We start from the raw sequence: 144,179 nt of genomic DNA, 5'->3' as shown, positions 1-144,179 counted from the left end.
ACTGGCTGGGGTTCCATTCATAACCTACATTAACTCCCCATTTTAAAACAGCTGAACTGGTGAGTTACCACTTTGTTTCAGGGTCCAATTTGAGATGCTTACATTGCTCTTAAAAGCCCTCAGCAACTTAGCCCACAATATCTGAAAGGCTTCCCCTTTGCTATAGACCCTCTCAAGGATTAAGATCAGCAGAGGAGGCCCTCTTGGTAGTTCCATTGCCTTCTTGTTTGGATGGTGGCAGACTGGAGAGGAACTTCTCTGTGGCAGTCCCTAAGCTGTGGAATTTCCTCACCATAGAGGTCCTCTGACACCTTCCTTGTTTAGCTCTCATCACATACTGAAGATGCATTTCTTTACCCAAGCCTTGGACACGTAAGATATTTGTAGGACCCATCCCACTCTTCTGATCATAAATTGTTTTAACCGGTCTTATTTTTCTAGAAAGAGTGGTGCCAAGAACACCTCCCTTGTTCTCTTATAATGGTGATGGCACTCCCCTAAGACATGCCGGAACTGAGTTCTGGTGGGTTCCAGCTGGGAAAAAAGGTCCTGTTTTAAACTGGTTTTTAATCTTATGTTTTTGTATTGCTGCAATCCACCCTGAGAACATATCGGAAAGCATGGGTACCCCACTTCTGCTATGCAACATTTGCCCAATAATATGATCACATTGGAAAAGCATTGCAAAACTACGAATATAGCAGAGTGATGTGTGGATGGTCCATTATAAATCAATCACTAATGCACTCTTATTGCGTCAAAGACACGTTGCAGAATTCACCTGCTAATGAGCACCAGTCTGAAGGGACACTCACTCAGCTCTCAGGGACCAGCTCTGATTGAGTCAGAATCTTGATGCCTGCATTTGCTGAATGTCTGGATATGTCCCCGTTCCCCATACCCCCAAGTTGTTATATCTCTTTTTTCAATGTTTGTCTTTCCACCCTTAAAAAAGAGAGAGAGAGGGAGGGAGAGAGAGCCTCCCCCCGCTTGGTTTATGAAGTTTTTCTTAGGTTTAGAAAGGGGTTAGAAGAGCGAATCTGAAGAGCTTCAGAGAAAGAATGAAAGGTTATATTTATTTATTTTTCCAAGACATGGAACGAACTGGAACAGGATGAGATTAAAGTAAACAACGAAATAAGACGGGAGCCTGACTAATGGGGATATCACAGCAGTAATGGAAATTGATTGCAAAGGAAAAGAAGGGGAGCGGAAGAAGAGAAAAACAACACTCTTATCCTAAGGCCAAGAGGAAGTTATATTGTCCTCAGTGATCTGGTTTCAAAAGAAACAAGGAACAAGCTCAATTTTAAAGCGAATTATTTTTAATAGAGACAGTATCTCAGCATAAAGGCCAAGCCGTAGTTGTCCAGTCTGCAGAAACCAGGCCAAATGCATGCACACATAAACCGTACATTCTGGTGGGTTCATAAGATTTCAGTTTTAGACACTGAATGCACAGGAAGGAATGTGGATGAGAAGCAACATTTCATTCATGAAGCAATGCTGGGAGAACGGAGGCACTTCTTTTAGGGGCAACTGGGTAAGGACCATAGCCAAGTGGGACAACACATGCATTGCAAACAGAAGACCCCAGATTCAATGCCTGGCCTTAATACAGGCCCGCATGGACCTTCCAAACCAAAACAGAGCAAAATAAGTTAATGGGAGACAAAGAATTGGCCAGAGGAGACTGATCAGCTGTGTGGATGTCTAGAGAAGCTTAGGACTATACAGAGACCAGTGAGAAGAAGCTGGTAGGGAAGGTTCTTCAAGGGAAGAGCCATAGCTCGGTGGTGCAGCTTCTCCTTTGAATACAGAAGCTCCCAGGTTCAAACCCCAGCATCTCCAGGTGGGGCTGGAAAGGACCTTTGCCTGAAATCCCGGGCAGCAGCTACCAGTCAAGGTAGGCAATGCAAAGCTAGAAAAACAAAGGGTCCATCTACCTGGTCCTGCGGACTCTCCCCCGGCCTGTCCCTTGCTTTCACTGATGGTGATGATGACTGGGTGGGCTTCTCATGCATCTACTCACACACTTGCACACTGTCCTGTTAACCATGCACCACAATAGACACCCAGAGAATAGCAGAAGTGTGGCTTTATTATGCAGCTGTTAAACAGGGCTAGTTTTGAGGCCAGCTTACACAGAACTGAACTGGTAGAGGGCTGAAACACAGGCAACATAAATCCCACCCAATGAGTCATAGGAGGAGCAACGGTTGCAGTTATTATGTTCTTAACCCCTTTTCACACACCATATACTACAGAACCCGTTCCATGCCCTCCTCAAGGCCTTTTACCCAACTGCAATGTGTCTTTGAATTGCTGTAATGCCTCTTGCTTCATACCATCCAAGATTTCTCCAGTGAAAACAGAGACATCCTAAATCATTATTATTATTATTATTATTATTATTATTATTATTATTATTATTACCCCATACATCTGACTGGGTTGCCCCAGCCACCCTGGGCAGCTTCCAACCTATGTGAAAACATAATAAAGACATTAAACTTTTAAAATACTTCCCTATACAGGGCTGCCTTCAGATGTCTTCTGAAGATTATATCGTTACTTATGTCCTTGGCTCGAGGGTTAAGTAACTCCATAACCTCCAACAGTTTTCCGATGAAAATAGGGACGTCCTAAGGAAAAGCAGAACGTTCTGGGATCAAATCAGAAACTGGGATGGGTTCTGTAAATCTGGGACGTCCCTGGAAAATAGGGACACTTGGAGGGTCTGTCTTCTGAGCACCCCTTTCCTTGCGCCACAGTTTCTTCCATTTCTTTCTTGTTCCCCTGACAGAAATACCATGCTGAAGGAAATGGCACACACCCTGACAGGAAAGGGTGGCTATTTTTAGACTTCCTCTATTGAATCAAATAGTTGGCAGCTTCCGACAGCACCTAGCTGCTGTATGCTGATCAAAAGTTTCAGGATGGACACCCTTTGGGTCTGAGGTAGAATGCCTCTAAGTGAAAACCCGTGGCAGTGTTTTTCATTTGCAACATACAATGAGATCTCGTTGTGAATTTGATTCAAAAATGTAAAAGCACAAGAGCTCCTGGAAGGGCTGCAAAGCTATATAATCTTAGGATGTGGCTTAGCCAAGAAAGAACCCTGAACTTCTGAATTTGCCACTATGCTACACTACTGTTGTTGTTTAGTCATTTAGTCGTGTCCGACTCTTCATGACCCCATGGACCAGAGCACGCCAGGCACTCCTGTCTTCCACTGCCTCCCACAGTTTGGTCAAACTCATGCTGGTAGCTTCAAGAACACTGTCCAACCATCTCGTCCTCTGTCATCCCCTTCTCCTTGTGCCCTCAATCTTTCCCAACATCAGGGTCTTTTCCAGGGAGTCTTCTCTTCTCATGAGGTGGCCAAAGTATTGGAGCCTCAGCTTCACGATCTGTCCTTCCAGTGAGCACTCAGGGCTGATTTCCTTAATAATGGATAGGTTTGCTCTTCTTGCAGTCCATGGGACTCTCAAGAGTCTCCTCCAGCACCATAATTCAAAAGCATCAATTCTGCCGCGATCAGCCTTCTTTATGGTCCAGCTCTCACTTCCATGCATCACTACTGGGAAAACCATAGCTTTAACTATACGGACCTTTGTTGGCAAGGTGATGTCTCTTCTTTTTAAGATGCTGTCTAGGTTTGTCATTGCTTTTCTCCCAAGAAGCAGTCGTCTTTTAATTTTGTGGCTGCTGTCACCATCTGCAGTGATCATGGAGCCCAAGAAAGTAAAATCTCTCACTGCCTCCATTTCTTCCCCTTCTATTTGCCAGGAGGTGATGGGACCAGTGGCCATGATCTTTGTTTTTTTGATGTTGAGCTTCAGACCATATTTTGCGCTCTCCTCTTTCACCCTCATTAAAAGGTTCTTTAATTCCTCCTCACTTTCTGCCATCAAGATTGTGTCATCTGCATATCTGAGGTTGTTGATATTTCTTCGGGCGATCTTAATTCCGGCTTGGGATTCATCCAGCCCAGCCTTTCGCATGATGAATTCTGCATGTAAGTTAAATAAGCAGGGAGACAATATACAGCCTCATCGTACTCCTTTCCCAATTTTGAACCAATCAGTTGTTCCATATCCAGTTCTAACTGTAGCTTCTTGTCCCACATAGAGATTTCTCAGGAGACAGATGAGGTGATCAGGCACTCCCATTTCTTTAAGAACTTGCCATAGTTTGCTGTGACCCACTACTAGTGACCACTAATAACTGGGTAACCCTTTGCCAGAGATGCGGCTTACTAGGCTTGCAGGAGTTAACAACAACCAAGATGTGTAAGTTGCTGGGCACTTGCCCAAAGTGAAGAATTAGATGATTGCACTGAAACGCAGGTTATTATAAATGCAACGGTTCCCTGCACAATTTCCTGAAAGCCTCCCCTTTTTTTCCAAATGCCAAGCAAGTACCTTAATTAGTCAAGAAGAGGCTAAAGCATGAGTGGATCATATAAATGGAAGAAATACGACTGCATCACTTTTGGTTGGATGGTGCCTTCAAGAAGACTGCACGCCGAAAGCCTCAGAAATAATCCTAAATCACTCTGATGCACATAATAACTGCACGCTCTTAAATCTCTGCACTGGTGATCATCAAAAAGTTATGGCATGATTAAGAAGATGCAGAACATCATTTTATCAGAATGTTCAGAACATCCGCTGAAAACCATAATTTCTGATCTTCAGGGTAGGATGCCAGACCTTCTCTAACTAAAACAGCAGCAACCATTTTAGGGAAGTATAAAGCAAGCCCGAATACCCAGGGGTAAAGTATCGAGACTGGTATGGTTTGAGGGCAATGTCATGTGGACTGCACAAATGAATTGGGGCTCAAACAGGTGCAAACACACAATAAAGTTTGGTATGGACAGCCCATAGTCTCTACCTACTTTCCAGAATGGTCTTACAGACAAAAGACTGTTTTTCCCTGGGTGAATGGTCCCCGCCTTATGAACCCCATCTCCTTTGTTGCAGTCCTTGTCTTTCCCTACTGAGTAGATATTTAAGAAGTCATGTTGCCAATGTCTCATATTTTCAAAGGCTCGTCCTTTCCCCACTTTTTGTACTCGGAGCAGCTCTGGAAAAAAACAGTTTGCTTCCTTTCTCCTCCCTGTGGGACCAAGTGATAGCCCATGGGGAAAGGAGATTGGAAAAAAGTTTCCTCTTTCTAAGATGGAAAACAAAGATTATGCAAAGGCTTTGGGGCATGACTCACATAAAACACTGACCTCCAGTGATGCTCGGGATGATTCAACACTCCAGCCTAAACACATATGCTTGGAAGTCATTCTATTGGCATTTCCAGAAAGTTATACACGGCTATCACTCCTTGCTGGGCCTTATGTAACAGTGGCCTGAATTTTAGTTTCCCATTTGTTCCATATTCTAACTTCTGGACAGGGATTAGAAGTACCAACTCTCTCTTTTTCGGGGGGGGGGGAGGGGATTCAATTAGGAAAAAAAATTATTGATTTTTTCTCTCTCCCTCTACCACCAGTGTGGTGTAGTGGTTAAGAGCAGTAGACTTGTAATCTGGGGAACCGGGTTCGCTTCCCCGCTCCTCCACATGCAGCTGCTGGGTGACCTTGGGCTAGTCACACTTCTTTGCAGTCTCTCAGCCCCACTCACCTCACAGAGTGTTTGTTGTGGGGGAGGAAGGGAAAGGAGAATGTTAGCAGCTTTGAGACTCCTTCGGGTAGTGATAAAGCGAGATATCAAATCCAAACTCCTCCTCCTCCTCCTCCTCCTCCTCCTCCTCTTCTTCTTCTCTCTCTCTCTCTCTCTCTCTGAACCCAGGAGGGTTCAGTCTAGGGTGGAGCCTGCATGTCCAAGCACAGAGTCCACAGAAAATACTATTTCCCTGTGAAGTTTATACTCATACAGTTGAATTACTTGGAGAAGCTCTGTCACACATAACCACCGATCACCACAACAACACCATCCGTCCATTCCATGCCTGTGCTGCCATTTTGAAACATACAAACACATGGCACAGGTAACTCAACAGGCTCAGCCAAGATGACAGATCAAGTCACATATATTCATGATACGATAGAGAGATTTGGCTCCTTAAATTGACATGAGTGGAAAGCCTTTGCTCGTTTGAGAGATAGAGAACATTGGTACCTGAATTCTCTCACATACAGATACACAGCATTTCTCTCTCAGTCACAAAGATAAAACACATGCGAATGTAGGGTTATACTATACAGTTTGCACTTCAGATGGATGGCTAAGTTTAAACCCCACCAGTCTACTACCCTTAGTTTCGCAAGATTGTCATGACAGCACTTGGAGGAAAATTGTCAACCAAAAGTTTCACTTTTCTGATTTATCACCACAACAGTTATTAACACTGGGCTTCAGTAAAGCAAATAATTTAGACAGCACCTATTCATTTTGATACTCTGGCACCCTATTTGCAAAATTTAACAATTCCAAAATACAGACACGCTTTCACTTACACAAGAAGGTTACAGACTCCTCTAACCCAGAAATAGTGCTTCAGATTAAGAACTTTGCTTCAGGATGAGAACAGAAATCGTGCTCCGTCAGCGTGGCGGCAGCAGGAGGCCCCATTAGCTAAAGTGGTGCTTCAGGTTAAGAACAGTTTAAGGTTAAGAACAGACCTCTGGAACGAATTAAGTACTTAACCCGAGGTACCACTGTACTTGAGATCAATTTCAAAAAATTCCACTGGAAAAAGGTGTGCTCTTCTCCTCCCCTAGCCTATAGGTTTATATCAGGGATAGGGAATCTACAGCCCACCAGACATTGTTGACTCCAATTCCCATCATCCCTGATCACTGGCCACGTTGGCTGGAGCTGACAGGAGTTGCAGCTTGCCTTGTTTCTTATTGAAAAATTAACAATAAGCTTTCTGTGCCTTTCCCTCCGCTAGCAGCAAGAAAAAAAGTATCTGCTCTATGTCAACTTTTTATCTGCCTCTTTCTAAATTCCACACTGCATTACATATGCTCCGTAATTCAATTTACATTTGAAAAGAAATATATGAGAAATTAATTGGCAAGGCAGCATCAACATGCTCTATTGCAAGGACTCAAAGGGGAAAGGATGGGAATAGGCGGATGGAGTCATTGGCGAGGCGAGGAAACAGGCACGCTTTCCATTACCTCAGCATATGTGCATCTCTGGAGTCAGGGAGAAGGGCCAAAGACCATTGTGGGAGACTGACATATTTCATTGCAGCGGGGCAATATGCCATTCTTGATTTGCAGATCTACAAGTCGGAGCTGCGCCTTGCAGAACTTACAGCAAGGTAGCCTCCAGTGCACAATAAAGCGAAACTCAAGACAACTGCATTAAAGACACCACAGGGCAGGACTGGAGCCACAGAAGGGTTTACATTACAATGTAAACGACTGGGGAGACAGTCAGCATAAAATGCATGCTCTTCTTGTTCATTGCCTAAGATCCATAAGAAGTTTGTGTAATAGGTACCCATTGTCCTATTAGGTAGGACATATGTCCAGAATTTCCCAGATATAGCTGGCAACTTTTCCATCCTGATTTTCACTTTTTGAAAGATGGCAGCCCTATATTAGGAGGGGACCAGAGCCATGCCCTTGTGGGGAAAAGACTCCTAGCCGTCATGGAGAAGGGAAATGCTCTCTCTAGGGCAGCAGAATTGCCAGTGTACAAAGCAGGCTGGTTGCATAGTCTCATTTCATTGCTAAACTGAGGTATAAAAAGTCAATTTACAGGTTGCAATATGGCAGCCTTGATATGTAGGTGTTTTCCATTTCCTGCATGTACACATATTTTTCTGGACTTCTCGTCCAGTCTTGAAAACTAAAGATGGACAAAATTCTTGAAACGTATCGTATAAAATGACAAAATCTTCTGCAGTGACGTGGTCAGCTGTGATGCATTTTTGAAGTTGCAGTAACACTTGGTTTCTGTAGGCATGTGATTGCTTTGTTAGCATTGGAAAACTACTTATTTCTGCATTTTGAATGCATGCACCTTCTTAGACAATTTGGCCTATGGTATCTAGTCCCATAAAAATATTATGGGATACAAATACTGCTAGACCCAGAATATTTGCATTTCCCTCCCCTCCCCACACACCGCCCCCAGAGCCTGTTCTGGTTTGGATTTGAAACAAACGTAACAACCAATATTGCCAGACTAATTAACCGTAACTCTGCTTCAACCTGAAGAGAAGCAAAACAAACGTTCAATAATTGTATCCCAAAGGTACCTGGAATCAAACCTGAAGGGGATGTGACGGATGTGTGGTTGATGTTGCTAGGAAACAGCCGTAAGCAGTGAAAGCACAAGGTCTGAAAGGGAACATCATTAATGGGATGTTTCTATTAGCTAGCAAAATGCTTAGCAACTGCAAGGGTGAGTATCATGATGGGATGGTACCAGAGAAAGAGGAGAGGGTAAAAGAGAGAGGATAAGGTGAGGACAGAGTGAATACCTACTCACTGAGGTGCTCTTTACACGTCTGCCCAATTGCTCATCCATGATACAGCTAAAGGTTTCAATGACCCAACCGTATGAGGCAGGGCTGATTGCATCAGTCTCTTTCCCACAGAACTGGCACCATCTCCTAGAGGGGTGCCAATTCTATTGGAAAGGCCCACGGGATTGACTCCATCCACCTGGCTGAGTCACTTAAACTAAGGTCGGGGCTGATGGATGTTGTAGTGCAATAAGATGCGGAGGGCAGTGGCAGAGCATGGGTTGCCAGTGCCCAGGGCTGTGCAGAGGGGTGGGAAGGAAGCAGGTGGAGTATGCATGTGCATTCAACTGCCTAACAGTGTCCACATCACCCAGGAGATCATGGTTGCATAGATAGGAAAACAAGAGTCATTCTGTTGTCTGGAGAGGTCACTTCCTGGTTTGCATGGATAAGCTGTTTTCAACGGAGTCTGGCGAGCAGCCAGAGGATTTCTCACCACTGCTAAAAATCCTGTAATGAAACATCATACAGTGGAAGGGGGGAAGATGTTGCATTCCTGGCTATCACTGAACACTCCCATGCAAATCCCGATTCAAGTATGGCAACAGAACTCCTATGGTCCTACATACAACCTTATGAGCTGCTCTGTTTACTTGCTCCGTGCTACGGTGCAACCCTCTATTATAAGGTAAATCCAATGTCCTGTGTTTTTATCACTAGACATAACAATGTCCCATGTCCAGATCTTTGTCACAGGCTGCATACAGTGGTACCTCGGGTTACAGACGCTTCAGGTTACAGACTCCGCTAACCCAGAAATAGTACCTCGGGTTAAGAACTTTGCTTCAGGATGAAAACAGAAATCACACCGTGGCGGTGCGGTGGCAGCGGGAGGCCCCATTAGCTAAAATGGTATCTCAGGTTGAGAACAGTTTCAGGTTAAGAACGGACCTCCAGAACGAATTAAGTTCTTAACCCGAGGTACCACTGTACACACTATGTCTTTGAAACCCATTCAAAGCACATCCTTTCCCTCAGAGAATTCTGGGCACTGTGGCTTGAACTGCAAATCTGTGAGGCATAAATACTGTGCCCAGAATCCTTTGAGGGAAAGAATGTGCTTTGAATGTGCTTTAAAGGTATACACAGTCTCGGGGTATATAATGAAACAAATTTGAGCTTTCTGGGTAATGTTGAAGGGCTTTCACTATTTTAGCGTCCACTTCATTTCACATTTTGAGACTGCCATGTTCAATTTTGTTCAGAATATGTCAAAGTGGTGTTGAATGCCACCCCCAATCTGCAAGATTCCAAGGGGTTCCAAGGTCCATGCTTCCTTTTGGAAATGAGGTACAGTGAAAACGGCGGTGTCTTTATGATATATGGTTTTTATATACAACCTGAAGCTGCGATGGAGGGGTTCATAGCATTTACACCCCAAAGGGGTCCGCTTTCTCCCATAGCCTCAGCCCTGGATTCCAGCAGAAAGCAAAACATTGTGCTCTGCTTTCCTGCATTTACAGCCTGCAACCTTTTCCCCTAGGTCACCTCACCACCAACTTTAAAACTCTCATTTTAAACTCTTCCTTTGTCTTCTAACTTCTGACCCACTTGCCCTCTGAAGAAGATCGCCTCTACATAGTTTTCTTAATGGGCCATTTCCTTTGTTTTCTTAATGGCTCATCTCCCAGGCGATTACCTCATGAGGAAGCTGGCTTGGCTTATTTAGCATTTAACCTTTACTGTGTCCAGGGATTAAGTGGCTGGCACCCGCAAACTCATAACACCGGGGAGTCTGGCACTCACAAACTCATAACGGTATCCTCTTCCACCTTCTTATGTTATCATGGTTTGTAAACTGAGTGAAGATAATCTAACAGTAACAGTGGTAGGAAATGTTCTGAGTTATTTGTAAACGGGGGGGGGGATATATCCAATTTGTATCCTTTTTGTCTTACAGAATGATCCTGCTGAGATAAGATAAATAAGATAATGAATCAGCAGAGGTGCCCTTTCTCATTCCTTCATTTTCTGTTTACACAGTCCACGTATGCTTCTGAGTAATTTGCTCTTCCTTTGTGCTCCTTCTGTGTACTGCCCCCTATTCATGTCAGAATTTATTTTCCATGCCATCCTTAATCATCAAAATTAATAGGGGGTAAAAGGGCAGAGTCACCATAAGTCTATTTGCTAATACACTCATCATCTCTGTGCAAGGCAGACAGGATTCTAAGACCTATCTGATCCCCCCCCCCCCCGGCTTCTGCTTTTCATCAAAAGGAAATGCAATAAAAGGAGGTGCTGTCCTATCTGCGTTCTGACCAGTGGTTTGTTTTGAACTTTTAAATGAGTCATGAGCTATGGTTAATAATTTTAAGAAAGTGGCTGAGATTAAGCTGGAGTCACGGTGAAAAGCCACTGGGTCTACTGATCAGTGTATTCATATACATGCTTTCCAACATTCCTCAGAAGAAAATAAGGACATTTCTCACTCCCCTACAACTGACCCTCCTCAACCCTGCATTTTTGTCCCACCCCCACCCCACCCGCAGAGCATTTCCACTAACCAACAGCACACATACCCTCCACTGTCCCAAGAAGAAACCTTAATCTCGATTCTATTTTATTCTTTGGTTGATTTACAAAAAGAAACGCACACACCAATGAATAAATTTTAGAAAGGGGCAAGATTAGACGTGGACGCACAAAGTGTATATACACAGTATACACATACACAACTTTCTGAACAGGACATGAGCAGATTTTATAACCCTGTTCTAAAACGCAGAAATCATAGAATGGTACAGTTGGAAGGGACCCTGAGGATCATCTAGACCAACCCCCTGCAGTGCAGGAATATGCAGCTGTCTCACACGGGGATCGAACTTCCAGCCTTGTCATTATCAGCACCATAGGTGCCAACTCCCTGGGGCCCTGGGTGCCTAAGCACCCACAAAATTCCCCATGAAGGGGCAGGGAACCCACAAGTTTCGGTGCCAGGGCCATGCACACTGCATGGCACCCACAGCCCCGGGCACCCACAGTCACGGGGCCAAGCTTGCACCCCTGATCAGCACCCTGCCTTAACCAACTGAGCAATCCAGGTTGAGAATTAACTTCAATCAGCGGTTTGCTGAACTTCTGACATTTGAAGAGTTCAGTGTGACTCGAAACCAAATTATATCGGGACAGAAGTTGACCCCAGGGGTGGAGAACCTATGGTCCTCCAGGTGTTGCTGGAATACAACTTCCGCAAAACAACAACAAACCTCTGGTTACGCGAAACATATTTAGTAAACACACAAGACGTAACCGGCTGTACATTTGGAAAAAATAAGATCTACTATTCATTCTATTAAATTGTAGATTTCAACCGAAGTGGCTCATAAAGTTCAATGAAAAAAGCAGAAGACCCAGTGGATCAGTTCATTCTCTAATCAGTTAATGCATAAGGTCCATACATGTGTAAGTGTCTATTCCACCTGTCTGTTCATAGAGTCCAACAATCCACACGAAAGGTTGTTACAGTTCCACAGAATCCTTTCACAGAGTCTAAGACAAGGATTTTCGGAATATTAGCCTTGTTTCACCATCCTGGGCTTCATCAGTACTGTAGTACAAACTCTAGGTAATGCAAATGAATACAATATCGTAATCTCACACATTTTTACAGCAAAAATAATATAAAAACCATCAACAACCGTACATGCCATATATGATATCACAGGACAGTGGATCTTATAGTATAGTAGTAGCTGCTGTAAGCAACTTTTCCAGAGTAGAGTTATATGGACAAGCACAATAGTGATTCGAGTAACAGGTGTTGGCAATCAAAGGATACAAAATTTCTTTCTTAAAGTGACCCATATGGCACAGCAGAAGTAAAACAAACTTAATCCATACTCAGATGTTATACATATAAATCTTAATGCAACTCATACAAAAATGTAATCAAATTTCAGATCTAAAGTAATGGCAATTCACAGATACAAAATTTATTTATCACAGTAATCTACTTGGCCCACAGAGGTGAAACAAACTTAACCCATGCTCAGGTGTTCTACATATAAACCTTAGCACAGTGGTACTCTGGTTACGTACTTAATTCGTTCCAGAGGTCCGTTCTTAACTTGAAACTGTTCTTAACCCAAAGCACCAGCTAATCGGGCCTCCCGCTGCTGCCACGCCGCCGCCACCACTCGATTTCTGTTCTCATCCTGAAGCAAAGTTCTTAACCCGAGGTAGTATTTCTGGGTTAGCGGAGTCTGTAACCTGAAGCGTATGTAACCCGAGGTACCACTGTACACATTTCAAAAAAAGCAACAATAATCAATTTCAGTATTCAGACCTAATAAGAAAATAAACCTAGTTTCTTTCCGCATGAGGATTTTTTTAGCTCATTCTACAGGACCTAAATACGTCCAAATTACAAAAAATGACAAGCCCTCATCAGAATGAGACGCTTCAATAAAATGTTGTACTAAAGGAGCATCTGTTACATTGTTCCAGATCCTAGATCGGTGCTCTGATATTCTTACTTTGATAGGTCTGAGAGTGTGACCCACATACAACAATCCACAGGGACATCCAATCCCGTGGCTGGGGCTGATGGGAGTTGGAGACCAACAACATCTGGAGGACCCACAGGTGCCCCACTCCTACAGTGATGTAATGTAACCTGCTCTGTAGATAACATTTTGCTGACCAAGAGCACTACTGCCTGTACAACAGTTTTTCAGAGATGCAGCAAAGCCCCCTAGTGTCTGTTATATGGACTTACCTGGACAAACACATTTCCCCTCTTCCGACGATTGAATAGGAATCTGTATCACAGAATCACAGACGTGCAAGAATCTCAAAGATGATGGGCTGAATCTTTCAAAACTGCACTGATTTTAACTGCAGGTCTGACAACTGCAACGATTTCGGTTTCTTTCTTTCTTAGAATTCATAAGCAATGATAAGTGCAATGCTGCTTGTTTCAAATAATTCGTCACAACTACAAGATCTTGCTCCTTAAATATTTTACTGGACCTTCAAACAAGGCAACTTTAACAAAGTCAACTCCACATTTCCTTTGCATACGTCGTTGACAACCTTTCCCAAGTAATTTTGTCACCAAATATTTTTCTAAAGCCTTTGGGATGTCCATTGCAAGCCTTTGCTCAGAAGCTATTTACATTGATAACTATAACCATATGATTTGGGTGGCACAAATAGCATAAAAAATAGTATTTTATACCAGTGTTGTTCTATCTAGATGTATTCATTTGATTTTCTGAATTACTCACATTGATATGCTTGGTGGTTCAATATATAAGAGATCAGAGTCATCCCCATAGAGGTCTTTTTTTGTACCCCAAATTATTGTAAGTCAGAGTTAGACCCCCCACTTTAAAAAAAACAAAAAAACCAAGAGTTTCATAAAATAATTCTATCCAGTGACTGAACACCAGACTTTGATAGAGTCATTAACAGATACCCTTCATTATCCCCAATACTTCATCACTGAAGACATTATATGTATTTATGTCACCCAGATTACATTCAATGGTTTATTTATATTATCTGATATTTTACTCTTTTCAATTAAATCTGGTTGGTTTATAATCTATCTAGGGGACCACTGCAAACATTAGCAGGATTTTAATATAATAATAATAATAATGATAATAATAATAATAATAATAATAATAATAATAATAATAATAATAATTTATTTATACCCCACCCATTCAGAGTAATCTCTATATATGCATTTGAATTGTTATAAAATTATATCTGTAAAACTAAATAAAAATGATTTCAGAAAAGAAGGATATTTAAAGAATGAAGTGTTCAATTGTTTTGCTAACATTAAAATTAATGTTTTAATTGGGATGAGGAATGATAGTGGGATGTAAGAGGAAGTGTTTGAATGATCCTAGGCTTGCCATACGTCAGGAAAATTCCTGACATGTCCTGGATTTCAGGTGTAAAAATGGCATCAGGAACTTTACTTTTTGAAATATCGCAACCCTCAATGATCCACTTTTTTTGCCTATAGCTTCAGTCCAGTACAGTGGTACCTCGGGTTAAGAACTTAATTCATTCCGGAGGTCCGTTCTTAACCCGAAACTGTTCTTAACCTGAAGCACCACTTTAGCTAATGGGGCTTCCTGCTGCCGCCGCACCGCCAGAACACGATTTCTGTTCTCATCCTGAAGCAAAGTTCTTAACCTGAGGTACTATTTCTGGGTTAGCGTAGTCTGTAACCTGAAGCGTATGTAACCCAAGGTACCACTGTACTTCAAGTCTTACTGTGAATTAAAACAAAATAAGAATAAGAACACTGGACAGTAGAGGGAGCTCTTTGAGAAGAAGAAAACGTTCCTGTTCTCTGAAACCATTATTCAGCAGTATGGCTAGTCTCCATTTTTAAGTACCTCAGAGATAAAGAGAATGATCAGAAGTCGGTCAAAGTAAGCTGTGGACCTGATACTGGTCACGTTCTCTAGCCACAACCAGAATGAACTGCTGAAATGATCTACAGCAGCTGTGCAGGTTCAGAAACTGCAACTGATATAATAAGCAACAGTCTGAACCTGAATTTTGCCTGGAATCTGGTGGTTGAAGATGAAAGATATTGAAGCGACTTATTCCCCACCCCCAGAGAAACAGCTATGAACTAAACCAGTCGTTTTCAACCATTGTGCAACCAGTGGCACCCTGGGGTGACTTGAATGATGGTCAGGGGTGCCACAGGCAACAGTGGCCTCTATCCCTCTTTCCTTCCTTCCTTCCCTCCCTCCTCTGATGCCCTCTTGTGTCTCTGCCTCCCAAAGGCTTGCACGGCTGTTTGTTTCCGCAGCTGCCCTGGCGACAATCTCCCCACATGAATGGTGCCTCTGGGGCTGGCCAGGGGTTGCTTCCCCAGTCCCTATGGGGCAGTGTGAGAAGGTACCTCTCTTTGGGGCAGGGGGCAGCTCAGAGACCAGTGGCTGCCCAGAGGACTACCCAGGAGAGGAGAGGAGGCTGAGGGAATGCTCCACAAGAGAGGGTGTTCGTAAAAAGGGTGAGAGGCTTTCAGCTCTACAAGAAAGGGATGGCCTACCTGGGCTCCTGTGCCCGCCAGGGCTGCTGCAAAAAGAGTGTGGTTGGTCAAGGAAGCCATGGACCCAGAAAGGTTGAAGACCTCTGAACTAAATCATCCAGTGTTTAGAATATAAGCCCACCAACCCTCCCTTAATACCTAAAGTGAAATACTTGAACTGAATTCCCAAAAACCATTAAAGTCACACAATGCAGACCCTACAAGTGTCCCTATTTTCCAGATTTACAGAAGACATTTCTAATTTGATCTTGGAATGTCCCGCTTTTCCGTAGGACATCCCTATTTTCATCAGAGAAATATTGGAGGGTATGGAGTTATGCAGTTCCCGAGCCAAGGTGATAAGTAACTACAACTCCCACCAGGCTTATCCAGCAGAACCAATGGTCAGGGATGATGGGAGTCATAGTCCAGTAACATGGAGGACACCACATTGGCTTCTTCTGCTTTCGGTGGATTTTTGTATTTTGTCTTGCTTTTGCAAACCACCCTGGAAGTACTCCTTCCAGGACAGTATACATTTTTGTTTTTTCTAAATAAAATAAATAATACGTGCAAAACCAAAAACCCAACTCGAATAGTGCTTATCGGTGAGGTTACATCCATTCATAGGTGGCTTCCCCATGCAGCTTTCTGAATGAGGAAAAAGTAGAAATAAAAAGAGAGCTATCAACATTTGCATTGTTTGCAAAAAAAAACTTCTTTTTAAATTCCTTGCGGAGTCATAGGCTTGGGGACACAAGGAATTCTACCAATTGTTGTGAATTGCTCTAATCCTGTAAATTTGATCAGATGTAACAGCATATCATGTATTGCAGGTAAATTAATTAGGCCTGTCAGGACAAAGGACCAACCACAGAGCGTAAAACAAAGGGTGGAATTCAGTGCCACGCTATGTTGAACATTTTGTCTGTGCAAATGTATCATCTTGTTGACAATCGCCGCTCCCTCACTGTTCTGGGGGTTCTCCCAACCCCAAGCCAATTTGGGGGGCCATGTGGTGGGAGTGGGGAGGAGGGGGGGGAAAGCCCTATTGCACCAGCAGAAGCCCTTGCGCAGGCCTTCCATTGGCAAAAGTTTCGCAACAGTTCAAAAAGTGCAGTACATAAGTACATTCTGTACCTGGTATTTGCAAGCAGATCTTGAGAAGCGTTCTGAGAATGAGTTGTTTTGGACTTGGAAGTCGGAGCTCATGTAACCAGATACAGGACTAATTCTGCCAGGGAGAATCATTCAAGAGGCGATTTTAAGCCCTGCATTGTTAACGCTACTGAATAAACCATAAACTGGAGTTGAATTAAAAACAAAGCAATGGCCTTTCTCGATTGCACCAAATGTTGGTCTAGTTTCGTATTCTGGTTTCAACAATGGCCGGTCAGATGTTTCTGGGAAGCTTAGCAGCGGGGCGGAAAGACAGAAGTCCTCCTTTGTGGTTTGTCTTCAGTATTTACAGGAATTCTGCCACTGAAAACATGAAAGTTCCTTCAAGCAATCATGACTAGTCCCTGTTTCCTTGTGAATTTATCCTATTCTGCAGTCCTCAGTGTGGTTCCAGTGGGGACGATGGCACAAGTGAAATTGACCACACTTGTTCTCTTATCATCCTCATCTCTTCCTCCCTCTCTGTCCAAATTTTGAGGAGGACATGCTGCAAATAAATTACAGATGTGTGTGTGTCGCAGACTTTGGGGGAAAGAAGGGTACAGATGGACATTTAAAAAATTTTATTAAATAAAAATAGGCAAAGAGTTCAGCTCTGGAAATCTCAAAGCAGCCCACCCTGTGAGCTATGTGGCTTTCTTAACAAAAATAAGGGAAGAAAGATGGAACAAAAATAGACTGAGGAGGGGGAAACCAGTGGGCTGTTTTGAAGACGCTTGTGCAAAGTTTTGGAAGGAAATGGCAAGAGAGGACAATTACCGTATTTTTCCATGTATAAGACTAGGGTTTTTTTAAACAAAAAATTAGGTTTAGAATTGGGGCTTGTCTTATACACGGGTAGTGCTGAGAGATGTTTTCTTAATCTTCTTAATCTTTTCTTAATTCACCCAAAAATAGGAGGTGTCTTATACATTGGGGCATCTTATACATGGAAAAATACGGTAAATTTGGATCAAGAGTGGAAGAACAGGCAGGACTGGCTCATAGTAGATGCAGGGATGCAGAGAAGGTTGGTAGTATTTTCCTGGTACAGCAAAAGTAAAAAAGAAAGGGGAAAGAGAAATGCGTTCCAGAGAAGAGTCAGTATAAGGAAGGGGCAAGTGGGCAGGGGCGACAGGACAATGCCATTTTTAGTGATGATCCTTTGAGACAGGAGACTTCCCTGTGAATAGAATCTCTGAAATTCAGAGCTGGCTAGTAGTAGCTTTGACTGGGGAATGATCCTGAAGTGTATTTTATTGGATGTGTCCACATCTGAAGCCCAGAATTCAATATGGTCCTAGAATGAAGCATCACCTATGGTGGATATCAAGAGGTCCTCTCTAGGTTATGCTGGCTCTCCCTGGCCTCCACAGACAGCAGATTGTGGTGCCAAGTTCTTCTATGACTGAAACCCAGAGTCCAGGGCGGCTCGAAAGTGTAATTGTGATTCCATTTACTCATCATACAAAGCTCAACCTGGTAAAATGCATACGACTTCATACTCCCCCCTTTTTTTGTCTCCCTCACTTATTAAGAGGATCAAACTCGAACCAAACCATGAATAATGATTTGTTTATTTTCATTCATATGTGCATTCATATTTTCACTGTTATTTATGCAATTAGAACAAGACATTCTGTGCTTTTGAGCTGCAAATTAATCATTGATCCTTTGGAACTTAGATTCCTGCGCTTTCCTGTTTTGTACAGCGTTAATTTGGAACTTTGAACCTTTTCTATCTCATAGCCACGGTTGTTAGTTAACAGGTATCTCCAAAGGTTAAAATCCATTTAGTGCCATTTCTCCTTTAACGGTGTTTGCCTGTAGCTTACACTGCCTGTTTCTTCCCTCTACTTTCTCCTGAAGAAAGTTGCTATAGAGCAGTTTGCTTCGCTTCACATCTTACTCAGGCGAATCTAGGATGTTTCCTTTCTGTCAGCGGACTGAGAAGCTGAGTTGTTTTCCTGGAAATTGTGTATTTCATGGAGTTGTGTATTTCCCTAAAGTCATCTTAAGAAAAGTTGCACCTTATTCTGTGTGACTGCATGACAAACATATGACACAAGTCAATTGCAGTAGAGTTGGTCGATAGGGACTTACAGTCCCATACATGCCTACTCAAAAGTAAACTCCACCGAGTTTAATGGCATTCACCCCAGGAAAGCAAATAAACCAGGAAAATAAACCAGGATTCCTGGCTTAGCATTATGTCCAAATTGGGGATTGTGGTTTATTTCGGTCCAATAAACAATTATCAGTAACTGACTACGGCAGGGGTCAGCAAACTTTTTCTGCAGGGGGCCGGTCCACTGTCCCTCAGACCTTGGGGGGTGACTATATTTTTGGGGGGGAAATCCCCCCCACTGACTCTCCCCTCCCTTTTCTACAGGACTGGATGAGCCCCAGTGGCTGCTTACTTGTGCCTTGTGAGTGGCAGGGGCTGGCAGCAGTGGCAGAGGGACGATGAGCGGCGCGAAAGGGCTGGCTTTGGAGAGGGGTTGCTTAAAATGGTGCTCAGCCAATCGCAGCTCAACAAAGCCCAGCCCCCTTCCTCCTCTAGGCAGGGCAGGGAGAAGCCAGGAGGAGGGAGGGAGGAGCAGCCACTTGTGTGGGGGGGTGCAGCCTGAACGATCAGAATCCCCACGCCGATCTGCGCGGTGATTCCCAGACCATCCGCGGGCCGGATCCAGAAGGCAATTGGGCTGATCCAGCCCCCAGGCCTTAATTTGCCTACCCATGGACTACAGCTTGTGGTTCACTGCGACCAAAACAACCCAGACTGGTGTTCATGGTCAACATTAACTATGGTTGACTGTGATGTGCGAAAAGGCCCATTGATTCTAGATTCATCTTTAAAACTTTGGTCCTCAATATCTGTCCTTCTCCATTTTCTTTGGTCAAATCTCAGTTGATAATTTTCTTTCACCTTTAATGGTTTCATTCTGCTAACTGCCAGCACAAGATTTTCCAGCCGGTTTTAAAAATATATTATTGTTTGTTATGTCTCTCAGTGCTAACCCACTTTTTCTCCTCAGCATGGAGGCCAAGCAGCAGAAACGACACTCAGCATGTTAGGTCCACCCCACTGTCACAGTCAATAAAACCAAACACAACAAATAAACACAGTGGAAGCAACAAGTGAGGCCTTTTCACAGCTGGCCAGAAATAATATAAATGAGAAGCAGCTGAGTGAGAAAAATAATTGAGTTGGATTGGACTGGCCAAGCATTTTTAAAAGGCTTAAAATAACCCGCAGCTAATTGCCATAAAGAAAAGCTGAGTTAAAAATACAACCACAGATGGATGTTTGAGACAATTGGTATAATTTTCTTTAGATTTCAGAAGCTGATGTTGCTCCCTGGAAACTTTAAATAGACAGTTTCACGTCAATAATTCTTTGAGTTTTGCAGCCCAGCCCTGTGCCTGCATCCTCAGAAACAACTCCTGCTGAGTTAAATGGTCTTACTTACAAGTAAGTGACTAAGATTGCACCAATGTAGTGCAAACCAATGCACACTTACTCAGAAGTAAGTCCCAGCCTGCTCAGTGGTATTCACTCAACTGCGGCAGCCTTTAAGTAGAAGCCAATGTATCCTAACTTGGAAATATGGTTTTCTGTGCTCAATGGGGATTATTCCTAGGTAAGCATGTATAGAACTGCAGTCTGACAGTGCAATCCTATATTCAGAAGCAAGTCCCCTTGAGTTTAATGGAGCTTACTCACAGGTAAGTGGGTACAATATTACAGCCTTAGGAGTATGAGAATTACAGCCAAATGACTGATAGCACAATCCAGTGCATTAAAAAAGGTAAAGGTACCCCTGACCGTTAAGTCCAGTCACGGACGACTCTGGGGTTGCGGCACTCATCTCGCTTTATTGGCCGAGGGAGCCGGCGTACAGCTTCCGGGTCACGTGGCCGGCATGACTAAGCTGCTTCTGGCTAACCATTGCAGCGCACGGAAACGCCGTTTACCTTCCCACCGGAGCGGTACCTATTTATCTACTTGCACTTTGACATGCTTTCAAACTGCTAGGTTGGCAGGAGCAGGGACCGAGCAACGGGAGCTCACCCCATTGCGGGGATTCGAACTGCCGACCTTCTGATCGGCAAGCCCTAGGCTCAGTGGTTTAGACCACAGCGCCACCCGCCACTCCAATGCATAAACTCCAGGACACACCCAGCCTATTTCCCTCTCTCAACAGATGGCCTAATGGCTAACAGTTATAGGTGCCAACTCCCTGGGGCCCTGGGTGGCCGAGCATTCACAAAATTCCCCATGAAGGGGCTGGGCATCCACAAATTTCGGTGCTAGGGCCACACAGCAGCAGGCACCCAGGGTTGCAGGGCCAAGCTGGCACTCCTGCTAACAGTTTAGCAATAACGGTCTCTCTACAGTATAGAGACAGTGCCTTTGTGGGTAGCTCAGCCAGCAGAGCACGAGACCCTCACGCCACAGGTTTGAGCCTCCCGCTGGGCAAATAGATTTTTGCATTGCAGGGAGTTGGACTAGACAAGCTTAGTGGTCCCTTCCAACTCTATGATAGGGCAGTATCTGAGGAACTGTAGGCCACAGAAGCATCTGCTGGCCTTTTAAGGCTGCAGTGGCGTAGCGTGGGGGGTGCAGGGGGGGCCGGCCGCACCGGGCGCAACATCTGGGGTTAGGGCAAATCCATAGGTTAGGGGGCGCAAATCCACGGGTTAGGGGGCGCAAATCCACGGGTTAGGGGGCGCAAATTACTTGCCTTGCCCCGGGTGCTGACAACCCACGCTACGCCACTGTAAGGCTGCCACAGAACTCTTATTGTAGCAAGCTAAGAGACAACGCTGGCCCAGGGAGCGGATGCCACTATTCTCTACCCTAAGCAGCTCTCAGGGGGAGGAAGAGGTGCAGTTCAATGGCCAAGCAGGCAGGCTGGCAGCAAATCCGGGTCGTAGCCAATGCCATTCCTGAGGCTCACCCTGCTCTACACGTGCACCGGTTTCCGCAGCCGGGCCAATGGGGACGAGCGCTCAAAATTCCCATTGTTCTAGGTGCATTATTGCAACAGGGAATTTCATTAGCGTGAGCCGTTTCTGAGCTCCAGGCGCAGTACTGCGCCTAAGATTTCACATTAAAACTGCAGTGTGGAAGGAAAGGAGGACTTTTTCTGCCTCCCCACTTCCAGCTGCTCCCTGAAGAGCGGAGAAGAGACCCTCTTAAGAATGTTAGGGGGGTGGGCAGGGGAAGGACCAGACCCTGTGGAAAACGAACATAATATTTTATCCACCATTCATTCATTTTCAGCACTGTATTCTTGTTATAAAAAAAGCATGCCTTGACATTCTGTGGTTGCACCCATAACCTTAGGGCTGCCATATGTCCGGATTTTTCTGGACATTACCGGGATTTCAATGGCGGAATGGACATGGGGGTGGTGGGGTTTCTGAAAAGTGGCATTTTGTCCTGGATCTTAGGCAAGTCAATTGAAAAATCACTTATTTTGGGGTTCTTGTAAAGAAAAGACCAACAATTTCGGGGTCTCCCTAAAGAAAAGCTCGACAATTTTGGGGGTCTCCTTAAAGAAAAAGCTCAACAATTTTGGGTTTTCCCTAAAGAAAGCTCAATTTTGGGACCTTCCTTTTGAAAATCTCAATAACTTTCGGGTTGTCCTGGTTTTTACCTTTTGAAATATGGCAACCCTACATAACCTAGGTTTAAAGTGCTATTTAGCGCCTAGCTTTCATATCTCTGTTTCTAGCATTGATTGGAGCGTTCAGGTGCAGGCGCGGCGACGGGACCGGGCTAACCAGCCAGCAGGCGCGTGGCGAGCTCCCCTTGCCGGCGGCCCTGTCGCACGCCGCGCCTGCACCTGAACCTGAACCCGGGCGCGCGCCGGGGTAGTGGGGGTGGGGGAAGAGAGGAAAGGCGTCTCCCGGAATCACATGGGCTTCGCCGCCGGTGCCATTGGCTGCGGCCAATGCGCTGAAGGCGCTTGCAAGGGGGCAGAGAGACCGGCGAAGGGGCGGCCGCGCGTCTTCCTCTTTTTCTTCTTCTTCTTCTCCTCGCCAAGGCCGAAGACGCGCTCCTGGAGTTGCGTGGGGGGGTTGCAGCCCGAGCCGGGAGTCGCCGCGGCAGCTCGGCTTCCTGGGGCTCCGCTTTGCCGCCTTTGCTTCTCCCCCTCTCCTCATGGCTCCGCCGCCGGAGTGACCCACTTTTGAGGTGCGTAAAAGCGCGGCGCGTCTGGACATTCCCCGGCGCGCCTTGGCGCGCGGCGCCCGGGGGGTTCCCCTGCGAAACCGCAGCGCCGGCGGTGCCGGGGGTTTTGCGCACCCCTTTGCAACAGCCCTTGGAAGGCAGCTCGGTGCTGGTGTCCCCGAAGGTAGTCTTTGGAGGGCCGAGGCCGGAAAAGAAAGGTTGCCCAACTTGGTTACTTGTAGCCTTATCCTCGGTACTTACTGGCTGTGCTCGCGCAGGTAAGTAAGTGCGCGAAGGACCGCAGCCTTAAAAATAAAGTTCCAGGGGTGCCAAGTTGAATGACATATTGGGGCAACCGCATCCCACATAATCAGTCGCACGCACATCATTCAAATGGCAATGCCCATCAACTGTGGGGTGCCCCGGCTCCCTCAAATGTTTTATTTTTGCGGGGAGGGGGCGAAGAGATCTCGGCGGCCCCTGGGAGTTGGCTCCTGTGTAAAAGTCTTGTTGAACCCACTGAGGTGTCACTTCTGAACAGACTGTCATATTGCTGCGCTCTAAAGTGCCTAGTCAGGCGGGAGACCTCATGCTTTTGCCGTTCAGTCTTTGCCTCTGTGCCGCGCGAGGTCTCTGTCTGCAAAAAATGATGCAGCCTCTCTTGTCCTCAGCTGAACTTCCGGCTGCTGCTAGGGCTGCGCGAGACTTCTAGATTGTCACGGCTTATTTCATAGCCTTCCCCTTCTAAGAGGCCGAGCTTACGCATGGAGGATGCGAAATAATAAAGAGAAGAGCGTCTCTGGCAACGTGCAGAGTGCGCCTTCTCTTCCACAGCATAAAGACGCGGCCAGGTTTCCAGCCTCGGCATTACACTGTCCTTTGCCGTTCTTGCAAATTAAAGGGGGAGGGGGTGGATTTCAAATTTCCTGACCATATTTTATGACTGCAATCAGCTTCATTTGCAAGATAAGAACAGTTATAACAAAATACATGCTGTATGTTAAACAGCAGCCTTATACTCCAGATCATTGCACCGGATAAAAATTGAACGCAATTCCCCATCCCGCTTTGCTTCAGAAAGTCAAACGTCCCAATTGGGTTTGGAATCCTTCACCCCCTAGTTTAAATAGGCAGGTGTAAAGGAAGTGTTTTTTGGCATGCTTATTGGAAGGGGAAATGCAGAGCTGGTGTGAGTGGCCCCACAAGAGTGAGAAATGATGCAGATGCCTCTGAATGATGCATTATGTCTAATGGGCCAAAGAGATCCAAAGCAGATGATGCTGGTTTGTGAGAAATGCTCAGAGCCTTTGCCACTTCACTAGCATATGATGCATCTTGTTACCAGATCTGATGCTTCCAGCTCATGCTGGCATTGTGCAGGGCAATTGGAATGCATCCAGCAGTTTAGCAAGTCCGCTGAAGCTGGGAAGGCTAATATACTCAGATTAAATTCCTTTGTGAAAGTCCTTTGTTCTCTCTCTCCTCCTCCTCCTCCTGCCAATAGTGACTTGCCTCAGGGACATCCATAAATACAGAGAATAGAATCTGCAGCTGAGAGGAAAAAGGGGTAACTAATTTTGCAGCCGATATGAAAGAAATAATAATGATTGACTGGCAGAAAGGAAGGAGGAGGGTTCATTTCTCCCTGGTTCAGTAACTCTGCTGCAAGAGAACAGGAGGCAGGGCAGAGCAGTGGAAGAGGGAATCCAAGGTGGTTAAGGGCAGAAAGCCTTTTGCCCTTTCATTAAGAGTTGCTCTATTACTGCATGGTTCCTTCCATCAGTCATTTATGCCCTGGGAAACAATAGGTTGTTCCACATTGCGAATATAGGCACGTCAAAAGGCTTGGTTCCTGTCCAGTAGCCTGCCCACAATATAGCTGGTTTATGGTGAATAAGTAGTCTGACGCCAAGCTGAAGTCTCAGGCCAAGCTATGCAAGTTCTTTACTCTTTCCCATCATTTGGGGAGATAAAAGAGCTCCATTATCCCTGCTTAGTGTTATACCGGCTAGAAAAGAGAAAGTTGAGGATTTCAGTATGAATTTCTGGCAGGATAAGATGTACCTCTTGGATCTAATTCGACTTTTGGCTAGGCATGTAAGGTTTAGAAATATACTTAATTGCTATGAGTTACTAGCATGTGATTGACAATCTGCATTCAATGTTTCTGATGAAGATTTTCCGGGAAATATTAAGGCTTTGTTTTTTTTTTAAATGCCCTAAATTGATTGGGGCCTAATTTAGTGTGCTATTTGACTTGTACTCCCCCCCCCCATAGTATTTGAAATACTTGGCTTTTGAGGGGTAGTTGAGGTGCTTTTTATGTAGTTTAAATTATATATATTTGAAGATTTGCTTGGAAATTATGTTGGAATACTTATTAAGTATTTTGGAATATGACAACTCAAGAGCATACACATCCTTACATTGTTAAAATTGATTTTTTTTTTTAATCAAGGCACTGAAAATTAAAGCACAATTTTTTTGCATGCACAAAACAGCTGTGTGTTTATGTTTGTGCCTGCATCTTTCTAGGAATAGTCGTGGGGCAAAATAATGACACTTTCTGGCTGCCCATTTGGCTGGCATTTGACAGAAAAAACAAAGCAGCAGATGGAATGCTTCTTGCTCCACATCACTGGTGACAATAATTAATGTTGAGGTGCGGCTGGTGGATGTCTAACTATTCCATAGTGCCATTTGTCCACCTTTGAGTGTGAGATCGTTTTTAGGATCTTTTGAAGGCTGTTTGTAAAGGCCTGCAAAAAAAAGATGAGAAGTTTGTGGGCAGCAGAAAGTCTGGGGGAAATGGCTGACGCAACACTTTTGTGGTGTTTCTACAGTGCCCCCCTCCTCATTGCAACACACGTGTAACCTAGAATACATACATTGGGTGAGATCAAATGTCATCTTTGCTTGGGAAGTAGGGGAGTCAGCGTTGTTCCACAAGCTGAATTTTCTGCACAAGTTGAAGCAGTGTCGCAGTAGAAGACAGCATCCGATAGGTTAACATGGTGCAATACTTTCCCCAGCCAAAGCTGTCCGTTGAATTTGGCTGTCGCAAGCGGAATCGCTGTCGCTCTAGCGGCGCTGCCAAAATTGAATCTTATTTGTTGATGTGTGGAGAAATTGTGCGTATAATTTTTATGGATGGAGTGCTCATTCTGTGGGAGCTCTGTTCCCATAGTTATGAAACTTCAAACGGTTATGAAAGCAGATTTTTTGTTTGCTTCTTTGTCTTTCCTTCCCCAAATGGTCAAAAAGAGAAGGAAAGAGGACTTCTAGAGCAAGCGAAGAACAACAGCAAGCATGATTTTAAAAATACCAATAAGGGTGAAATTGTATGATGGAAATATAAGGCACAAACAGTTCTGGCTCCAGGATTTGGGGGCTCTTGGGCATGGCGCCTTCAATGAAGCCACTTCACCTGGAAGAATCGGAACCTGCAAACACAATTCTCTACGACTCTGTGAAGTTGAAATGATAGTCCTGTTAGGGCAGCGGACCCTGTGAAATGCTCAAACCTCCACCTTCTGGAGCTGGTTGTATGCATATTATGGTGTCTGAAACTCACTCTGAAAATTATAGTGTAACCATTGTTGTAGTTTAACCATGGTATATTGCGGTTTTGTACAATCTGATGGCTTCAGATGTTTTCGACTTCAACTCTCATCATCTCTTGCTGTTGGCCATGCCGACTGCGGAAGATAGGACTTGTCGTCCAAAACATCTGGCTGGCATTAGGTTGGGGAAGGCTGGCCTGCAGGGACATTGCTATCATTTTTAAAAACTTCATATTTAATCATCTAAATGTGACCACTTAGCCATGATCTACGTTGGTAGCAGTGAGCTGCTATTTGGTCCCCCCTCCTTTCCTTTAGCAGGGTGAATGGTTGGACTATCTGTAATTTAGCTAGATTAAAACATGACAAGGAACACCTGTTTGGATCCTTTTCTCCCAAGATCCCCTGAGTTCCCAGAATATTCTCTTTAGCAGCAACTTCAGGTAGTTGTTACCAGAACAATTATGTGATTTGCTGTAATTTCAAGAACTGGTCCTTGAATTTGCTTCTTTTCCTCTTCCCTTATCTAGTCTTGTGCCTGTTAGATTCTGAACATGTATATAGACCAGACTGTCCAACTTTTCATACCAAGTAGACCGCAGGAGTTCTTTGACACGGAACCTGCAGGCTGCACACATGGGGAGGAGGGGAGTGAACCCCAAATCCAGTACCTCCCTAGCTCTAACACTGCCTTTCCAAAGCCTGCTAAGTAAGGTGCTGGGCTTTGGGAAGGAGCCGTGAGGCTCTGGCCGGGTCCTAGAGCCCTCCCACTTCATTGCCAAAGCTGGTAAAGGGCTAACTAGGCTTTAGGAAGGAGGTAGGAAGACTCTGGGACACGGGTGGCGCTGTGGGTTAAACCACAGAGCCTAGGACTTCCCGATCAGAAGGTCAACGGTTTGAATCCCCGCAACGGGGTGAGCTCCCGTTGCTCAGTCCCTGCTCCCGCCAACCTAGCAGTTTGAAAGCACGTCAAAGTGTAAGTAGATAAATAGGTACCACTTCGGTGGGAAGGTAAACAGCGTTCCCATGCGCTGCTCTGGTTCACCAGAAGTGGCTTAGTCATGCTGGCCACATGACCCGGAAGCTGTCTGCAGACAAACGTCAGCTCCTTCGGCCAATAAAGCGAGATGAGTGCTGCAACCCCAGAGTCGGTCACGACTGGACCTAATGGTCAGGGGTCCCTTTACCCTTAGGATGACTCTGGGACCCTGCCAGAGCCCTCACGCCTCCTTCCCAAAGCCCAGCATCTTGCTTACCCAGCTTTGGGAAGGCAGTCTGAGGGCGAGAGCATCAAATGTTGCCGAGGGCCACCAAAAAAGGGCCTTGAGGGCCACATGTAGCCCTTGGGCCACGCATTGAACCACCCTGATATAGACTGTCTTATTTCTTTGCATTATTGTTCATGTACAGTGCTTGGATAGTTTAGGTGTTTAATGGATAATAATAAAATTGCTTTTCACAAGGGCTTCCTTGGTAATGCTGCCACTCTAAGATGTGTGGGCCACCCAGACAGGGCGTTCTCTGTGGTAGCCCCTAAATTGTGAATCTTCCACCCAGCAGAAACGCTTCTGGCTTCTTCATTATACATGTTCCATACTATGCTGAAGACTCACTGCTTGACTCAGGCCTTGGACAGGTGGGATTTTATTTTTAATTTTTTTGTGGGATACGTCTCTTGTGTTGGTCAATCCGCACTATGCTGCTTTTCCTTGGAATTGCCTTACTTGCTTTTATAATTGCATGCACAACTGCCTTACTTCTTTTATTTCTTTTTAATTGCTTGATTGTAACGCTGCAACAGCGCCCCTGGACAGGTTTCCACCTTTAAAGACCTCCTGAGAATATTTTTTTTAAAATTGGCGCAGGCTTCGTAAGACAACACCAACCCTGAGTCGAAGACTTTCGTCATCTCTGGTGAAGTGGTTTGCTTTAAAAGTCACTGTTGCCCTGAAGAGTCTAGAAGTTCTCCTCCCCCCCTCCCCACGCTTTCTTTGTGGCTCCCCACCCCCCCTTCTCCTTGATCGCATCTGCTGTTTGGTCATTTTCCCTTCTCGCTCTGTGGTGGGTTGCGAGAGGAATTCCTCGCAGTTTCAGAATCCTTAGTCATTGCTCACCCTGGCAGCTGCAAAACAACCCTCTTCCTTGTTTCTACGTTACTAGCTTGTTCTTGTTGTTAATGTGCTTTACCAACCCCAGGAGAACTGTCTAGCCCTAATCCCCGAAGATTATATGGGGTCTTGAGGATTTAGGCTGTGCCTGGACTGATGAACAGCCTGGTTTCATTTTGCACAGGTTTTTATTGCAGAGTTTACTTACGCCTTACATTGTGTTTGTGTGTGTGTTTACTTCCCTTGTTTGGGTGATTCCCTCTCCCCCCCCCCCAGGACTATGCAGTAATGTTTACCAGGATCTGTAGGAGGCAGAGGAGATTTGATCATTTGCCTCTCCCTGTTCAGAAGATCATTTTGACCCGTGAAGCCCTAACTGCATATTCACTTGACTATCTGATCCGTACACAGTTTTAATAATGAATGGCATTTAGATTATTATTGGATATTGGATATTGGGTATGCGCGTTGTATTTTATCCCATCCAGGAGCCTCACGAATCAACACTTTAAGAGACACTGACAACTTGGCAGTATAGGGAGACCATGCAGCAACCAACAGAGGCGTCCCATTTGCAAAACAAGCAAACGAACCTTATTGCTCTCCCATATTCATGATCACAAAGCACCTGTGCTATGCTGTATACAAGTTGGTGCTCATGGAATGGGCATAAATATGGCTGCGGTAGCCACAATTCTATTATTCGAGGTTTGCATCCTGATATTTTCATTCCTTGGGAATTGGAGGGTTCTGTCTCCCTCCGAGCTATTTCCAGATGTTCAGAGCACAATTTATGCAGGGCAGATGAACATCACAGTAGCGCCAAATCGATACTGACAGGCAAGCTGTGCACGGAGATGTAAAGTTTTTAGCTGCACATAGCTTCAGGTGCTCAATGTGAAATTACCTTCCTGAAAAGTGTTGGAATCAAGCCTTTTTCAGAAGTTTTAAGTGTGTGCTTCAGTGTTGGACCTGATAGGGGGATACCTCATTCTCTCATGACGTTTGGGTGTGTGGGGTGTTAGGGGAGAGATAGTACCTCTGGTGGGGGACACGTCATGTTCCTTCCAGGGTAGTTTGTCCACCTTTGGTCCCCACCCTGCACTCATATCTCACCTGTGGCTTGTGGGAACGGCTTCCACTGTCCAGCTAAACCAGGTGAGGGTAGCCAATGGGTCTGAAACGCTTGGTAAGTTAGAGACTTCCCCTGCATGTGAAAACAGGCTCTGGTAGATTGAGCAGACAAGACCAATAGTGAGTCCAGCGGTCAAGAAGGGTGTTTCTGCAATTGCTGTAGGGGGAAGTGAGGGCCAGATGGGGCTTGTCATCCTGGAAGGTAGCCCATCTAGGACAGGTTTCCTCAACCTCGGCCCTCCAGATGTTTCTGGCCTACAACTCCCATGATCCCTAGCTATCAGGACCAGTGGTCAGGGATGATGGGAACTGTAGTCTCAAAACATCTGGAGGGCCGAGGTTGAGGAAGCCTGATCTAGGATAAGGAAAACTCTGATCCTAAACTTCTTCTGCCTTGTGGGATACCTTTGGGAGAAGAAAAGGCTAAGGAGTAAACCCTACACAAATCCAGAATGGAGTCTCTAAGATGGTTGGCTGGCGCCTTGTACGTCTTCTTCCAGCAACTCCCGCAGCCAACAAGTTATTTATTAAGTGTTTGGGTCAAGTACATATATAATCTATCCAGTTAAATTTCACATAGCTGCATTGATACATGGGTTTTGCTTCTGTTATAATAGTATGTTAGATTCCTTTGAGTTGTGGAAATCATAGGCAACGTCATCTATCCAAATTATAGAATGGATATGTGAACTCAAGAGAATGTCTGTCTGGTAGGGAACCTCCATGGTCTAAATTTTTACAGCTGAGATTATATATTTGAAAACTAGTTGATCAAATCAAAATAACGAATATGGGGTGAAGAGATAGGCATTAATTCCAAAGTGGTCTGAACATTTATTTGCTGTATTCTGAGGCGTTCTTTTTCCAGGGCAGAAAAAAAATATATGTTCAGGCTGCTCCCATCAATCTTGGAATGTCTGCCTTGTCTGTCTTCACTCTTACAAAGTTTTGAAAATACGCTGGGTGGGTGAGCTCATAAATGTTGGGGTTTTTTATTATTATTTTAGAGTTCAGCAGGGAAATGGAGGAAGTCAAGAATTAGAATTATATGATGAATGCAGACCTATCTGAAATTGATATGGGATCTATTTGGTAGTACAGTAATAACTCCTGATATATATATATATTCGTTGTTGGGTCCACTGCAGGGGGAGGAAGAAACTGCGGACTCCAGAACCCTGCTGCTGCTCCCACCCGCCCCGTGGCTGCTACTTACAGTGCAAAATGCCTGTTGACTGCATTCATTCAGTTAATTAATTACCAAGCCTCATTTAGCCCCAACTTCTGCACAATGTGTTCAGGTGTTTGGAGGAACTAGGGCGCATTAATCTGATATGTTTACCATGGAATAGTGTTCTGTGGATAAACAGGGCCACTTAAGTTGTATCTTAGCCACTTCTCTTATGATGGCACCACCAAAATGCTCAAGCAGGCAAGTTACATAAATACCTAGAAACACATGAGCTTTCCTTGTGTTGTAAATAGCTGCTGTGGGGTGCAGGTTCCTCCAGTTGGGACTGTGATGGCAGCAAAAGGTTAAAGCTCCCCTTCACTTACCGTGCCGGCTGTTGGTTTTGGAAAGAAAGCCAGCCATGTAAGGCCAAACTGTTTGACACTTCTTGTTTGTCCCTTGGCTAGGTAAAGGGAAAGGGACCCCTGACCATTAGGTCCAGTCGTGACCGACTCTGGGGTTGCGGCGCTCATCTCACTTTATTGGCTGAGGGAGCCGGCGTACAGCTTCCGGGTCATGTCATTTACCTTCCTGCTGGAGTGGTACCTATTTATCTACATGCACTTTGACATGCTTTCGAACTGCTAGGTTGGCAGGAGCAGGGACCGAGCAACGGGAGCTCACCCCATCATGGGGATTCGAACCGCCGACCTTCTGATCGGCAAGTCCTAGGCTCTGTGGTTTAACCCACAGTGCCACCCACGTCCCTTGGCTACCTTACATTTATTTCCTCCTCCCGCCAGCCCTGCAGCACAAATAGCAGCCTGGGGTGTGTGTGAGTGGTTATGATTAGCACCAAGGGTTAAATGCTCATTTGCCCAGCACCATTGCTTGGATCATGTTGGCAACTTCCTGCACTTGTATTTCAGTAATAAACCAAATAATATTGGATTAGCTCAGTCTGTAGAGCATGAGACTCTTAATCTCAGGGCCATGGGTTCGAGACCCATGTTGAGTGAAATATTCATGAATTGCAAGGCATTGAACTAGATGACTCTTGTGGCCCCTTTCAATACATAGAATGATATTCTGTGAAATGTTGGGAAATGCAATCTCTGATCTCCATGTCATGTGTTGTTTGACCCTCCCAGAAGATGCATTGATTACAGAGCTTTATTTTTGGGTTGGGAGTGTCTGCTGTAACTGAACTGTGTTGGAGAACGTCGTCAACAATGTTGAGCTTTTAACTGGGAAGAATCTTCTCATGTTTTTGGCACAGATTTGTCTCGCAAGTTAAGTTGGCAGTCCGGTGCTGCGAGTAAGGCTCATTTCCACATCACTAATTTTAACTGACGTGGCCTCTCTCTCCCTGTCATGCCAAAAGTTGCTTTCATACAAAGGAATCAAAGGTCCTTTTGAAGTGCGGCACCTCTGTGTTCTTTGCGGCGGCATTTTCCAGGTCTTGCAAACTGTCAAAGGGGACGGGCAACCAAACAGCTGGGGAAGTCTGCCAGAGAGGACCTTCATCTTGCAACTGTGCAAAAGCTCTAGGGGTCTGAAAATTTCTTTGAGGAAGTAGGTTATATCTCTTGAAAGTTCCTGGAGAAGAGTAGGCAAGTTATTTTGCCATTCATCTTTAAAGGAACAGAAAAACCAGTACAAAATAAGCACCGCTGCACCGAGTCTCGCTTTGACAGGATTCAGGAAAGCTGCCTTCTGTTTTAGTATATTAATGAGAATAAGCCTTAGCTTAAGCATTGCCATCTGCAACCCCCTCTTTCTTTACCTGACTCCTGTTTCACAGAAGAGAAGAAAGTTTTGTGAGGAAAGAAGTGTAAGCCTTGCTGGCTGCAAGGAAGATATATAAATTAAAACAGATGTTGATAGTATATTTTTTGAAATGAATATTTGATGCATTGACTCATTTATGCCATGCAGCCCTGTTAGTGACTTAAGAATCTAGGAAGTACGTGTGAGCTATCTATTTAGGACTGAGAAGATCATATCAAAATACCCTGAGCTAGAAGGCTACCAATAGTTTAGTTTGGTATATCTGATGAATGGCTGTAAAAAATAATAATTAATTAATTAATAATTGCATATCATTGTCACAGTTTTGATGGATATAAAACTGCAACTGGATTTATTATTATTATTAACAACAACAACAACAACAACAACAACAACAATTTATTATTTATACCCCGCCCATCTGCTGGGCTTCCCCAGCCACTCTGGGCGGCTTCCAACAAAATATTAAAATACTATAATACATCAAACATTAAAAGCTTTCCTAAACAGGGCTGCCTTCAGATGTCTTCTAAAAGTCTGGTAGTTGTTCTCTTTGACATCTGGTGGGAGGGCGTTCCACAGGGCGGGCGCCACTACCAAGAAGGCCCTCTGCCTGGTTCCCTGAACTTTGTGTCCTTATTCCATAAAACTGGTGCAACTTCTCTTGTTGCAGAGTGGTTTTTGAATTTATAACAATGACGGCCAGAAACTTTATTACTGAAAACTGCATTTGTTGGTGTTCCAACAAAAGCTATTGAAAAGTATTTTGGGAGCCTCACAATACCTCTGAAGGCAATGGAGTGAATAGAAGGATTTCTGAATGTCCCCTAGTAGATGCTAATCCAGCAACCTCCAGCTACGTTAGTTACTCTACTGTCGTTTAAGACATTAGCCGGGTTGGCATGTTATATTAAACCATAGTTAATGTTCAACAGCGGTTTAATGTTAAAGAGCAGTGTGATGGTTCTGCTCAAAAGTCCCCTCTTGGCTCCTCTCTCAGCTTCTGGCTGTGCCAGGAGCAGCAAACAGCAGGCTTGTTGTGCTGTCCGAACCTGGGCTCATGGTTTGTTCCTCTCCAAAACAAACCATGGAGCGACCAACATTTGCTCTTGGCTTACTGCTCATAGATTGTTTGGGGGGGGGGGGGAGAAACCATGAGCTGGGTTGGCACAACACACCCGGCCGAGGCTTGTGGTGGCTGTTCCCAGCAGGAGCAGGAGAGGAGTGGAGCCGGGAGTTTTGAACAGCCTGCACCAGCCTGCTGCTTGTTCATGTTAACACCATAGTTAAATGTTAACTGTAGCTTCATGCAAGGTGGAGAACCTTTCACTCCCATCAGTCCCAGCCAGCATGGCCCAGCAACATCAGGAGTGCCAGATGTTTTAATGTGACGTTTGACCATGGCAAAGGATTTATGTTTGTGCAGTGTGCCCTCTCTGTCCCTCCCTCCCTCCCTCTGTGCGTGTCCTCTTCAAATCTGCTCCAGAAAGTTGGGGGGGAACCCCCAGAACAGATTTAAGGAGAGGGAGAAAGTCCTGTGGCACAAGCATAAATCCTCTTACTGACAGGACAGTCGCTTAGTGCTCTGTTGGATATAACCTATTTATTTGGAGAGTACAGTGGTACCTCTGGATACAAACGGGATCCGTTCCAGAGCCCTGTTTGCATCCTGAAGTAAACATAAGATGCGGCTGCATGTCTGTGCGTGCGCGGGTCGCGTTTTGCCGCTTCCGCGCATGCACGTGACGTCATTTTGAGTGTCTGCGCATGCGCGAGCGGTGAAACCCTGAAGTAACGCGCTCCGTGGCTTCCGGGTCGCCACGGAGCGCAACCCAAAAATACTTAACTTGAAGCTACTTCAACCTGAGGTATGACTGTATATTGTTGTTGTCGCCCGTCTGTCTCAAGAAACAATGGCGTGCGCTGGCAGGGGTGAAGCCGAACAGCTGCGTTAGCAGTACAGTGGTACCTCAGGTTACAGACGCTTCAGGTTACAGACTCCGCTAACCCAGAAATAGTACCTTGGGTTAAGAACTTTGCTTCAGGATGAGAACAGAAATTGTGCAGCAGCAGCGAGAGGCCCCATTAGCTAAAGTGGTACCTCAGGTTAAGAACAGTTTCAGGTTAAGAACGGACCTCCAGAACGAATTAAGTGCTTAACCCGAGGTACCACTGTACTGAAATGACCTCCCTGGGGCGCAAGCCTGGGCAGTGTGTATGGACCTCACCCTTGCTAATATGGTCCAAAAGAAAGCAGAGCAATACGTTTGGCACCAGCTTGTCTACAGTTGCCAGAAGGAGGCACACTAGGCACCATCCAACCATCTTAGGGACTCCACTCTGGATTTGTGTAGGGTTTACGCCTTAGCCTTTTCTTCTCCCAAAGATATCCCACAAGGCACTGCAGGTTTAGGATCAGCCCCATCTGCAAAACTTCCTTGTGAATAAACACGCATAACATTGTGCTTTAATGTTCTCTCGTGTGACTTCTATATAGTGAGACCACGCAGGTCCTTGAAACATGAAAAATTACGTGTGAAATGTTGGGGCATTCCAGTTGTCTCAATAACTGGGTTTGTAGATCAGCCCGTAACATTGGCCTTTATCTGCCATTTACCTACCATATCTTTTATTGATAACCATAAAACTCTGTGTGTACATTAAGGAGCTTCTGACATCCTTTGCTTTTGTTCTATTGGTTCAAGCAACGTTAACCTGGATTTTGCTAATTAGAAAAAGAAGAAGAAGCTGCATTTGAGAGAACGTGATTTGCATAAGCATCGCTTACAAGGTTGACCATGGCCATAATTTCTGAAAAACGCTCTTTTGCTCATGGTTAGCACCTGAGTGTAAACAATTTCACAAGAGCAAATCTATTGAGGTTGTTTTCATTAGACTGTCTGTCTATTCTTGGAATGTCTGAAATGTCCCAACATCTGCCGACAGTAAATTGTGCATGCATGGTTTTCAACATTGGCCTCAGATCACAAACAATAAGTACAGTGTAAGAATCCATTATAATATTGAACAAATAAATTGTTCTAAAAACAAGAGAGCAGAAAAGAAAACGTCCCTTAACACTCTCTGTTAACATGCGGTTTTGGGGTGGAGGATTTTTGCTACAGATTTTACATTGGCTCCTTTTAATCAGGTTGCTTGAATGAACATTTTCGTGGTGTTAGTTTGGAAGTTAGTGATTCCCCCACCCCATCCCCAGCTAAAGCTCACTATGTGGAAACTGTTTTTTGTTGTATACCTGGTAGGGTCGGCATTTTTTCTGGCCTGGTAAGCAATGTTCTTGGCAAAATTACGCCATCTCTTCTTATTGAAAAACATGCTTTCATGCCTATTTAGTATTAAAACACCCGTGTGCCGAGTCACATTTTCTGCATGCATTCCCAATTGGCTTCATAAACATTCACACGGGATCAAGATTTCATGCTTAATCCAGCAAATATTTAAGCTGCGAAAATGGAAATCTTCATGTGTCCCACCACATTTGTGTTGCACAAACTGATAAGCACATTATTGTTACCTACTTTATGTGGAGATCCCTTACTTTTGGTCAGTGATCTGAAGAACCATCTCTCTCTCTCTCTCTCTCTCTCTCTCTCTCTCTATCTCTATCTCTATCTCTATCTCTATCTCTATCTCTATCTCTATCTCTATCTCTATCTCTATCTCTGTCATCACTAGCTCAGTCGGTAGAGCATGAGTCTCTTAATCCCAGGCTCGTGGGTTTGACCCCACGTTGGGCAAGAGATTCCTGTATTGCAGGGGGTTGGACTAGATCAGTGTTTCCCAACCTTTTTTGGGCAAAGGCACACTTGTTTCATGAAAAAAATCTCGAGGCACACCACCATTACAGCCCCGTGACGTCAGCGCGCAGCGTCACACCGGGAGGGACGCACGAAAGTGTAAGTTTCAATTTTTTCCCCTCCCCCTTGCCTTCCTTCTGTGCCAACCGCCAAAAAGCCAAGAAAAAAGCCAAGACTTTAGGGCAGCAGGTCGACACGGAAGAAGCTCCTACCTAAGGACAGGTGCGACGGCCGTGTCCTCCTCTGCCACACTTGGCAGCCCTGCCTCACGGTCGTGACTCCCACCCTGATTTCTCCCCGCAGGTCGAGCGGCACAGGCAGCCCAATGTGTCCAGCCCAGACACAAGCCCCGCTTCCCCACTCTAGATCCTGAATGCGACCAAGTGCTCTGGACTCCCGAGCAGGGTGGGAAAGAGGACTCGCATCTGGTAGCCTCCGGGCTCCTCGCCTGCTCGAGGGATGGCATTGCAGGCAAGCTGCTGGCCGTCGCCATCGCCGCCCCCTCATGCGAGTGGACCTGCCCGGAATGGTGGGCCGGGGGAGGCTCGCTCTCTGTGGGGATGTGGCCCGCACGCGCGGCCCCGCTTCCTCCTGCCCAGGGCTGAGCTCCTTACCCACGATCTCGGTCTCACGCACGCAGATCCCACTTATTCTGAAGCTCGCGGCACTAGCTGGGGCTCTCACACCGTGCCAGGGCGAGGCGGCGCGGCCCACTGACGTCATCGCGGCTCGCCGCCGCCCTCGACTTCCCTGTTCCCTCCCCTCCCTCGGGTCGCCGTGGTTACCGAGGACTGCAAGCTGCTCGGGTGAGCGTGGGGCATTAAGTGGGAGAAGGAAAATTAAAATTAAAACTCGCCTGAAGGCCGCCTCTCCGGATATCTTTCGAATTTTTTAATTTTTCCCGCGGCACACCAGGCAACGTCTCGCGGCACACTAGTGTGCCGCGGAACACCGGTTGGGAAACACTGGACTAGATGACCCTCATGGTCCCTTCCAGCACTACAGTTCTTTTATTATTCTGTGAACTTGTGCCCTGTTTGCCTAATGCATTATTGCCATTATTGCTGTTCTTCCAAAATACTGAAATGCATCATTCACCCAAAGTTAATACCTTTCCAATTAATTTCAAAGGGTAAATTTAAGATCATGCTTAATTCTTCCGTGTGCTTTGGAGAGGTTAAAAGTGCTGGATTATGCCCTATGATTTAGCGCTTTCCCTGTATCATTTGACAAATGATCCTATGCCCATGGTTGGCGAAACCAGATTCCCTTCTTGGTTGTGGATAATTCAGGCAGAATTGAAGAAGGAAACCATGAAAGGACTCAAAGGAAGGAGGCGTGAAATCACTACTAATGGTTCCCTTGAATTCATGACATTCTATACAAGATCTCAAAGTAGCTGTTTTACTACAAAGGAATTTCAGAAATAGACTGGAAAGAGAAGCTGCTGAATTGCAAATCATTACCAAACTTAAAACCATGGAGAGACCTGGTCTGAACAAAGACATTGGATTCTTATCTCATTATACATGACAAAGCCATTTTTCACCTTCTCACCCCTTGCTTTTTCCTGTAAGACCTATTGCAGTCGTTAAGAGTCGTCAACAGGCTCATCACAGCTATCTGCCAATCACCCATTCCCACCACCCTTCTGAGTAATACCCCTCCCCACCTTCTCACTATATAGAAGGATCTGGCAACTTCTGTTTCAGTGTATCTGAAGAAGTGTGCATGCACACGAAAGCTCATACCAAGAACTAACTTAGTTGGTCTTTAAGGTGCTACTGGAAGGAATTTTTTTTGTTTTGACTATGGCAGACCAACACGGCTACCTATCTGTAACTTGAATTCATGCTAAGACTTGTTTTTAAATTACAGAAGTGGCAGAGAGAAATAGTGTAGCATGCCTAGAACTAATTCTGGCTGCTTGTTTTAGCAGCGGACCATTACTTTAAATCAGCGCTGCAGCTGGTTCTCAGTTGGTTAGAGCATTGTGCTGATAATGCCAAGCTCACAGGTCCGATCCCTTTATGGGACAGCTGCATATCCCTAAGTTGGACTTAGTTGATCCTCAGGGTCCCTTCCAGCTCTACAATTCTACGATTCTGTGATAAAAGTGCTGTAGCTGCCGTCACCGTGTGTCTGCCATTGACAGCAAAAGCAGAGGTGACAGTACTCTGTACACACACAAAAAAGAACTGGTTAAAACGGTGCAGGTCTGACAATGGGGACTTTCCCCCATTTTTAAATTGATTTTAAAAAAAATGACATTTCTGGTTCTGGATGTGTAAAAGCTGTGAAGAACGAGAAAGCCAGAAATAGCTTGGTTGCAGCCTTGGAAACTCCCATTGTTCTAGGCGTGTTTTGAGACAGGGAACTTCATTAATGCAAGCAGTTTCTGAGCTCTGGGTGCAGTACAGTGGTACCTCAGTTTAAGAACAGCCCTGTTTACGAACTATTCAGTTTATGAACTCCGGAAACCGGAAGTAGTGTCCAGGACTGCTTCAGCGAGGCGGGTGAGGGCGGCGAGCTGATGCCAGGAAGAAGAGTTTGGATTTGATATCCCGCTTTATCACTACCCGAAGGAGTCTCAAAGCGGCTAACATTCTCCTTTCTCTTCCTCCCCCACAACAAACACTCTGTGAGGTGAGTGGGGCTGAGAGACTTCAAAGAAGTGTGACTAGCCCAAGGTCACCCAGCAGCTGCATGTGGAGTAGCGGAGATGCAAACCTGGTTCACCAGATTACGAGTCCACTGCTCTTAACCACTACACCACACTGGCTCTCCGCGCCCAGCCTCTGCCCCTTCCCTGGCTCCCGTGCCACGGTGGCCATGGCAGGCGGAGGCTCTGGGCGCAGCGCTGCTTTGGCACGGCATGGTGGAGGCGGGTGAGGGCAACGAAATGATGCCAGGAGGCACCGTGTCCAGCCTCTGCTTCTTCCCTGGCGCCCTCCAGAACTTGGCACCCTGGTGCCACTTGCCACTTTCCTCTATGGGCAAGACGCCCCTGGTAGTGTCCTGGTTTGTGAACTTTACCTCGGTCTAAGAATGGAAACCGAACGGTGGAAGGGCACCGGTAGTGGGAGGCCTCATTAGGGAAAGCACACCTTGGTTTAAGAACAGTTTTGGTTTAAGAACAGACTTCTGTGGAGATATGCTTCAGAGATCCAGATTGTGGGGAGCTCCGAAAAATTAATAATTATAATCTGGACTATAATTTGGACTTTTTATTTTAGTGTTTTTTTTAATTGGAGTATTGTGATTGGATATGTTAATTGTATGTTTTTATTGAAAAATCAATAAAAATGATTTAAAAAAAAAGAACGGACTTCCGGAACAGATTAAGTTTGTAAACTGAGGTCCCACGGTACTGCGCCTAAGATTTCAGATTAAAACTGCCACTGCTGGAAGAAAAGGAGGACCTTTTTCTGCCTCCCCACTTCCAGCCACTCTCCGAAGATTGGAGAAAGGACCCTCATAAGAATATTAGAGGGCGGGGACGGGCAAGGGAAGTATGGCTTTGTTTTTTTGCAGTCTTCAAATGAGGACTAGACCATGTAAAAAATGAACATAAGATTTTAGCTGCAGTTCGTTCATTTCCAGCTTTGTATTCTTGTTATAAAAAAGCGCAGCTAGACATTCCGTCATTGCGCCCCTAACCTCAGTTTCAGGTGCCATTTAGCTCCCAGTTTTCATATCTCAGTTTCTAACACTGCTCAGTGGGTAAGAGCAGGAGTTGTGGGTCTGAGCCCCACGCTGGAGGAAAGATTCCTGCATTGGACTTAGATGACCCTTGCCATCCCTTCCAGCTCTGTGATTCTGTGTGCTAGCATCTGTTGTCTCTACTGCAGGTGAGATCAGATAAGGTAGACTTGTGAAAGGGAATGGGTCCAAAGATGATTTTCAAGCGAAAGGCAATCATAGTACCGTGACAGAGGAAAGGAACCAGGGGTGGCTGAAAAAGAGCAGCCTGCCATGTAATTATGTACACGCTTACTTTGCAAAATTTATTGCATTGGGATGTTGCGGCGGCCCTTTGCGTTGATGGCTTCTAAATGAAATTCTTAGAGGATAAGTCTAGTGGCAGCTACTAGCCACGAGAAGTGAACGGAGCCTCCTTTTTCCAGAGGCAGCGTTTTTCTGAATGCCACTTGCTGGAGGCCAATACCACAGGATGGCTGCTCCCTCAAACGACTCTGACCTTTCTTCCTCGCTGGCTCTTAAATGGGACTGCTGCTTCCTTCAAATCCCTCCTCCAATTTTAACCTTTTGTATAAAGCCTTTGGCACAGCTCCCCAGTTCCCAAGCCGTGCTGCATTTTTTATGCCTGTGAACAAGCCCATATAACTGAAACAACTGCACATCCTTTCCCTTTTACCCTTGCCTCCTTTCCCCTCGGTTTCTCCTGCGTTGGGTTTTAGATTGCAAACTGCCCTATTCTGCGCCTTAAATTGATGGTGGCATATTAATCTCTTGTCGCGCTCTCTCTGCTTGCGGACTTCCCAGCTGGTGTGGCTGGTCTCTGCTGGGTCTTTAGTCCGATCCAGCAATGCAGTTATGTGTGGTTCTGTGGGCGATATTAGACCTGTCCCATTACAACCTATATTTTTGATACAGTGTGTACTACTCCCATTTTTCAGTTCAGAAGATGCGTACAGTGGTACCTTGGTTCTCAAACTTAATCCGTTCCAGAAGTCCATTCCAAAACCAAAGCGTTCCAAAACCAAGGCACGTTTTCCTATAGAAAGTATCCGTTCCAGACTTTTAAAAACAACTCCTAAAGCAGCAATTTAACATGGATTTTACTATCTAACGAGACCCTTGATCCATAAAATGAAAACAATAATCAATGTACTGTACTATAAAATAAATAAGACAGTATTGTAGATGATAAAAATAAAAATTAAAAAAAATTCTTCCCTGCACTGATGATAGTCATTGTTTGGATGAGGGGCTTTTATCTATTTCCGCAGTCACACAATCAATCAATCAATCAATCAATCAGTAGCTGAACTGGGTTCCACACAGTCACAAAAACAAATTAACCGAAAAAGCCTCAAAAACAAAAGTGTCAAACTTAATCTGTTCCGGAAGTCCGATTGACTTTCAAAATGTTTGAAAACCAAGGTGCAGCTCCTGATTGGTGCAGGTGCCCCGGAAACAATAGCCGACAGCTGCATTGGACGTTTGGCTTCTGAAAAGTGTTCGAAAACTGTAACACTTACTTCTGGGTTTTAAGACGTTTGAGAACCAAAGAGTTTGAGTACCAAGGTGTTTGAGAACCAAGGTACCACAGTATAGCTAAATACTGGTGTACGGCGATGGCACAGCTGACTCCCTGACCTAGCCATTTTGTGTTTTCTTCTGAGTCAGGTGATTTACCCACGTCCAAAGCAACCACCGCCCTCCCTCAAATATACCTTTCTGTTTTAATTCTGTGCATATCTCATTGGGGGAAAGCTTTCTATGGCCTGAGGCACACACAGTGTGGCTGCCACATGGAGCCTCTCTTTACAGTGGTACCCCGCAAGACGAACGCCTCGCAAGACGGAAAACCCGCTAGACGAAAGGGTTTTCCGTTTTGGAGGCGCTTCGCAAAACGAATTTCCCTATGGGCTTGCTTCGCAAGACGAAAGCCCATAGGGAAATCTCCGGGACAGCGGGGAAGCGCAGCGCGTCTTCCCCACTGTCCTCGGACCTCCTCCCGCCGCCCGGCATCGGAACCAAGCTCCGATGCCGGGCGGCGGGGCCGCGAAGCCTGGGCGCGCTGATCTCAGCGCGTGCAGGCTTCGGCATGCTGGCAACTCTCCGCAAGCAGCGGGAGTGCTCCCGCTGCTTGCGGAGAGGTCCGCGAAGCCTGTCCAGGACAGCTTTTGAAGGGGGGGGGAAGCAAAGACTTTCGCCCCCCGCCCGCCTTCAGAAGAGGTCCAGGACCTCTTCTGAAGGCGGGCGGGGGGCGAAAGTCTTTGCTCCCCCCCGCCTGCCTTCAAAAGCCATCCGGGACAGCGGAGAAACGCGCTGCCTTTCTCCGCTCTCCCGGGAAGGCAGGCAGGGGGGAGCAAAGACTTTCGCCCCCGCCCGCCTTCAGAAGAGGTCCAGGACCTCTTCTGAAGGCGGGCGGGGGCGAAAATCTTTGTCCCCCCTGCCTGCCTTCCCAGGGGCTTTTAAATCGCCCCGGACAGCGGAGAAGTCCTCCACTGTCCCGGGCGATTTTAAAATGCCGCCCGCCAGCATTTTAAGATTGCCCCGGACAGCGGAGAAGTCCTCCGCTGTCCCGGGGTTTTTTAAAATGCTGGGGGTGGGAAGAAAAGCCCTTGTCCCCCCCCCCAGCCTTCAGAAGAGGTCGGGGGACAGACTGTCCCCGGACCTGGTCTGAAGGCGGTTTCCCTAGGAACGCATTAATTGATTTTCAATGCATTCCTATGGGAATCCGTGCATCGCAAGACGAAAAACTCGCAAGACGAAGAGACTTGCGGAACGAATTAATTTCGTCTTGCGAGGCACCACTGTAATTGCTATGCACAACGGCGGTCTCCACACAGGGGACTAGTCAGGTTCAGCAACCCACTAGACACATCAGATTATTTTATTTTCCTACATGTATTTCTCATCATGGCATTGTCCCATTTTATCCACTGCCCCAACCCCAAAATAAATTGGTGGTGTGCAGAAACCCACAAGATCTCCACAATAGGCCGCGGCTTGCGAACTGCCTCTCCACCCGCAGAACCCACAGACAATTGAGATGCTTTTAAAAAGCAAACTCTCCGCGGTGTTTATGTAATGCATCGGCCTTCCGCCCCACAACACAAGGTGTTTTTGTTTCAAAACCAGTTGAGTGTGGAGCGAGATTTACTATTGATTGTTTATCTAGTGGGATGTCCTTAAATAAACGGTTCTGAATAGCGAAAGGCTCGATTTCCACTTTGCATTTAAGTTCTTGGCACACGAGAAGAACGAGGAAGGAAACTCCCTTTTTAGTAGTTGCTCAGATTACACCTGGAGATACATAGGAATCAGATTTCCTTAATATACCTTTTGGAAACCGCCCTCTACTTTCTGGGAATTACTTGAATCAGCAGTTTGTGCAAAGCCAGCCGCTTTTAGGATTAATAGTAACCACTGCGGTGAGCAGGAGAGAATTTCTCTGACCCAAAGTACTTCGCTCAGAAAAGGTATTACCGTATTTTTTGCTCTATAAGACTCACTTTTTCCCTCCTAAAAAGTAAGGGGAAATGTGTGTGAGTCTTATGGAGCGAAGGCAGGCTGCGCAGCTATCCCAGAAGCCAGAACAGCAAGAGGGATTGCTGCTTTCGCTGCGCAGCGATCCCTCTTGCTGTTCTGGCTTCTGAGATTCAGAATTTTTTTTCTTCTTGTTTTCCTCCTCCAAAAACGAGGTGCGTCTTGTAGTCTGGTACGTCTTATAGAGCGAAAAATACAGTATATATAAGCAAATACCTGGGAACAATTGGTTTAATCTTCCTTCGAGAGTGTGCAATTGCAACCAAGGATTTCAGTTGGTAGCAATTCTATAACTTTACGAGGTTGACCTCTTAACTCCCCTCTCTGGCTTCTCTGAATGGTGACCTTTGGCCATTACCAGGAGGCCTTGTATAGAAAAATGTACTTGGACTTCAGCACCACTGAGGGGTTTGTAAGACATGCCTCTTAGCAGAGCAAGAGCTCGTGACACATTCATGTTCTTCCCACAATGCACACGTTTATACAGTCGTTGCATCAGATGAGCATTTGTACACTTATTCGAGAGATGTGAGCCTTAGACTACTGCCCAGGGTGTCTTCTCCATGTCGCCTTCTCTTCTGATGTGAGGTGAGTGGCAGTTTGGACAGGGCCTTCTCTGCAATGGGACCCCAGTAGTTGAATGCCTTCCCCAGGGTGGCTCGCCTGGTGGCAACTCTCTGTTTGTTTGCTTTTAATTTGCCGAAGCGTTTTAGTGCAAGTTCTTGGATCGGCGGGGTTTTACGCTGGGGTTTTTCTGTCGGTTTTTGGTTATACTTCTGTTTTTAAAATAATGTTTGTGCTTTCAAATTGTGCAGTGCTCTGAAAGTCTCAGCGCAAACAGCCCTTTATAAATATTTGTAAAAACAAGCTTGTGAATACTCCGTCCATCACTGCCATGAAGTATCTTTGATTTATGTCTCATCGACATCGGTATTGTTTTGTGTGGAAATGCGTCCTGACCCAATTCTACTGGAATTTGCCCAAAATGGACGCCCGCAAAATGCCACACACAGTGCTTTTTTCCCTTTAAAAAAAACGTTTAGGGGCACTCTCATTTTGATTCAAGAAAATCACCATTTTATAGTTCAAATCGGGGAAAATAAATACAATAAATGGACAAAAGTACAAAGATTCACAAAATGTTTAGGGGTATGCGTACCCCTGCGTCCCCCCAGAAAAAAAGCACTGGCCACACGTTTATACATTTTATGGTATGTGGCTCAAACAAACAAACAAACAAACAAACAAAAAAGGGAAATTATTTCAAAGTTTTGCTCACCAGTCTTCCTAACTTCTGGCTTAAATCTGTTATGCCTGTCTTAGTTTCCTCTGTTCCTTTCTTGCTCCCCTGCGTCTATTTTGGATTGTAAGCTCCTTTGTGTAGGAATCCATCAAACCCATTCTCTGTACTGCATTATGTACATAGATGACGCTATATGAACAAACAATAGGACCACAACTTTTCTACTCATGTTCTCTGATCCTATTCGTATGTTTACTTCGCTGCCTCCCTATTGTTTCGTATCAAGTTTAAACTTCTTATTTTAACCTTTTAAGGCTCTTTATGTTCTTGCTTCTTCTTATCTATATCTGTTCATCAGGCACTAATCTTATTAAACCACCACTATCTTGGGCTGTTTCTGTCTCCCTGCCTTCTCTCTCGTGTGGAAATCTCCCTGCTTCTCCCTCTGATACTCACCTTGCTGCCTCTTTTATTTTTGCCTTGCTTTAAGAAATTATTTAAAATGCATATTCTTTCTGTTGCATTTCTTTCTTGATGTTCTATTTAAAAAAAAAACCCTCCCTCCTCCTAAAATATATTAACTCTTCTCTCTTTTCTTTTCATTCCCTCTAGTACACTTATCCTTTTTGCTTTCTAAACTTCTTCTTTTAGATTGTCAATCATATGGATTGGGATTTTTTTAAAAAGAAGTTATGTTTGTACAGCATTAGTGCACATTGGATATTTTTATAAATCCTGATGATGATGATGATGATGATGATGATAACAACAAAATGTGCTCTAACATACCATATTTTTCCATCTATAAGATGCCCCCATGTATAAGACACCCCCTATTTTTGGGGACTCCGGTTTAAGAAAATGGGGGGCAGATAGTATCCATGTATAAGACGAGCCCAGATTTTGAACATTATTTTAGAGTAAAAAAACATAGTCTTATACATGGGAAAGTATGGTACTTAAAAAAGAAAGTCTGGTAGTGGTTTTTTTTTGTGGGGAGGGGGACTTTCTAGATAAGGCGTATTGCTCAGATATTAAAGTATAATATTGATGTTGGCTTCATCTTCTGCATCTTCTCTGCCATTGGAACAAAGACCAGACTAGATTTCAGCTCCATCCGCCCCCCCCCCCCCGGGCATTTAAAATGTGCATTTAGCTAACGTAATGCAAGATGACGAGCAAAACTTTGCAACAACATGCTGAAAATGGAGGAATCTCACCCAGGAAGTGAAGGTGAATTCCACAAGCCTCTTTTACAACCTAAAGAACATGTAAGAACTTCCCAAACTTTCCGTGGAATCCAGTTGACCCTGAAAGAAACACAGAATGCTGATGCTGCAAGTAGGCTGAGAGGGATTACAATATTCACTCACACTCTCAGCGCGACAAATGTGGACTCGGAGCCATTACATAAGAACCAGTCTACTTACATCCTTGTTGGCTAAACAGAAATGAATCCTGACAACTTCAGCCTCACGCCCCAAAGAAGGAAAACAAAGGATGCAACTGCAATGACAAACAGCACCCAAGGTGCCCCAGACAAAGTATGGACAAAGACTGCCTGTTCCTTCTGGGCAACCTCTGCATATGACTGTAACCAGGAATTTCCTCCAAAGAACTTTGTGATTCTTCACTACATAACTACCATATTTTTCACTCCATAAGACGCACCTGACCATAAGGGGCACCTAGTTTTTGAAGGAGGAAAACAAGAAAAAAAATATTCTGAACGAAACAGTGGATGTATGATTTTTGTGGTTCATGCTGTGGCCACAGACATGTGATTTGACAGTGAGTTTGGGGTAGCCCAATGCAAAAATCCTGAGGATCCATGTGGATCCGTGTTTTGTAACCACGTTTTTGTGCAATTGTGGCGTCCCTTATCTCTCTTCCTGATCACTTGCCGATCAGCTGCTTCCTTTCAACACTCCCTTCCCTCTTGTTTGCCATAGTTTCCTTAGCTGGAGCAGTTTTTTGCTCCTCCTTTTCTTCTAATTTCTCTCCTCATTGCTTTAGTCTTCCTGTCTCCTTTCCTTGCAAGTTAGCTGTCTTTACCTCCCCGCTCCCAGGCAGCCTCCTTTATTGCTAGCGTCCCTTATCTCCCTCCCGATCGCTTGCCAATCTGCGGCTTTGTTTCAACACCCACTTCCCTCTTCTTCTTTTTTTATAAAAAAAGCATGATCTGCTTTTCGCCCTGGGCAATTCGGCTCCAGGAACCACGCATTCGCTCCATAAGACACACAGACATTTCCCCTTACTTTTTAGGAAGAAAAAAGTGCAAAAAATGGAGCGAAAAATACGGTACTTCAGTCTTCAAGTAAGGGATGGCATGATAGAATGCGCCCCCTACAAAACATAGAAAATTTAACATTTAGGGAGAAAGCTGGACTAGAGCCCTTCACCCTGGCATTGTAGGCCTGTTGAGATGCTCACCTGAGCATATATATGTCTCTCTCTCTCTCTCTCTCTCTCTGTGTGTGTGTGTGTGTGAAGTTTCTGTCTACTCAGTCCCTAGACTCTCCCTGCGCAACATGAGAAGGTTGAGCCTGAGGCCTATGAGGGTTGGATGTACATGGGGGTCGGGTTTGTGTGTGTGCTCTTGGCCCCATGCCCACTTTTAAACTGCATTTTGGGGCAAATGCTTGAACATGGCACTAGTGTCCTGTGTACGAAATTTTAATATGGAGGTGAATTCACATAGGCTAGCGCCCCCACCTTCTCATAGTTTGAAATGTTATAGCACAGACACAGGTTTAGGCCCGAGTGTGCAATAGATAGCAGTTTTAAAGCCCACCGTAGGATAGAAGTTGTCAGCTTTTGCTTTGAAGGGTGGAAGGTGTTGAAAAAAGGTTGGGGGGAGGTGGCGGCGGCAAGGAGTCTTGCAGAAAGCAGTTGGGAGACACCAAATGGAAAGAATCCTATATGTTGCAGAAAAGGCTCTGTCACTAATGCTCATTTACCTTCTGACGCACCGTTGCTTGCTTTCGGTTACATTGATGGCTTGATCAACAAACGTGACAAATCCACATTCTTTAAGGCTCCTGGAAAGTCACGCACGTCGTCAATGATTGTAAATTGTGTGACTGTAGATGAATGTTTTCTTCCAAAGCCATGGAACTCTGTCAGTCATGTTTTGGCCGCCCCCCCCCCCTCCTCCTTTCCCTTGTGTTGTGTTCAGCTGAATGAGATTGACATTATGTTAGGTGGTGAAACAGTTGTCAATCAAAATATCTGAAACAAGACAAAAGAAATGTCATGGATATTTAAAAAACCCTAAGTTCATGCTTTTTTGGTGCAATTCGCCAACTGTCTTTTTCAAGTTGTTAGTATGCCTTTCAAACAATAATTGTATTTTTTAGACATAGCTGACAGCAGGCAAGACGACAGCTTTTCCACCCTACTTGGGACTAAGGTGGTCTGTGCTGCAGATACGGAAGTTATTCATTCAGGGACATAAACAGAAAAGTCACTTGAGAGCAGTCACAAAGATGTACTGAAGGTATGGTTTTCTTCTTGGATCACATTTGTCCTTCAAGAAACATTGTGGTCAAAAAAACATCAAGAAAGTTGAGATTGCTTAAAACGGGGAGAAAAACTCTAGATGTACAAATGTATAGCTTGGGCTGCCATCTAAAAACACATTCCAGTCTATCTCTGTGACAGCTCTTGCAAACTAACTGGATATCTTACTGTGAAAACATTTTAGTGGGTCTTGTCTCATTTTCCAGGAATGCAAATGTGAAGTCATTTGCCAGCTATGAAAGGGCTTAGAAAGTCCTCATTTCATTGGATACAACAGAAAAGGTAGAAAAGGAGGCAGCAACAAAACTGTTATCGTTGATGAATGAACTTATGCTTGATGCATTCTTAGATATGTCTCATGGCAATAATCGGAGAGATCAATGATGGTTCACCTCTTCCATGTGCTTCTGTCATGACAGCTGGAGATTCAGCATAGAAATATAACTGATGCACTTGTCATAGGATTGTAGCGCTGGAAGGGACCCTCGGGGTCATCTAGTCCAACCCCCTGCAATGCAGGAATCTCAACTCAAGCATCCATGGCAGATGGCCATCCAACCTCTGCTTAAAAACCTCCAAGGAAGAAGAGCTCGCAACCTCCCAAGGAAGTCTGTTCCCCTCTCAAACAGCTCTTACCATCACAAAGTTCTTCCTGAAGTTAAGTCGGAATCTCCTTTCTTGAATCTATTGGTTTGCATCCTAGCCTCCGGAGTAGGAGAAATTAATCTTGCTCCAGGCAACAGCCCTTTTGATATTTTGTACCAGTTGTGACCATTGGCCTATTCCCACCCGCTCGCCACAAAATGGCTGGGAATTAGTTTATGCAAAACACCTTCCGTGTTGATTCAAGACCGCAGTGTTAGAAATTCAGATATACAGTGGTACCTCAGGTTACAGATGCTTTAGGTTACAGACTCCGCTAACCCAGAAACAGTACGTCGGGTTAAGAACTTTGCTTCAGGATGAGAACAGAAATTGTGTGGCAGCGGCAGCAGCAGGCCCCATTAGCTAAAGTGGTGTCTCAGGTTAAGAACAGTTTCAGGTTAAGAACGGACCTCCAGAACGAATTAAGTTCTTAACCCGAGGTACCACTGTATAACCTAATCGCCAAATGGCACCTTAAACTTATGGTCACCACAATGGAATATCTAGGCGCCTTTTTTTTTTTACAGTGGGGTTGTTTATTATTCATTTCACTTCTATACCGCTCTAAAGAACAAATCTCAAGGCTGTTTACAAGACATCGAAACCTTAAATAAAACAATCCAGAATAAAACAAATTCAAGCTGCAAGGAAAATATTTCAGATCCTTCTCCAAGTTACATTTTGCTTTACCCAGTTGTCCTTCTGGCATCCAGAGATCTCCACATGGTCGCAACTGGACCCACTCCAGTTGCAAAATGCGCCTGGCTAATTTCTAACACTGTTCAAGGGAGAGTCAACCCCATCATTGTTTGAGTGTACCTTCTTAGTGCTTGCACAGAAAGGTGCAAATGCAGCTGAGGAAAGCAAGGATAACAATGTGGAGACGAGTTAATCTTAGAATGATGATGCGTACAAAGATGATGTGCAACTTGCTCAGCTGAGTTTGTCTGTACAAGCAACACGCACTACTTTCCTTTTTTGCATTCATTCAAACTCCATATTGGCAGCTGGCCTGCTTTATTGTCATGAATTACAACATGGGATTTACACCTGGATAAATGCAATGATGCATACAAGAAGAGATTGCTGTGCAATGAAAGGCTTGCTTCTTTCATACATTCAGTGCCAGGAAGGAGGGGTTGCCAGCCTTTTGGGACCAGTGATCACATTTTTAATTTTGAGAGTGTTGGGCGCCAGTCACAAAATAGCTGGTGTGTGTGTGTATTGTAGCTTAACACAAAATAAGCGAGGCAGCTACCCCCAACAACCTTATGCCAATTTTGGGAAGTCATCTATGTCCTGCCGGTCCTAATTGTGGACACACACATACACATACACACACACTGCTGCTGCTGCTTAAAACAACAGGGAACATTCCTCAGTACCAGAAAAAATATTCATAGTAGTCACCCAACATTCACTCACATTTCACAGAAATCTCTTAGGAGGCACCTGCACCTTCTGTTCCATAATAACCATATTTCTAGGAGAACCACATATAGACTTCCTTTAAAAAACAATGAAAGCTCCTATTCTGGGGCACCAGATTTAGTGACCCCCCCCCCCCCCGAGGCAGAGTAAGCTCTGCTCCCTTCTGAACTTGGTTGGAGGGAAAGGGATTATTCCCACCTTCTTTCTTTCTGGCATGCTATATTTGGGTCTGCCAGGAGAAGAGCATGGAGCTCCTTCCTTCCTTGTCAGTGCTCATGAGATCCTTACTCATGGAGAGGCTGGCTCATCTGTACAAAGGCTGTTAGTCATGGGGACTCAGCTGGGAGTCAAGGGAACAGGCTGATGGGAATAACTGAGTGGCACTTGAGTTCTGGGGCTTCCCCTGCTCCCTTCTCAGCCCTCTTCCTCCATCTCCTCTCCCCTCCCCTGGACATTTCCCCTTCAATATTGGCAAGGTAAAGGTTTCCCTGAAGTCATACACCATGGGTAGGCAAACTAAGGCCTGGGGGCTGGATCTGGCCCAATCGCCTTCTCAATCTGGCCTGCGGATGGTCCAGGAATCAGTGTGTTTTTACATGAGTAGAATGTGCCCTTTTATTTTAAATGCATCTCTGGGTTATTTGTGGGGCTTACGAATTCGTTCATTTTTTTCTTCTTCAAAATATAATCCGGCCCCCCACAAGGTCTGAGGGACAGTAGACTGGCCCCCTGCTGAAAAAGTTTGTTGACCCCTGTCATACATGCTGTTATACCGATGAGTGTTAAATATTTGCTAAATCTGTTTTTCATTTCGGTGGCTCCACCGCTGACCCAAGAAAGGATGACTCCCTAAATTCACTTTGCGGTTTGGTGTGTGTGTGTGTGTTGGAACACACTGCCAAATGGAATGCCTTGGGAAACAAAAATCTTCACGATGCTCACTTCACATGCAAGGTGAACTTTATTGCCCTGAGGGTTCTTTGGCTTTCAAGCCGGATAGTCAGCTTCTACCCTCCCGTCTATTTAGGTACCTTGCTATCTGTGTTGCTGTGGTGGCAATGGGAGCGTTCTCCCTGTTCCCACACCTGGCTTAGAGGCTTCAGGCTAAAGGTAAAGGACCCCTGGGTGGTTAAGTTTGAACTTGACAAAGGGGTGCGGTGCTCATCTTGCTTTTCGGGCCGAGGGAGCCGGTGTTTGTCCGCAGACAGCTTTTCCAGGTCATGTGGCCAGCATGACTAAACCGCTTCCGTGACGGAAACCAGAGCACACAGAAACGCCGTTTACCTTCCTGCCACAGCGGTACCTATTTATCTACTCGCACTGGTGTGCTTTTGAACTGCTAGGTTGGCAGGAGCTGGGACAGAGCAACGGGAGCTCACCCTGTTGCATGGATTCAAACCGCTGACCTTCTGATTGGCAAGCCCAAGAGGCTAAGTGGTTTAGACCACAGCGCCACCTGCTCCCTTTTAGGCTTCGGGACATGCCAGTGAGTGGAGGGTGAGAGGGACACCCCCTCCCTCCTTGCTGCTGGGGTTTGGAATCTCCCTTGGAATGCAACAGGGTTCAGTGTGGTTTGGAATGAACCGAGTTATTTTCTGAGTCTGGGTGAAAATACCTTTTCAAAGCATCGTGGTTGGGCGCGGTTTCCTCCAGGTCAGGTTTCAGCCATGTACTTCTTTTAATGATGGTGTAAATCAAGAAGGCTTCTACAGCCTTTCAGGTTTAGGAGTGTTGTAGCCTAAACACCACAAGCTGCTTATTAAGTTTATTTCTCGTATACACGTACAAAAGCGTACCTGTTGCAATCGCTGGGAAATACTTGGTTTATAAGGCAGCAAATGCCACTGCAACCATTTGCAGTGGACCTCTTTTAGTCATATAAGAGAGCTTGGATAAGATGTAATATTATTACTGCATTGTGAAAACTTGCAGTTACGGTGTCCAAGCATTTGTTTAGTTTCAGTTGTTCTCGGTTTGCAGTTGTTAATTAACAACTCTGTTGATTCAGTTGTTACATCAGGGCTGACTGTTCTCCCAAGTGAATAATCCTGTTTTTGAGACTTTCCTAATTTCATTTAATTCTCCCTGTGTTATTTGCATTGTATATTGCTTCTTATTTGCATTGTATATTGCAACAGAGTTAAAAATGAAGATATCCCAGAAAACCAAGAAGCACTCAGCTTTCACTGAAGAGATGTGAAGTTCTTACATGCAAATAATCTTTGCATCTTGAAGAGTGGTTCAGATGTTTCCTTTGAATCTGGAAGATACATCACAAAGTTCTATACAGTACCTAGAATTGCGGCTGCTTTTTCAGCAGAGTTAAGGTTTGGGGATGTTTGTTGAAAAGTTAGGTTCATATGTAGTTCATATGTGGAATGTGCATCATGTGCTTTACAGAAGCACATTTGATGTTGCTACAGGCACACTGTTAAAAGCATTCTGTAGGGACCTGTTGCTATCTGTAGCACCTCTTTGTGATGTGCACAAAATTAAATAAACACACATATCCACTTCCCTACTGTTATGGGGTGCAATTGCCTACTTGTTGTGACTGTAATGTGTATCTGCTAAGGGAGTGTGCTCCTTTTTCCCCTATCTGAAGGCAGGACAGGGGTTGAAAGCACCAATCCTGCTGGGTGCCCCCCAGTCATGATAATTCAAGACCTTCCCTTGGGCCGCCTAGCAGTGGTGGCACCAGAAAAAATGGCGGCAGGGTTTTTACAAAAGGGGCAAAGTGTTAAGGTCTCTGAAAGAAAAACAACAGGTTATATCAGTGCCGTGGCACCCTAAAAGGTAAAGGACCCCTGACAGTTAAGTCCAGTTGCAGACGACTCTGGGGTTGCGGCACTCATCTCGCTTTACAGGCCGAGGGAGCCACCTATTTATCTACTAGCACTTTTTGGCGTGCTTTTGAACTGCTAGGTTGACAGGTTGATTTCAGTATTGCCCATTGTGAGGCTAAAAAAATGTGTAAAGTCACCTTCACCTTAACAGCATATTTCCAGTAAGCACCCTCTGTCCCTTCATGACATCTGACAAACAGGAAGTGTGATTGACTTGCACTGTTCCTTTGCCAGTCAGTTGAACTTCCTGTCCATACCTGTAACTTATTTGCAGTACTACAGGCATGATAAGCATTAGTCTGCTACACTGTGGACAGCTGCTTCTGTGATTGTAGGCAGTACAGGCGGAGAGGGGAGCTGGGGACAGGCTAAACTGTAGCTAGCCATATCATAATACCAAGGCAGGCTGTATAAAGGCTGCTAGTCCCCTTCCTTCTCCATCCTTATCTTGGTTTGCAAATTTAGCCTAGACAGGTGTGAGACCACACCTTGGCTCCTTCAAATGTAAGTGCTAGGGAAAGCGCAGAGCCTGTGGCAGGAGCGGGGGACCAGTGGACCTGCTGGACTCCAGTTCCCATCATCATTGGCCACCATGGTTGGAACTGGTGGGAATTGGAGCTGATGGGAATTGGAGCTCAGCAATCCCTAGAGATCAATGGGTCTCCATTACCTGGCCTACAAGGTGAGGAGATTTCAGGGGTGGTTGGCCTGCAAAATTTACAGTGGCTTTGGAAGGCTTCTTTTGACATTTATATGGAAACATTTTAATATCTGTGTAAGAAATCATCGGGGCCCACCCAAAAACTTTTGGCATCTGAAGTGAACCCCAAAATGGTGCCTCCTGCCCTGGTCAGGGAAGAAGGGGTGAGTGAGGCATAGGAAGAGAGAAAGATCAACATTGGGATCTGCTGCCCCCCCCATCCTGTCATCTGAGACAGTCGCCTTACCTCATGGCCCTGGGGGTATTGTCCTGAAGGAATGCATGACTCACACTTCCTCATGTACATGACACTCTCTTTGGAGCAACAGAACCATGCAGCGGGCAAGATCTGCTCAGGAGCATGGTTGCTTGCTCTGGCACAGTTTTGGAGGGGATTCCAAATATCGGCGTTATGAATCGAGAGCCATCCGAGCTCCTGGCTGGATTGCAAGCCAAGGAGCGCGTGCCTCACCTAACTCCGGTTTTATAAAGGGTTGGTGGAGGGGGGGCTCTTTGCACACACACTTCTGGAAAGGGGCACGATTCCTCCCCTCTCAAGAAACTGTTATGCAAGCAGACATGCACGCTCCGGTGCGGTGTGCCTATGTAGCCGTTTCTGCAAAACCAGCAGCCGGCGTGGAGAGGGAGTTCCGCTCGCCGCAATGGGCCCCAGGCTGCTAGTTCCCGCCTCGCCGCATCTTGCAAGGTGCACTCGGCCATCCTGCCCGGGGAAACCAGTCTGAGTCTGGAGACCCGGCGAGGCAAAGCAGCGGCGCCGCCACCGACGGGAAACTTCCGAGGGCTGTGCGCAAAGTGTGTGACCGGCGCGTGCTTGGGGTGGGGGTGGCCTGAGTGGATCGCGGCGGATCGGGCGATCGGTGCTGGGCGGGGGAGATCCTTGCTCCAGATTGATGGGGGGGGGGGGACGGACGGAGGGAGAACCGGAGTGCAACCTAGGTTGTTGTTTTTCTCTGGGTTGTTGTTTTCCCCCTTTCGTTTCTCCGCAGGAAGCGCTGCGCAGGGCTGCCCCGGCGTGACCCATAGCTGGGATATTCGCCCCCTTCTTTGCGGCGCGCTTCTCGCTTCTCCCCAGAACCCTCCTGGACTGCAGCTTTTTCCAAGGCCGGGCAGCGGGGGAAAACAGGTCCCGGACGGCCACCGTTTGCTCGACGGCTCCTGCAAGCGGTGCAAGCGTCCGCCCCGTTCTCCCGCCACCTCCGGCGCTTGCAAGCAGCCGCTGCCATAAGTGCTTTAGGTGCCAGCTCCCTGGGTGCCCGAGCACCCACAAAATTCCCCATGAAGGGGCCGGGCACCCACCAATTTTTGCTGCCAGGGCCATGCACGCTGCATGGCGCCCGCTGCCATTGGTGGCAACTCCCTGTATGCCCGAGCACCCACAAAATTCCCCATGGCCACCCACGATCGCGGGGCCAAGTTGGCACGCCTGGCCGTCACTGCCGAGCTTGCAAAGGCGCCGCCGCCGCCGCGCGCGCACACACGCGCGCCGCCCATCGGCGCGCCCCCGACGCACAGCCCGGCTCGGGAGCGGCGCGCCGTTGTCCTCCATGGGGGCTTCGCAATGAGCCTGCTTCCCCGAGACCGGCTTATTCCAGCCTGCGAGCGCCGGCTGCTGCTGCTGCTGCTGCCGCCGCCGCCGGTCCTTTGTTCCCGCGCCCGCGCAGCCCCCCGAGGACGATGCTGCCGGCCGGGGAGGGGAATCGCGTGCAGCACCGGGGCGAACCGGCTCGGGCCGGAGGAGGACGACCGGCGCCGAGCTGCGAGGGCCGCTTGGGAGAATAAGGAGAGCAGGCGCCGCGGCTGCCCTTTGCTCCCGCCACCCCCCAGATCGTAATCAATTTCATTTTTATTTTTATTTTCAAAAGCGGGGTGGGTGGGTGCGGAGCGAGGGCCTGCCATCGCCTTGGCCACCTCTTCCCCGTCAAGCGGTGCAGAAGGAAAGACGACCCGGCAGGTTGAGTGTGTTTCTCTCTAATATTTTTTTGGTGTGTGTGTGTGTGATGGTGCATTTCAAAGGAGGAGGTTTTCCGGTGCAAAGTTCTTTGAGGGTGTGGGAGGGTTCTCTTTCCCCGCTCCCTATTGCATCCTGTCCTGTTAGAGTTGCAAGAAATAAAAGCCAGCCTGACGTTTATTCTAAATCAGCTTATTTTTAATAATAATAATAATAATAATAATAATAATAATAATAATAATAATAATAATAATTACACGTATGCGATATATCAATACAGTTTGGGGGGGCAGCAATATCCGGAAAATGGAATATAGCTCCATATAAGATGCCAATAATGCCATTAACTGCAGTAAACAAGGGTCTGTGTTTTGATGCTTGCTAGGATGTTGCTGCAATGAGCGATGCCACAACAGTTCGCATGGTCTCCTCCATTTGCAGACTTTTGCAAGCTGTCTTGTAATCTGGCAGAGCTGAGTGGCGATTGGCAAGGTGTGAGTGCTTGATATAGGTGAGCAAGGCCTGAGTTGGGGGGGCGGGCGGAACAAGCCCCCACCCCCTTTCTTTGCACCGAAATAGGAATTGAGGGAAGCATCACTGGGCATGTTTTTGCCCAGGTCTGCTCTCCTGTGTTTCTCCAAACCCAGGGGTTAATTGGTGCTATTAATCTGTTTTTGTACAGAGAGCTTTTGTTTTGAGTGTGTGATGTTAGTAAACAGAACAAACAAGGAACAGATATATATATATATAATCCCCAATTGCATTTTAGAACAACTGATGTACGGTTGTGTTGTGTACAGACATTTCATGCTGTTTTCTCTGGAAAAACTCTTGGTGACGACAATTATTTTGGGTGGATCGGCAGTTGCTTATATAATGTTCTAGCACCAAAAATAGGTTTTTACCTGAATAATATTGTGGACATACTTTACTTGTCCCCTCTCCACTGAGTTATTTTTTCTGATAACTTTCCTTTTCTTTCAGCTATATTTTCTCATTTTTAAAATCTCACCTTATTTCTTCTCTTAAAACATTGTCCGGGATAAGTTTCCTTGTGCAGACTGTCTTGTAACACATAAGGGTGAATGGAGATGGAGACTATTATAGCCAACTCCAAATCTTGCAGCTGTCATTTCAGCAGAAGTTAACCAGGGTGCCCATAATTGCAGATGAATCTTAAGGGTAGTGAACGTACATTTTACAGCATTTTCCCCACTGGGGGCGGGTAAAATGTTAGCTGTGGTAGTTGCCGAAGTTAACTAACAGTCAATCATTAGCAATTGTCTACCCTAGCAGTGCTAAAGTGTGCAGAGAGATAGCAAATGGTGCAACCCTATACCCAATTACTTGGGAGTAAATCCCATTGAATTTAGTGGAACGTGCTTCCTCTGTGCAATCAAGGTTTGTAGGTTGCAGTCTAGCCTGACGGACTGCATTTAAAATCAGTGGGGCCTAGTTGGATTGCATTCCTTGATCTGGCAGAGTTATCAGCTTCTTTAACATCAGGGCTCCTCTGCTTTTAACAGCTAGCAGGCATGCAGAAAGTTAACTGATAGCAGGGTTGCCATTTTTTTCTGGGAAGAACTGCTTTGATTTTTTTCCCCCCACCAAAGAATCTGTTCATCACAGTCTGTCCGTTTTCATCCTGTCCCCAAGAGCAACTTTAAGCTAGAGTTCCGGCTGGAACTATGGTGTGCCAAACACTTCTGGAAAAGAACTCCCAGTTCCTTTTTTGTTTGTTTGTAACAAATCTGCTTAAACATCTGGAATTGTGGAAGAAAGCAGATGCCTGGCCGTTCTCTGTAATTCAAGAGTGTTAAGGGTGTGTACATGGAAATTACTTCGGTCGTGGGGGGAAAATACTTAAATCTGTTTTGAGTTTTACAGTGAGTCGGGAGGGGGGAATGACCTCTTTTGGTGGCGCGATCGCTCACGTGTCAGTAAAGATAATAAACATGCCCAGTCTACTTGTGAGTAGCTTTTAAACTATAGTTATTCTACCTTTGGGGACGTGGGTAGTGCTGTGGGCTAAACCACAGAGCCTAGGACTTGCCGATCAGAAGGTCAGCTGTTTGAATCCCCGCGATGGAGTGAGCTCCCGTTGCTTGGTCCCTGCTCCTGCCAACCTAGCAGTTTGAAAGCACGTCAAAGTACAAGTAGATAAATAGATACCGCTGCGGCGGGAAGGTAAACAGCGTTTTCGTGTGCTGCTCTGGTTCGCCAGAAGGGGCTTAGTCATGCTGGCCACATGACCCGGAAGCTGTACGCCGGCTCCCTCGGCCAGTAAAGCGAGATGAGCACCACAACCCCAGAGTCGGTCACGACTGGACCTAATGGTCAGGGGTCTCTTTACCTTTTTATTTTACCTTTATTTTCTATAGGAAATGAAAGACTCCGATTACTGTATCTGACCTGCAGTGTTAGAAACTGAGATTTGAAATCTAGGACCTTAAACCAAGGTTGTGGGCACAACAACGGAATTTCTAGGAACACTTTTTAATAGCAAGAATACAAAGCTGATTCCACCTCACTAATATTCTTAAGAGGGTCGCTTCTCCAGTCTTCAGAGAGTAGCTGGAAGTGGGGAGGCAGAAAAAGGTCTCCCTTTCCTTCCACTCTGCAGTTTTAATAGGAAATCTTAGGCGCAGTACTGCACCCAGAGCTCAGAAACGGCTCGCGCTGATGGAATTCCCTGTCGCAAAATGCGCCTAGAACAATGGGAGTTTCGAACACTGCTGGCCTGCCAGGACTTTCCTTGAGGACCAAACTCAATCAGGCAAGAACTGCTGCTCTGAACCAGCAGGCAGACCCACCCAAAAAGTCAATACCCTTTCTTGAGAGGAGTGCTGCTCCTTGTTTTTAACTCCTGCCTGTAGCCTGCACCTTTGAGAAGAGAGCTTTTGTGGTTTCTGTTGTTTTTGCATTGTTAAAGCAGCTCCTCCCTCTAATTTCTAAACTTTCATTTCTCCTTTCCCCCATGATCTTAGTGTTTTCTGCCTCGGTCCTGCCCATCACCACTTTGCAGACCTTTGGGCCAAAAAGCAGGATATAAATATAACACAACAAAATCATATATATCTCTGCTCTCCCTCCCAGTGGAGAAGGGTGTATGAAGATGGGTTGGTCAGCACCAGGCTCCCCCACACTCACCCCTTCTCTCAGCTTCTAGCCCTGGAAAAGAATTTGGTGCTAGTAATAACATGGTGGGCAGCTGGGAAGATTCCTGAAGAGTGGCCAGATAAAATCTCTTCTGTGAGTCAGCATACATGCAAGTCTGCTAAACTGTGGAGGTCTTTTGCAAGATCATTGGGGTGAGATCAGGGGTTCTCATTGACGAATCCATCAAGTGACTGGAACTCATAGCTGTGCCGTTCACATGTCAAGTTGATACTACGAGGGCATGTAGACTAGGATTCTGAGTGATTGCAAAAGTTCTCCAGGCTGAGCCTGGAAGATCTTTAACTTGGATGGTTTTGGAGGTGTGGCTATTCACACAATGTTTAGGATACGTGTTGACCCCGGAGGGGAAAAGAAGTCTTCTCCCAAAGATGATGCTATAATTGTAAGCACCAAATGCAAATATTTCACAATGAATTTGAAAACGCCACCACCTTTGCAGCCTCTAGATTGCCGCTAACGTACTTAATCAAGTTCTGGGGCTGGATCACAGCACGTAAGCGTAAGAATAATGCTTTTCAGGCAACATATACCTATATATATGTGGGACCCGGGTGGCGCTGTGGGTTAAACCACAGAGCCTAGGACTTGCCGATCAGAAGGTTGGCGGTTCGAATCCCTGCGACGGGGTGAGCTCCCGTTGCTCGGTCCCTGCTCCTGCCAACCTAGCAGTTCGAAAGCACGTCAAAGTGCAAGTAGATAAATAGGTACCGCTCCGGTGGGAAGGTAAACGGCGTTTCAGTGCGCTGCTCTGGTTTGCCAGAAGCGGCTTAGTCATGCTGGCCACATGACCCGGAAGCTGTACGCCGGCTCCCTTGGCCAATAAAGCGAGATGAGGGCCGCAACCCCAGAGTTGGCCACGACTGGACCTAATGGTCAGGGGTCCCTTTACCTCTACCTTTATACCTATATAATCATGTGGCTATACCATCTTATGCCTGCATAATCATATGAGCTAATTCTGAATATAATATACTGCAGTATATTGAATAGATATGCTATTTTAAGTGGAACTAGCTATTCTAGCCCGTTGGGAGTAGGACAGGTTAGAAATCCCTGCCCCCCCCCAAAAAATTTAATAAATTGGATGCTTTGAGGATTCCAGATTAATCACCATCATTATTACAATCTTCATGCCCTGGCTTGGCCTTTTAACAAGACCCTTTGGGAGTAGGGAGAGCTACGATAATCCTAAACAAAACCAGGTTTAAAGCTTTGAGCATTCTCATCTCTATAATCCCACATTTTAAAAGGCAGCTGGAGAAAAATGAAGAGCAGTGGTCCGTTTCTTTTCTTTTTTTTACAGCTGAAGGTAAGTAGAGAGGGAGTAGATTTAAGATGCAGAAAAGTCGATCTTAGGGGGAGGGTAGCCGCTGAGCCGCATTCTAGTCTTCCACCTCTGAGGCTTCTTTCGTTTTCTCCAGATTTCCAGGTTTTGAAAAACGCTGCCTTTTTGTTCACAGAACCTGCAGTGAACTTTGCTGTTTCACTGGAAGCTCTGGAGATCAATTATGCGGCGTTTATTTATCTTTACTTCTTCAGCTATTGTGTGTTTTGCAGGATAAGCTCCGTCCCATAAGAACTGTTTTGAGCTTGTAGATAACAAGGCGATATTCTGGAATGTAGCTGGTAATTTGTACCTTTGCTGCTCTTTTGCACATAGGGCAGGGAGGCTGGTTGGGAGTTCCCCTGACAGAAGCAAACGGTTGTTGTTGTTTTGTAAGTTGCACCTAGGCAGGCGAGCTAGTCGGTTCTGCGAATGGCTTGGGATGTTACTGTAGGAGCACAGTCCTCTCAAATGTCTCTGCCTTCTGCTGCTTACAAACACTCAAAGGGAAACCTTTGTGTGGAGGAACCTGTTCAGGTTGTATCTGTGTGTACAGCCAGCACAACTTTCCTGTTGAGCAAGCAGCACCCTTGGTTCAGTGTGGAAGCAGTGTTAGAAACTGGGATAGAAAAACTAGGAGCCAAATGGCTCCTGAGACCTGGGTTGGCACCCAAAAACAGAATGTCTAGTCGCCATTTGTGGGGGTGAGCAACACTTTTTATTTATTATTTCGATAAGCATGAACTAATACGCAATTCACATAAGTGACACATTGTTAATATCTGAATACAGTGGTACCTCAGGTTACATACGCTTCAGGTTACATATGCTTCAGGTTACAGACTCCGCTAACCCAGAAATACCGATATTACCTCGGGTTAAGAACTTTGCTTCATGATGAGAACAGAAACCATGCTCTGGCGGCGCAGTGGCAGCAGGAGGTGCTTCAGGTTAAGAACAGTTTCAGGTTAAGAACGGACCTCCGGAACGAATTACGTAAGTACTTAACCCGAGGTACCACTGTACATGTTTAATTTGGTGTTGACAATAAAAATATTAGTACCACACTTCAGTTTTCAAAACACTTTACTCTTTATTGTTAAAACCCCTTAACATGTTGTCCATCCTTAACATATACCCTGATATTTCAAAGCACATACATTTCAGTAATCCTTGAGTGTCAGCCGGGCGCAAAAAAAAAGGCACCCAGACTTTGGGAGGTGCTCGCCAACGGAGAATCCTTAGGCACAAAAAAGCGCCTGGCGCCCTGCTAATTTCGAACGCTGTGCGGAAATGGGTCTTGTTGTGCTCCATTGTCTGGTGTGCTTCTTCAGTGACCTCCGAAGCTATTCCGAAAGGAAATGTAGTTGTAGAGTTATAAATTGTGGCTTCTGACTGGTACTTCTAATGGGCACTTCTGGTGGGAGAAAAGCAATAAGGTTAAGTGGGGGGGGGACAGCAATGTTGTCTTGGCTTCTTGCCTCTTCTGTGATCTTCAGCTGGAAATGTATGGGTATAAAGGTGCTCAGCGGAGGGCAGAATTTGATCCTGGCAGGGCATATGGGTGTGTTTCAGTTGCTAGGTAACTACCGGTAACTGTCTTATTGATGGGGAAGGTGGGTATCTTAACTTTCTGGAGATAGTACAATATTGTGACTTACGCTTTACTAGTTTTTGAGGGGCACAGCATGATTTGAAGATAAGGAATGTCAGCATTAAAGGCGCTGTGGTTTAAACCACTGAGCCTCTTGGGCTTGCCGATCAGAAGCTTGGTGGTTCGAATCCCCGCAATGGAGTGAGCTCCCGTTGCTCGGTCCCTGCTCCTGCCAACCTAGCAGTTCGAAAGCACAACAAAAAAAGTGCAAGTAGATAAATAGATACTGCTCCGGCGAGAAGGTAAACGGCATTTCCGTGCGCTGCTCTGGTTCGCCAGAAGCAGCTTAGTCATGCTGGCCACATAACCCGGAAGCTGTACGCCGGCTCCCTCGGCCAGTAAAACGAGATGAGCACTGCAACCCCAGAGTCGTCTGCAACTGGACTTAACTGTCAGGGGTCCTTTACCTTTACCTTTTTTAAAGCTTGTGTTGAAGTTAGGAAAAGTGGTGTTTTTTATTTTATTTTTTAAAAATCAGGACAATTGACCTGTGTGACTTTCTCTGCACTGTGTCTGTGTATGCATGTGTGAATGAACTGCGGTTCATACAGAAAGCTCGTTGCCTATTTCTGCCCATGGTATAAAGACTTGCTGGATTTGAACTTGTGCAAGACAGGCAAAAAGAGAGAGAGAGATCATATAAAGAAAACTGTCAAAACAAAGTAGAAGCTACAACAGGATGTAAATACTTTGGGTAGCAGTGAAACTGTTCTGTTTTGTCTTTCTCAAAAGGAAGGTCAGATAGCCTGCTGTTAATAGTAATAGATGTTAGTATTACAGAATACCTAAGCTCTCTTTTTTGTAATTTTAAATTGTGCAGGGTTTTAGAATCTCAGTAATCCTAGCCTCAGTTACCTGTTTCCCTGAACATTATTTTTGAGTCTTCTGCCATTATAAAATACAGGCAAATAACAGCCTTCCTTCCTTCCTTCCTTCCTTCCTTCCTTCCTTCCTTCCTTCCTTCCTTCCTCCCCCCCCCTCTCTCTCTCTCACACACACACAGGTTTTGCAGGTCCTGCAAGTATATATTCTGTGATGCACTGTTACAAGAAAATGATCATATCTTGAGATTCTTAAATTTAAAAGTAGTTTTAAAATCCCAAACCCAATGTATTTCTTTCCTTTTTCCGGATCATCCTATTGGGACAATTGGAGCAATTGGAACCAACAAACAAGTAGCAGATGACCTTTTTCGTTGTTAAATTTTCTCTTCCCACCCTTTTGAAAATGACAGGAAGTTTCATAAGATGTGACGCGAAGCTTGGAGAAAAACGTATTATTGGGTCAGTTACGCAAGTTTTAATGACTGTGACAGAGGCATCTTGATTATTTGCCACTCTGGCTATCCTGTCTGCCCTGTTGTTTATGTAAGTCGTGTCCTGCAATTTTATCTTATTTTTAAAAAAATATTGATTGTCTGTGTTATTTCATGCACCTAAACCATGTGTGAGTGTGATCACAGATGACGCAGCTAGCAAAATCTACCGCTGTGGTCTTTTGTGTGGCTTGGAAAAGGACTATAAAGGAAGAGAGGTGAGAATGAGTTCAGCAACAAGGTTCTTCTTTGAGTCTGACCTTAAATCTGGGAGGCCTTGTTGATTTGCAGCATTTTCTCCTGACCCCATCCCTGGAAGCAACCTTGGCAGCGGGCTTTGCTTTGAATAGCTTATCACCGAGACAGGCTTTCATTTGCTAAAGCTACGAGAAAATAAATGGCTTCTGATTATGCAAGGGAAGTTCCCATCCCTGTCCCACAAATTAAGGCTGCCATGCTAACATGCTTATTCTAGGGAACATGCACCATTTGTACACCGTGGGATTTTCTTCTGAGTAAGCATTTAGAGGATTATGCAGTAAGTATATTAGGGTAAAACGTGCTGGCTCTGGTCCAGGTACATGACCTAGTGGGAATCTCAAGTCTGTAATCTCATGATCATGGGTAGGAAATAAAGCTTCCACCAAGAATTCTCTCTTCCTTCTCTCATGTAGTGTTAGCAACTCAGATAAATAAGCTAGGTGCCAAATAGTTAAATAAAACCAAGGTTACAGTCGCCAGAACAGAATGTCCTTGGTTGCCACTTTGGGGCAAGATGGCTCTTGTTTTTCAAAGGATGGGCTGACTGCGATTGAGTCTCAGTAAAACATCTGGCTACTTCAGAGGACAACCTTGAGCTAGGTTAAGAGCTTTGAGGACTTAAAGAAGAAAAGTCACTTGATCCAGGGACAGTCCACGTATATATTGGCCTATTCCAACCCGTTTTTCTTCATGGTGACTTCTTCTGCGCAGGCTGTGGAGAAAAAGCAATTTGGTTCCAGAAAGTCACTCCTATTGTGCAGATAAAATAGAACTGATAGAATTCTACAGAATGGGGCATTACTGTGTGAAAACAGCCCCGATCCAATGATCCCTAGGGATGCACCTCCAGATGGTGGAGACTTCAGGCGCTATCCTGGTGCCCAGACATCTTCACTTGGTCACAGGTGGTCGAAAGCCAGTGCAAAATGCGCCTGGCTAATTTCAAACACTACGGTGGTACCTTGGGTTAAGTACCGTATTTTTCGCACGATTGGACGCACCGGACCATAGGACGCACCTAGTTTTTTTGGGGGGAAATAAAGGAAAAAATTTTCCCCTTTATTTCCCCCCCAAAAGCAGGTCAGGGAAACCGAACCAGGTCGAGGAACAGCGGGATAGTGGCGCTGCGCCTCCCTGCTGTCCCCCAAGCTTGTGGGGCTGGCCGATGTCTGTCTGGCGGGCGGGGAGCTCTGCTTCAGGGCGCCCCACCCGCCAGGCAGCAGGCTGCTATCCGCAGCGTGGGGAGCTCTGTGGGGAACTCCTGCAAGGTTCCCCACTCTGCGGATGTATGCCTGGCGTGAGGGGCGCTCTGCTTCAGGGCGCCCCACCCGCCAGGCAGCAGGCTGCTATCCGCAGCGTGGGGAGCCTTGTCGGGAACTCCTGCAAGGCTCCCCACTCTGCGGATGTCTGCCTGGCGCGAGGGGCGCTCTGCTTCAGGGCGCCCCACCCGCCAGGCAGCAGGCTGCTATCCGCAGCGTGGGGAGCCTTGTCGGGAACTCCTGCAAGCCTCCCCACTCTGCGGATGTCTGCCTGGCGCGAGGGGCGCTCTGCTTCAGGGCGCCCCACCCACCAGGCAGCAGGCTGCTATCCGCAGCGTGGGGAGCCTTGTCGGGAACTCCTGCAAGCCTCCCCACTCTGCGGATGTCCGCCTGGCGCGAGGGGCGCTCTGCTTCAGGGCGCCCCACCCGCCAGGCAGCAGGCTGCTATCCGCAGCGTGGGGAGCCTTGTCGGGAACTCCTGCAAGGTTCCCCACTCTGCGGATGTCTGCCTGGCGCGAGGGGCGCTCTGCTTCAGGGCGCCCCACCCGCCAGGCAGCAGGCTGCTATCCGCAGCGTGGGGAGCCTTGTCGGGAACTCCTGCAAGGTTCCCCACTCTGCGGATGTCTGCCTGGCGCGAGGGGCGCTCTGCTTCAGGGCGCCCCACCCGCCAGGCAGCAGGCTGCTATCCGCAGCGTGGGGAGCCTTGTCGGGAACTCCTGCAAGGTTCCCCACTCTGCGGATGTCTGCCTGGCGCGAGGGGCGCTCTGCTTCAGGGCGCCCCACCCGCCAGGCAGCAGGCTGCTATCTGCAGCGTGGGGAGCCTTGTCGGGAACTCCTGCAAGGTTCCCCACTCTGCGGATGTCTGCCTGGCGCGAGGGGCGCTCTGCTTCAGGGCGCCCCACCCGCCAGGCAGCAGGCTGCTATCCGCAGCGTGGGGAGCCTTGTCGGGAACTCCTGCAAGCCTCCCCACTCTGCGGATGTCTGCCTGGCGCGAGGGGCGCTCTGCTTCAGGGCGCCCCACCCGCCAGGCAGCAGGCTGCTATCCGCAGCGTGGGGAGCCTTGTCGGGAACTCCTGCAAGGCTCCCCACTCTGCGGATGTCTGCCTGGCGCGAGGGGCGCTCTGCTTCAGGGCGCCCCACCCGCCAGGCAGCAGGCTGCTATCCGCAGCGTGGGGAGCCTCGTCGGGAACTCCTGCAAGCCTCCCCACTCTGCGGATGTCTGCCTGGCGCGAGGGGCGCTCTGCTTCAGGGCGCCCCACCCGCCAGGCAGCAGGCTGCTATCCGCAGCGTGGGGAGCCTTGTCGGGAACTCCTGCAAGGCTCCCCACTCTGCGGATGTCTGCCTGGCGCGAGGGGCGCTCTGCTTCAGGGCGCCCCACCCGCCAGGCAGCAGGCTGCTATCCGCAGCGTGGGGAGCCTTGTCGGGAACTCCTGCAAGGCTCCCCACTCTGCGGATGTCTGCCTGGCGCGAGGGGCGCTCTGCTTCAGGGCGCCCCACCCGCCAGGCAGCAGGCTGCTATCCGCAGCGTGGGGAGCCCTGTGGGGAATTCCTGCAAGGCTCCCCATGCTGCGGATGTGTTCCCGAAGCGCCTGGAGCTCTGCTTTCAGGGCGCCTGGCGCTCCGGGAAGCAGGCTGAGCGGAGCGCTAATCCCGAAGCCCCAAACTTCGGGATTAGCGCGGCGCTTCGCTAGCCCTGGGAGAGCCACGCAACGTCGCGGGGCTCTCCCAGGGCTAGCGAGACCTTGCCGGCACCCAGAAGCTTGGGGCGCGCTGAGCTCCACGCGCCCCAAGCTTCGGGATTAGCGCGGCGCTTCGCTAGCCCTGGGAGAGCCACGCAACGTCGCGGGGCTCTCCCAGGGCTAGCGAGACCTTGCCGGCACCCAGAAGCTTGGGGCGTGCTGAGCTCCACGCGCCCCAAGCTTCGGGATTAGCGCGGCGCTTCGCTAGCCCTGGGAGAGCCACGCAACGTCGCGGGGCTCTCCCAGGGCTAGCGAGACCTTGCCGGCACCCAGAAGCTTGGGGCGCGCTGTGCTCCGCACGCCCCAAGCTTCTGGATTAGCGCAGCGGTCCGCTAGCCGTGGGAGAGCTGGGTCTCCCACGGCTAGCGGATAGCTTCCTGAAGCCTGGAGAGCGAGAGGGGTCGGTGCGCACCGACCCCTCTCACTCTCCAGGCTTCAGCGAAAGCCTGCATTCGCTCCATAGGACGCACACACATTTTCCCTTGCTTTTTGGGAGGGAAAAAGTGCGTCCTATGGTGCGAAAAATATGGTACTTAATTCGTTCCGGAGGTCTGTTCTTAACCTGAAATTGTTCTTAACCTGAAGCACCACTTTAGCTAATGGGGCCTCCTGCTGCTGCTGCTGCGCCGCTGGAGCACGATTTCTGTTCTCATCCTGAAGCAAAGTTCTTAACCTGAGGTACTATTTCTGGGTTAGCGGAGTCTGTAACCTGAAGCGTATGTAACCTGAAGTGTATGTAAGCCGAGGTACTACTGTATAACGTTTTTGGTTTTATAGAAGTAATGTTTGAATACTAGAAGTTTCCTTAAATCAAAGTTTCTTAGAATACGCATACACTTTAGACTTAAATAAAACAAAAAAATTGGGGGGGGGGAATTTTGGAGGGGGTGGTATGAGGAAATTGACTGTTCCTGCATTAAGCAAACCTATAGGGATGAGGACTGAGTTGTCTCGAACAGCACTGTGCTCATTTTGATCCTTTTTGTTTCTTGAGCCATTTTGAACTGGGCAGGAGCCTATCGGCTACTCATGGCAACCAAACAAAAGGCAGGCTTTGCCACTCCAGTAATTTATCACACCATCTTCCTTGATGGTGTTCTGGCCACCATCAGACCGTGATTTGAATATAGACTCAATTTTGGGGCGCATTAATTTTTAAAGTCTTTAGCTGCCTTGCGGATGTGCATCCCCCTCCCCGCCGCAAGATTTCGAAAAGCATTCCTGCAGGGGCTGATTGGCATGCATGCCTCTGGAGGTGCAGCCGCTTGTTCTGCTTGTTCTAGCTGCCGGTGTTCCACGTGGAAGAAGTCACATGCGAGCCATTAGCAGGTCCAGAGCTGTGCTTGTATCAGTCTTGCGAAACATCGATGCACGTTGACTTTTGCACGGGCCACCAGGCTTCACGCAAACCACCTTTAGAAGTCTATCAGTTCTGTTTTGTTAGCACAATCAGAATGAATTTTAGGAACCCAAACGCTTTTTCTGTGCAGCCTGAGCAGGAGCGGCAAACAACGGTATACTGTAGTTAATTGCTCTAGCTTGCCTTTGTTTACCCCAACCCCACTGCCCTGCTCACATTTGTGAAGCATATTCTTATGTTATAAATGCTTCGTGTCACCATTAAGAAAAAGAGGTTGGAACAGGCCAATATATATGTGGACTGTCCCTGGACAAAGTGACTTTTTTCATCTTTAAGTCTTCAAAGCTCTTAATCTAGCTCAAGGTTGTCGCCTGAATTAGCCAGATGTTTTACTGAGAATCAGTCATAGTCCATCCTTTTTTAAAGACTCTAGAGCCATCTTGGCCCAAAATGGCAGCTAGACATTCTGTTTTGGCAGATGTAACCTTAGTTTTAGGGATGCGGGTGGCGCTGTGGGTTAAACCACAGAGCCTAGGGCTTGCTGATCAGAAGGTCGGCGGTTCAAATCCCTGCGATGGGGTGAGCTCCCGTTGCTCAGTCCCTGCTCCTGCCAACCTAGCAGTTCGAAAGCACGTCAAAGTGCAAGTAGATAAATAGGTACCTATCCGGCAGGAAGGTAAACGGCGTTTCCGTGCACTGCTCTGGTTCACCAGAAGCGGCTTAGTCATGCTGGCCACATGACCCGGAAGCTGTCTGCAGACAAATGCCGGCTTCCTCGGCCAGTAAAGCGAGATGAGCGCCGCAACTCCAGAGTCATCCGCGACTGGACTTAATGGTCAGGGGTCCCTTTACCTTTACTTTTAACCTTGGTTTTAAGGAGCCATTTGGCCCCCAGGGTTGCTATACATTTCCTGGACACTGCCCGATTTTGGCTGTCAGAAACAGTGTCTGGGCAGAGCTCGCTTAAATGTCTGGGCAACCCATGTCAGAAGTGTAGATTTACTTTTTGAACAGGGCAACCCCAGCCTAACTTCTATATCTGAGTTTCTAACACTGGTTGCCTGTGAGATGCCCTTCTGTACAGGGTTACCTCGTCCCGCAGTTTGAAAAGTTTTCTTACTTAGTGACTAGCTGCTGTTAGAGAGCTAAATGAGGTTTGTAATCTGCAAATGGGGTTCTGTTGGCTGAAATTATTGCCGAATTAGGCACAGCCTTTCTGGCTATCACCTTTGTCACGTTTTGCTTCTACCCCACACAATACTGATTTCACTTCCATCCTTCTTCCAAAATGCTAGAGCTTATTTGGTAGTTAAATATTTACCTGCCTCTTAACGTGCAATTGGGGGACGTATAGGAAGGTGGAATAGACTACACCGCAGAAGACTTTGCAAAAACTCCCATCCATCATTGTCCCTAGGGTTGTTTTAGTCAAAGTGTTTATGGCTCAATTAACTATTGTTTATCCAGCTGGAAGTGAGCTTTGGCTCCAGCTCTTTGGTCTTTCAACCACGGTGCCCCAAACGGAGAACTGTGGTTTTATATCTGTTTGCTAATCACACAAAATGATCATTTGATAAGCCGCGCTTTATTATGCCTGGCATGTTGCATCCAAACCACCTTTAAAAGTTGCTTCGCGTTTTATGCGGTGTGGATGGGCATTTGCTTTGGCTACCTTGTAAAAAGGTGAGGGGGGGGGAGAGAATATTCTGAAATACTAGTGGGGGAGATTCAGTTGAGAGGGAGGCAGTCTTGGGGGTGTTTTTCTCTTGGTGCACATCCATGGCATGTTTAGAAATGTGCCTCTCCATAGCAAATGCTGGCGTATCTCTGGTACACATGGAAAGTCCTTTGTGAGTCCTTTACACGTTAGTCACTTGCAGTGTTAGAAATTAGCCAGGCGCTAGGCGCATTTTGCAACTGGCAGGGGTCCAGTTGCGACCCATGTGCAGAACTCTGGATGCCAGGATGGCAACTGGGAAAAGCAAAATGTAACTTAGAGAAGGATCTGAAATATTTTCCTGGCAGCTTGAATTTGTTTTATTCTGGATTGTTTTATTTAAGGTTTCAATGTCTTGTAAACAGCCTTGAGATTTGTTCTTTAAAATATAGAGCGGTATAGAAGTGAAATAATAATAATAATAATAATAATAATAATAATAATAATAATAAACCTCAATGGGGAAAAAGGCATCTAGACATTCCATTGTGGTGACCATAACATAGGTTTAAGGTGCTATTTGGCAATTAGGTTATATATCTGATGGTCTAACACTGGTCACTTGTTTGGGGGTTAGCACAGGGATCAGATATGCCAGCTATTGCAGGATGAACGTGCATTCAGCTTTCTTTTCCTGTGTAAATGTTTGTCTTGCAGTTCTGCACCTTTGTGATTTCTAACGCCCCAATAACCAGAATCTTCATCTTTCATTTCCGTGCCTGCAGACGTCCATGTGATGGTTTGGGATGACTAGGCTATTTTCTATTCCCAGCTGCTGGTTATGAAAGTAGCCATATTTTTCCACTGGTCACTTTTCACATTGGACAGCTAGAGCTTTTAACCCACTTTAGATGCATCTCATGCAAGCTGTATGAGCACAACCTTTCCCATTAATTAATAATTCTCTGCCTCTTTGCCTGCGGTTGCATAAAGCACGTTGCCTCTGTGACATGTGACTGCTACCGCTGACTCAGGTGTCCCCATTATGGGGCTAACCTGAGTGGAATAATTCTCTCCCACTTCTGGTTACTAGTGAAGACATTATAAGCAGGATTTGAAGCCAGATCCAGTGATTGTGTGGATTCAGACCATCAGGAGCTACTTGGAAAGCTTGCCTTGAAAACTTCAGGCTGTACATCTCTGCTCAAAAGTCAAAAGTGACAGTAGCAAAATAATTACTGAGGCACCTGTTGCTCGTTTCCATACCTGACAGAAGCTTATCGAACCAGTTTTGCTGGAGGTAGTTCTCCCAGCACACGCTGACATGGTTTTTAAAGAATAAATGAAAGAAATTGGGTGCAAAAACTGCCACATTGCCCAGTTACCCAAGGAACGCTCTGTTTACCCTAGAAATCTCTTAGACTCAAATTTGAGTTTTTGGAATTAACAGAGAATCTCTGGGAGCAGATGGCATGTTTATGACATTTTGTATCACATAGCATATTCTTCCTGTCACAGAATGATGGGGAAAGTTGGTTCTTTGAATGAGTCCCCAACTTTTGCTTCCCTTCAAACTATACCAGCAGCAGACAGGAAGTACCGTATTTTTCCGTGTATAAGACTAAGGTTTTTCCCCTAAAAAATAATGTCCAAAATTAGGAGGCGTCTTATACACGGATAGTGCCATGGGTGGGTTTTCTTAAATCTTGAGTCCCCCAAAATAGGAGGCGTCTTATACATGGGGGCATCTTATAGACCAAAAAATACAGTAACTTTTGAAGGTTTGGATAGAAATGCGTACTGTGGCTATGGCTTTTATACGTTGGTGATGTTAAAAGTATCAGAATTTTTATTATTATTGTGGGCTTGTCTACACAAAGAGCAGATGACTGTACCATTTTGAGCTGCATGCAATAGCGCTGGGGTGTTTGTGTGTCAAATGTTATGTCGTAGGTTACCGAAATAGTTCTCTATATTTGGCTTTGCCAAAGCGCTGCTAAGTCTTTATTGGATTGTTCAAGGAGGGGGAGAGGAGATTGAAGAAGAGGCTTGACTAGGCAGCCTCCCTCCTCCAGTCTACTGCTTGGGTGAAAACCACATTGAATTTTGCAGCACGCACATTCAAGTCCAACTTACAAGAATGTCCGACTGTATTCATTTTAATGCTATTTTTCTCAGGTGCTAAAAACTGTGGGCTTATATTTTTGCTACCGATATGAAATGCTTCTAAATTTGGCTGTAAATTGCTTGCCTACATAAGACACCAGGTTGAGTCATTAGCCTATTCCTAGTGTTATAAGACACTGATATGTCTTTTAAATAGAAAATTGAACATTGGCACAGTCTCTGGCCTAAGTGTATTGAGCAGTAGTTCCCTCCCTTAGTCCCACCCACCAGTTAATATTATTTTTCATGGGTTGTGGAATAAAGCTAGAGGTTATTGATATCACACTCACACTCTCTCTTACTTATTTTGAATTGTGGGCTTTTGACTTCTTGAAATATGGTTTCCATTCTTAACATGCTTCAAGCATACCATGTGGCATATGGTCCTTTGATTTCCCAGCCTCTGGCCAAGGAGAAAGTTAGCCATGCTTTGTTGAACTGCTTGTGTTTACGTTCATCTTGTATGCAGGGAAGCTCAAAAGATCCTGTCAATTTAACCTAGGATAGTAGCAGTTGGGGGATTCCCTGATGTACAAAAGGAACAAAATGTCTTAACGTGGAGCTATTTTGTCATTTGGACTCTTCCAATTTTGTATTTTCGTGGGATAAAGATGGGTACCATTTACTTGTTGGTCTGGCTTTTAATTTAATGCATGCCTAAGAAGGAAATGCTGTTTCGGCGTGGGTAGTGTAGCCTTGCATGGCTGTGTGTGTTCATTCATCATCTTGTCAGCTACAAAGGAGTCCTTTTATCGTTCAGCAGAACCTTGCACTTCCTGAAGGCCGGCCATGTATAATGCTGCCTAAATTTCGACACTATAAGACAGAACTTGCCATTTGGGGCATACTTTAACCATGAACTCTTAATTTTAGTTTAGTTTAGATGGAGCTGCAGTGTAATACGAATTCCTAAGTAGGATTGCTTTTTCCTGCTGAGTTGCTACGACGCATCAGTGGGTTGGGAGGAAAAAAGCACCTCTTTTGTGTGTCGACACCAAGAGTACTTGCACTGTAAGTTGAAAGCGGAAGTGAGCCAATAATGTCAGTAGAGTAGATTGCACCGGAAGAATCAGGTGAACCCAACAATATGCTACTGGGCTATGTGCTTAGGGTAGGCGGTGAACTTTCCCCGATATTGGGCACTGATTCACCTTGTGTCCACAAGTTTCTGTAATGGCTGGGCCATCCCTCTGCTGATTTCTGCTAACCTAAATGGCAAGCTGAAGGATAGTCCTGTCGGCAGAGATGGCGCAGCACAAACCTGCCATGCATGCCAATGAGTTCGTTGACATACTCGTGTCGAAATAAATACCCTGCAATGCAGTTTAATAGGGATGGTGCAAATGCTTTCGCCTACCTGACACTTACGTCTGTGTAGGACGTGGGCCATACGTCAAGAAAGAGGCCTGTGCCATCCTCAAAGACCTTGTGCTTTCTTTGAAGCCCCCCTTTTGTGGGGAGGGGGAAGTTGCTGTCCAAGGTGCTGATGGTTCTAAAGTCATGGAGGGCATAGCTGAATCTCAAGTGCGTATTTGCCAGTGAACAGATCAGGAGAGTCATTTGGTTGATGGGAAACAACAGAAGGGGTGTTTTCAGTGATCAACCCAAAAGTCCAAAATTCTGTGGTCCAGGAGGTTTGTTTGACCATGTTCCACTGGATGGTAAAACGTACGGGGAAATCTAAGTCATTTAAAAATGCCATTCAGCTGTCATCTCTCTAACACAGATCTTCGGTTGCATCTAGCCCAGAGCAGAGCCATTGAAATCAATGTCCATTAATTTCAGTGAGTCTCCTCTGAGTAAGGTTTAGTTGGATCTACAACAGCTTGTATCCAACCCTTCATGCTAATTTTCTTCTTAACTTTTACCTCCACGTTCTTAATGTTACGGTGGTACCTCGGGTTACAGACGCTTCAGGTTACATACGCTTCAGGTTACAGACTCCGCTAACCCAGAAATAGTACCTCGGGTTAAGAACTTTGCTTCAGAATGAGAAGAGAAATCACACGGCGGCAGCAGGAGGCCCCATTAGCTAAAGTGGTACCTCAGGTTAAGAACAGTTTCAGGTTAAGAACGGACCTCCAGAAGGAATTTAGTTCTTAACCTGAGGCACCACTGTATACCCATAGTGTGTTTGTGTGTGCATCCTTTGTTTTACCCAGCAAATAATTTCCTTGATCTTCTGAGCCTCCTTCTATTTTGTCGTATTGCTCTTTTTTTTAATGGAATATTACTGTGTAGTTAACTTACTTTGATTGTAGTAAGCTGTCTAGAAGGTCTGGAGATAAATATCCATATAAAGATGTTTTTTTTTAATATGTTAAACAATCCCTGAGGAGGGAGGGATGGAACCAGAAGCAGCAGTAAAAATAAAAATAAAATAAACACACAAAAAATTAAGGCGAAAAAAAACCTAGCCAGGCAACCATAAAAATATTGAGTCATATCCAATGTTAGTCATACTCAGAGTAAATTGATTAATTTTGCTGGGTCTATTGTTGAGTATAACTTAGCTGGGAATAACCCGTTGGCTCCAAACCGTAGGGAAATCGCAAGTAAGAAACAAGAGTTTTTAGAATGGGGCTTTTAAGGGCATGATTTATCCCTCTAACTCTTTAATAACCTTTTGAATTATGCCAGAACCAAACTTGGGACTTCTTCCTCACTGTGGCTTGCTTTTCACTGGTTAGAAGGAGGAGAAGCCATTCAAAGGCATTGACTGTTCAGAAAGAAAACAGCCCACATTTCTGTTTAAAGGAATCATAACTCATGCCTTGCTGAACTGGTTGCATGCTGTCAGTAAGAAGCTCCTTGTCCATATAGATATATCATATATGCATATAGATATATCGTATAGGGCTGGAACAATTCATTCCAGATTGAATTAGATTTTAATCTGAATAAACTGCTCCCTAGGAAAGCATTATGTGTTTATGTCAGCCTGTGTGCATTCTTTTGTAAGTTTATGGTAGGTAGACAAAGGAAAACATGACCTTCATGTGATATTCTTGAAAATGGTTGGAACACAGTGTGCATACTTAAAAAAAAAAAAAAAAAGATGGTGCCCCACCCTATAAAAAGAGTCAGAACTCAGCAACTTCCTGCATTTCTGTTTGAAGTTTAAAGAAAGAGTTTGTGTATGCACAGTAGATGTGTTTACATGTTAAAATTGTGCTAGAGGCAAGGAGAAGTGAAAGAGCATCTTGGGTGTTTTGGCACGGAGAGACTGTCTAGATGCTGTAGGACAGGAAGTGCCATGTCTTTTTCTATTAAGTTCCCTGCATCATAATAGACCGCCTCTCTGTTCCTGTAAATATTCCTGTGGATGCTATAACAACGCTTCAGTGAGAAAACGCTACCTAAACTGGGATAGATTTAGAAACTGGTTTTGCAAACATCTTGACGTTTTCTTTCCGGTGGGTATGTTCGCTTTGAACCTTCAGAGTAGCATTCCTCGAACTTGTGTCTCCGGCTGCTTTTGGACTACAGTTCCCATCATTCCTGACCACTGGTCTTGCTAGCTAGGGATGATGGGAGTTGTAGTCCAAAAACAGTTAGATGCCCAAGACTTATCCCCCACCAGAGGTCCTACCCTTCCCCTAACACCCCATACAGGGAAATCTAAGCAGTTTTAAAATGCCATTTAGCTATCACCTCTCTAACGCAGATCTTCGGTTGCATCTAGCTATGACGTATTTGGAGTACAGCCATTGAAACCAATGTCCATTAATTTCAGTGAGTCTCCTCTGAGTAGTTGTAAATACAACCCCTTGTATCCAACCTCTTGTACTAGTCTTCTTTTTAACTTTCACCTCCCTGTTCTTTATGTTAAACCCATACGTTAAATAGCAGTGTAAGATGCTGTTTATGGAATCCTATTTCTGGGAATTGCAAGTAGCCTACAAGTTGAACAATAGCTGTGCACCTTCTACCTCTCTCTCTTATCAGCTTATGAAAGAAATGGGTGGTGGTGGGGAAATAGCCTCTAATGAAGGTTGCCTTGCTTTTAAAATAAAAGTACTTTGCAGCTCCGTTCTTAATACTGGCAGTGAAATTTCTCGAGCCCTGCTGTAGTGAGAGCCAGATAAATTTAATGACCGTAGCGATAGGGATAGGGATTTTTGCTAAAACATAATGGGTTTTATATAATTCATGAATCTGTTTTTCCAAGGCCAGCAAAACAAACTGTTTGGCAGATACATCCAGAGCCAAGGCAGCCTTGCTGATTAGAAAGTATGCAAGTTGGGAAAATAATATAAATCTGCCTTCTAACTTGGAAGCTTTGATTCATTCCTTGTTTTTCTTGTGCACTGATTTATTCACACAGTGTAAGTCAAAAGCACTTGAAACATGGTGATTTATTTAAGTTAAATCTGCAAGACCCCAATAATCTGTTTTTATAAACTAAATAGATTCCCCTTTATGCTTTCTATGTGGTTTTTTTGGGGGGGAAACACATTTTTAAAATTCAGAAACAGGTGCCAAAATGACAAGAACAAGCATTTCAGCAGAACTGATAACTGCTGCAGAGGCAAAGGATATGTGCCAAATAATGAATAATAAGAGATGGTTCAGATTTTAAAATAAATATTTGGAACAGGAACGCTTACAGAGATGAATTTAACCAGAAGGAAGAAAATTAGTAAGGAAACAAGTCGTACAGATATTTTTCCAAACATGAGATAAGATCACAGTGTAACTTCCCTACTGAATTCACTTCTGAATACAGCATGACTGCTCTTTGAATAATACACTCGAGATAAACATCTTTTAAGATGTGGCCCAACATTCCTAAAAGCAGAACGGAGACCTATGCATTACTTCCTCTATTTTGCAAGCACATTTAAGCCTTAACGATGGCCGTGGGAGAGGTAAGCAGATGCTAAAATCTATTCCATTAAAACAAATGGCACTTTGGAGTGTCCTACTTGGATTGCTTGGGGGTGGGAGTGAGGAAGGAAAATACAGTGGTACCTCAGGTTATGAACTTAATTCGTTCCGGAGGTCCGTTCTTAAGCCAAAACCGTTCTTAACATGAGGCGCACTTTCGCTAATGGCGCCTCCTGCTGCCATCGGCGCGTGACTTCCGTTCACATCCCGGGGCAAAGTTCGCAACCAGGAGTACAGTGGTACCTCAGGTTACAAATCCTTCAGGTTACATACGCTTCAGGTTACAGACTCCGCTAACCCAGAAATAGTACCTCGGGTTAAGAACTTTGCTTCAGGATGAGAACAGAAATCGTGCTCCGGCGGCCCAGCGGCAGGAGGAGGCCCCATTAACTAAAGTGTTGCTTCAGGTTAAGAACAGTTTCAGGTTAAGAACAGACCTCCGGAATGAATTAAGTTATTAACCCGAGGTACCACTGTATCTACTTCCGGGTTAGCGGAGCTCATAACCCGAAGCGTTCGCAAGGAGGGCGGTATGTAACACGAGGCTCCACTGTACAGGAAGCTTCCATATACTGAATCAGACCATTGGTCTGTCTAGCGTAGTATTGCCTACACTGACTGGCAGCAGCTGATGGGGAGGGTCATGGACCGGTTGGATGCAGAGGAATGGTGGGGGGAGCCACCAAGGGAAGGAGGCTCAGAGCCCGGGTGTGGTGGTGGTGGGACAACGATGAGTGGCCAGAGGGAGAAGACTGGGGAGAGGGCTTGCCGGAAGCTGAAGAGGTAACAGGATTTAGTGAGCAGGAAGAATCGTGGTAAAGTCTAGAATCGGAGGCAGAAGCCGGAGCCTGTGAGTGGGATGAGGGAGGCCAAGAGACAGAGATGAGTCAGGCTGGTGAAGAGTCTCCGGTGTCTCCCCCTCCTGCTGTGACAAGCTCCCCATTCCTCTGTCTCACAGAACTAGAAGGGTGTTATCCTGCTAATGCTCTAGTTGCTGTGGTTTGCCATCCCCATGTCTCTTCTCAAACTCTGCCTCTTTTTAGGCAGTTCTTAGTTCCATCATTGTACTGTTTCTTTCCTGCTAATGTATGAAGTTTTAGCTCAGTTTCTCCCCCACGATTTATATTCTGCTGTTCATTCCGCTATATTTCTGCTACTCTGCTCATTATTTGCTTTCCATGCCGCCTCTTTCTGAAACATTTCTGTTGCCTTCTTCTGATGACCTTCCTGTTAATTTGTCCTCATATAAAACTACTTGTAGTAGTGGTCATATTAATCCTCATACTTAAAAAGAAACCGCAAAACAAAAAAACCCACTACCAATGCTGATACCTGTAGTGCTTATTTCTCTTTTTGTAACATTTTTTGGCTGAGCTTCCTTTTGAATCTGCTTTAGTTTCTTCCATTTAAAAACAAGAACACACCCATTTTACATTGTTCACTATTGTCTACTTCCTCTTCCTCTTTATGTTTAAAAAATTTCATTTTTTTTAAAAAAATGTTTAACTGGCATTATCTTCCCTCCAAATTAAAGTGGTAAGCAGCATTAAATAATTAAACCAACGCTTGTTGCATGAATGAACTAAAGAACACAAAAGAGCAGCAAACAGAAGCAACAACACATAACTGCAACAAAGCCCACCAAGGTCATGAAATCAATAAAAGCCAGGGGGAAATCAATGAATGGTATGGTAAAAGGAAATGAGAAAAAACCCACATCAGGAAATATACAATATGCCTCTGAAAAGTCAAGTTTCTTTGAACTCTAGAATAGATGATGTAGTCTTTCATATCTTAAGAGATGCGGAGAAACCAGATTGCTATGAAAGTTTCCCGAAAGTATAAAATTCCCCCTTTCTTAATGTTTGCAATTAAAGTCTCCAGTGTAATTATGCCATTGTTTACTAAGTCTTCAAAAAAACAAAACCACACCATAATGTTCTGGGCTACAGACCAGGTGTGGAAAATTACAGTACTTGCTTACTGTTTTACAATGTAAATAACTGTTGAAAATAACAATTAGAGTCAAAGGTTGTTGGGCATCTTAAATAACAGGCATTGCTGTTCTTGTTCTCTGTAATTACAGTGGGCCTAAAACAGGTTATACAGTTTTATGTCCCATGAAATCAGGGGTTGCGCCTGAAGCTTGTGAAAAAGATCCCATGATAGGAAGTTCTGCTCACTGTTCTCAGGGAGCGGTGTTTGTATGGCTCTCCGCCAAGCCAGGGAAGCCTTTTGCGCCTGACGTGGCCTGCAGAGGATGCCACTTCCTTCTTCAGCCACGGGGGTTACTGTGACCAACCTTGGCACCAGCCAGTCCTGGGGGGTGGGGCAGTGGGCATGGCCTGGGGACCAGACCCCATGTTTTCAGTGTGGGCATTTAACGGGGCTGTACCTGGACTTGACAGCTCCATCAGAGTTGGATCTCCCACCCTTTACAGTAGTGGTGGCCAAACTCTGCCCTCCAGATGTTTTGGGACTACAGTTCCCATCATCCCTGACCACTGGTTCTGTTAGCTAGGGATGATGGGAGTTGTAGTCCCAAAACATCTGGAGGGATGATGGACTTTTTGGAGCTGGCTGACCTGACTGGAAGAATCCGCGACCAGAAAGAAGAGGAAATACAAGAAGACTGGAAGAAAATTAAAGAATATCTAGCTAGATATTGTAATATAAGAAATTCCTAGAAGTAACAGATTAGGCTTAGGGATAGAAAAAGATTAATAATAATGAATATTGTGGATTAGAACAGGAAGTAAAGATAAGAAGTTTGTAACTAAAAGAAGATATTGGTGTTATAAATATGAAATTGGAAACTGCTAAATATGCGACATAACGAAATTCAGATTGGAGGGTGTCGATGAAGTCTTTTAGCAATGCAAATGTACCAGGAAACAAGAAGAAACAATTCTTCTTTTCTTTTTTTCTTTTTATTGTTATGTTTTTATGTTGCTTCAAGTGTAATGTTTTTCTTTTGTGTTAATGTTTATGTGTTATAAGAGAAAACCAATAAAATGTTTTGGGGGGGGGGGAACGTCTGGAAAGCCGAGTTTGGCCACCACTGCTTTAAAGTGTAGTCTACCTTGCCCAAAGGTGAGCTAGCAGGTCATGCTTCGACCTTGCCATGGAGAGACTTGGTCACCGTATTTGGGGCCAGGCAGGAATTTCCCCTCCAGTCAAATTGGGCCTGCCCGGGGGTTTCACCTACCTCGTAGCAATTGTCACAACTGGTTGGCAGCTAAGGCATTGGGTTGGATCCTTAGTCAAGGCAGAGGAGGTGGGGCTTAGGAACCCCTTCTACCTCAAAGAAAGTGGGGTACCCTGCTCGAGGTGTCCAAGGGGAGGTGCTCCTGTCCATATGCTTGAGATGGGGGCCAGCATTATGTGCGTCAATAGGGAGAGAGGTGAGAAGGAAATGCAAAAAAAAGTAAATACGATTCTCATTAACGGAAGCCATTAAAAGTATGGCAGTTGCTTAGCTGCTGCTGTTCTGGGAAGCCCACAGTCTGACTGTGATGTTGTGGCCAGAGTTTGTTTGGCTGTGGTGGCAGTGGGTTTGTGGGTAAAGCTCGGGCTTTGGCAAAGCAGAGTCTATGTTTCAGCATGGCATGGTAAGGCAAGAGGCGTCAGCGAGGTTGGAGATGTGTGGAATGAATCTGGCGCTGCAATTGTACCACCGCAACCTCGACCTGAAATTACAGAACCTTCGCTGAGATCCCTTGTAGCCTAATCTTACTTGCTATATCCTTACGTGGGAAGCTTAATTCTCAATAAGGCTGGAGCTATTAAATATCTTTTTTTAAAAAATAAAAATTCATTGGGCATTAACTGCATGTCAGAAAACAGTTAATATTTGTTCTCATATTCTCCACCGATAAGGGCAAATCTCCTTTAAAATATACACACAGAAGCAGAGAATTAGTTCAGCAGCAGCTGTTGCTCTGGTAGCATACGTGGTGGTTTTAAGACTTGCACGAACATGTTCCGGGGGGTGGAAATATTCCCAGGAGACGTAAACATGCCCTTTCTGAGCTGATGGTGCGTTTGATTATGAAACGGAGCTCCACGTTGACCATAACATTTGGAGACTAGGATGGGCTTTGAGTGGGTGTTTTTGATCGTGCCTGGTAGAGAAACTGCCTTTAGTATATTAATGAGACGTAATGACAGTGGCGATAGAGATCTGGTGGGGTCATTGTGGAGTCTTCCAAAGGCATTTTGTTTTAAGCCCTGCAGACATTGGAGTGGAATGAAAGTCATTCTAGAATAAGATTAGGCCTGGCTCCTTCTTGTTCTTCTGCGGTGTCTTTATGCTTTTAACTAAGAATGAAACATTAAGAATTCCTTGTTAACCCTGCTAATCCAAACTCCGTTACAATGGTAGTTCAAAGAAGTGGACTTTTTAAAAAAAACACAAGTAGCAGGTCTGTCTTTTTGAAAGAGCGATTATTTTATAAAAGTTGTGATGGGTGGTGAAAATACAGAGAGTGTTTGTGGGGCAACTGCTAGGATTATTCAACAGCTGCAAAGGTTCTGTGTTGTGAGAATGTGGTTTCCATAAGGAATCTTCACGAACTTAGTGTCTTCCAGATGTTTTGCTGTACTGCATCATCCTTGATAGCGGAGACCAGTTGTCTTTCAGAACATCTGGAGGGACCAGGTTGGGAAAGACTATTAGAACATCTTCTTTTTATAGTAACCTATGAAATTCATTCATTCATTCATTCATTGTCTTAAATCTTGGAACAAGGTATAAATCATTATTTTATAACAATCGCGGAGAACCTGTGACCGTCCAGATGTGGTTGGACTCGAACTCCCATGACCCTTAGTGGCCATGCCCAATGTTCAAGGATGATGGGACTTGTATTCCAGCAACATTTAAAAGGCCACAGGTTCCCCACTCTTCTTTATTATAACTATCCCTTTGGGGATTTCAACCCGAAACAATAGCAAGGGTTTGTAATGCAGCTTGTAAAGAGATCTTAGATGTGTTGAGGGTTTTATGTGTGAGTGTGGCATAGCTTTTACAAGATTTGTAAACTACCCTTTTGATATTTTTTGCAACTTGGATGATAGGAGAGCCCAAAATAAGGGGTGCTCCATGGCACCAAAAATCATATGTTCAGTTGATATGTCCTATTCTGTAGTGGTGCTGTGGTCTAAAGCACAGAGCGTAGGGTTTGCCGATCAGAAGGTCGGCGGTTTGAATCCCCGCGACGGGGTGAGCTCCCGTTGTTCGGTCCCAGCTCCTGCCCACCTAGCAGTTCGAAAGCACGTCAAAGTGCAAGTAGATAAATAGGTACCGCTCCGGCGGGAAGATAAACGGCGTTCCGCGCGCTGCTTTGGTTCGCCAGAAGCGGCTTAGGCATGCTGGCCACATGACCCGGAATCTGTCTGCGGACAAATGCCGGCTCCCTCGGCCTATAGAGCGAGATGAGTGCCGCAACCCCAGAGTCATCCGCAACTGGACCTAATGGTCAGGGGTACTTTTAGCTTTACCTTTACCTATTCTGTAGTTACTCTTCCCTGCTGCAGGTAAACATTCAGGGCAGGGGAGCAAGTCTACCTGGTGAGCAGAGACTCAAGACTACTAGGACGCGTGATCTCATTCATGTCAACTTTTGATAGGTGGAGAACAGCATCTCTCCCTTTCCTCTGCGCTCCCTTAAAACTATAGTAACCTGCTGTCATACCTTCCAGCAGGGAGGTAATGTACCCATTGTTTGTTATAGATAGTTTACGTATAATAATTTGGCATTCTGGTTTCCTTTAATTCCAGAAATACTATTCTCAGGTTGTCTATCTGTTAGTAAAAATATCAAGAGCTGCTAAGTGGTGCTGAATATAGTTCTGAAAACTAATACCTGCACCAGCAGGATTATTTTGGTGTTGTTCATATTTAAACTCTGCAGTCATCCTTGCAGGGACATTGTGCCCTCGACTGTTGCCAATGTCTATGATGAACATGAAACAGGAGTGACTGGATAAAAAATGCAGGAGAGGCTATCCTATCTGGAATATCCATCTTAGCTTGCTGAACTGATAAATCCTTAATGTGTTACTATCTGCACTGGCTTCTTAGTAGGCTCTAACTGGCCATTAGCTATTGCCGAATTAGACCACTTCATAATTCGTTTAGAGTGAGGCATATGCACATCTTTTAGGGCTCAGCAATGAGAGCTGCGTGTGGATGAGATATGGAATGCAGCAGCAAGGATACTCTTGGAGCCAAGCAATCATATCACACCCCCATTCTGTACTGATCTCCAGGCTCAATCTAAAACGCTGGGTTTGTAGTTTAAAGACCTCAAAAGGGACAGTCCTACCTAAAGTACCACCTGCATTTGTATGAGCCTGCCTGAGTTTTACGATAATCCTTGGGAGCCTTGCTATCTAGGTATCCGTAAGAGAAGCTTGGCTGTGACAGTAACCAAGGACTTGGCTTTTTCAGTGGTGACCCATGTCTGCGGGAAATGATCTGACTTGAAGTATGTGTGGCTTTCTCACTAGTGACTTTTAAAAGGACCCTGAAGACATATATATATTACAGTGGTGCCCCGCAAGACGAATGCCTCGCAAGACGGAAAACCCGCAAGACGAAAGGGTTTTCCGTTTGCGAGTTGCTTCGCAAGACGAATTTCCCTATGGGCTTGCTTCGCAAGAAGAAAGCCCATAGGGAAATCTCCGGGGACCTCTTTTAAATGCTGGCGGTGGGGAGCAAAGCCTTTCCCCCCCCCTCCGGCCTTCAGAAGAGGTCCAGGAAGGCTGGCGGGGGCCGAAAGGCTTTGCTCCCCACCGCCAGCATTTTAAAAGCAGTCCGGGATAGCAGGGAAGCGCTTCCCGCTATCCGGGACGGCTTTTGAAGGCAGGCGGGGGGGGAGCAAAGACTTTTGCCCCCCGCCGGCCTTCAGAAGAGGTCCTGGACCTCTTCTGAAGGCCGGCGGGGGGCAAAAGTCTTTGCTCCCCCCTGATCTCAGCGCCCGCAGGCTTCGGCATGCAGGCAACTCTCTGCAGGCAGCGGGAGCGCTCCCGCTGCTTGCGGAGAGGTCCGCGAAGCCTGTCCCAGACGGCTTTTGAAGGCGGGGGGGGGGAGCAAAGACTTTCGCCCCCCGCCCGCCTTCAGAAGAGGTCCTGGACCTCTTCTGAAGGCCGGCGGGGGGCAAAAGTCTTTGCTCCCCCCTGCCTGCCTTCCCGGGAGAGCGGAGAAACGCAGCACGTTTCTCCGCTGTCCCGGAGGGCTTTTGAAGGCAGGCGGGCGGGGGGCGAAAGTCTTTGCTCCCCCCTGCCTGCCTGTCCCGGAGGGCTTTTGAAGGCAGGCGGGGGGGGGGCAAAGACTTTTGCCCCCCGCCTGCCTTCAGAAGAGGTCCAGGACCTCTTCTGAAGGCTGGCGGGGGGCAAAAGTCTTTGTCCCCCCTGCCTGCCTTCCCAGGGGCTTTTAAATCGCCCCGGACAGCGGAGAAGTCCTCCGCTGTCCCGGAGCGATTTTAAAATGCCGCCCGCCAGCATTTTAAGATCGCCCCGGACAGCGGAGAAGTCCTCCACTGTCCCGGGGTTTTTTAAAATGCTGGGGGTGGGAAGAAAAGCCCTTGTCCCCCCCCCCAGCCTTCAGAAGAGGTCGGGGGACAGGCTGTCCCTGGACCTGGTCTGAAGGCGGTTTCCATAGGAACGCATGAATTGATTTTCAATGCATTCCTATGGGAAACCGTGCTTCGCAAGACGAAAAACTCGCAAGAAGAAAAAACTTGCGGAACGAATTAATTTCGTCTTGCGAGGCACCACTGTATCTGTCTATGTATCAATCATCTATGTATGCTTTATTCATTTTCATCAGTTGCTATGTCCAACTGTTTTTTTATTGCTTATTTTCAAGGGGTTTAATTGTAGAAATCAATTATTTCGAGTTAGGTTTTGTGATGGCGTTTGCATGCTGCATAATGAGGACACCGATCCCAAAAGGCGGAAGATAGATATCTTTTAACAATGATGAAGAGAAGTACATTTATAACGGCTGTTTTACAAATCTAAGATGGAAGAAAACACTGGATTTTTTATTCGCTGAAGTCTCCAAAATACAAGACTTTGTATTTTACAATAATACAAGACTGTGTATTTTACAGACTTGGCATTTTAAAAATGTATTTTTATTTTGCAGTTGTTTGTTTTTTAAAAAAACTTTTTTTTGCTTTTTAAACAAATAACAATTTAAACAAATAACAATTAAACACTTATCCAGCAGTACAGCTAATCATGTTTGTTTTATCCATTGTCCCTAGACATACACTTACCTGTTCAACTTTCAAACATATTGCAGTTGAGTTTGTTGAATCCTGATGCAATCAAGTTGCAAAAGAGTATCAAATATGTAGAAACAGAAGTCCTCAGGAAATTTGTGGTCCTCTGGATCTTGCTGGACTTGAGCTCCCATCATCCACTGCCGTTGGCTGGAGCTGATGGCAGCTGTCCCAACAACTGGAAGGCCACAGTTTCCCCAGCCCTGAACTCATCTGCTAAAGAGACCTGCCATGTTCCTTCTGCTCCTCTCTCTCTGCAGCCCTGCTTGCTTTTGTTCTGCCACAGCCAGCGTTCAAAACTCCCATTGTTCTAGGCCAGTGGTCAGCAAACTTTTTCAGCAGGGGGCCGATCCACTGTCCCTCAGACCTTGTGGGGGCTGGACTATATTTTTTTTTTGGGGGGGGGGGATGAACAAATTCCTATGCCCCACAAATAACCCAGAGATGCATTTTAAATTCTACTCATGTAAAAACACCAGGCAGGCCCCACAAATAACCCAGAGATTCATTTTAAATAAAAGGACACATTCTACTCATGTAAAAACACGCTCATACCTGGACCGTCCGCAGGCCGCATTTAGAAAGCGATTGGGCTGGATCCGGCCCCCGGGCCTTAGTTTGCCTACCCATGTTCTAGGCGCATCTAGGGAATGTCATCAGCGCAAGCCGTTTCTGAGATCTGGGTGCAGTGCTTCGCCTAAGATTTCTGATTAAAACTGCAGAGTGGAAGGAAAGGAGGACCTTTTTCTGCCTCCCCACTTCCAGCTACTTTCCGAAGACCGGAGAAGAGACCCCCTTAAGAATATTAGGAGGGTGGGTAGGGGAAGGACTAGACCCTGTGAAAAATGAACATAATATTTTAGCTGCAGCTCATTCATTTTTCAGCTATGCATTCTGATTACAAAAAAAGCATGCCAAGACATTCCGTTGTTGCGCCCATAACCTCAGTTTAAGGTGCCATTTAGCTCTTCGCTTTCATATCTCAGTTTCTAACGCTCCTCTCTCCTGTCCACTCTGAGATAAAGGGCCAATGCATTCTGGGCCAAGTAGTCAGGAGAATATGCTTTCCATCCTTATAGGCATATGATCTGGAAAGTTTTCTCAGCGATGAGTGGAAGTGTGGGAAGTGGGTGAGTCAAATGACCTTCTAAGGCTGGGGGGGGGGGGAGAACCTTCAAGTGATGAAGTACTTAGGAATGTTATACAGTTTTTTAAGAGCTTTATGTGTAATGATTAGCTTAACGTCTGGTCAACTTGACTAACGTCCATCAGTGTAGGTGGTTATTAGTCAGGTAAACGAAAACTGATGTTTCCTATTCTCCACCTGCATTTTGCTCCAAAACCACTCTCTGCGCGTATTCAGTCTTGCTGCTGCTGTTTGTGAATACTGTACTAAAGTTATTTATTCTGGTTGTATTCCAGGTGGTTTGTGTTCCGAGATGGTCTGTGGAGCCACATCCAGGCCGTACAGCTACAGCTCTGTTGTATCCCATTTTAAACAGCCATAGCTCTCTCCCCCCCCCCCCCCGGAAAAAAAAAGAACATTGGGAACAATAGTGTGTTAAGAGCGCTGGGTTGTTAAGAGATCCCTAACAAATCTCCCAACTCTCAGCACCCTTAACAAACTACAATTCCCAATATTCTTTTTTTGGGGGGGGGGGAGCTGTGGCAGTTAAGAGTGGTAAATGAGTAATTTAAATGTGTGTGGGTCTGTGTGAATGTGACCTGGGTCTCCGGTTTATAGGCTCACGCATCAACATTAGTGTCGAATTAAGCCAGGGTTTCATTTTGAGATTTGAACCTGGATTTTGCCCGTGCTGTACTGCTTGTAGCTCGTAGTTCAACTAGGCCAGGGCTCTTTTAACACCCCCTTTCCCCCCTGTAGCTGTTAAAATAAAAGCAGCTGCTTTTGTAGGCGATATTATGCCTTTGGGTCATTAGGCTCAAGGTGACATTGCTGCCGCCGCCTCATTGCTTACTGGTCCGTGTTCCAGGGAAGTTAAAAGCTGTGCTTTGGGTTCTGTGAGAGCTACTAATAAATGATAAATTAGAAGCAAGCTTTACGTTCCTTGTTTTTTCTAACCAGTCTGGAGAAAGCTTGTGGTTCTCTTGGTTTGACTACTCACTGTATCCATCCAACCGCCCCTTCTAGCTCCCGAAAAATATTTGCAGCCCTAATAATTCGTCTTTACTTTGGGGCTTTATTCTGTGCTGTACACTAAAGGGGGCAGCAAGTCTCCCAGTTCTCAGGAAGCGGCTTTTCTCAAGCTTGATACCTGGAATTCTTCTCCCAAAAAGAAAGTAAGAATGCCTGGTGGTGTTGACTCAAGAGGCCTTAGGCATACAGAAATTGCGGCATCGCCGAGTTCTTTCGTAACGATTCTCGTGGCGCCACAGCGCTGAGTTGAATTGGTCTGTCTGAATTGGTCATCTGCTTGATGAATGATTAGGGGGGTCCACGTGAAATCTTACTATTTCTGATCATGAGTCTACATAGATTATTGGGGGGGGGGACAAACATAGAAATGGTGCTAAAAGTGTTGATCAGTTTATCAACTGGTCTATTATCAATCATTTGATAAACAGATTTGCATTGTATCCAGTTCTGGTCTTGTTCTGTCTGCCCTCCGGTTGCATAAGAGTTTTTCTTTGGGTGGGGGATTAAGTCTAGCTCTGCTTATAAGAGAATTTATTTGTATGACTACAGTCAATGTCAAAATGTTACTAAAATCAATGGGAGTTTTATTTATTTATTATTAAAAGTACAAATTATTAGTTTGGAAATGAATGAGTTTCATTTAAATGAACACTTAGGGAGCCTGAATTATTGGGTTGAAATTCTTGGGCTTGGTTAATGTTTTCATCTGAGTCGTAATTCAGCCCTGAAAGGGTTTCTTTGGATCCCTGGCTGCAATTTAACACCAATTCAAACAAAATCTTAAATCTTTGCTTTGTTTTGCAGTTTGGCGTTGAGTAGGGAAAGAGGTTAGGGTTTCTTAGGAAGAGTTTAGTAAACTTACCTTGATGTTTACGAAGAAAGTTTTGACATTGACACTAAGCAGAGTGCTTAAACAGCACCTGGAGGAAATATTTTTTCTTTTTTATAAGCAATTAACTAATAGGGATAGTCATCTCAAAAGATTTCGTTCTAGGTATTATAAATCGCTGGTTATGCAAGTCAGAGGTATGCGTGCGCATATCAGAAATGGCTTCAGTTGCAGCCCAAATATTACTGTTTTCGTAGGCACTGTAAAGCCCTGGCTGGCAACTAGTTTTCCAGGATAGCCACTGTGAGCAGTGACTGAAGAGTACTAGGCCAGCCATTCAATGCTGGCTGTGAAAATCCTGTTGCCATAGATGTGTTCCAATTTGCTGGCAACTGTGGAGCCACACAGAATCCCTTGAGCTGAATTGGTTCAAGAGCCACCAGTGGTTGACTCTTACTCCAAACTTGTTTTTCTAAATACCTCCAAGTGTAACAGAAGCTGGGGCTAGGAGAGCATGCTGGTATCCTTCCTTGCAAGAGCGGCCTTGCAAAGTCTGCCATTCACACTCTGAACCAGTGTTTCCCAAACTTGCGTCTCTGGCTGTTTTCGGACAAGGATTCCCATCATCCCTGACCGCTGGTCTTGCTAGCTAGGGATAATAATAATAATAATAATAATAATAATAATAATAATAATAATAATTTATTTGTACCTCGCCCATCTCGCTGGGTTTCCCCCAGCCACTCTGGGCAGCTCCCAATAGAATATTAAAAACATAAGACATCAAACATTAAAAACTTCAGATGTTTTCTAAAAGTCAGGTGGTTGTTTATTTCCTTGACATCAGATGAGAGGGCATTCCACAGGGCAGGCACCACTACCAAGAAGGCCCTCTGCCTGGTTCCCTGCAACCTCACTTCTTGCAGTGAGGGAACTGCCAGAAGGCCCTCAGAGCTGGACCTCAGTGTCCGGGCTGAACGACAGGAGTGGAGACATTCCTTCAGGTATACTGGGATGATGGGAGTTTGGAAAACACTGCCCTAATTGCTGCCATCTCTCTTTGTCTTCGCTCCTACAAGCCTCCAGACCGGAGGGAATTCCTGGGCTCTCAGGCAAATGGGGATAACATCCAGTTTCCTCGACCCTCTCCAAGGTGAAATTTGTTTTTCTCTGCCAAAACCTCTCTCAGCTTCCTGTCACTCCCAGAGAGCAGAGCAGCCCATCTTATACTTCTGTAGCAGGAACCACGTGATGTAGGCTCATGGTTCACGCTACAGTTCATGGTTCATGTGTTGGCAACAAAGCATGCAGACCCAACCGTCCCAAGCAAGGAAAGGGAAGAGGTGATTTTGCATGGCTACAAGGAGTAGCCTTCAGAAACCACATTTCCCCCCATTTCACAGTATTCCTTTAGTGCTATTAACAGACCTTGTGAGATGGAAGTTAGACAGTGCAGAATGTTAGCACCACCAAAGTGTCTGGAAACCTTGCTCATGTCTGGTTCCTCCGTAGGCACCATAGGCGCCGACTCCATGGGGCTTGAGGGGGCCCGAGCCCCCTCAAAAATTCGTTTGGGGGGGCTCTGCCCCCCCAATAATCTCCGGCGCCCCTCCAGCAGAGCGCCATCGCCGCCCCTCCCCCAGCCCAAAATGCACAGGGAGGGGCGGGCTGCATGCCTCCTGCCCTCCCTCCCGAGCAAAAGCTCCACCCAATTTCCTTTGGAGCTGATTAATAGGCGCAGCACGCTCTCCCCTATTCGCTCACGAGGAGGCGGCGCCACTTTATTTGCATATTCATGAGCTTATTTATTATTCATGAGCTTTCCTGGGCCCCCCCAATATTTTTTATAAGTCCGCGTCCCTGGTAGGCACAGTTAGATTTGTTGGTTGTGGTTCATCAGAGATGTTAGCCTCTTGAAGATGCAATGTTTTAGTAGCACTTGTACAAGAAATAAATTTTCTCATCCTCCAGTTACATTATTATAGCCACCAGCCAAAAGATGCTGGCTGATACTCATGGAGCTATAAGCTATATAGCCCTGAGGCCTGCTAGCAGTTGTCTGTGCACACAAAATGACACTTGTCACCTACAAACTATGGTGATTTATTGCCTGGAAAATGGCTCTTCCTTGCGACACATGAAGCTGTTAAATAAGAAATAGTTGCGTATATATTGTGCAATAAAATGATCCCCGGGGATAGCTGAGTAGAAGGTTTATTTACATGAAAAGCCAACTCTCCTCCAGTTCAATAAAGGAACCCAGGAGCTTGTCATCTTGGAGTAATTTTAATAGCTGTGAACTTAGGCTTTGTCATAGAAAGTCTCGGTCTCTTGGGGGGTTGTACTAACGGGGTTTTTCCTAACATCTAATTAAAGGAAATTTAATTGGGCAGGCAATACTATTTATACACCAAGAGTTATACTTACTGATTTAACCTAGGCCTGCAATTTTGTTTCTCAGTATTGTCTTACTGCCTTGAGATGGGTTAATTGCCGCTGGTTCCTTGTCTGACCTGGTTGTTTAATCTGCACATAATTTCTTTCGATTTTTCAAAGCCTCGTTTAAGAGATTAAGTGCTTTTTCTTTCATTCTTCTCTCTTCCTTCCCGCTTTCCCCCTGCTATACAGGTGCTGTTACATCTGAACAGCTTTTCCTAAAGCTTTGAAACAGCCCTGCTATGAAGCTGCATTTATTCCTTTGCTCTTATAGCAGAACTGCTGGCTTCCTATTAGAGCTATTGACAGGTTTCCCATTACTGTCCTAGTAGTCACATGTGGCCCCTGGTGGCTGGTGTGGTGTAGTGGTTAAGAGCGGTAGTCTCGTAATCTGGTGAACCGGGTTCGATTCCCCGCTCCTCCACATGCAGCTGCTGGGTGACCTTGGGCCAGTCACACTTCTCTGAAGTATCTCAGCCTCACTCACCTCACAGAGTGTTTGTTGTGGGGGAGAAAGGGAAAGAAGAATGTTAGCTGCTTTGAGACTCCTTAAGGTAGTGATAAAGCGGGATATCAAATCCAAACTCTTCTTCTTCTCCTTCTTCCTGTCCTGAGCTTCTAACACTGCCAACTTGAGCTGCTTGAAAGAGTGGTGGCCTAAAGAAGGAACCCAAGGAATTGTAGCTTGGCAAGGATTCTGTTAGTTCCCTCGTATTCCCTTCCCCTCGAAACTACACTTCCCAGGATGGTGAAGTACAGTCATACCTTGGAAGCCGAACGGAAGCCGTTCCGGAAGTCCGTTCGACTACCAAGGCACGACTTCTGATTGGGCGCAGGAGCTTCCTGCAGCCAATCGGAAGCCCCGCCGGACATTCGGCTTCCAAAAGAACATTCGCAAACCGAAACACTCACTTCCGGGTTTGCGGCGTTCGGGAGCCAAAACGTTCGACTGCTAAGGCGTTCATCAACCAAGGTGCGACTGTGTATGACTGTTATCACAGCTTGAATCTGTTGGGTGGATATGCTCTTCAGAGAAAATGAAAAGGTGACTCAAAGGCTACTTAGGTGAAATAAAGGACAGTACAAGACGCCTTTTAAGAACTGAAGCACCAACTCCCCCAACACTCTCCCCTAGACTTCTTTATTTTAAGTGAAGTTTTTGGGGGCAGGGGGTTGAAGCGGAGTGTTTTGTTTGAAAACCTAGCTTTATGAACATTGCACAGACTCGGGCTTTAATCTCATTTTGGCTCTTGCACAAAATACATTTTATTGCTCTTTCACCAGAGGGGATGAAGGTAACTCTCCATCATATTCACGAGCCCTGCCAAGAACTACAGAAGGAGTTATGAAATGAAAAATACTTTCCAGCCTCCACAGGTTATTAACAGAAACTTACAGAATTTAATACGCCAAATTAATCTGGCTTGGTAAGCACTTAGACCTGCCAATCATAAAATAGTGTGTTTTTGTTTTGCCAAGGTATTCAAGCAAGTGTTTAAATCTAATGCTCTCTGCTGTATGCAAAATGCACCAGGGTGGTCATTGACTCGGTAAAATCGAGGGGCTCAGAGGCATGTGAATGAAAGATCCTTGCAGAAAACTGATTTACAAGTCAAAATGTGGCTGGTACGTGTGCGTTCCTTTTAAACTGAGAGGTTCATCATATACCTGAGAATTAAAATGGTAGCTTTGCTTTTTCATCATCTTAATGTCCACTCGTATTTACCTGAAAGCACATGAACTGTGTATAAAGCATTATACCAGAACGTTCTGCATTTCAGATGATTAAGAATGGGAGGATTTAGTTTAAAGGAAGTAGGAAAGTGTGGAGGGGAGTTTATGTAAAGCCATCTATTGAAAATAGGAAAAGGCACAAAACATGAAAAAATTGACAAACGTGGTTAAACGGCTAACACATGATAACCTCCTTTATTAAAGTCTTACCCAACTTTTTTTTCTAATAGAGGGAGAAACAGATTATAAATTCTTGCAAATTAAATATAAACCTACAGTAAGGCAGGCCAAGAAGCAATTTGAGGAGCAAGTCAAGGCATTAACTATACACCTCAAGGTGTTTCTACGATTACAATAGTTAGCCAAACAGAAGAATAAGCCTTGCTGAGGAACTTATTTGCTTTCCTTTTTTTCAAAGAGAATTCTTACCTTACTAACCTTATTTGGGGGGGGGGGGCAACCTTGTGGGTTAACAACAGACAAACATGCTGATAGTATCTGGATTTTCAAGAAGCTCTTGACAAAAGTTAGTGAGTTTCTCTTTTAACCAATCACTTATTGATAAGGCAAGAGGCACATGAAAGGAAGAAATCAATGGAATCCACTAGAGATCTGTTTGACTTATCGTGCATTATCTGGAATGCACGGGGTATATGGTGAGGTAACAAAGTCCCAGCAAGGATGTTGAAATTCCATACAGATTGGAAGAGCTTCAGGACTCTCCAAACTGGATAACCGGTCATTGTAAGTGTAGATGAGGCTTTGTGTGAACATTAGGACAAAAAGCAACACCCCCTAACGTTTTGCATACACTCAAGGAGTCCAATTTTACTGCAGTTACCCAGGAAATACATAATTTGAATTAGCTGGAGGAGTTTGGGCCAAACAACAGGCTTATAAAACCTATGGATCTTAATCACCCACCTTGCCCAAATTTGCACACACGAAGAAACCAGGTGATGAACTGGACCGTAGAGCCATGCTTCTGGTTCTGCACCCAATGACATTTAGTTCCCCCTAGCTCGGCCTCTGACATCTATACATTGTGTGTGGTTTCTATTGGCTTGTGTACCTATGCAACCACAATTCCAGGCTTTTCTCCAACTCACAGCTAACACATGCTTGGGGAAGTAACAGATGGTGCACTGGGAACATGGTGCTTAACCTGATCTCTCTCTGGCCAGGCCAATGGAGAGAAGAGGCAAGGTCAGTGCGGTGCAAACCTTCTGGCAGAACCAATTGGGAAGCTGGGGCAAACTGTTTTATCATGGATGGGACCAGCAGCACTGTTCCACAGCTCTTTTAAATCACATGGGCACATGTCAAGAGTGTTTACAAACAATGGGGGCTGCTTCTGTCCCTATAATTTACTCCCAGGGCATGTGAAAAGTAAAGAAGGCAGGTGTTTATGTTATTAAAGCTCCTCTTGCATTGCTGTTGGTAAAACCGAAGATAAGAGGATTACAGGGAGCTGTCAAGTATACCGCACCTTTGTCCTACATTCATAGTGGTTTCCAGAGAGATTTGCAAAGGATTCCCCACTCCAGAAAATTGTATTGTATTTCATGTCACTCGTTCCTCCCAGTTGTATAGGAAGCTAGTTGGGAGGGCATGAGAAATAGCCCCTTGTGCTTAGAATTGGTGCTTTTACGAATGTGATTGCGTTGAAATAGTCAAGTAACAACAAGGCACCTTTTCAGTACCATGAGTGTCAAAACTATTGGAGGCAACGTGTAATCTGGGCTTCCCTGTGAGTTTCTAGTCTGTAGAAAACCTGGAAATATCTGAACAGTGTGATCACAGCAACTCTTCCCAGTAGATCTTGCCCCAGTGAGACAGTTGCGGGGAATGAAAGTCCCTACCTTCCCACCGCTCCCTAAGGCTCCTCCTGCTGTTCCTTCCCCAGCAGCCTAAGGCTCTGTCGTCTTGTCTCTCATTGCTCCACCCTCTTAATTACTCTGGGTGTTCTTGGAGACCAGTGGGGAGGGGAGCTGGTCGCAGCAATAGGGGAAGACTCTCTGGATTCTTCAGCAGCCTGCCCCATCTCTGTCTACTGGCCCGCCTCCTCTCCTGCCTCTGATTCTGGACTGCTCTCTGCCACAGACTCTTCCTGCTCACTAAGCCCTGTTGCCTCTTCAGCTTCTGACTCTTCCTCCTCCCAGTCTGCACCCTCTGACCACCCATTGTTGTCCCACCACCAACCCCCTGGCTCCGAGCCTTCTTCCCCTGGGGGTTCCCTTGGGGGTTCCCCAGCTGGTGCCTCGCACCACTCTGCATCAGCCAATCCATGACACTAATGCTTCCAGGCTGTCCTGCTCTCCCTACCCATTAGATGTAAGCAAAACTAGCATTTTTTTATTTTTTTAAATAGAAGAACTAGATTGTATGGGGGAGGGAGGGAGCTTCCCCCACCTCCTTCTTTGCACTTGAGGAAGAGGCTTCCAAAAACTGATCTGACTAGTAGTTTTCTAACTGGCCATGCTTCTCTTAGCTTTCATGCTATATTTACATTTCTGTGGTCTGTGGTGGAGGGACGCAGGTGGCACTGTGGTCTAAACCAGTGAGCCTCTTAGACTTGCCAATCAGAAGGTCAGCGGTTCAAATCCCCACGACGGGGTGAGCTCCCGTTGCTTGGTCCCAGCTCCTGCCAACCTAGCAGTTCGAAAGCACGCCCAAAAAGTGCAAATAGATAAATAGGTCCTGCTCCAGTGGGAAGGTAAACGGCTTTTCCGTTCACTGCTCTGGTTTTGGTGTCCCATTGCACCAGAAGCAACTTAGTCATGCTGGCCAAATGACCCGGAAAAACTGCAGAGAAATGCCGGCTCCCTCGGCCTATAAAGTGAGATGAGCGCCGCAACCCCAGAGTCGTCTGCGACTGGACTTAACTGTCAGGGGTCCTTTACCTTTACCTTTTAGTCCGGGGGGGGGGGGGAGAGTGGATTGTCAAATTATACACACACACACAATTCCCCTGTATCTTGTAATTTTTTTTTAAAAAAAATTTGCTTATCAAAGTGGATGTAGTTAAAAACCTAAAATCTGTGCAAATGCATTTAACTAGAATAATTCTGAATTCCTTCCTCCACGTTGCCTTGCTTCCAGTTCCTCTTCCTGGCCACCGTAGCTGGGGAAATATTTTTATAGCCTTAGCAATCCTCTCTTTGGTGTGTTTACTCAGAAGTAAGTCCTGCCGAGCTCAATGGGATTTCAGACTTAAAACTGATGGTTGCCTAGGCAACTAGTCGTGAAGTCTCCCCTACTTCTGGCCTTGCAGTTCACCTGATACTACTTGCAGTCTCTCCTTTGGAGACCTGGTTTTCTCCGGTTCAGGCAGTGATGAATAAGCAGGCATCCTTTTTGCATTTAGTTAGATCATCTTGTAGTTGCAGGTCGACATATATGGTAGGTTTCTTTGTTTTAAAGGATGCTTATTGTCTTCCAGAAAAACCCAAAGGCAGCTCTCCTTGTAAGAATAGGGGGCAGGGGGCAGTTTCCTAAAGTGTGGTTTTGTTTTACTTAGCTCTTCAAGACACGTAGGTGAAAATTGAAATCATACTGGGCTGTGTAATTATAAGCAACAAAATTAGATCTCTCCATAACACCCAAATTCTCATACTTGCATAGCTCATATCCGGTGAACATAATGAACAACAAAAGCCTGAAATCACTGAAGAGAGCTGCGCAAATGCTTTGAGAACTGCTCTTTGTGGAAAGAAATTAATTCTAAAACGTTGACTAATTTTTAATTGTTAAGAACCGCTTTTTAGCGACGTCCATTGTAGCATCATGACTTGTGATGCCCCTTTTGCAATACCATTTTCCCTTCAGGAAAAAAAGGCTTTTATAAAGAAGAACTAAACGGTGTGGTGCGTCCTTTGTTTGGTACGATTTTAAAACTCTTGAGTTTGTTTATCAGTCAATGGGGGCAGAATCTTCAGATGGATGTATTTCACAGAATAAACAAAATTGCCCAGGCTTGAGTAAATCCGTTTAGGGGTGCTATTCACAATGGGTAGAGAAAGGGCTGTGCGTGTTCCTTTTTCATTTCAGAAAGCAAGTGAATGAGGTTAACAGTTTGTAGGTCTTGTACAGGAGTGGCTAATCCCTGACCTAAGGGTCTGATTCTCCCCGTCCCCCCGGAAAAAAACAAGGTTTTCTTGCTACACAAGAACCCTCCCATTTTGGCAGTGGCAGAGCATGTTATTGTTGTTTAGTCATGTCTGACTCTTCGTGACCCCATGGACCAGAGCACACCAGGCACTCCTGTCTTCCACTGCCTCCCGCAGTTTGGTCAAAGGCAGAGCATAGGAAAACAATATAAGCGGATACTGGACTGGGTTGAGCAGAGACATCTGAACCACTTTAACGGGGATGCAACTCACTCCTTTCCCAGTCATTGGATGGTTCATTTGAGCAAGGAGGGCACAATAACCCCCTCCTTTGCTGATCTACATGGGTTAGCTGAGGGTTGGTGTGTGTGTGTGTGTGTGTGTGTGTGTGTGTGTGTGTAGCGGCTACACCCACTACTGGAGGGTTAGCCAAGGGTGAATATAGCCCTTCGGCCAAAAGGAAAAGGTTAGCCACTCCCTGGTCTAATGGATTACGTTTACATTCAAGAGTATAAAGCACAATTTGATCTGCCAGCAATGAATGACAGCTGCTTTTTCCTTCCTTCTCGTTACAGGAATGTTTACCCTTGCAGAAGTTGCATCTCTTAATGACATTCAGCCAACGTACCGCATCCTGAAACCATGGTGGGACGTATTTATGGATTACCTAGCAGTCGTTATGCTGATGGTCGCCATTTTTGCTGGAACCATGCAGCTGACCAAAGATCAGGTGGTCTGTTTGCCCGTCCTGCAGTCGGCTGTCAACGCAAAGGTGCAGCCCACCTCCCCGGCGAGTGCCAAAGCTACAAACGCTGTTCCGGAAGCCGAAACAACCGCAGCCCAAGACAAAGAAGCGCCGGGAGCGAGGGCCGTTTCTTTTGCACCTGTCGTCGCAACTGACATACCTCTCAGCAGATCTACCTTTCCGCCGTTGCACTCCACTGTCGCCAGTCCGGAGGAGAAGAAGGAGCAGGCGGATCCCCTGGGCCGAAAAACTAACTTGGATTATCAGCAATATGTTTTCATTAACCAGATGTGCTACCACTTGGCTCTTCCTTGGTATTCAAAGTACTTTCCCTACTTAGCTCTTATACATACCATTATTTTAATGGTCAGCAGCAACTTTTGGTTCAAATACCCCAAAACCTGCTCGAAGATCGAGCACTTTGTTTCCATCCTGGGGAAGTGCTTTGAATCTCCGTGGACTACAAAGGCGTTGTCTGAGACGGCGTGTGAGGATTCTGAGGAGAATAAGCAGAGGCTGACCGGGGCCCAGTCTTTGCCCAAGCATGTGTCCACCAGCAGCGATGAAGGAAGTCCGAGCGCCAACACCCCCATGATCAACAAGACGGGCTTCAAGTTTTCAGCGGAGAAGCCCGTCGTCGAGGTTCCGAGCATGACCATTTTGGACAAAAAAGATGGCGAGCAAGCCAAAGCCCTCTTCGAAAAAGTACGGAAATTCCGGGCGCACGTGGAGGACAGCGACTTGATATACAAGCTCTACGTCGTCCAGACGGTCATCAAAACTGTGAAGTTCATATTTATTCTCTGCTACACGGCAAACTTCGTCAACGAAATCAGCTTTGAGCACAGCTGCATGCCCAAAGTGGAGCACCTGACTGGCTACCAGGAGTTCGAATGCACACACAACATGGCTTACATGCTGAAAAAGCTGCTCATCAGTTACATTTCCCTCATTTGCGTCTATGGTTTCATCTGTTTGTACACACTCTTCTGGTTGTTCCGGTTACCCCTGAAGGAGTATTCCTTCGAGAAGGTTAGGGAAGAGAGCAGCTTCAGCGATATTCCGGATGTTAAGAACGACTTTGCGTTTCTCTTGCACATGGTGGACCAGTATGACCAGCTGTACTCCAAGCGGTTTGGTGTCTTCTTGTCAGAGGTGAGTGAGAACAAGCTGAGGGAAATAAGCCTGAATCACGAGTGGACTTTCGAAAAGCTGCGCCAGCATGTTTCCCGCAACGCCCAGGACAAGCAAGAACTCCATCTCTTCATGCTCTCAGGGGTCCCTGATGCCGTGTTTGATCTTACCGACTTGGACGTGCTGAAACTTGAGCTGATCCCTGAAGCTAAAATCCCGGCTAAGATCTCCCAGATGACGAACCTGCAAGAGCTACACCTCTACCACTGTCCCGCAAAGGTGGAACAAACAGCCTTCAGCTTCCTTCGCGACCACCTGAGGTGCCTGCACGTGAAGTTCACCGACGTGGCGGAAATCCCGGCTTGGGTGTACTTACTTAAAAACCTCCGGGAGTTGTACCTGATAGGCAACTTGAACTCTGAAAACAACAAAATGATAGGACTTGAATCTCTTAGGGAACTGAGGCACCTCAAAATTCTCTACGTGAAAAGCAACCTGACCAAAATCCCATCCAACATCACAGATGTGGCCCCACATCTAACCAAGCTCGTCATCCATAACGACGGCACCAAGCTCTTTGTCTTGAATAGCCTTAAGAAAATGATGAATGTAGCAGAGCTGGAATTGCAGAATTGCGACCTGGAGCGGATTCCGCACGCCATCTTCAGCCTCACCAACTTGCAGGAGCTGGACCTGAAGTCCAACAGCATACGCACAATCGAAGAAGTCATCAGCTTCCAGCATTTGAAAAGACTGACTTGCCTGAAGTTGTGGCACAACAAAATAGTCATCATTCCTCCTTCCATTACCCACGTGAAAAACCTGGAGTCGCTTTACCTCTCCAACAATAAACTCGAATCCTTACCGGCTGCAGTGTTCAGTTTACAGAAGCTCCGATGCTTAGATGTGAGCTACAACTCTATTGCAGCGATTCCCCTGGAGGTAGGCCTTCTGCAGAACCTCCAGCACCTGCATATCACCGGAAACAAAGTAGACATTTTGCCAAAACAGCTCTTTAAGTGTACCAAGCTGAGGACTTTGAGCCTGGGGCAAAACTGCATCACCTCGATTCCGGAAAAGATTGGCCAGCTCTTGCAGCTAACACACCTAGAGCTGAAGGGGAACTGTTTGGACCGTCTCCCGGCTACGCTGGGTCTGTGTCGGCTTCTCAGGAAAAGTGGACTCATTGTAGAAGATCACCTCTTTGACACGTTGCCTTCAGAGGTCAAAGAAGCGTTGAACCAAGACACAAACATTCCCTTTGCTAATGGGATTTGAAGAGAGGTAGAACTCCCAAGTGACTAACGTAGATTATATTAAAAGTACAACTTGTTATAAAACCCTGTGTTGGGAATCCGGAACTCCTTTTTTGTAAGAAAGGACTGTTAAGCAAGGGTGGTAGAAGCTTGTTTGGTGTTTGTAGTATTTTGAAACATCATTTCCAAATTTTTTGGAGGGGAAAGAGGAAGGGGCGGGGAGGGAAATCCTTAAACAATCTTGATTCTTCTTCTTTTTCCTTTAAAAGATGTTTGTAACTTGGATGCTGCCGCTTTTGAATGTTTACAAACTGCTCGCCTGCTTAATGTACATGATTAAACTGGTGACCTTTTCTTACTATAAAAATGCATTTAGTGGCTCAGTTCATTTTAGCGCTCTTTTAGAGACCACAGGTGCTGTATTGCTGACGCTGATCTGGCAAGGAGAAACTGGACGTTCATTCAGTTGCGAATTGTCTAATGTGATCATCCGCCCTCTGCTATGTGGATGGGAATAGGGATTTCTACCTTTCTTGCAACGTGGATGGAAAATACACCACACCTATTTTTTTAACCTCGTGGTGGCATGCATGCATGTTGCATGTGGCTATCTTTTCTGGACCACAAATCTTGTTTCCTAAATGTACAGCAAAGGGATGTTTCACATTCAATAGGTCCCAAATACACACCCTGAATGCGATCATCATCTCCCACTAGAAAAGGCTGGGAATCTTCCGACAAAGAGCACGGGAGAAAGCAAGGTTGGGTTGACTAGGAGGGAGCACTGCTATATCACGCTAGCCTCAGGCTGTGCCAAAGTACAGCATACCAAGGGCAAATGTTAGTGACGAGCTATGCTAGAAAGAACACTTTGCCTAAACAGAGATCCATTGGCACAGACAACACCTCAAATCATGCCCTGAAGCTCTTACGTATGCAGCTGAAATAAAAATTGAAAGGCATAGCGTGCAGCACCTCAATAGCGATGGAGTATGAAGCATCAGCTCTTTTCCACAGAACAGTAGTTTTTAACAAAACAATTTTCCCAACATCACATTTTGGAGCTTCTACAGACTATGGTCTCGATGCCTGCCACCATCCGGGTCTGTTCCTTAATCATATTAGGCCTTCTGCTCTTTTGACTAATTTAAACACCAATGGACTAATCGAAACCCACTTAGCTAAAACAAATGGCTGGGAAAGCTGGGTTCAAGCTGAACGTAGCCTTAAAAAACCCAAAAAACCTACAACCCAGTAGTGGAGCCCCCACCCCTTTATTCAAGAATAATACGTTCAGCAGCCTAGTTTTAGAGAGTACATAAACAAAGAATTTGCACCATCATATTAAGTTTGCTTCCTCGACGATGGTTGATCTTGTTACTGTTTATTCCAGGAAGACAAAATAATGGCAAATTCATCAGCTGAAAAAACCCCCCACTCTATAAAGCCGAACAGTTTTTCTGTGTCAAGCTGAGTTATATGGACGGACGGCTTGGCAGCAGGAAGATAAAATGATGTTGGGAAGAGTATGGATGACCAATTCACCTTCCAACAAAGCAAACACGAGCCTGGAAAACAGGGTAGGGTAGAAGCTGGTAGGAGAGTTTTGAGGCGGGTGACAGTGCGTTAACATTGCACATTTCTTTCTCTGTGCAAAGTTCCCAGCACTGCTATGCAATGAATTAAAAAATTGGTCTGGTTTTGTTTTGTTTTTAAATTTATATATAGATATAAATTATCCTGTCTTACAGTATAAATACCTCCCGAGGGCACCAAATACTAAATAGCTGCTAATTCTCTCATCCACACCCCACCCCAAAGATCACCCCACACAAAGATTACCTTCACTCTACACAGTCCCCATCACAGCATACTACAACTGGAAGACAATGCAGTGACAGTATTGTCAGAACTTCAGATTATTAAACTTGGTGGAGCCACATACTTGGTTTCTACCCCCCCCCCAAAAAAAACCCCACTTCACTAGTCAGTTTGCCATAAATACAATCTAGATCTGCAAACCTGCAAATACCCAAAGGTCCAGTTGAACTCAGTAGGACTCCCTTGAGTAGAGATTCATAGGGTTGCACTTTAAATCCTCTTGAGGCGAATGTTTCCCCCTCCAATTCCAAAGTATTCAAAGTGTGAGTTTTGATTCTTTGCACGTGACCATTTCTTTTTCTTGCATTGCTCAGTTGTCCTGGATAAATGCCTAGGGCTGTTCTTCAAGGTATCGCTTCTGTTGCATTTTCTCCAGCATTCGTACCTCATTGTTATGTCAGCGAGTAAATTATTCTCTCTCCTCCCCTTCCCCATTTCTATTACAATTGTGAGTGCTGCGTGGAATCTGGTGGTGTGAGTGCCACAAGCACCTATTGCTCAGTGCCAATGCCATCCCCCTCTTAATGAGTGACCGCAATAACCAACACTGAACCACTATTATCATTATTATTAAATATTTATTTACTTATAGAGTGCTCCCTCACATCACTCAAGATCAGGAGTGCTCTTGTGACACCCCCTTATTTTCTTTTTCTTTTTAAGAGGTGTAGCGGGGGACCATCAGCAGGGCTCCCCTCATCCAGATTGGAATATTGTGTGTATTACTCCTGTTGTATGGGAGCTTCTGGAGGTACAGTACTAAAACGGGAAGGGAAGGGATTGGGCTGGGGGAGTGAATTAATTTGAAAACGTCTGTTTTCATTTGGGACAAAACATCACTTAGCCCCACCTGCATATAACTCTTCCCAAGACTGTATTTATTAATTTTGCCTTGTTGAACAATGAGTTTGTTACCAGAGAGGTGGTGCTAAGACTACATTTGCTGAGTACACAGGTACTGCTGTCAGCGAGTGCGTCTTCCCAAATATCTGTACCAAACTCGTCTACTGTCTGCATTCCATTTGCTCCCTGCTTCGTTGCTGGAAGAGAGAGGGAAACAATGTGCCCTAACATGAATTGAGAACATGCTCCGGAAGTAGGACTGATAATAAAAGTCCCCTTTCTTTGAAGCAGAATAGTTAAGAATCTGGCTCCAGAATGAAAGGAACTGGCAATCGCCTACTACCAAAAGGGAGGGTAAAAGTCATTCATGCAATTCTTGCTACAAAGGCCCCTCCTGTGGCCTTTGCGTAAGTGTAGAATATTAGCAACACAGGAGGGCTGGAAAACATACGGCACCACTCTGGTCCTTTTTGTATCGCACGCTGGACAAATAATCCGAATTGTTTCTTAAATAGTTTTTTTATATTAAAAGTTATTTGTGTTAAATCCGAGGCTTACAAAATCTCCGCTGGGTTCATGACACATTTGTGTGGCCTGCTTCCCCTCTGTACCAGGTGTGCTAACTAGCAGAAGAACACCCAGCTATGCACAGGGACAGGGGGTATTTTGTTAGAAAAGCCTTTAAATTATCTCTAATAATTTAACCTCCTTTTGTGTATGGGAGGGCTGTGTGGCAAGAACTCTGAGACAGCCTGGCGGTGAAATACACTCCAGGAGTTGCTTTTCCACAAGCAGAAGGACTCCTTTCATTCGCACAAGAGAGAGATCTAGAAGAAACATCTGCTGGAGGAAGGATGGGTGGGGAGAGGCGATTTGGGCAGATTCCCGTTGTCACCTCCAAGACTCTTCCAGATAGAGTCGACTTCTACTAGCCATGGATGAAGATGGTACAGCTTCTGACTACCAGTTGCTGGAAACCACAGGAGTCAAGAGTGCTCTGGACTTCTGCTCTTCTGGCTTTCCCATGACCACGAAAGAATAGGGTGAGGGCCATGGACCGGATGCAGCCGGCTCCTCTTTTGTTCAGATACCTTCAATTCTCCAAATTTCCAGGGGACAGCAGAGAGAAGGAGGAATCAGTTATAATGATCCCCAAACCCACTGCTTTCTTCCAGAAGGCGTATCCACTCTGAGATCCAGCTCCGAGGGCCTTCTGGCAGTTCCGTCATTGTGAGAAGTGAAGTTTCAGGGAACCAGGCAGAGGGACTTCTCAGCCCTGTTGAGGGAAGTTTCTAATGTTTGATGTCTCACTGTTTGATGAAGATGACAACGACAACAGCTGGGTGCTGGGTGCAATTAAATGCTACTTTTATGAAACTAACGGACCTCATTTTCTCATGCCCATAAATTTCCATGGGTCTACTGCTCTGCATATGACTACCATAGCATATAAGCCAGGAAGTCTGGATCCAAACTTTTATTCTCTTATTGAAGCGTTTAGCAAAAGCCGGTGCATCTGCTGCTGGGTTCTGTTACGGTCTCCAAAAGGAAAGCTTTGGCAAGTTTCTGAAAGGTTTGAAATGTCAATGCCTTGGAGACTTAAGGTTTGATCCAGACTGTTTTTGAGCTGTTGAAAGAAGAGGCAACCTTGAACGTACTTCAAGTCTAGACAAGATACACACTTGGAAGTACGTCATTTTAAAAAAACACCAAAACCACAATTACATATTGCCAGTACAGACACTTTTTAAACAGCCTGCAACCTAATGCTAAACCTATTTTGGGGGGAGTCTACCCACTGACTTCTGTGGGTTGTGCGCCTGAATTGGACTGCACTATTACCGTATTTTTCGCTCCATAAGACACACTTTTTTCCTCTTAAAAACTAAGGGGAAATGTCTGTGTGTATTGAGTGAACGTGTGGTCCCTGGAGCTAAATTGCCGGAGTGCGCCATGCTCCTGAGCTGCTCTTCCCCCTCCAGCCCCGGGAGCAGCGGGCAGGCTGCATGCACCAATCCCGCTTGCTCTCCTGGCTTCAGGGATAGCCCCGCAAAGCCTCCTGAGCGAAGAGGGAGGATCGGTCCCTCTTTGCTCAGGAGGCTTTGCGTTGCTTATTTCTTGTTTTCTTCCCCTAAAAACTAGGTGTGTCTTATGGTCCAGTGCATCTAATAGAGCAAAAAATACGGTAATCACTTTGCAACCCAGCTGGCATGGCCAGTTTTGTCATCCTTTGCTTCTAGAGGCATGTGAATATAGAAATCCAAGGCAACCTCATGATTGGAGGGTGCAAAGTATTCTGTGTTATAACCCACATCCCTCAGTCTGGGGCTAATGGTCATTGGGGAAGAGATGGCAGTGCCTTCGACAAGAGGAGAGGAAGTTTCTAACAGTAAAAAGTTGTTGTGCAGAAGACTTGAGCAAGAAGGGATTCTTCATGCCATCAATCTCCATCTGCTCCATCTCTCTCTCTCTTTCTCTCTCTCAATAATCTGCTTAATTGAAAGTTTTAGCACCACTTATTCTAAAAGGGCAACTAATTGCTAAGCTGTTCTAAGGAGCACCAACTAGGCAAAGTAATAGTTCAGCAACTCACACATTCTGCACACAAAGCTGGAAGAATCCAGAAGAAAAGCAACAATAAATACAATCCACTGAAAGGAGACATAGATTTGTTCATTTATTATTATTTTTTAAAGAGTTCATCTTGTATGAATGGGAGGATCCTCTGGGTGCAGGTCTCAGTTTTAAAACTGACTTTGCCAGGCTTGTAGAACAAAGTGCAGAGCAGTGAAGGTTCAGCTAGGGATATCTAGGGTGGGGCCCCAAAGTTCTCCAAATGTTGTTGGACTCCAAACTGCAGACCTTCCAAGTGTTTCTGATTTGATCCCGGAATGTCACGCTTTTCCTTAAAAGGTAAAGGTAAAGGGACCCCTGACCATTAGGTCCAGTCATGACCAACTCTGGGGTTGCGGCGCTCATCTCGCTTTACTGGCCGAGGGAGCCGGCGTACAGCTTCTGGGTCATGTGGCCAGCATGACTAAGCCGCTTCTGGCGAACCAGAGCAGCGCATGGAAACGCCGTCTACCTTCCCGCCGGAGCAGTACCTATTTATCTACTTGCACTTTGTCGTGCTTTTGAACTGCTAGATTGGCAGGAGCAGGGACCGAGCAATGGGAGCTCACCCCATCGCGGGGATTCGAACCAGTGACCTTCTGATCGGCAAGTCCTAGGCTCTGTGGTTTAACTCACAGCGCCACCTGCATCCTTGGAACGCCCCTATTTTCATCAGAGAAATATTGGAGGGTTTGAAGTTCTGCAACCCCTGAGCCAATGAGATAAGTAACTCTACAACCTTTAGAAGACAACTGAAGGCAGCCCTGTATGGGGAAGGTTTCTTTATTTAATGTTGAATGTTTTATTGTGTTTTTAATATATGTTGGAAGCTGCCCAAAGTGGCTGGGGCAACCCAGTCAGATGGATGGGATAATAATAATAATAATAATAATAATAATAATAATAATAATAATAATAATGGAATAGGACGTCCCTATTTTCATCGGAGAAACGTTGGAGTGTATGGGATTAATGAGAGTTGGAGTCCAACAACATCTGGAATTGACACCCTTTCCATACTCTTGAGTTGGGACCAAGCTTCTGGCCTCCTCTCTTCCTTTCTTACTGTATTACCTCTCTCTGGTTGTATGCCTTTATTTTTAAACTGTAAAACTGCCAGGAAAGCAATATATTAAGGCAGTCAGTAAATCAGACTGGCAGAGAGGAGGGATGTTTCGTTATTTCTAGAGAATGAGAAATGGAGCCCCCTGCAAGTAGGGGTTACTGAATGCCCATTGCCTATAAGCAGATCATCAACCTAGCAGGATGGCAAGTTTTTCCAGCAGCGTAAGAAACAACTAACGCCGATCTAAGTCATTGTGATCGACGGGATGAAACAAGAAAACATTAGAGAGGAAATAAACGGAACCATGGAAGGAGAGGGTGGGAAGTCAGTTAAGGAATGCTCTCTGGTTTTCTATCTATTATTTGTTATCTTCAAACAGTCATTTTTCTTTCTTTTATTTTAACCTCATAGTTTCTTTTCTTTTTGCATTATATGTGTTCATATTTTGTGGAAAAACAGTGGTACCTCGGTACCTGAGAACAGAAATCGGGCTCTGGCGGCGTGGCAGCAGCAGGAGGCCCCATTAGCTAAAGTGGTGTTTCAGGTTAAGAACAGTTTCAGGTTAAGAACAGACCTCCGGAACGAATTAAGTTCTTAACCCGAGGTACCACTGTATATCAGAAATGCAATTAAAGGGGGGGGGGAGATGCCCATTGCCTGCTTTTACTTGGCAAATACGTTCAACCCACAAAGGAATCGAGGAACCCACCTTAGGAAGCTTCATTGCAGCATGAGCACAATGGCACCAGATCATTCTGGATCTTGCTGACTGTAATGTTTTATCCAATGCCAGCAATGTTAGGACAAGCTGGGAATGCGTTTATGAGGGACAAAAACCCCACACTTCTTTGCCAGTCACTATGCCAGCTGTTAATGAGAGAGCCGAATGCATGTATTTGGTTCTCTACTGCTTATGGCCACATTTCCTCCGCACAAACGTTTCCCTAGCAACCACAAAATAGTGGTGCCTGGGCTCACCCAGTCACAAAACAGTGGCAGATGCAGGCAGAGTTTAGCACAATCAGTTGGCAATTACGGGCATCACTTTCGACTGAGATCCAGGCCCTCTCGGAGGTCCAAAGAGGCCTGGGCCATTTCCAGCTTTTGAGGTACTTAGCCATAATAAAAAAATTAAATGACGGTGTGTGGAAACAAAATAAGACATTTGAAACCATTCAATAGGACACAACCTGTATCAATTTACAAAAAGAGAAAGTCTCTTCTTGTATCTCTTAACTTCTGAAACCTGCTAGAGTGCAGCATGCTCTGGTACGATGTGCAGAAAAACAAACTGTGAAACGTAACAGAAATTAACTAATGTCTAAATTTGAGCTTGGGGCTCAGGCCCAATGGGGCCTTCTCTGATTGGCCCTTGCTGAGATCTAAACCATATTTGGAAATGGCTAAAATCTTTGCCACAGTGTTTTCCTTGTGGCAAGGAGTTCCACAGCTCAGCTTTCCTCAAACAAAGTACAGATTTTTGCTCTGGAGGTAATGTGACTCTCAACCTCTCTAACCTAGGCTGAATTTACTGATCCAGGGGCTTGAAGTGGTGAGATCTTTTTATTTCACATGAGTATTAAAGCCTGGGCCCTCCTTTCCAAAGCCCAGGAAGCTTTTGCCTGGCTTAGGGAGGGAGGTGCAATGCTTTGATTGGATCCAGGAGCCCTCATGCCACCTTCCCAAAGACTGCCCAGCTTTCTGAAAGAGGCAGCGGGGCTCTGGCCTTAATTGCTCCCCTACGAAAAATTTCACTGCACACCACTGAAAGTCACGGTATATAGTTTTAAACCATTTCCTTCAGGCATGCGAGGCAATAGCTTCTCCAGCCCTTGCAAGTGCCGACACAGGAAGGGGAACTGGGTGGAATCTACACACATTTTTAAAACGCTGTGAAAATGCTTTTTTAAAAAAATGTTTCGAAAGATATATTGAATTTGGCATAGCTCACTGTCGCCATCTAGTGTCAAATTTGCACCTCGCGCTTTACAACACACTTGAAACCTTTCATTCGCAGCTGTATAGCTGAGTCCCTGGAAGTGTCATTAAATACATCAAAGCGATACTTCTGAGTTCAAAGCAATGCAGAGATGATTATGAAGACTCTTGCCAGCCTCGCAGTGCTTGGAGATGTTGAGTTATTAAACACCTTCATTCCACAATTAAAAGACGTGCCTGCTAGTACCTTTAAATGAGTGAATAAGCAAAACTGTTGAGGCGTGCCTTTTCTATCCCCTTAGGCTTCCTTTTCTAACCGTTTGTAATACAGCTGCTACGGGGAACGTGAAACAAGCCTGAACGCATCGCACGGGAAGTGTCAAAAACGCTTGCAAGGCTTACCCATGGCAAACTTAGCACCCACCTGAGATGTGGAAGTTCTTTCGTGCCTGGCTTTCAAAATGCCTGTGGCATCTGCTGGACAGAAGCAACACGGACACGGAGTGTGGCAGCTGCAGGGTTCAAAACAAATTCCATGTTGGGGATCCTCAAGGAAGGGACTGAAAATAAAAGCACAAGTAATGTATTTGTGATGGACACGGGTGGCGCTGTGGGTTAAACCACAGAGCCTAGGACTTGCTGATCAGAAGGCGGCGGTTCAAATCCCCGCAACGGGGTGAACTCCTGTTGCTCAGTCCCTGCTCCTGCCAACCTAGCAGTTCGAAAGCACGTCAAAGTGCAAGTAGATAAATAGGTACTGCTCCGGCGGGAAGGTAAATGGCGTTTCCGTGCACTGCTCTGGTTCGCCAGAAGCGGCTTAGTCATGCTGGCCACATGATGCGGAAGGTGTACGCCGGCTCCCTTGGCCAGTAAAGCGAGATGAGCGCCGCAACCCCAGAGTCGGTCGCGACTGGACCTAATGGTCAGGGGTCCCTTTACCTTTACCTTAATATCAGGGGTGGCTACAGTCATATACAGAGAGCCCCTCCGGTTCTTTTTTATTGCACACTCATGGTGATTTGTGCTCACAATGCTATTGGGGTAGTCATACAGGTTCCCCATATGACTCTGGGGCAATCACGCTGCTTCATTTCCAATCTGTGCGTGTCCCCAAGACTGCCCCAGAACCAGAACAGTCCACAGCTCCCAACAGAATAATAATAATAATAATAATAATAATAATAGAAAAGCGATAAAATGTCAATCATTAAAAACTTCCTTAAACAGGGCTGCCTTCAGATGTCTTCTAAAAGTCAGATAGTAGTTTATGAATGAATTTATTATTTCGGTCACAGACCACTTCCAGTCCACATACAATATCAAGGAAGTCATAAAACACGATAGGGATACATTTGAATTCACAATTAGGTATAACAGGGACAATACAGATCTAGCAACAGTTAAAAAATATATAAATTAAAACTTAGTCACTAACATATAACCTAAAATTATCATTTAAGGCCTTAATCATGATAGCACAGCTTGTTCCCTAAGTTTTATGGCAATCGCACAGAATTTGGCTACCCTTAATGGGATCTCAGGATCCTTGTCCTCTACCAGGGATTTTAGACACAAAAGTTTGGATTCATTTGGAGATTTGTGCATAGCAGGGGTAATAAATACCGAGCGTCTATCCCCGTAGAAACGGCAACGTAACAAGGCATGAGAGACAGTGACAGTGTGTGATAGTTGTTTATTTCCTTGACATCTAATGGGGAGGACATTCCACTACCGATAAGGCCCTCTGCCTATATTCCAAGTGTGGCCACAGACACTACAAAGACATTAAAGGTCCAGTCGTGACCGACTCTGGGGTTGCGGCACTCATTTTGTTCTATTGGCCGAGGGAGCCGGTGTACAGCTTCCGCATCATGTGGCCAGCATGACTAAGCCGCTTCTGGCGAACCAGAGCAGCGCACAGAAATGTCGTTTACCTTCCCGCCGGAGCGGTACCTATTTATCTATTTGCACTTTGACGTGCTTTCGAACTGCTAGGTTGGCAGGAGCAGGGACCGAGCAACGGGAGCTCACCCCGTCGCGGGGATTCAAACCGCCAACCTTCTGATCGGCAAGTCCTAGGCTCTGTGGTTTAACCCACAGTGCCACCCGTGTCCCACTCCTGATATTACTATTACTTTATTTTCTAGCTAAGCTTTTCTAATCATAGAAGTGTAGAGTTGGAAGGGACCCTGCATTCTCAAAGCAGGAAAATGGAGCTGCCCCATAAGGGGATCAAACTTGCAAACTTGGCATTATCAGCACCACGCTCTAACCAGCTGAGCTATCCAGTTCTGCTATGCTTCCGCAGTGTAGCCACATGATTGTTGTCCAGAGGTCCTGTAGTGCAATGAAAGTAATTACTGTTGTCATTGGCCTGGGGCATCTGGAGAAAGCTCATTTGGGACCAGTCCATGATGCACAACTAGGCTTTTCCTTCAGCTGCTCCTGAGAATGAGACATGGGGGAGAGCTGTTTGAGTGGACATTTGACAAACTGCAGGAAGAAAAGGCTCGCCGTGTCTCAACCAGGTCCTTCCTTTAACACTGGGATGGGGAAAGTCTGTTGTTGGACAACAACTGCCAATCATCTCAGATTGTTATGTAGACATATGAGTTCTCCAAACAGCCAAGCCAGGCACAAAGAGATCCATTCTTCCCCTCTATTTTCTTTCTGGTTCCAAATATCCTTACTCACGTGTAAAGTGGCAACTGGCAAATGTATGTACATGTGTTAGGACACTCGCACACACTCGCACACTTCTCTTGGTGCTTCATGGCAAACCTAAACCCTTGCATATTTTCCTTAATGGGGACAAACCATACAAATCTGTGTAGCTTGGAGAGAGGCCATATTTTGGCTCCTTTGAGATGTTTGTTCTTCGCTGTGTATTTTGGAGAACCTGAGCAAAGCTATGTAAAGGGCAAAGGAGGAGCAACACTACTCAGGATGAAGAGAATGGGGTAATCTTTCCAAAACCAGCAAATGAGACTTGCCATTTTTCCTGGTCATGCAAGTTACGGCTGCTCTTTGTTAGAAACTACTGAGATGTGGAAATCTTAATGAGTACATCCCTGGAAAACCCTGACCCTTGACCTTGACCTTCAGCTTCAATCGTGTGTGTCCCCCCTTCCAACAAAGGCAAAATACGGTTACATTCCAAAAAGGCCTTATTACGGATGTATTCAAGTGGGCAGATTCAGGAATCTTCCTCGATAAATGTCATCTGATGAACTACAGAGGGCAGATGAAATCCTTGAGTGAGCCTTTGCTCAGAAACCTGAAATGTCAGTGGGAGTTGTTCAGCGCACACAAAGTCCAGTCTTTTGGAGTACTGTAAACATGGTGAGGTTATTCAGATTGTCTTCACTATGCAGTAATTCCTGAGTGACATTTATGCAACCAGAGAACTCAGTTCCAATCCAGGGACTCAGCTATACAGCTGCAATTACAATTAAAACGTTTTAAATGTGCTGCAAAGTGCAATATACAAATATTACACTAAATGGCGACAGTGAGTTATGCCAAATTCAATGCATTTTTCAAAACATTTTTAGAAAAAGCATTTTCACAGCGCTTTTTTTATATGTGTGTAAATTCCACCCTGGTTTATGTATTGGTTTATTTTGAAAATGTCTACATTGCCCATCCAAAAGCAATTCCTCATGGTCGTTTGTGGCAACCTTGGCCTAGATGCAGACTGTGTTGTGCTTAAAAGAGTCGGTCTAAGTGTGACTAAGTCTCAATCTGACTCAATTGTCTTTATTATCTGGGGCTCTTTTAAACATACCCTAAAACTCAACTTGTGCCCTTCATTTGTTTGGAACGCATATCCTCAATTGCTGAAGACTGGTGCCCTGTGGTGAGCCCCTTCCTCTGCTTTTGGAGTTACCTGGCAATATTGCTCCAATCATGCTACCGTTTATTATTATTATTATTATTATTATTATTATTATTATTATTGCTGCAGTTCATTCATTTTCAGCTTTGTATTCTTGTTATAAAAAAAGCATGCCCAGTCATTCTGTTGTTGCGCCTGTAACCTCAGTTTAAGGTGCCACTGAGCTCCAAGCTTTTATATCTCCGTTTCTAACACTGGCTGCAGGCCTGGATGTAGAGGAGAGTTTGTGTATAAATTTACCCTGCTCCACAAGGGCAAAATGTACATTAAGTGGTCCTCCTATTTTTTGCCTCTGCTCCCACACCCCACCTCTGGGATGTAGTCCCCAAAAGGTTGCCCGAAAGGTGACCGTCAATCTGAAAAATGCCCTGATCTCTGCATTTGTCTTGAAAGCACTGGTGGTGATGTTCTGTGTGCTTCTTCCTCATTTATGATGCAATTGCTGACAAGCCCGCTATAAGGAAACGTCTGCCTCATGAGGGATATGGTTGTGTAATAACTAGCAAATAATGAGAAGGTTCGCAGCGATAGCAAAGAAAAACCTGTGTTGCAGTAACAAATCTACACATGCTGCACAGTTCAGGATGAGAGGCCGTTTTATCTCCACAGTAACCTGTGCACGGAATAGCAACCACATATGTGGGCTTTGATATTAAGCATTGCTATCCTAGATAAGCAGAAAAGTTGGAAGGGGAAGTGACAAGAAACTGGATTTGCAGACATAGCAGGTATGCTGTCGGAGATAAACAGGTCAGCAAGAAGGTATTATTTTAGCCGGAGGAACTGTCAGCGGGTTTCTGCTGGTTCGAGTTTGTTTGAAACCAAGCTGCCTTCTTTTCTCCCCGCAGGATTGCAAAAAGAAGTGAACGGCAAGGGAGGAGAAGGAAAAGCAATGGGAAAGAAAGAAAGAAAAGGGGGAGGGGGACAGAATAGAACAGAGTTCTGTGTTAGCCGGCGAGGGAAAGAATCCAAACCACAAATGACGGAGCCAAGATTCCTCAGAGTTCCACTTTTGCTCTTGCAAAAGATGGAGCTGGATGCCACAGTCTTATGCGCGTTTAGTAATAAATATGTCCCATTGTGCACACTAGGACTTACTTCCAGGTAAGGGTGCCTCAGCCTTAGCCATTTCTAGTAATAATTGAGTTTTTATTCCCTGTAGAGTCCTGCCATCTTCTTGTTGTCGTTCTGACCATTACATCCTCAGAATAATTGATCCAAACAGCACAGGGACTATTAATTTGTTGCATCCTGTATCCATGTGCTGTTGCGTTATTCCAGCTGGTTGTCCCTAGGAAGAATGGCTGTGGTTCCTGTCGTACTTCAAAATCCTCCTCCTACCCCTTCCTCTGTATTTCATAGTCCCCCCCCAAATAAAATGATCAATTCACATTCTTAAAATAGCAGTAAATACATTAAAAAACCTTTTAAACAAATATGGCGGTGACTTCTCAAAAGAAGACCTTGTAAAGGACTTAACGAAGCGAAACAAAAGGTAACAATTTGGCAAGGGCCAATTTCTATTTCCTTTTTTTCAACCCATCTCCCATGTAGCAGCGGCGGGTTTTAAGCTTTACATTCAGGCCTCTGTGGGACGCGGGTGGCGCTGTGGGTTAAACCACGGAGCCTAGGACTTGCCAATCAGAAGGTCAGTGGTTCGAAAGCACGTCAAAGTGCAAGTAGATAAATAGGTATCGCTCCAGCGGGAAGGTAAACGGCGTTTCCGTGCGCTGCTCTGGTTCGCCAGAAGTGGCTTAGTCATGCTGGCCACATGACCCGGAAGCTGTACGCCAGCTCCCTTGGCCAATAAAGCGAAATGAGCGCCGCAACCCCAGAGTCGGTCACAACTGGACCTAATGGTCAGGGGTCCCTTTACCTTTTAGTCAGGCCTCTACCGGTGTGTAGGCATTTGGCAAGGGCCCTTCTGAGCTGCCCTAGCCATTGTATACACTGCCAAACCTATATAAATGTGAATTAAAGCACAATGAATTTGACAAGATTTAGTTTCCATTTCTAAGCTATGGGAACAAAATTAAGGAAACTCACCACCATGTGCCATTCCATGTCTCACTATATACAATATTGATGCCATTTGTATGTCTGAAGGAATGCTGCACTCTGATCACCTATTCTGCAGCCTGCTCTACATACCAGTCTGTGGTTGGTTGTTATTTGCACTGTATCATTTGCTTGTTGAAAATTTAAGTGAAAACATTTTGCCCCGCAAAACCTTTTAATTGAATAAAAAGATGCCCCCGGTGAATCAGGTGGCAGATGTTTCAGCTCTTTCACACATGCACACACACACATTTTTTAACACAACCATTCGTAAAAGCTGCAGGTGGCAAGTGCCATCCTAACAGTGGAATCCAATGCATAACTTGACTCACACTGAGGTCTGTATTCCAACTACCAACGCCAACAAACAAAAACTCAGGTAACAATATAATTACACTTGTTGGACGACACAGACGCCGTCCAATAGGTACCCGCTTGACTTCCATCCCCTTCTGCAAGATAAAGACTGAATTAGCTTGGATTCCCAGACAATGAACATCTCTGTACAGCAACAGAAGAATAACTAGCACACAAATACCTAACAATACTGCTTTTTAGATTTCCAGCTTGGTTTGTTGCCCACTCTTTTGATGCCAGCAACAGCTGTTATCTGATCTTACACGTGAATAAAAAGGCTGTTTTTAATGGATGGGAAGCTGGCCAGAATGGCTTGAGAAGAACTTCACCCACTGTTCTCTCAGTATTCTTGCATTGTTCAAACCCAGGAGTGTGTTTTTGCATTTGCTAAGCAAAAAAGCGCTGGTAGGACAATCACAAGCTAGATGTATAGAATATTTTCTTTGTACATTGAACCAGCTGCGCATGTCAGGGGATTAATAAAAACTGGGGGCAAGGGGGCACTTTCCCTCTCCAGGGCTAAAGTTGATCAAACCCCCTCTCTTTTCCCTACTAATAAGCAAGCACAGTTCCTTCACGTCCTGCCACAGCAAAGCCACCCTTGCTTCCTACTGCATCTGGGTTAGTTATGCCATCAACTTTGAATCATCCCTTTCATTTTAGCCAAGCCGAAAACGTGATCAGGACACACACTTCCATTGCCTGCAGCGTCTCATTACAACTTAAGAAGCAAAAACCACCACACATTGGAAGAAGAAAAGATTGCAGTTCTTATTTTCCTCTTCATCAGATTTGATCATCTTCAATAGCCTTTGTCATAGCAATAAATGCAACTACTTTATATCGGTGCCGCACAGCATCCAGATTAAAAAGCCCTGTTGCCGCAATGGTTTCAGCTATTGTCTGTTTCAAGCAGCAGCGAGGTCCCTCCAGACATCCGATCGATTGTGCATTTCTGTGCTGATCTATGTACATGCTTGGTTGGTACACTTATGAACATTAGCATATATCTAAGACCTCAAAATTCCTATCACACCTCACAACAAATGTAACTGATTTGTAAGAAAGGCTCTACAACCTGAAAAAATAGACTTTTGTAAACCAAGAAAATCTTTAATAAAAACATTTTTTTAGAAAAAGAAAAGAAAAGCTGATGAGCTTTTTTCTTTTCTTTCTTGGCAAAATCTCAAGTGGGGGGGGGGAATGCCGTTTTTGAGCTACTTATGGAAAATCGTGCCGGGTTGCCACGCGCCCGGATTTTCCCGGACGGCCGTATCTCGGAGATGACGTATGGCAACCCTCCTCCGAGCCGACGCTCCGTAAGAGATACCTTGCAGTTCACGTCCGGCGCTGCGCGGCATACGCACATCCGGCGGTGCCCAGTAGGTGGCGCTCCCCTTTGACTACGCTTCCCCCACCCTCGAGAGGGAGCAGGATCTCGCCGCAACTTCCGCCACCGCCACTCGCCGCCCGAGCTCCTTCCTACGCGGGCCTTCTACCCCTTCGCGCTCCTCCTCTATAGCCGGCGACCCTGCGCAGCCAATCGGAGCGCTCCAGGGGCGGTCTCTCAGCCGCGCTCCTCTCAGCCCCGGCGTCACTTGGGCGCCTGCGGTGCGAAGGAAGCGGCAGGCGAAGCGGCGAGGAAGGAGACGCGACCAGGAGGCCGCCGACGTTCCCAGCAGCCCGGTCGCACCGCCGAGGGCTGTCGCCGCCATGGATTACGGGGAAGGTGAGGCGCTCCGGAGAGGCCGCGACGAGGCTGCCGCCGCCGCTGGGCTGGGCGCTGCGGACTCAAGATGGCGGCGGGGTCTGCGGCGGAGGCGGGAAACGGGCCTGGCCGGGCGCGCCATGTTGGTGGGGGAGGGGAGGGGAAAAGAGCCCCAGAACCTCGCCCGGGTCTGTGCGGGGGGAGTCAATTTGGCCTGCTTTTTATTTTATTTTTGCTCTTCCCACCCCCCTCTTTTAAAATTAATAAATAATAAATTTCATTTATTGAATGTTTTCAGACAAATGAAGACGTTCGCAGGGTTATCGGGGGGGGGGGAAGCTTGCATTTCCTAAAACATCTGATATAGTTGATGAAAAGTATAAATGGAGTTAATTGGGATACGCAGAAGGGGCAAAAAAGAAGATGGGAGAGAGCGGGGGGGAATTCCTGGAAGCGCTGAAAAGGGGGTGGGCGGAACTCGAGGTTTGCTAGGCGAGAATTGTTGAATTGTTGAATCGTCGTCGAGATGTTTATTTGTTATAAATGAAAATCATGAATACTCTTACACACACAAACACACATACCCCGCTACGATATCCAGGGCGAGGGCGCGCGGATAGGTAGGGTGGGGCTCCTGCAACAGCCACAGCCGCACGTGGAGAAAGCTTTTTCCTAGGTTCACCCCACCCATCCCCCAACCAAGGGGCGAGACTCGGCTTTATTTCACCCGGGTCAAAGACCCGGTTTGGCACCCACCCACCACGTGGGCATTTGCACACACAGGTTGCAAGCCTCACTGGCGCCCCTTTATTTGCCTGGGGCAAAATAAAACCTGGCTAGCCCCCCCCCCCCGTAAGCTACGCCACTGCCCAATGTATTTTATTATTATTATTAAATTTATATACCGCCCTATACACACAGGTCTCAGGGATATTCATAGGATAAAATCACAATATAAAAACCCAGAATGCATAATCAAAATGCAAACAAGAACAACCCAATTACCCCCCCCCCCCAGTAATCAGTGACGGAAAATAGAATTTAAAACACACGATATTTGTAATAAAACATATAAAGGTAAGGGTAATCGTCAAAGGGTAGGTTTAAAGATCAATTAACTGTCTTTCAAATCAAAACATTTTAGCCAATGGGTTTCCCCCCAATTGTAACCATTCATAGAAGCTCTCTGATCCAGTGGAGGTTTCCATGAAGGGAAGCATTTTCTGTTATTCCCCGTTCCTTCTGCAGCCCTTGCCCCCATCCCCAATTCTGATCCAAGAGTTGGGGAAACCTTTGGGACAGCATTTGGTGGGAGTATCTTTTTAGGCTGCATCCAAAACACTAAATTATCGGGGTAGTTCTTAAGTTTGAATTTAGAAAGTGAAGGATATTTCCATTTAAACTCTGTTATAGCTGTAATACTTCTTCCTTGGAATGAAGAGCTTTTAATAGTTGTTGCTTTTACGTTGACAACTTATTCTTAACAATGATTGGAAAGCCTACCAGACCTTTTGCCATAAGTTGCATTACTGCTATTCTTATATTTTCTGCAAGAGCGGGACAGGAAAAATGCAAGTAGACAATTCACAAAAGCAATTCACATGCCTTCTGCTTCTCAGAGGTTACATCTGGGACCCAGTGTACATTTACTGGGTTCGTATACCTAAGTGCAGTAGGTGGCAGTCCAAAGCAGAGAAGCACAATAATAAATCTGTAGTCTTATGTTTGTACAGTGGTGCCCCGCAAGACGAATGCCTCGCAAGACGGAAAACCCGCTAGACGAAAGGGTTTTCCGTTTTTGAGTTGCTTCGCAAGACGAATTTCCCTATGGGCTTGCTTCGCAAGACGAAACGTCTTGCTAGTCTTGCAATTTTTTCCCCGCCCCCCCTTTTTTTCCCTAAGCCGCTAATAGGGTTGCTTCGCAAGACGAAAAAACCGCTAGACGAAGAGAATCGCGGAACGGATTCTTTTCGTCTTGCGAGGCACCACTGTATTTGGTTCTGCTATGTTTGGGGTGCCAGCCCTTGATCTGTCAAATGCTGGTATCAGAGAGTGTGTATTCAGTGTGTATCTGAAGAAGTGTGCATGCACACGAAAGCTCATACCAAGAACTAACTTAGTTGGTCTTTAAGGTGCTACTGGAAGGAATTTTTTTTGTTTTGGTATCAGAGAGGTTGATTGATTGCAGTCAAGTAATTCCACAAAGCCAAGAATACTATTGTGTAGGAGAAAATGGCATCTACAAGAGCTGGTGTCTCCGTAAAGAACACATGTTTTTCATTTAGAAGTGGATGACTGCTGGTGGAACCCTGGAGAATAGGAAAGTGACTGAACTAGGCCTTGAATTGGTTTCCCCCTTCCTGTAGGGCAGGTTTTTTTTTTAAAAAAATTGCGTCTTTTGCTTTTGCCAAAAGACAATGTGGGGCATGTGCCAGCTCTTAAAAACTTCTTCAGGCTCCCCCTCCCCTTTACTTGTTCTGGTGGAAGACAGCCCAGAGGGGGCCTCATGCGTTGGGTGAGATCCAGCTATCTTACACTTTGAGAAGACATATTAAAATTGGTGGACTCTCCACGCTGCTCGCAACATATATGATTTCTATTACATGTGCAGAGGCACAGAACATAACCCCTGCTTAAATTGGGAGTTGCCTATATAGTTAACTATGGCTAGCAGCTTTGAAACAAGCCAGGAACCCATGGTTTAAAGCAGGGGTCAGCAAATGTTTTCAGCAGGGGGGTGGTCCACTGTCCCTCAGACTTTGTGGGGGGCCGGACTATTTTGAAAAATAGATGCATTTTAAATAAAAGGACACATTCTCTTCATGTAAAAATACGCTGATTGCCGGACCGTCTGCTGGCCAGATTTAGAAGGTGATTGGGCCCGATCCGTCCCTCGGGCCTTAGTTTGCCTACCCATGGTTTAAAGAGTATATTAGTTGCACTTTATTTCATTATTGTTAGGTTTATTTCCAACTTTCCCCCCAAGGTGGCTTACACTGTTATTGCTGATCCATTAGGAGAGGTCACGAGTCTCATTTTAATAAAATCAACTTCCTTCCTTTCTTAGAAATGGACCGTGACTATGGGCATGGTGCCTATGGTGGCCCAAGAGCCATGGACTCTTATATGAACCAGTCATATGGAATGGAAAGTCATGGAGGTGGTGGAGGAGGCGGTGGTGGTGCCAGGTAAAATACTGAATCACTTGCCTTACGTATTAAACGAAAGCATAAATATGTTTGACAATATATCCTTATTGAATTTAAGTGTTCCTTGAACATGCCATGTTGATTCTGTGTGCAAAAAAGCACAGGAAGGTACTGTGTGGTAGATTTTTTTTTAAAAAAATTGGGGTTGGATTCTTTTAATGATGTACAGTGCTGTAACAGATTTTAAGATGACTGCATGCATTTGATCTAGAGTCTCTGACATCACCGTTGAAGTAGCCGCATAGAATGTATAGTTGAAGTAGGCAATTTTGATTACATTATTTGATTTGATTTTAGCCTTCAATTTTCAAGGAACATTTAAATTTCACTTATTTGGTGCTAATACATTTTGTTAAAATGTTCCCTTATAGACAAATTGTCATGTCCAGATTATTTTATTGGCAGGTACTAATTACACTAAAATGTGTGTTTGGCTTATTCTACAAATTTTTTGTGCAGTGATCTTACCATTTTGTTCTTAGCGCTGTAATGGGATTCTGATAAGCTTTTGGATTTGCACGGTGCCTGCAGTTCATGTTTACTAACTTAAGGCCATCCTTTTTATGCAAAATTGGTTTTCTTTTAAGATCTGTGCATTTTTTAAACAAAATAACTGGATGAAACATTAAACTTTGTTGTATTCCCATTTTTATATTTTAATTATTGTATGAGAATGTAAGACTGCAGGTTGGCAACCCTGAATCCACAAGATCTTTTGTGACATTGAAAATCAGGAAACTGCACAGTTTTGTTGAAGAATTGGTTGATATCCAATACTTATGCATAGTTAACTGTCTCAAGAATAATGATTAAGATGTACCTACCGTTTAGTAATCTGCATATGATTGGAGTTCACTGATCAGAATTAATTTAAAATCACTGTTGTAATAGACACTTCTGTAGATGGTATTTTAAATATGCAAGTTTGTGTGACTGAAGTTTTAAAAATGAAAATGGGTTATGCTGTTGTAAACGAGGATAGTATACATAGTCACCAGTGTCCAATTTTCAAAGTAAAGGCTTTTTCTGTTTCTACTGAATTAATTATATTTTTATGGTGGGAGAGACTCCCCTTTATAGTGCAGTTGTACCTGACAACTATGTCCCCCTGCACTCTGCCTATTCCTGTACCTCAGTAAATAAGTAAAATACTGTTTTATATGGTTTTTGATGTTTACATCTAATGCATAGCCTTTCCTTCTGTCAAGGGTACATTGATACTGAAAACTTAGAGTTGCCTTTTCAGTTCTATACTAAAGTACCTTCTTTAGTCTCTAGAATATGCCAAATGTAATAATAGAATATGGGGTATTCTGGCAGTTGGACTGTATGTTGCAGAAATAAGAAAATTAAATAATTGCACTGTGAACTTTGCAGGGATTAAAAGAAAAAAGTATCAAGTTGTAATTGCCTCTCATTATTGATACTATCACAACTTTCCCGATTGAGAGGAAAGCCTTTTAAGTGCTGTTAACTGTTGTTAGGTATGACTTCAAAGATAAAATAGTTTTATTAACCTTTAAGTCTGTGCAGGTGCCTGCATCTGTAAGACTAGGTCTGGGCACAAATAATGAGGTTTAAATACTGCTGATAGACTAAATTTAGTGAAGTTCAGGTATTCTGAACTTTTAATATTACTTTTATGGAAAAATGGCTCAGATAGCTTTCTGTCTGGTCATATCTTGAAATTGCCCAGCCCTAATCAAGGCAAACCCTACCAAAGTAAAATATACATTGATTTGAGTTGATAAATGTCAACTGATGACTTGTCTTTTGAAATGTTTTAACTTTAGTAAGCTTACTTTTTTTTTCCTCACTGCAACTTTTCCAGGTTTGGACCTTATGAGTCTTATGACTCCGGGTCTTCTCTGGGTGGGCGAGATCTGTACAGATCTGGCTATGGTTATAATGAACCCGAACAAAGCCGCTTCGGAGGTAGTTATGGTGGTCGATTTGACAGCAACTACCGGAATAGCCTTGACTCTTTCGGAGGTAGAAACCAGGGCGGGTCTAGCTGGGAAGCACCTTACTCACGCTCAAAGTTGAGGCCTGGGTTTATGGAGGACAGAGGAAGAGAGAGTTACTCTTCCTACAGCAGTTTTTCTTCACCCCATATGAAGCCTGCACCTGTAGGCTCTCGGGGGAGAGGAACGCCTGCTTACCCTGACAGTGGATTTGGAAGCAGAAACTATGATGCTTTTGGAGGACCATCAACAGGCAGAGGCCGTGGCCGAGGAGTAAGTACAGAATCTTTTCAGATTCTTTTCACTAGTCACTCTTTTAAACCCTTTCAAGACCATAGCATTTAAAACAAACGTCCAAACACAGTGCACTTTTGGCCAAACTGTTAGGGTTGATGACCTCCCAATCCCGTTTGGTATTTACCTAGAACTTAGCACCCAGTGTTTCTTCATTTGCAAGCAAAGCACTAAGAGATTAGTTGCTAAGGCTTTTATCAAATCTCTCCTTTTGTTTGAAAGGTGAAGATTAAGGCAATGGGTTTGGTCTAAAAGGGGTTAAAAGGAATTGCATTTTTCCTTGTTAACACTAGCATCTTGGCTAGTGGGAGAAGTCTTGAATCATTGTAAAGGTTAATTAGAACCTTTCTCCGTTCTGAGTAGCTTAAAGGTGCAATGTATGTATACTGTTGAATTTTAGGGGTTGAATGCCATAAAGCTGATTTTGTCCTGATAGGCAGGCAATCAGTTCTACATACTCATTCTTAACTTAATGTAAGGTCACTAGACTTACGTGGAGTAATGGGTATAATAAAGATGTGTAATAAGAAATGAGGTGATTTGAAACCATAGTTAAAGGGGCGCCATCAACTTAACTAATTGTTTCAGAATGAAAACTAACGGTGCACTGAACAGTTTTGTCTAACACTTGGATGGTTTATATATAAAATTGCACACAACACGTTCTTGCATGCTGAATGTGATGTTCCAGTGCAGCTTCAAAATTGCAGTTGAAACATTTTGAACAGAGTAAAGAAACTCAAAGATTAGCAGGAAAAACTTTTTAACAGCTGCTAGACTCCTGATGGAATACTTCAGGTTTATAAGATGATGATGTCCCATTAACTTACTTTATAATCTTCTATCTCATTTTTGTACAAATAGTTAAGTTATAGAAGCTTATTTTGAGCTCATATATGCTATCATAAATCTCATAAGCATAATATGGTTCAAGAAACTAGCTCTAAAAAAACCATAGGGTAGTTTATTTATAGCCTAAATGTAGAGATAAAGATCTTTAAAAAAAGAAAAGGTGGTCTGCATCCCTAAACTGTTCTTTCAAAAACGTTTTTACCCATGTGGCATTCTGAAGGGTACAATTGGCATAATAAGATTTAACACAGAGAGACATAAAAGGAGCTAGGAGCTTTCTTGTAGTTTGGTAATAAAGTACTTTGCATATTTGTGTAGCCCTTGTTGTCAAGACTTTCTTTTTTTAAGTAGGTTTATGTTACTGAGTGAGTTAAAAGTCTCAGGGAGTATTGACAGTTCACTTTTTAAAACTTAAGTGTGCCTTTCTTGAACTTGAAATACTTTGAGGAATAAGCTACTTACTGTACTTAAAATGCATTGCACCTTTAATGGATCTGGAAATATTTGCTTGTGCAAATGTAAATCGCCTAGAAAGTGTCCTTTTGATTTATGTACATTCAGCGTGGAGATATTGCTAGATTGTTTTTTTGCTAGGGACCAATTTGTAGACAAAGTGAAATTTAGAACGTATGCATGGACTTTGTTAGCGTATTATTATTTTAATGTTCTCTAACATATTCTGGTGTGCTAATGCTATTTGTTAGTCAAGTTAGGGAAAATTATTTCTGCTTATATGATTTCACTTATCTGGTCAGATGAGCTTTCTTGATTTAATTAAATGTATCTGTAGGAAAGCTTGCCTGCCTTTTGGTTGGTTCCTTCTCTTCAGTTTGCTTCTATTTTCAGTGCCTTAAAATGTGTGGAACAAGCCAATTTAAGTATCCTTATGTAGATGTCTGAGACAGGAAGAAAGGAAATAGTCTTTTCACACCAGTAGATGACAGTTTGATCCTTGTTTCAAAACATTTCATGATACAAGGCAGTCTTGTTTTTCTGCACTCACTGCCGCAAACCCCCTCTTCTTGATATAGGATAGAAATACGTTTTTGGCTTTGTCTTTTGTTAAATGTATCATCTGGAGAATCTGAAGAGAGGGAATATAACTGAAATTAGAATATAACTCAAGATCTGGATTTATGACTTCTCATAAGCAGAAATTCATTTGATATAAACACTTTGTGGTCAATTAACTGAAAAATGAATAAGCTTGCAGTTCTGATGTGTGTTAACTTGCTAGTATTGCATTCTTTTCCCGGAGTTAAAATATTTGTAAATATGTATTTGTAGGAATTATGTTTCTTGCCACCAGCCATATCATTTTCTAATACTTGCTCTTCACCTGTTTACAGTACATGGGAGACTTTGGAGGCATGCATAGACCTGGAATTGTGGTAGACTATCATAACAAACCCAGTAATGCAGCAGTAGCTGCACGAGGAATAAAGAGAAAAATGATACAGCAGCCGTATAATAAACCAGGTGGGACATTTATCAAGAAACCCAAACTGACAAAACCTAATGTGAAGATGAACCAAAACAAACCTAGTAAGTAATTGAATGAAAGATACAAATAATAGCGCTATTTAACTTTTTCTGGGAGGAGACATTTATGATGATTTGCCATTCTTCATTTTTCAGCCTCAAAGCCCCTTTTGAAACTAGCACAGATTAGAAAATTTAATCTGCTACTTAAAATGAAGTCACTTTATCAGATTTGTGCCTATATACTATTCTCCTGTGTGAAATGTTATCTTGGAAAATCAGTCCTTTAATACATGTACGCCTATATTTTGGAACCTCTTCTGGCTTCTTTTATTGTGAAGACTGCTTGCTAGATGCTGTAGGATTGTTACCAAGAGAACAATTGCTGCTTAGACGAATTTCAGACCTTAATGTTTGAATGCTTATGGAAATACAATATTCAGATCAGATTTTTTTTTGGTTCCCTTCTGCAAAGATTGTTGACTTGCTATTTGAAACAACAACAGAAAGTTAACATTTTTTTTCTGCACTAACATCACTAAGCCTGTTTGTATAGATTGCTTTGTATGTGTATTTCACCTTAAATTTCCCCCTCATACTTTTTGGGCTCAGTGTGTGGTTGCTATTTGAATTGACTTGAATTTTGAGAGGACTCCAAATGGCACACATGCCACTTTGCAATATCTCTATTAGTGAAATACTCATAATTGCGATGAATGGAGTATATGTGGCTAAGTTCTGTGGCAGAAACGTGAGAGGTGGGTGGAATGACTGTAACATATTGCATGGTATCTCAGGTTTGCTCTTCCTGAATGGCTGTGTGTGAGAAAGTAAAGCAGATTTTCCCAACCCGATGCCCTCAAGATGTATTGAACTACACCTGCCACCAGCTTTGGCCACTGGCCATGCTGCCTGGAGCTCATGGGATTTGAAGTCCAATAATATCAGGAGGGCACCAGGTTGGGGAATGCTGGAGTAATGGGTCGTCAGAGAGAATGCTGGTTAGGATGGGGGCATAAGTACTACCAAATTTACTTTCAGAACCTTGAAACCAAAATAAATATTTGCTTGCGAATGTAAAGGTGCCATCAAATCTAATGCACACCTTAATTTTCGCAACGTAATTTGGCCAAAAATGGTGAGCATTAGATTCGAGTAAATATAGTCACTTGCTGAATTAATCTAATATTGTGCATTTGGGTATTGCTCACTAACATCGCATCAGCTATAGCTTGTGTTGTTCACGGGTTGCTTGTACAATAGGTACAAAAGATATTAAATATATATAATGAAAACTGGAAATTATATTTCCTCTTACAGTAGAAGGATACCGGACTAGATTGAGAGATTTCTCATAAGGGTTTCTGCCTTCATGCACCTGTTTCTATTTTGTCTTTATTTTGAGGTAGATTATCCTGTTTCTTGAATGTAAAAATATGTCCTACTGGTGCCCTTAAGCTACAATTTTTGTTTTTAACCAGCAAGAAATTGACAGTGGTCTCTGTTTGCTGGAAATATCTTCAAAACCTTGTTTCAGTTGTCTTCATCTCATTTAAGTCAACCTGAGATTTAGGCTTAAGACCTGAGATTTAAAAATTGTTCTTTATATGAATAAGTAACTTTTTAAAAAAGTCTTCTACTGTTGCATATGGTCTTGTTTCCACAGTGTAATCAATGAGATGGTCTAAATTTTTGTTTACCATTTCTTGTTAATTCCTCTCACTGGGGTTGGTGGTCTGTTGAAAGCCTCAGGTATGCTATTCTACCTTTGGAGTCTGAGAGTAAATGTAGAAAACACAACTGATTCGTTCATGCGCACAATATGACGATGGATTTTAAGTGTGATATAAACAACGGTGAATTGAATTTAAAAGGTGTGTAACCAATGAATGGAAAACCAATTACACAGTATGATGATGTAATCCTACATGTGCTAGTTCTGCTGCATTCTCCCAGTTTTGATATAATTTCAGTACCAGTACAAGAGCTTGATTAATTCAAATTATATGTATTTTCTTTGTGGATTTTTATATAACCTGCAACTGCATGCTAATTTCTTTAACATATTCTTTCAGTTTTTTATAACCAAACTTCCTATTTTCCCAGTTTCCCAAGGATTTAAGCAAAATGCTAGGTGAGACAAAATATTACACTGCAGCTTGATTCTCTTTAAATTTCTTCCTCCTTTCATGCTAATAGAGCCATGGACACCAAGCAAGAAAGCTACTACAGAGGTAACGATCTCTAGCTTTGCAAAATATTGTGCTTTGCAACAAGCGTTAGAGTGTGTCTTGATAGTTAACACAAACACCATATATGATCTAGAAGGCCACGGGGCACAGTGATGCCTGTCCCAATGAGATTTTTCAGTCTCTCCCCCCCCCCCCGCCCCCCTGATAGTGCTGGACTAGAATAAGAACCTGCTGTTAATACAAGAGTGAGGATCTCTGTGGTGCAATCCAGAGAGCAATCTAAACAGATTAGAATTCAGTGTCACACTATTCCAGTTGCTCCATTCTGGGGGTTCTGACCCTCCACAACCCGACTGGGGGAAAGGAAGGGGGAAAGCCCCATTGCAGAAGTGGAAGACGTTGCACTCGGCTTCCAGTAATGGGACTGGTTAGGTGAATCCTGCCCATTGAATTTTAAGGGTAGGCAACTGGTGGTTCTTTTCTATGTGCCATTGTGGTTTTAGTCCTAATAAGACATAATTGAAAGGCAAGATAAAAGCTATGTACTTGTGACTCTTCACCTACTTTCAGATTTTGGTCATGGAACCTGCATTTCAAAAAAACACATTTATATCCTTCCTTTCCATCATGGAACTCAATGCAATGTATGTGGGATTCTTAGGCAGTCCCTGATCGAGACTCGGGTGTTTTAGCTTCAGCATACTATTCAGTTGAACTTGTAGCTTATATTAAAAGACATCCAGTACTGAATTTGAGATACTTCAGTGCTTGTAGTAGCTTAGTGTAAATTTATATATGTGGAGTCTCAATAAACTTGCAGGTTTCAAAATACTAGTTATATAGCAAAATATCGGATCTTCAATCCAGTGGTCACAATAACTAGGAGGAAAGATTTTCTTTTTTAACCAATTGTTTCATTTTCAGCTTCTGTTCAGGGTTGCTTTGAATCTATAGCCTGTTTACACAGGATTGCTGACAGTTTTATTTATCTAGATAAGGTCTAGAAAAATCCTAGGTACCTGACTGTCATGGCATGTTGGAACACTGAATTATGTTTCTAGCTGGTTTGAACCTAGTACCTAAAGCAGTCTGTGTAAGGAACTCTAAACTATTTCACAGCAATTTGTAGTTTTATTTGCTTCTCTTACAGTTGTGCTTTGTTAAATGAAATCCGTGGCTTTTAGGTGGCTTGCAGTTTAAATGCAGTATCAGTAATAGAATGAACACAGCAAAAACATAAAAAATGGCTTGCATGAACATGGCACAACACAAAAACCAGAGACCCTCTCATAGCTTGGAAGAATACAAATGTTAAATGACATCCGCTAAAAGCTCAGTGTAACAGTTCTGATGCTCCTTGTCAAATGTGCCACCACAGGAAAGTTCCTGCTTCCATTCTGACTTCAGATGATGGACACCATGTAGGGAACCCCAGGAAATTTGCTGTATATGGGAATGGTCTCATAGCGTACATCCTCCTGAGATTGATGGGGCAACTCATTAAAGTTGAAAGAGCAAAGGTTGAATAATGGAAACTTAATATTAGGAAAGTGGAAATACATGTTGGTAAGATTAAAGGATAAGGAGACTTCCATTTCTGAGTTGGGCAGCTATTAGAAAAGCCAGGAAAATAGAAGCTTTTGTCCCGTCAGATCCTGAATGTTGAGCAAGATACAAATGCTCTTGTAGCTGACATGCTTGGTTGATCAGAATATTTTATCACGCCATGTGCAAAATAGATGTTCCAAATCTGATAAAATAATTTTGATCAGTCAAGCATGTCAGCGACAAGGACATTTGCATCCTGCCTAATATTCATGATCTGATGGGGCAAATTTCCTTTTTACTTGTCTTTCTGATAGCTGCCCATTTTATGAATGGAAGTATATTTAGCTCTAAGGGTGCAATATTAATGATAATTACAGCTTTAAATGCATTATGCTATGTAATAGCACAACTCTTAAAATGGTTTGACTGACAGATTGTTAATAACAAATAAGTGGAATTTAAAATTATCAGTGTCAGCAGAGTCCAATATTTTATCATCTAGTCGAAGTTAACCTTCCTCTCCTCCACCCTTTGCCCCACCCCCACCACTCAGAAAAAAATCTTTAGAGGACAAGGAGAAGAGAGGAATGTGAAGTCCTGTTGTGTGAATGAGTGGATGCCTGCTCTACTCGCCCAAAGGCAGTGTTCAATGCAACCAAATTTACTCACCACCACAGTAAAAATGGTCTTGTACCAACTTAACATCCAGAAAAACACAACCAGAATTGACTTTTTAAATTCATTCCTCTTAATTCAAGCTGATCACTTCAGCTAATTGAATTGAAATGAATGTTTTCTTCCCGTTCTGGAATTAATGTGCCACGTTTTGTCCGCTCATCTGTTTACTCTGGAAACTTGTGCGTTTTGACCTTTCATTAGGGTAATGAAGCTGAAGCAGGTGGCGCAATTACAGATGAAGACTTTACACAAGATGCCTGTGATGGCATCTGTCAGGAATTTGAAGGTAAGCCTGCTTACTTTATCAGGTAACTCAAGGTACAGTGCCTCCACAGTTTCATCTGGTTACATTTTCAAGAAAAAACTGTACTTAATGATGTGTTATTTCCTGCAGTTATGTGTTTCATCTTCAAAACGGAGAACGTTTAGTTCCATGGCTCTTGACTGTGACAAATGTATCATTACTTGCTTGTGATAACGTTTTCTTTTCTGCATCCAGATCATGCATACACAACACTTAATTTAACTTTCTGTTTCCTGTAGCATTAATGCCATCACTTAGAATTAGAGCTCTAGTATTGATCATCCTTATCTTTGTAGTCACTTAATATTTCATGGTATTGATTTTAAAGTAGACCAACTGCCAGCTGTTCTTCACCATAAATTGGTTGTGTTTATACATGCTGCTTATTAAAACAGGTAAACTATCTATTTCTAGGAGAAAGATGTTTCAGTTGCTAAACCATAACTTCAAACCCACAAGCACGAAAATTCTACATTGAGGCTGACATTCTGTCCTAAACTTCTTTTCCCCCTGATGTGCTTTGCCATTGTATATGGTCTGTATGATAAATGAGGAATGCTGGGAACTTGCTACAAATTGTATGGAGTTTCTTATCTCAAAACCTTGGGTGTATCTCATACTGTGTAATAGGCTTTCCATTGAAATACTGTTCACTGTTTTGTTTGTGCTGCTATGATTACAAGGTGAAGCAGAATCTTCTTTTTTTTTACTCCAAAATCGAACCATCTTCAGGTTACCACTGAAGCCTGTTTTGAGATTCTAGTGTAGTGTTGTATCTGGATTCATATTGATGGCACCTTAGCAAATTTACAAGTTGTTCCGCTTAAATCTTCAATTAAAGCATCATGCTGGAAAGTAGGAGTCTTGAGTTGGTTTCTGGACTTGAGCCTCCACTCCTCTGGACTTCAGTAAATCTAGAGATTTAGAAGGTGTCTGCTGATCTTGAGAGACAAGATGCAGACTTTCTCTCTACAGAACCCAATGTCAGATGGCTTATACAGCAGTTAAACAAGGACTCACTTGCGTTTCCTTTGAGGTAAGGTGCCACATTGCAAGTTCATCCCTATGGAGCGCTTTGGAGAGGCCTAGGGATTCTTTGGTGGAATGGATTTCTCTGTGTGTATGTGTAAAAATGCGAGTGGAGTGCTTGCACTATGTACTGGGGGAATAGTACTTCATTGTTTGCTTATCACCTCCAAAAGTAATTGTAGGCTGTTCTGATTATTATTCCTACCTTGGGTGTGAATAGCAGTCAGAAATTGACATCGTTGGTACCTGTTTTTAATAAGGCAGATGTTTCTTTCAAAGAGACATGCAAAGGAGAGAACAGCTGTTTGGCTGCTTGAAAATCATGTCCAGATTGACATCAAAAACCCCATTTTGCCTGTGAATTGAAAACCTGCCCCCCATAAATGCATGGAATCCGTAACATCTTTGAAACGAAATTTCGAAGTTGCTTTTCTGAATATGCAATCTCAAGTTTGGAAGAATGAGGACTGTTCATACATTTTGATATTTGTGTTAAAACCCACCAGATTGTCAATCATTTGGGGGGAACGATTAGGAAACCTGTACTCGATGTTGTGTCGTAGTTTAGGGTTAAAGTCTTCCATTTTATTGGGATTTTGAAGACTGCATGCTTTTCCTTTTCAGGTAATAGTTTTCCCTATTCAATAAGCTGTCTTCACAATAAAACCAGGAAGCATCTAGCTTAAAACAGCATAAATTTTATGCAGCATTAAGTTTGATATCTCCTTGATTGTAGGCTCTACAACTGTTTACTGTTCTCTGCTGGTCCCTTACATAGTAGTGCCTTTAGTATCTAGGCACAATGAGGTTAGGTTGGCTTTATCTTTTGCTAATTCTCAAACCTACACTGAAATGCTTGGATATTCCCTTTAGCTTTAAATTAACTAAGCCCTGGTAGATGCCATTGGCATAGGTGGCTTGACTTTGTTCCTCCTTAATGACGCCCTAAGTGTAGTGGTTGAGATGGAGTGTTGTAGGGTAAGTTGGACTTCACATTTCCCTCTTGTTGGAGTCTAGAACGCAATTATTTATTTAGCTCTTTAATTGTTTTTAGGCGTCAAGCCGGAGGTGAAAAATGAAGAGGAAGAAAAACGTCGAATTGAGGCAAGAAGAGAGAAGCAAAGGCGTAGAAGGGAGAAGAACAGTGAAAAGTATGGTGATGGTTACAGGTTTGTGGTGGAAATGTCATGAATTTGTCCCCAGCCAAAATTCACAGGCGTGCAAAGTGGGAATAGCATCTCCCTTATTCTGTCTTTGCTCTGCCTGCTCCATGGTGTCTTATGCCTGAGCCCCCCAATGCCACATAGACAGTATGCTATATTTCCATGTATCTGGAAGGGCAGACGCAATGTATTTCATGATAAGCCATTATTCCTGAACTATCAGGAATACCCAAAGAATTATTCATTGTAAGGACAGAATGCCTGCACACCATGTTGAGGGATCTCCTAGCAAATTATCATTTAATCCTCTTGTGAAGAGTGTGTGCTTAGTTTCAGTGGAAAGCTTCACAAGTTGTAATGGGTTTATTTGGTTTTGTTACCCGTTTGTTATTGTTATTGTTATATCTGTACCCCCGCCCATCTGACTGCATTGCTGCAGCCACTCTGGGCAGCTTCCACATAATAAAACATAAAACATTAAAAACTTAACAATACAGGGCTGGTATTGTGGCTAAATGTGAGCTGCAAGCCCAAAGATTCTTGGTTCAAATTTTGCCATGGTCATAAGCTCATTGCAAGTTTCCATGTACAATATTGAGGTATAGTGCATGAAATAAATGTGTTGTGGCACTTGGAACATTTGAAATGCTATATAAAAATGGTAATTGTTGTGATTTATTGCTGTGGTTAAATGTTTGACAAGCAAAACTTGCTCAGCACTGTCTGGCAGCGGCATCAAATGATGTCCACCCACTTGCTCAATGGGACTTCCTGTCCCTTTTCTCCCTCCACATGCCCCCATATGTGTGGAGCAGATTTTGGGAGCGCATGGAGGGCTGAGGAGGGAGGAGAAGTCTGTTGCGGAACTGGGATGCCCATTTGCACTATGTTGGATTCATCCAGGGTCTTTGATTCTATATAAACTTCGAAATACTGGACTCTGTGTGTTCTGTTAACAAGCAGAAAGTATAAAGTAGCTGCTGTTTTGACTAATACCACCTGCTTAAACAGGAGAGGTAACATATTTCTTTCTCTAGAGCAGTGTTTCCCAACCTTGGGCCTCCAGCTGTTTTTGGACTACAACTCCCATCATCCCTAGCTAGCAAGACCAGTGGTCAGGGATGATGGGAATTGTAGTTCAAAAACAGCTGGAGGCCCAAGGTTGGGAAACACTGCTCTAGAGTACAGTAACTTTAGGACTGTTGAGTCACTCCTGTTAGATTAATACTGCGGATTTCTATTATATGTGATTAAAATGTGTAACTAGGTGTGCCTTTTACTTTTCTGCCACCTCTGCCTGGGTAACCACGTGTCTGCAACCAAGAGCCTTGTTGCACATTAAAGACCAATGCCTTGTGGCAGAATCTTTTGTGGGCTAGAGTCCCATCAGAATGAGGATTCATTTGAATTTCTCTTTGGTCCATGAAAGCCTGTGCCACAACACATTTGTTTCAATCTTTTAAGGTGCCACGAGATCCTGGGTGAAATACTGGTCTTGCCGTTCAACCCAAGGCATGCTTATTCAGAAGATACCGTATTTTTTGCTCTGTAAGACACACCTAGTTTTTAGAGGAGGAAAACAAGGGGAAAAAAAATCTCCATCTCTGCCCAGTGCCTCTCCAGCGAAGCGGGAGGAGAAATGGAAGAGGCTCCATTTCTCCTCCCGCTTTGCTGAATGGGCGCTGCGCCGCTCTCCTTCTCTGCGCAGCACCATTCGCTCCATAAGACACACACACATTTCCCCTTACTATTTAGGAGGAAAAAAGTGTGTCTTATGGAGCGAAAAATACGGTACTCTCACTTATTTCTATTTCAGTTGCCACCTTGTATGAATCACATGCTTAAAGGGTCCAAAGGAAACTCCAAACTGACTTAGATTATTGTGATGGAACCATCTCTGTGTTTTTATCCGTATATTACATTTGTTAATGAAATGAATTGAGTGTTGCAGTGGCAGGATTTTAACAAATTCTATATCTCTCTGTGCAACATGTCTCTATCTTCTGCCAGAATGGCATTCACCTGCTCATTCTGCAAGTTTCGAACATTTGAAGAAAAAGACATTGAAGCTCATCTGGAAAGTCCTGTTCACCAGGAAACGTTAGATCATATTCAGAAGCAAACCAAATTCGACAAGGTTGTGATGGAGTTTCTACATGTAAGTTGTCTAAATGGAGCTATGGATTGGCTTGTGAAATACACGATTCACTGTGCCAATAACTTTAAACTGGGAAAATTGAAACAGTATTTCTAACACCATAAGTAAAGTGATACATTTTTCTAAACATAAATAACGTTAAAGAGTTTTTAACAGATACGTTACTTGTTTTTCTACATGGAGTGTGTTGCATGACACAGCCCACCCCTCCTGCTAGGACCAGCACTTTAAAATAACCTTGCACCTTTCAGATACCAATTTCTGCCTTCATTTATACACTCAGGATAAATGCTTCATCTTGCTGCATGGCAGGGATGGCACTGACCAAGAATAGCACAGTGACCAGGATCAAAAGAGCTTGCTTAGGCATGAGTGCTAGCTCAGGGGAATTCTCAAGATCTCTTCTTTCACTGGTGAACCCCTTTGCCGGATTGCAAAATGCTTTTGAATCTACTCAGTTACAAAAGCAGTTTGCAACACTGCAAATGGGGTAGTGGTGAAAGCCTCTTCTGTTTTCAGAAGATCTCTCTCTCTTTCTCTCTCTCTAAAGCACCCATCCCCTTTGGGCTCATCAAACTAATTTCATAATACTTTGGATCCTGGCCAGTGAGTCTGGTAGCTTCAGTATGTGGGAGGTGAATTTAAAACAAGTGAAGATAATGTTTGATTTCCTGAAAGTGATATACACTCTCTCCCCCCCCCCCCCAAGGAATGTATGGTGAATAAATTCAAGAAGACCGCTATGCGTAAGCAGCAGACTACTAGCCAAATGGAAGCTGCCCAGATGACTGAAAAAGATGTTATGGAAGGCAAGTGGCCTATGAAAGCGTCTGCTGTGTGTCAGCATAGCAAATTTGTCATGTAGGCACAGTCTAGAACTGTATGTTAACAAGGCCAAATCATTTCCTAAATTTGGTCACCAGCTCAGAAGTTGGGGGTGCCGGTCTCTGGGATATGGCCTGTTTTTAGACACCTGCCAAAAACTTTTATTCCAGCAAGGCTACCACGGTGTATAAGTTAGCTGTATTTGTATTATTTATTTATTGTACTGATTTTATTTCTGATTTATTGATAATTAATTTATATTTAATGTATATTTGTGTTTTAATAGTTTTGCAGATTTTCGCTGCATTTTGTGGATAATTTCATTACGTACACCGCTTAAAGAGTTGGTTGTCAAGAGGCCCTATGGATCTTACTTAATAAATGCATTTTGAAAATGATATTGGACTCGATGGGACTTCCCATTTAACTAACAAGGGCAAATGGTTCTGTAAACCTAAGTGATTGTTACTTAAAACAATCAATTTTGGGTTTTGGGAGGAGAAATGTGGTAAATGTTGAAGAATTTTGTGTCACTGCACCAGGCATTTGCAAAACTCCCATATTTGATGCCTACATGTAAATCTCATCTGTAGAATAACTTATCACATTTAAATGTGATAGTACCATTAATAGGCATAAATTTGGAAGAAATTCTTGTTTCTCCCTTTGTCTCATGGTTTACAAAATCGGTTTTGTTTGATATGCACACACAGATCCCTTAACCCTTACTACATGTCTTTCTCTTAGCATAATCTGTTACCCTTAGCATATTTGTTTCTTTGCCAGGTGTCACGGCTGATGACCACATGATGAAAGTAGAGACTGTTCTCTGCTCTGCATGCAGTGTTTATGTTCCTGCTCTACACAGTTCTGTTCAGCAGCACTTAAAGTCTCCTGAGCATGCAAAGGGAAAAACGGTAAAATTTGACTGTAGAGTTTTCCTTTTACCTTATTGATTGACCACTAAAGCAATAAAGATGGTCTAGTGCTGGCATCCCCAACCTTCGGTCTTCCAGATGTTTTGGACCACAATTCCCATCATCCCTGACCACTGGCCCTGTTAGGTAGGGACCATGGGAGTTGTAGACCAAAACATCTGGAGGGCCGCAGGTTGGGGGTGCCTGGTCTAGTGTGTGTCTTGATCCGTTGCTTCATTGAGCCCATGCTTTCCCCCCTTTGTTTGCTTTGCCATTAGTATCAGCAACAGTTCATGATTGCACCACACAGTAGTACAGAATTTAACAATCCTGTTTAAGACATACCAGCTCCCGTGTAAATTAGCAGAAGAAAGGGAGAGTACCTAATGTGATGCATATATTTGGTTCTTATATTAAATCTAAACGCAGTTGGGAAAGATCTGGCTGGGTAGTGCTGAAGTTTACATACTACCCCGGGGCTGTGGGTGCCACACAATCACAAACTATGGGATTGGCTTTCCCGGCCAACTGAAGATTTCACTTGGAATCTGATGATTCTGCTTGGCCACACCCGCAATCTAATCAGTGGCCCAGTGGTTTGCTCGCTAGGACTAAGCTGTAGATGGATACAGAATATTGACAAAAGCTAAGATCACCTTTAGTGCCAATCCTCCTTGAATTTCAACTTTGATTAGATCGTTTCCCCCTAATTCTATGGTTCTCTACACTTAGAATCATTTGAAAATGAGTAGAAAGCAAAACATAAGCTCAGTGCTCATTTGTGCAGACAGTTGGACGTACACAGACGAAGTACGACAGGCCATTCCAAAAGCAATAAAGAGAACTCCATCCTGCCACAAATAAATGGTTAGCGTTGCAGTTAATAATGACACCTCTGTAGTTGCTCTTATGATGGATGAAGTCCAATCATAGTTTTGCACTTACTTGGCTTTCCCCGTGTATAGATTTAGTTTCCAAATAGGTGAGTACCTATTCACCTCCAGTGAAACTTTTTCAGCAGTACTGCAGGTAACCTGAAGCAACCATGCACACATAGGATCATAAAGCCTTTGTGGCTCATAATGTATGGACTCCTATGAACAGGAGGAGGAGAGGTTACCCCAAAATTATGTTGAAACACTGACAGGAAAGTAAACACTGATATTTTTCCTCTTTGGGGTAATAAGGAATTGTCTTGATATTTTTAGGAAAATAAGATTTTTTTCACATTATTGAAAGTCCATTGAAAACCAAAATCTAAAAATACAGGTTACTCCCCACTATAAAAACAAGTTAAAAAAATAATAATAGCCTTAATCCAGTTGGTGCCTTTGCAGTCACAGAAATGCGTTGGAGAAGCATCCAATAATGGGGATGGGTTTCTTCCACCAATTTTCCTTCCTTCCTTCCTTCCTTCCTTCCTTCCTTCCTTCCTTCCTTCCTCTCTTCCTTCCTTCCTTCCTCTCTTCCTCTCTCCCTCTGCCCCCTCAAGCTGTCCCAGTATTCTCAACAGATCCATTCTACCATTCTAGAGAGTTGGAGGTTACTCCAGAACAGAGTGGATAGTGGCACTGGGGGAAGGGGGGGCTGGGGAAGGGTATTGGACAAAAATGACCTTGCCTCCCACTGTTCGAAATTAGCAGGGCGCCTGGCACATTTTGCACCTAAAGATTCTCCATTTGCGAGCACCTCCAAAAGTCTGGGTGCCATTTTTTGCACCTAGCTGACACTCAACGATTACTGAAATGTGTGTGCTTTGAAGCCTTGAAGTATATGCCAACAGCATTCTGTTTTGATGCCCACAACCCAGGTCCCAGAAGTCATTTGGCTCTTAGGTTTTTTATCCCAGTTTCTAACACTGTTGTCTCCTCTTCTGCTACCTTGTTAGTTTTCCATTTGTAGCTTGCTCTTATCATTTGGTCTCCTGTGGTTGACTGGAAGATGGATAGAATTTTATCTTCTCACCATTTCCCCCCTTGAGAAATCAGTGCTATTAATAGATAACCAATGAAGTAATTCATGTCCTATTTTGTATACAGCTTAAATTTAGTGATTGAATAAGTGTTTGGATGTGGTCACTTGGCAAGCCATACATTATTTTGATGAGATTAAGGGTGTTGCTAGCATGTTTTAAAAACACGGGAACTGCTTCAACACTTTATGAAGCCAACTTTATTTCCAGGTGTTGACAATAGGCCTCAAATAGTATGTGCTTGTATATCATAAAAATTAATGCAGACAAAACTGATTCATACTTAAATCAAAATCCTGTTCTGCAGTTGATCAGAACCAGCAGGGCTTGAAGATCATTGCAGATTCTTGTTTAATGATCCATAATAAATGTAAAACCACAGAGTGCCTGCTTCTAGAATGTGCTAGATAGTCCTAAACTATATCCTTTTATGATTGTACTAAAGCCAGTTGTTTAGTTGGTACATAGCACTCTTAACAGTAATTCAACTTTTGTCTGAATATTTTACTTTTACTTTTCTCTTCAATAACCAGTTCATATGTCTGGCTAATATTGCATTTGTTATAATGGGAATGGGATGTCTCTTTGGAATAGGTTTCTGGTGCTTGTTTTTACAGTATAATCTTGTTTACAGACTTACAAAGAGCAAATTAAAAGAGAGAGTGTACTAACTGCTACCAGCATATTGAATAACCCAATTGTGAAGGCACGATATGAGCGCTATGTCAAGGTAAGCTTGCAGTATGACCTAACTTTTTAGCGGCAGATAAAGAATGCTTAAGATCGGCTCCTGCATGATTTTCTCGATTTGATCATTTATAAGTGAAGTAATACTATATTTTTAGTTGGGTACCCGCACTTCACATCAGTAGATAAAACAGCTGCAATCAGAATAAATAAAAAATAATTGATTGATCAGAAGGGCTTGTCTATTGATCAATTAAAATGGCAAATATTTGTGTACTAAAATATTTCCAGTGCAAGAAAAGGCTGGATCCTTCAGATCCATGCTTGTCCCTGGCACGCTTCCAGTCTTATCAATAGCATGCCCGCTTTTCATCCTGACTGACACCAGAGTTGGTCAACAGCTGAATAAATTTACATGGCATTGGAAAGAAGCATCCAACATTGGATCACCATGATGAGGTCGAACAGAGGTCTCTATCCTCAGAGAGAAATCTAATGCTTCCTTTGTTCTCTGAGATGCCTTCCCAGAAATCAAAAGATTTTGGGGTTAGTGTGTTACCTGTCTGGTCCTCCCCCTCCTCGATTGTGATTTTATTGAACTTTGCAAAATATGTGACCAAAAAACAATTAATCCTGCTTGTTCCTGCACGTACATTTTAAATGCAGGCTATCGTTTTACTTATTTATATTTGCAGCAGTTTCGTAACACTCATTATTTAAAGATGCCTTCTAAGCATGCCATGGGAATTGTGTATCCGGTTTTATCCCGCTGTTTCCTTGCATCTTCCACTGCGTTCTTCACCCAACATGCTTTGCCCAGTGTTGCTAATATTTATCAATGTTCTTGCTAGGGTGAAAATCCATTTGAAGTTACTGATCAAACTCCTGAGCAGCAAGCGGAAGAAGACAAGGCAGACGAACCTGTGGAGGAGGAGGAAGAGGAAGCAGAAGCCGAGGAAGAAGAGGAAGCCGAGACTGCAGAACAAACCGACTTCACTCTTGACCAAACAGAGGATGCTTAAATGCGTGAAATGTGCACAAGTAGAGGAAAATGCCGCTTTATTTTTATTGTTTCCGTGGCTAAGTGTAAAATTTATAGTAGTTAGAAATAAGGCTTTTTACCATCCCTACGCTATGCATGCATTCCATTTAAATTGAAAATGTGTTTGTTACTTTGTTTTTACCTTTGCTTAAAATGAAGACAAAGCTCTTTTTAGTTTAGCTTTAATAGTAAGCCGGCGGCTGTTAGATTCGATTAAACATTGTATGGTGTATGTGTTCTTAATGTTTTCCTCTCTTGGTGTTGAGAATCGGAAATAAAGGAACTAGACTGTTTAATCATTTCAGCACAAAGGTATTTCAAGTGAATGCTACAGCTACTTTGTTTTAGAATGCATAAACTTTAAGAATTATGTTTTGAGTGTGGCAGTCTTTTGGACTGCATCACTCATTGTAAAATACATGTTACAATATATCTTGTAGTCTTTTTGTGATAAAGATGTATGTTTGTAGCAATAAAACATTTTAGAAATCTTAGTGTTTTGTTGTTTTAAGCATTGGGGCGGGGAAACAATAATTGAGTTAAACATTAGTAGAATGAAAACTATATATTAAAAATACAGATAAGCACAACAAAGGCAGCATAGCACCAGCCCACTTATTAAAAGCAGTCAGTTCACAAAAGTCTGTTGAAACAAGGTGGTCTTCACCTGCTGGCAGAAGAACAACAAAGAGGGAGCCAGTCTTAACTTTTTATAGGGAGGGAGCAGACACTGAGAAGGCCCTGTTGATCTATGCTGTATGAATGCTGTTGGAAAGCAGCCTAGTGGCTCTGCTCCACCTAGAAAGCTGCTGCTAACATGTTGCTACAAAGGCCAAACAAAATTTTGCTTTCCTTTCCATTGTTTGTCTTGTATATTTCTGAAAGGTGGCAGCCCCCATCCTCGAGACGTCCTTCAGACTATCTACAATGGACTACGCACTTGCCTTATGAAAAACCAGTGTTCCCTTGGTCAAAACCTAACAGTTTCCTCCAGACCCTTGAATTCTCCCACCTCCCTATTAAAGTGAAAGACCCCACAGGCGGAATTAGGTTCACTGCTTGGTGTATGGGCACTATTTTACCTTGTGCTAACCTGTTTGTCTCCACTAGTTTTAAAGGTGCATAGCTTGTTTGTTGGTCCTTACCACAGAGGTATGAACTCTGGGCTCTCCAGAGTATCATTGGGTAATGATCATTTGTCCCAGCCAGCATTGTCTTTGGGGAAGCATTGTAGCTCAGAAGAAGGAGACGACTTCAGTTCTTATTCCCAGCATCTCGTGGGACTGGAAGACAGTGCTGTCCGAAATTTTGGAGAGTCGGAGTAGACCAGGAATGGGGAACGTTTGTCAGAGATGGTGGAGGGCCATGCATTCCTCAACTCAAGTGAAGACAATGATGGACCCATGGCCCAACATAACTCAGCTTCCTACCACAGGAGTTGGTGTCTGGCCATAGCTAGAAGCCACAAGTGTTCCTCTTCTGTCTTATCGTAATAATACTGTGGAATAGAGCTTATAAATATTTCAGGCTAACTTCCGTAGTTAACAGCAATTTGCCATACCCAAACTGGTTAAAAGCAGAAATTGGAAATGAGTTGCAATACCAACCCAGATGTCGATGCTGGGTTTCATTTAAATTACCATTCCTTCTTGACATTGCGATGCTGTGTGCCTTGATGCGGTGTGTTGCACCGGGAACTTTAGGAAGCCTTTGTGCGCTGGAGTTTTTGTCCTAGCTTCCACGAAGGGGTTAATACATTTCCAGCCCTGGGGGTTTTTTGATTGCCTGTCTGTGCTGAGGTCATTGTCACTCTTAAATGACAGATGTCTTCCTGAAAATCCCTTGCATCTTCCCTTGTGATGTAAAGTTCAGCAACTGCAATAACAGGGTGTTGTTCTCTAATAACTGTTAAATTTATTCTTTAGAGATTTTGCAAAAATGTCCTCTTGCTCCTACAGGGACTCCCTTGGCACCGAAGTCTGCATTTTCTTTTTGCATAATGCCTGTAGATTTAGAGTCACCGTACTCCCAGTTGTACAGCTTCTGTAGCCCTGGTTCAGTGCTGCTGAAATGCTCGTAAATCTCCTTTCTTCGAGCGGCTTTGTGCAGCAGCTGGGGTACGACAATAAGGTCCCTGATCTGTAATTCCAGACAGCCCCTGCGGGGTGTCGGGAATGACCAATCGCGAGCCTCCGTGTCAGTTTAAATGATGAAGCTCAGAGAAGGTTGCAATCCCCAAGACGTAATTATCCAATGCTTCCTATTTGTATTCTCCAGCTAAGTCCTTTCCATACCGGATGGATGTTTGTTGGGAATGCTGTCACGATTGCAAAGCATAAATTCCTGTTTCAGAGACCAGGTTTCTAAATGAAGTGCATTTAAAAGTTGGGCTTGGCAGCAGTTCGACTAAGAAGAATTGCACTTTAAAAAGGGTTTGCTTAAGATTAATAAAATAACTATTTGAATAAGGTACCCAGCAGAAGAGCTGCACGATGGAATTTCTTCTTTGCCTGAACTTTTGATTTAATGCACCTCATGTTCATCGAGGGGGGGGGGTGCTCCTTGTGTGAAGGAAGTCTCACTGAGTTCAGTGTCAAAATCGATGCTGCCAACTTCACATCTCCTTAATCCAGCATCTGAAACGGCACATGCAGCCTCTATTGCTGGATACATGAATTCAGCCAGGCTATGTACGCAAGCAATACTGTTCATCAGTGGCAGATTTTCCTAACAGAAACATAAATGCCCTATAACCATTTCATCACATTAGAGCTTTACTAAAATGGTGATAAAATAAGTGCATTGCTGTTTCAGAAGCTATTCATTTCTCACAAAAAGAGAGAAAAGGTTGCTTTTTTATTTTCTTTGAGTAGCCTTATATTCCCCCCCCCCCCGTGAAATATATGAAGCTTTATTTAAATACTCTTGCACTTGCCTTTATATGAAAGTAGGCAGAATATACTTGGGGAAGTACCAGTTCTTTGCCTCGGTAGAAAATTGGCTTCCAGAATCTAAGACTCTGCCTGTAGCCTTTGCAAGATGCTTTAATGGCCCCCAAGTTATGTCTTTCATCCTGCCGCCTCAAAGGTATTTTGTTGCTTTTCTCCCTGCGCGTGGGACTGTCTTTAGTATTCAAGTTAAGCAATTTGGGCAGCAAGTTTCCCATAATTGCCTCGGGGACCCCCTATTTGCTCCCCACTGAAGTGCTCTGAATATATACATTGTGCAAATGGAGCTGGCTATCTAATCTGTCTTCTGTGGATCTCTGCTGCAGCTTTAACCAAAGGTTTGTTCTCAAAAGGGGATTGGTTCCAGATAGGAAGGTGGTATCTTCTGCTCATGTTGCATCTCTTCTTCATCATCTGGTTTTTTCTTCCTCCAAGCAACCATTCCAATAGATCAGGCATGTCCAAAGTCTGTTTTGGGGGCCTAATCCGGTCCGCCGGTCAATTTAATCAGGCCCCCATGGCAGTATATGTCCTGGGGGTAAAATCCTAAAAAAAGCTCAGCAACTAAAAATCCTAAAAAGAGCTCAACAATTTTGGTTGGCCCTCACACATGTTCACTTCACAAATCTGGTCTTCTTTGAAAAAAGTTTGGGCACCCCTGCTTTAGATATTCTGCTTGTATAAGAAGGAGTAGCTGTGAATGTTTTCTTTTTTTAAACAGAGGAAAATTGTTTTATTTTTATACAGTCGTGCCTTGGAAGTCGAATGGAATCCGTTCCAGAAGTCCGTCCAACTTCCAAAAAGTTTGGAAACCAAAGCGCAGCTTCTAATTGGTTGCAGGAAGCTCCTGCAGCCAATTGGAAGCCCCGTCGGAACTTCGGCTTCCAAAAATAGTTCGCAGACCGGAACAGTCACTTCCGGTTTTGCGAGAGCCAAAACGTTCAACTGGCAAGGTGTTTGACTTCCAAGGTACAACTGTATCCTGCCCTTCCATCAATCAGGAGCACAGGTCAGACAGGTTCATGGAGGAGAGGGCTATTGATGGCTACTAACATCCACAGTAAAAGGGACGCGGGTGGCGCTGTGGGTAAAACCTCAGTGCCTAGGACCTGCTGATCGTAAGGTCGGCGGTTCGAATCCCCGCGGCGGGGTGAGCTCCCGTCGTTCGGTCCCAGCTCCTGCCCACCTAGCAGTTCGAAAGCACCCCTAAGTGCAAGTAGATAAATAGGTACCGCTTTATAGCGGGAAGGTAAACGGCGTTTCCGTGTGCGGCGCTGGTGCTGGCTCGCCAGCTGCTGCTTCGTCACGCTGGCCACGTGACCCGGAAGTGTCTTCGGACGGCACCAGCTCCCGGCCTCTTGAGCGAGATGAGCGCACAACCCCAGAGTCGGACACGACTGGCCCGTACGGGCAGGGGTACCTTTACCTTTAACATCCACAATTGAGGGCAACAATGCTTCTGAATAGCAGTTGCTGGAAACCACAGCAGGGTTCTTGTGCTTGAATCCTGCCTGAGAGTTTCTCACAGGTATCTGGTTGGCCACCGTGAGAGCAGGACGTTGGACAAGATGGGCCATTGGCCTCATCCAGCAGGGATCTTCTTATGTTCCTAACAACACAGACCAAACAAATATAAAGCTGTAAAATCACAATAAATTCAACAGCAACAGATACCGAGTTCCGCTCAGCCAAAACCAGATCCAGTTAGTATCCAGGACACACTTCAGCCTTGGTTTTTTGGTTTTTTAAAATAAATTTTATTAGTATTTTCCACACAACAACACAAAAAATATCGAAAAATAGCAAAACACAAAAACCAACATACAAAAAAAATCCATATCTTACAAGTTAATAATATAAACACTAAAAAGAAAAACAAACATTGACTTCCACCAATCCCACAGCACCTCCTTTACCTCTCAGTGTATCTTCCCGTTTTCCTTATCATCTCTAGCGTAGCATCTAGATATAAATCCCTCTTTCTTATCCTTTTACTTCACAAGGTTATTCCAGACTCAGCCAGATTTCTGCCCTCGAACCTTGGCTTTTAAGGTATTCATTTAGACACTCCCATTCCTTTTTCACTTCACTTTTTGGTTATTGCCTTCTTATATCTGTTAATTTGGCTAATTCTAAATATTCTGAGGGACGCGGGTGGCGCTGTGGGTAAAAGCCTCAGCGCCTAGGGCTTGCCGATCGAAAGGTCGGCGGTTCGAATCCCCGCGGCAGGGTGCGCTCCCGTTGTTCGGTCCCAGCGCCTGCCAACCTAGCAGTTCGAAAGCACTCCCGGGTACAAGTAGATAAATAGGGACCACTTACTAGCGGGAAGGTAAACGGCGTTTCCGTGTGCGGCTCTGGCTCGCCAGAGCAGCGATGTCACGCTGGCCACATGACCCTTGAGTGAGATGGGCGCACAACCCTAGAGTCTGTCAAGACTGGCCCGTACGGACAGGGGTACCTTTACCTTTACCTAAATATTCTGAAAGCTTACATAGCCACACTCCCCTAGTGGGTAACTGATTCCCTTTCCAATACTTAGCCACCAGGATTCTTGCTCTTCAGCCTTGGTTTCAATGTGGGGACAAACAGGATGTCAACAGGGAGAGCCTTCTAGAAGTGAGGTGCTGCTCCAGAGAATTCCCTCTTGCAGGGCACCCCTGGCCGAATGTGGCGCACAGGTTGACTGGTAATGGTAGACGTTCCTTTAAGTGCTTCTTTTGCAAGTGGAAGTCTGCTCTCTTCCCATCCACTTGGCTCTTCTTGCCGGCTGCGAGTGCAAACAACGTGCCAGCTAGGTTAATAATCATTTCCCAAGCATAACGAAAATTATTTTTATTTCTTGCCTGAGGGAGGTGCATAAAGAACAGTTGCCTGATTAAATAATTCTAGATTAGCGTTAATAGGATTTCAGTTTCAATAGAAGTGGCTCATTAGTTGTATCATGTGTCGCTCCAGGTTTTTCTATTTCTTGTAGTAAACAAATGTACTTTAATCCAATTTGCAGAACT

The 144,179-nt window shown here is 44.6% G+C and overlaps 2 protein-coding genes across 15 annotated transcripts; both read left to right on the top strand.

Moving 5' to 3' along the window:
* The first annotated feature begins 22,655 nt into the window (after window positions 1–22,655).
* Window positions 22,656–99,923, top strand: LRRC8D (leucine rich repeat containing 8 VRAC subunit D). Of its 7 annotated transcripts, none has more exons than XM_028732845.2 (2): window positions 22,656–22,886; window positions 96,986–99,923. In XM_028732845.2, the coding sequence occupies exon 2, from the start codon at window positions 96,988–96,990 to the stop codon at window positions 99,565–99,567; it is 2,580 nt and encodes an 859-aa protein (XP_028588678.1). In that variant the 5' UTR covers window positions 22,656–22,886; window positions 96,986–96,987; the 3' UTR covers window positions 99,568–99,923. The 7 variants fall into 7 exon arrangements, with proteins under 7 accessions (XP_028588678.1, XP_077784617.1, XP_028588681.1 ...); XM_077928491.1 differs by lacking the exon at window positions 22,656–22,886 and adding an exon at window positions 28,043–28,061; XM_028732848.2 differs by lacking the exon at window positions 22,656–22,886 and adding an exon at window positions 44,200–44,277.
* Window positions 99,924–115,590: 15,667 nt separating this feature from the next.
* ZNF326 (zinc finger protein 326) lies at window positions 115,591–138,717 on the top strand. Of its 8 annotated transcripts, none has more exons than XM_028732833.2 (12): window positions 115,591–115,928; window positions 118,975–119,095; window positions 120,948–121,353; window positions 123,576–123,771; window positions 125,908–125,942; window positions 128,328–128,412; window positions 130,514–130,628; window positions 132,633–132,780; window positions 133,490–133,589; window positions 134,392–134,522; window positions 137,129–137,224; window positions 138,033–138,717. In XM_028732833.2, exons 1-12 carry the CDS (start codon window positions 115,913–115,915, stop codon window positions 138,201–138,203), a joined length of 1,620 nt encoding a protein of 539 aa, XP_028588666.1. In that variant the 5' UTR covers window positions 115,591–115,912; the 3' UTR covers window positions 138,204–138,717. The 8 variants fall into 8 exon arrangements, with proteins under 8 accessions (XP_028588666.1, XP_028588668.1, XP_077784611.1 ...); XM_028732835.2 differs by having other exon boundaries at window positions 115,734–115,928; window positions 130,514–130,610; XM_077928485.1 differs by having other exon boundaries at window positions 115,737–115,928; window positions 123,576–123,705.
* Window positions 138,718–144,179: the final 5,462 nt, after the last annotated feature.

Source organism: Podarcis muralis, chromosome 5 (genome assembly GCF_964188315.1).
Source record: "Podarcis muralis chromosome 5, rPodMur119.hap1.1, whole genome shotgun sequence".
NCBI lineage: Eukaryota > Metazoa > Chordata > Lepidosauria > Squamata > Lacertidae > Podarcis > Podarcis muralis.
This window is presented reverse-complemented; position numbering and strand designations above follow the sequence as displayed.

What these genes read in the sequence shown, in the direction of transcription:
- ZNF326 (XM_028732833.2), top strand. An exon ending in GCAAGAAAGCTACTACAGAG is followed by an intron (nt 125,943 to 128,327) that starts GTAACGATCTCT and finishes ACCTTTCATTAG; the next exon opens with GGTAATGAAGCTGAAGCAGG. An exon ending in AGCATGCAAAGGGAAAAACG is followed by an intron (nt 134,523 to 137,128) that starts GTAAAATTTGAC and finishes TCTTGTTTACAG; the next exon opens with ACTTACAAAGAGCAAATTAA.
- LRRC8D (XM_028732845.2), top strand. Translation starts at nt 96,988, where the DNA reads ATGTTTACCCTTGCAGAAGTTGCATCTCTTAATGACATTCAGCCAACG.